The 144,179-nt window shown below is 40.3% G+C and overlaps 1 protein-coding gene, 2 non-coding genes and 2 pseudogenes across 4 annotated transcripts; 2 read left to right on the top strand and 3 right to left on the bottom strand.

The window, feature by feature from the left end:
- Nucleotides 1-2,086: 2,086 nt before the first annotated feature.
- LOC134484211 (presenilin-associated rhomboid-like protein, mitochondrial) lies at nt 2,087-102,090 on the bottom strand (annotated as a pseudogene).
- Nucleotides 22,876-29,286, top strand: Parl-ps5 (presenilin associated, rhomboid-like, pseudogene 5; annotated as a pseudogene).
- Trnaa-ugc9 (transfer RNA alanine (anticodon UGC) 9) lies at nt 23,033-23,101 on the bottom strand. The gene has a single exon. It is a non-coding gene; the product is annotated as a tRNA-Ala (tRNA).
- On the bottom strand, nt 56,804-56,875 carry Trnaa-ugc9 (transfer RNA alanine (anticodon UGC) 9). Its single transcript has one exon. It is a non-coding gene; the product is annotated as a tRNA-Ala (tRNA).
- Nucleotides 102,091-129,707: 27,617 nt separating the features above from the next.
- Tceal3 (transcription elongation factor A like 3) lies at nt 129,708-131,668 on the top strand. Of its 2 annotated transcripts, none has more exons than NM_001401190.1 (3): nt 129,708-129,867; nt 130,425-130,491; nt 130,803-131,668. In NM_001401190.1, exon 3 carries the CDS (start codon nt 130,829-130,831, stop codon nt 131,426-131,428), a length of 600 nt encoding a protein of 199 aa, NP_001388119.1. In that variant the 5' UTR covers nt 129,708-129,867; nt 130,425-130,491; nt 130,803-130,828; the 3' UTR covers nt 131,429-131,668. The 2 variants fall into 2 exon arrangements, with proteins under 2 accessions (NP_001388119.1, XP_063136324.1); XM_063280254.1 differs by lacking the exon at nt 129,708-129,867 and adding an exon at nt 130,002-130,198.
- The last annotated feature ends 12,511 nt before the right edge of the window (nt 131,669-144,179 follow it).

A 144,179-nucleotide genomic window follows, 5' to 3' on the forward strand; every position in this document is an offset into this window, starting at 1 on the left:
AACAGACACAGAAGGAACACCTATTCAGAGCCTGCTCCACATGTGGCCTACACATATACAGCCATCCAATAAGACAAGATAGATGAAGCAAAGAAGTGCAGGCCGACAGAAGCTGGATGTAGATCGCTCCTGAGAGACACAACCAGAATACAGCAAATACAGAGGCGAATGCCAGCAGCAAACCACTGAACTGAGAATAGGACCCCCAATGAAGGAGTCAGGGGGGGGACTGGAAGAGCTTGAAGGGGCTCGTGACCCCATATGTACAACAATTCCAAGCAACCAGAGCTTCCAGGGACTAAGCCACTACCTAAAGACTATACATGGACTGACCCTGGACTCTGACCCCATAGGTAGCAATGAATATCCTAGTAAGAGCACCAGTGGAAGGGGAAGCCCTGGGTCCTGCTAAGACTGAACCCCCAGTGAACTAGACTGTTGGGGTGAGGGTGGCAGTGGGGGGAGGATGGGGAGGGGAACACCCATAAGGAAGGGGGGAGGGATTAGGGGGATGTTTGCCCGGAAACCGGGAAAGGGAATAACACTCGAAATGTGTATAAGAAATACTCAAGTTGGGGTTGGGATTTTGCTCAGTGGTAGAGCGCTTGCCTAGCAAGCGCAAGACCCTGGGTTGGGTCCCCAGCTCCGAAAAAAAGAAAAAAGAAGAAGAAGAAAAAAGAAATACTCAAGTTAATAAAAAATATATATAGCAGACAAAAAATAAAGAAATAATTTTCATGTTAAAAAAGTGGGGTAGAGAGCTAAACAAAGAATTCTCAGTTTACGAATATCAAATGGCTGAGAAGCACCTAAAGAAATGTTTAAAATCCTTAGTCATCAGGGAATTGCAAATCAAAATAACCCTGAGATCCACCTCACATCAGTCAGAATAGCTAAGATCAAAAACTCAGGTAACAGCAGATGCTGGCAAGAATGTAGAGAAAAAAGAACACTCCTCCATTGTTGGTGGGATTGCAAACTGGTACAACCACTCTGGAAATCAGTCTGGAGGTTCCTCAGAAAATTGGACATTAAAGTACCTGAGGACCCAGCTATAAATCTCCGGGGCATATACCCAAAAGATGCTCCAACATACAACAAAGACACATGCTCCACTATGTTCATAGCAGACGTATTTATAAAAGCCAGGAGCTGGAAAGAACCCAGATGCCCTTCAACAGAGGAATGGATACAGAAAATGTGTTACATCTACACAATGGAGTACTACTCAGCTATCAAAAACAATGACTTCATGAAATGCATAGGCAAATGATGGAACTAGACAGTATCATCCTGAGTGAGGTAATCCAATCACAGAAAAACACACATGTTATGAAGTCACTGATAAGTGGATTTTAGCCCAAAACTCAAATTACCCAAAATACAATCCACAGACCACATGAAGCTCAAGAAGAAATATGACCAAAGTGCAGATGATTCACTCCTTCTTAAAGGGGGAACAAAAATATTCATAGGAGGGAAGGTGGAGGCAAAGTTTAAAGCAGAGATCGAAGGAATGGCCATTCACACCCTGCCCCACATGTGGCCCATATATATACAGTCACCAAAACTGGTTAAGATGGATGAACCAAAGAAGTGCAGGCCGACAGGAACCGGAGAGGGATGTCTCTTGAGAGACACAACCAGAACATGTCAAATACAGAGGTGAATGCTAGCAGCAAACCATTGAACTGAGAAGAGAGATACCCGTGGGAGGAAGTAGAGAAAGGATTGAAAGCGCTAAAGGGGCTTGCAACCCCAAAAGAACAACAATGCCAACCAACCAGAGCTACCAGGGACTAAACCACTACCCAAAGACTATACACAGACTGACCCAAGGCTCCAAATGCATATGTAGCAGAGAACAGACTTGTTGGGTCACCAGTGGAAGGGGAAGCACTTGGTCCTGCGAAGGTTGGACCCCCAGTGCAGGGGAACATCGGAGGAGTGGTAAGCTGGCTGGAAGGGAGGGAAACACCCTTATGGGGAAGAGGAAGGGAAGGGGGACAAGGGAGGGCAGAGGGTGTTTAAGGACAGAACACCGGGCAAGGGGATAATTTGAAATGTAAATAAAGAAATATATCGTTTAAAAAATTATCCAGCTCAGGAACATCACTGCTGGTTCCAAAGTAATGATTACTTTTAAGGCATTGCCTGCCATGAAGGCAAAAACGCGGAGGAAGATGATAAGGAGCCTCCGGTCTGGAATCGTGGTGCAGATTGCAGCAAGAATTGCCATGACTGCTCCCAAGCACCAAGGAAAGGTTCTGATTTTAATGTAGCAATTTTACACACATAACTGACAAAATTGAAAATAACAACGGAAGACATGAACATGGGTACAACTTGTTCTTGACCCAGAATGTTCTCGATGCTGGATGAGAAGCTGCACAAAACAGACATATTTGTGCCGTGAGGAATAAGGAGAAATTGTGGACAGAAACTTGGAGACCAAAGGACTTCTGAGGCTGGGTTGTGTGTACAGAATATGTGCATGGTCAGATGCAGGGAATGCAGGGTGTCCATAAGCAGAATGAGAGAGATGTGGTGATTAGGATGCCTGTCACCCTCTTCTGACCACCACCTAGGCTATTACACCACTTGTGGATCTCCTTTCTGATGTCTACTTTGTTTTGTGGGCGTATGCTGTCCACCCATTAACTTTTATGTCATCAACATTACTCTGTACCCTGGATTTCGGTGATTCAAATAGCTAAATATAGCTGATTCAAATGCACAGCCTGTGACCTCTATAGTGGAATTAAAGCCTTCTGTTGAGTTGATATAAGCTAGACCTAATGATAAAAAAAAAAAACAAAAAAAAATGTTTCCTTCAGAGGCTGGATCAAGGTACTTCTCTTGTAGGCTTCTTCACTTGACCCTGCGTTTGATCTTCAAGGTTCTTCCTTCCTCAGAACATTTGTAAATGTACAATGTTGCCTAAGATAAAATTTATACCCGGATTTGGGTAGGCGCAGAGCCTGGGTCTGAGAGAGTTCCTGGTAGGCTCCATAGAAGGGAGGCCCAGAAGACTAAAGGCAACCGTAGACTCGCTGTACCCAACCTCAGAATGCCATCTACCCAATCCCTGCTTCAATATTGCCTGATGTTCCTAATCCTTCAGAAGCACATTCTAATGAATTTAGCACAATAGTCTCAAGTGATGTAGGTCTGCCATGTTTTGCAGAGCACAAAATTTGTTGTGGTTCTTGATCATGTTTTGTTTGCATTGGAAATCGATTCTTTTCCCATAGAAGTGATGACATAAAAATTGTCGATAATGATATACAAATATGTGATATAAATATCTTCAGGCACTATAAAAAGTAGCTTGAGTCTCTGTCAGTTCATATAGGCTGGAAAGAGGTCTGGAGTGAGGCTTTGAGTTGTAGCTCAGTGGTAGAGCGCATACCTTGCACGTATGTTGTCTCGGGTTCGATTCCCGGCCTCTCCAAGCTTTTTGTTTTTTTTCTCTTCACGATCAGTTTCTAGACAGGATCTAGAAGACGTGTCGGTAAAGACCTCCGTAGTCTGGGCCGTATGGTCAAAGTGCTCATCTATAACCGTGACAACAATATTCCACTCTAACCTTGAAGACGTTCCCATGGAGACCTCTTAGTCTGGGGAGTACAGCGTGGTCATCGCTCTGGGATTATGTTTCCTCACAGCTTCTGCCTTCATGCTGCTGGCAGTTTCCTAGTGGGTATGCTTTCTCGGGTGAAGGACGTCAAGGAAGAATGACTTCTGCTTTGAGAGAAATAAGGGAGGATACTGTGTAGGAGAAAAGTCTGTTTCAGGGACAGGATCAAGACACTTTCTTCTATGTTTCCCCCCTTGACAGTTTTTTTTTGTTTTGTTTTGTTTTGTTTTGTTTTGTTTTGTTTTATCATTAGGTCTACCTTATATCAACTAGACAGAAGGCTTTAATTCCACTATAGAGGTCACAGGCTGTGTATTTGAATTAGCTATATTTAGCAATTCGAATCACCGAAATCCAGGGTACAGAGTAATGTTGATGACATAAAAGTTAATGGGTGGACAGCATACACCCACAAAAGAAAGTAGACATCAGAAAGGAGATCCACAAGTGGTGTAATAGCCTAGGTGGTGGCCAGAAGCGGGTGACAGGCATCCTAATCACCACATCTCTCTCATTCTGCTTATGGACACCCTGCATTCCCTGTATCTGACCATGCACATATTCTGTACACACAACCCAACCTCAGAAGTCCTTTGGTCTCCAAGTTTCTGTCCACAATTTCTCCTTATTCCTCACGGCACAAATATGTCTGTTTTGTGCAGCTTCTCATCCAGCATCGAGAACATTCTGGGTCAAGAACAAGTTGTACCCATGTTCATGTGTTCAGTTTTTATTTTCAATTCTGTCAGTTATGTGTGTAAAGTTGCCACATTAAAATCAGGACCTTCCCTTGGTGCTTGGGATTAATCATGGCAATTCTTGCTGCAATCTGCACCATGATCCCAGTCTGGAGGCTCCTTATCATCTTCCTCCATGTTTTTGCCTTCATGGTAGGCAATGCCTTAAAAGAAATCATTGTCTTGGATACAGCAGAGAGCATTCAGGGATTTGATAAGTTTTTATTTTGGAGAAACATCCTTGTGGAGTTCTCTTTGGAATAAGGTATATCATATATTTTCATGACCTCATTTGAAAGAACTAGACAGCCGCTAGTGAAAATCTGGCATAAAATAAGGACTAACGACCCCAAGAAGGGTCTAAGTGAAACAAAAGCCTTGCGACAGCTCTGAGTGAAACAAAGGAGACCACTATGATCTGACCCTTGCTGCCTGACAGAGTCTCAGCATTGCCTGTCGCAGTGTTTTTAATGTCCTCAGTGTATGTCTAATTAGCACACTATGACAAAATTGTGACACAGATGAATAAAAGTCTACAAAATAATGTGCTAATGTATTAGCAATATTCTATCAATCTCAGAGCACCAAACTTTCCAGCCAATTTTCTGAACACACATCGATTCTCTTTAAATTATGCCTTAACTTTCAGGACGGAAATATTGATTTCAAATTTTTGGCAGGGCAGTCATTTTCTTTCACAACTTTTCTGTACTGTATTTATCACTTCGTATATTCTGGGGGTTCCCTTAAATTTACACTTTATTCAATAGAACTTTACTTTTCTCAGGGAAATATCCTAATTCCATTTTTTATCTTTATTAACATGAATATTTCTTATTTACATTTCGATTGTTATTCCCTTTCTTGGATTCCGGGCCAACATCCCCATAACCCCTCCCCATCCCCTTCTATATTGGTGCTCCCCTCCCCATCCTTCCCCATTACCACCCTCCCCCCAACAATCACCAAGGGCTTCCCCTTCCACTGGTGCTCTTACTAGGTTATTCATTGCTACCTATGAGGTTGGAGCCCAGGGTCAGTCCATGTATAGTCTTTGGGTAGTGGCTTAGTCCCCGGAAGCTCTGGTTGGTTGGCATTGTTGTTCATATGGGGTCTGGAGCACCTTCAAGCTCTTCCGGTCCTTTCTCTGATCCTTCAACAGGGGTCCCATTCACAGTTCAGTGGTTTGCTGCTGGCATTCACCTATGTATTTTCTGTATTCTGTCTGTGTCTCTGGGGAGAGATCTACATCCGGCTCCTGTCGGCCTGCACTTCTTTGCTTCATCCATCTTGTCTAATTGGGTGGCTGTATATGTATGGGCCACATGTGGGGCAGGCTCTGAATGGGTGTTCCTTCTGCCTCTGTTTTAATCTTTCCCTCCCTATTCCCTGCCAAGGGTATTCTTGTTCCCCCTTTTAAAGAAGGAGTGAAGCATTCGCATTTTGATCATCTGCCTTGAGTTTCATGTGTTCTGTGCATCTAGGGTAATTCAAGCATTTGGGCTAATAGCCACTTATCAATGAGTGCATACCATGTGTGTTTTTCTGTGATTGGGTTACCTCACTCAGGATGATATTTTCCAGTTCCATCCATTTGCCTATGAATTTCATAAAGTCATTGCTTTTGATAGCTGAGTATTATTCCATTGTGTAGATGTACCACATTTTCTGTATCCATTCCTCTGTTGAAGGGCATCTGGGTTCTTTCCAGCTTCTGGCTATTATAAATAAGGCTGCGATGAACATAGTGGAGCACGTGTCTTTTTTGTATGTTGGGGCATCTTTTGGGTATATGCCCAAGAGAGGTATAGCTGGGTCCTCAGGTAGTTCAATGTCCAATTTTCTGAGGATCCTCCAGACTGATTTCTAGAATGGTTGTACCAGTCTGCAATCCCACCAACAATGGAGGAGTGTTCCTCTTTCTCCACATCCTCGCCAGCATCTGCTGTCACCTGAGTTTTTGATCTTAGCCATTCTCACTGTTGTGAGGTGAAATCTCAGGGTTGTTTTGAGTTGCATTTCCCTTATGACTAAAGATTTTGAACATTTCTTTAGGTGTTTCTTAGCCATTCGACATTCCTCAGCTGTGAAATCTTTGTTTAGCTCTGAACCCCATTTTTTAATAGGGTTATTTGATTCCCTTCGGTCTAACTTCTTGAGTTCTTTGTATATTTTGGACATAAGCCCTCTATCTGTTGTAGCATTGGTAAAGATCTTTTCCCAATCTGTTGGTTGCCGTTTTGTCCTAACTACGCTGTCCTTTGCCTTACAGAAGCTTTGCAGTTTTATGAGATCCCATTTGTCGATTCTTGATCTTAGAGCATAAGCCATTGGTGTTTTGTTCAGGAAATTTTTTCCAGTAAACATGTGGTCGAGTTGCTTCCCCAATTTTTCTTCTATTACTTTGAGTATATTTGGTTTGATGTGGAGGTCCTTGATCCACCTGGACTTAAGCTTTGTACAGGGTGATAAGCATGGATCGATCTGCATTTTTCTACATGTTGACCTCCAGTTGAACCAGCACCATTTGCTGAAAATGCTATCTTTTTTCCATTGAATGGTTTTGGCTCCTTTGTGAAAAATCAAGTGACCATAGGTGTGTGGGTTCATTTCTGGGTCTTCAATTCTATTCCATTGGTCTATCTGTCTGTCTCTGTACCAATACCATCCAGTTTTTATAACTATTGCTCTGTAATACTGCTTGAGTTCAGGGATAGTGATTCCGCCTGAAGTCCTTTTATTGTTGAGGATAGTTTTAGCTATCCTGGGTTTTTTGTTATTCCAGATGAATTTGCAAATTGTTCTGTCTAACTCTTTGAAGAACTGGATTGGTATTTTGATGGGGATTGCATTGAATGTGTAGATCGCTTTTGGTAAAATGGCCATTTTTACTATATTAATCCTGCCAATCCATGAGCATGGGAGATCTTTCCATTTTCTGAGGTCTTCTTCAATTTCTTTCTTCAGAGGCTTGAAGTTCTTATTGTACAGATCTTTTACTTGCTTGGTTAAAGTCACACCAAGGTACTTTACATTATTTGGGTCTGTTATGAAGGGTGTTGTTTCCCTAATTTCTTTCTCGGCTTGTTTCTCTTTTGTGTAGAGGAAGGCTACTGATTTATTTGAGTTAATTTTATACCCATCCACTTTGCTGAAGTTGTTTATCAGCTTTAGTAGTTCTCTGGTGGAACTTTTGGGATCACTTAAATATACTATCATATCATCTGCAAAAAGTGATATTTTGACTTCTTCTTTTCTGATCTGTATTCCCATGACCTCCTTTTGTTGTCTGATTGCTCTGGCTAGAACTTCAAGAACTATATTGAAGAAGTAGGGCGAGAGTGGGTAGCCTTGTGTAGTCCCTGATTTTAGTGGGATTGCTTCAAGTTTCTCTCCATTTAGTTTAATGTTAGCAACTGGTTTGCTGTATATGGCTTTTACTATGTTTAGGTATGGGCCTTGAATTCCTATTCTTTCCAGGACTTTTATCATGAAGGGGTGTTGAATTTTGTCAAATGCTTTCTCAGCATCTAATGAAATGATTATGTGGTTTTGTTCTTTCAGTTTGTTTATATAATGGATCACGTTGATGGTTTTCTGTATATTAAACCATCCCTTCATGCCTGGGATGAAGCCTACTTGATCATGGTGGATGATTGTTTTGATGTGCTCTTGGATTCGGTTTGCCAGAATTTTATTGAGTATTTTTGCGTCGATATTCATAAGGGAAATTGGTGTGAAGTTCTCTTTCTTTGTTGGGTCTTTGTGTGGTTTAGGTATAAGAGTAATTGTGGCTTCATAGAAGGAATTCGGTAGTGATCCATCTGTTTCAATTTTGTGGAATAGTTTGGATAATATTGGTATGAGGTCTTCTATGAAGGTTTGATAGAATTCTGCACTAAAACCGTCTGGACCCGGGCTCTTTTTGGTTGGGAGACCTTTAATGACTGCTTCTATTTCCTTAGGAGTTATGGGGTTGTTTAACTGGTTCATCTGTTCCTGATTTAACTTCAGTACCTGGTATCTGTCTAGGAAATTGTCCATTTCCTGTAGATTTTCAAGTTTTGTTGAATATAGGCTTTTATAGTAAGATCTGATGATTTTTTGAATTTCCTCTGAATCTGTAGTTATGTCTCCCTTTTCATTTCTGATTTTGTTAATTTGGACACACTCTCTGTGTCCTCTCGTTAGTCTGGCTAAGGGTTTATCTATCTTGTTGATTTTCTCAAAGAACCAACTTTTGGTTCTGTTGATTCTTTCTATGGTCCTTTTTGTTTCTACTTGGTTGATTTCAGCTCTGAGTTTGATTATTTCCTGCCTTCTACTCCTCCTGGGTGTATTTGCTTCTTTTTGTTCTAGAGCTTTTAGGTGTGCTGTCAAGCTGCTGACATATGCTCTTTCCTGTTTCTTTCTGCAGGCACTCAACGCTGTGAGTTTTCCTATTAGCACAGCTTTCATTGTGTCCCATAAGTTTGGGTATGTTGTACCTTCATTTTCATTAAATTCTAAGAAGTCTTTAATTTCTTTCTTTATTTCTTCCTTGACCTGGTTATCGCTGAGTAGAGCATTGTTCAACTTCCACGTATATGTCGGCGTTTTTCCCTTATTGTTATTGAAGACCAGCTTTAGGCCGTGGTGGTCTGATAGCAGGCATGGGATTATTCCTATCTTTCTGTACCTGTTGAGGCCTGTTTTTTGACCAATTATATGGTCAATTTTGGAGAAATTACCATGAGGAGCTGAGAAGAATGTATATCCTTTTGCTTTAGGATAGAATGTTCTATAAATATCTGTTAAGTCCATTTGGCTCATGACTTCTCTTAGTCTGTCTATGTCTCTGTTTAATTTCTGTTTCCATGATCTGTCCATTGATGAGAGTGGGGTGTTGAAATCTCCTACTATTATTGTGTGAGGTGCAGTGTGTGTTTTGAGCTTTAGTAACGTTTCTTTTACGTATGTAGTTGCCCTTGTATTTGGGGCATAGATATTTAGGATTGAGAGTTCATCTTGATGGATTTTTCCTTTGATGAATATGAAATGTCCTTCCTTATCTTTTTTGATGACTTTTAGTTGAAAATTGATTTTATTTGATATTAGAATGGCTACTCCAGCTTGCTTCTTCCGACCATTTATTTGGAAAGTTGTTTTCCAGCCTTTCACTCTGAGGTAGTGTCTGTCTTTGTCTCTGAGGTGTGTTTCCTGTAGGCAGCAGAATGCAGGGTCCTCATTGCGTGTCCAGTTTGTTAATTTATGTCCTTTTTTTGGGGAGTTGAGGCCATTGATGTTGAGAGATATTAAGGAATAATGATCATTGCTTCCTGTTATATTCATATTTGGATATGAGGTTATGTTTGTGTGCTTTTCTTCTCTTTGTTTTGTTGCCAAGACGATTAGTTTCTTGCTTCTTCTAGGGTATAGCTTGCCTCCTTATGTTGGGCTTTACCCTTTATTATCCTTTGTAGTGCTGGATTTGTAGAAAGATATTGTGTAAATTTGGTTTTGTCATGGAATATCTTGGTTTCTCCATCTATGTTAATTCAGAGTTTTGCAGGATACAGTAACCTGAGCTGGCAGTTGTGTTCTCTTAGGGTCTGTGTGACATCTGTCCAGGATCTTTTGACTTTCATAGTTTCTGGCAAAAAGTCTGGTGTGATTCTGATAGGTCTGCCTTTATATGTTACTTGACCTTTTTCCCTTACTGCTTTTAATATTCTTTCTTTATTTTGTGCATTTGATGTTTTGATTGTTATGTGATGGGAGGAGTTTCTTTTCTGGTCCAATCCATTTGGAGTTCTGTAGACTTCTTGTAGGCTTATGGGTATCTCTTTCTTTAGGTTAGGGAAGTTTTCTTCTATGATTTTGTTGAAGATATTTACTGGTCCTTTGAGCTGGGAGTCTTCACTCTCTTCTATACCTATTATCCTTAGGTTTGATCTCCTCATTGAGTCCTGGATATCCTGTATGTTTTGGACCAGTAGCTTTTTCTGCTTTACATTATCTTTGACAGTTGAGTCGATGATTTCTATGGAATCTTCTGCTCCAGAGATTCTCTCTTCCATCTCTTGTATTCTGTTGGTGAAGCTTGTATGTACGGCTCCTTGTATTTTCTTTTGGTTTTCTATATCCAGGGTTGTTTCCATGTGTTCTTTCTTGATTGCTTCTGTTTCCATTTTCAATTCCTTCAACTGTTTGATTGTGTTTTCCTGGAATTCTTTCAGGGATTTTTGTGATTCCTCTCTGTAGTCTTCTACTTGTTTATTAATGTTTTCCTGTGTTTCTCTAAGTTCTTCACGTCTTTCTTGAAGTCCTCCAGCATCATGATCAAATATGATTTTGAAACTAGATCTTGCTTTTCTGGTGTGTTTGGATATTCAGTGTTTGCTTTGGTGGGAGAATTGGGCTCTGATGATGCCATGTAGTCTTGGTTTCTGTTGCTTGGGTTCCTGTGCTTGACTCTCGCCATCAGATTATCTCTAGTGTTATTTGTTCTTCTATTTCTGACAGTGGCTAGACTGTCCTATAAGCCTGTGTGTCAGGGCTGCTGTAGACCTGTTTTCCTGTTTTCTTTCAGCCAGTTATGGGAACAGAGTGTTCTGCTTTCGGGTGGGTAGTTTTTTCTATCTACAGGTCTTCAGCTGTTCCTGTGGGCCTGTGTCCTGAGCTCAATAGGCAGGTTGCTTGCAGTAGGAACGTTTGTCTTACCTGATGTCCTGAGGCTCAAGTTTGCTCGTGGGGTGTTTCTTATGAGCTCTCCTTGGGGGCAGCAACCAGGAAGATCTTCACTGCCCTTTCCAGGAGCTTTCGTGCACCAAGGTTCAAGATGGTGTTTGGTGTCTTCCTCTGGATTCAGAGATGTGGGCAGAGTGCAGTCTTTTCTGGTTTCCCAGGTGTGTCTGCCTCTCTGAAGGTTTAGCTCTCCCTCCCACGGGATTTGGGTGCAGAGAACTCTTTATCTGGTCGTTCCCTTCAGGTTCAGGCGGTGTCTCAGATGCAGCGGACCTGCTGCTCCTGGGCCGTCCTCTATGGGAACCCAGAAGCCGTATACAGTTTCCTCTTGGGCCAGGGATGTGGGCAGGGGTGGGCAGTGTTGGTGGTCTCTTCCGCTCTGCAGTCTCAGGAGTGCCCACCTTTCCAGGCGGTGAGGTCTCTCTCCCACGGGGTTTGGGAGCAGAGAGCTGCTGCGGGCGGGGATCCACGGGTTTGTGATTCCCGCTAAATACCGGAAGTGTCGGTCCTAGCGGAATTTTGCCTCTGTGTGTCCTGAGTTCACCAGGCAGGTCTCTTGGAGCAGGAAGGTTTGTCTTACCTGTGGTCCCGAGGCTCAAGTTTGCTCGGGGGTTTTGATTACGAGCTCTCCATGGCACCCGCAACCAGGAAGATCATTGAAAACTTTTGACATTTAGTTCCCACATGCATGATCTCTACTAAAAGCTTATTCCCCAGATATATTAAATGTGTGTGTGTGTGTGTGTGTGTGTGTGTGTGTGTGTGTGTGTGATTCCTTACACTAAATATATCTGCAAGAACAATAAAAAGGGACAAAGGCATGGAATTACACATTTTAAAAAAATGGCTGACTGATGCATTAAAAATTAATTTTGAATTTCCTTGTCCTTCACAAGGTCTAAATTAATGCAGCTCATTCAAACATCAGAATTAAATCACATATAAAATGTTCATCGTTAGCTATTAGAAGCATAAAATTAGAACAGAGTAAACATGTATATTGATGTTTATGTATAAAATGGTGCATACGCCATTGAAGGCCCCTTAGGGTTTGCTGTTGTGGTAAGTAATTTTTTAAAGAAAGAGAGTTCATAAACCCACACTATGGTCTGCAGGGGTGGGTCACATGGCATCTGCAAGGTATTTTCATCTTAATCAGCAGAACACCTCAATCAGACTAGCTGAGTTTGCAATATCAGCAGAAGCCGCCCTCTTGTGACTGTCTGCTGTGAACTCTGTTCACAGTCCCAGCATCTGCCCCCTGTGGTTATAGTGACAATTCCCAGTATCCCAGTAAAATCAAAACTCGATAAGCTTGTAATTTGTCAATCAGATTCACATGAGTAAATTCTCACCCCGCAAATCCTCCACACAAGAAATAGTTAACCAATTAACATCGATATACACTGTCCACCTATAGGACAAATGTCCTATAAAAGCCCATCATAACTACCTGTGGCCCTTTAAGGTCACACAGATCTAGGTTGTCCTTCTCTGCATCCATCTTGGTTCATCTTCTCCACTCTCCTCTCTGTCGCTCCTCTCTCCAAAACTCTGTGCCCGCCTTACTTTGTCACTGCCCAATCACAGGCCTTGCCTTATCTTGTGCCTTCCTTCACCTGCATGTAGACAACAATCCACATCTCACCCTTTCTGTCTAATTAAAAAGAGAAATTCCTCTCAAATATAAATTGAACACAGCTATCGCCATTCTGTAATTAAAAGTATAAGATACACTGAACACCCAGTCCATCATCCTTGTCAATTAAATAATGCATTCCCTTATCAATCTTAGCTTAAGAAAGCCTCTTCATGTCCCATATTCTTTCTTCCATCTCTTCCATAAGACTCTTTGAGCTTCTCTTGTATTTATTAAAAGGGGTTATTTATGTCCCTCTTAAAGTCCTTTATCATCATGAGATATGATTTTAAATCAGACTCTTGCTTTTCTGGTGTGTTAGGTTATCCAGGGCTTGCTGTGGTGGGAGAACTGGGTTCTAACGATGCCATGTAGGCTTGATTTCTGTTACTTATGATCTTGTGCTCACCGCTCGCCATCTGGCTATCTCTGGTGTTATTCGGACTTGCTGTTTCTGACTGGAGCTTGTCTCTGATGTGAGCCTGTGAGCCTGTGATCTTAGATGTGTCAGCACTTGTGAGACACCAGCTCTCTCCGGGTGGGATTGAGTTGTGCATAGTTGTGACATAGGGTCAGCTCCTGGACACAGATGGAAACCAGAAAGATCCTGTCCCTGGCTGCCCTGTGGTTCCTGTGTCCCAGTCCTAAAAGAACATACATGGTATGTACTCACTGATAAGTGTACATTAGGAAAAAAGCTCAGAATACCTACGATATAACTTGCAGACCACATGAAGCTCAAGAAGACAGAAGACCAAAGTGTGGATGCTTCAGTCGTACGTAGAAAGGGGAACAAAATATTGATGGGAGGGACACTGTGGGAGGGACTTGGGAAGAAAGCAGGAGGGGCGAGGAAAAAAGGGGAGGGATCAGGTTAGAAAGGAGACTGGATAGATATATAGAGGGTTAGGAAATTGAACAGAAGTGTGGAGAAATGGAGGACAGGGGATCTGGGGACAGCCACCATAAAGTCTCACATGGCAGGAGAGCAAGAGACTCCCAGGACCCAAAGGGGATGAAATTAGCTGAAATACTAAACAAAGGGGAGAGAGAACCTGTAGAGACCATTTCCATAGGTTAGGCAAGGTTCCTGGTTGAGGGATGGGACCACACACCCTTCTCAAAAATTTTAACCCAGAATTGCTCCTGTCTAAAGGAAATACAGGTACAAAGAGTGGAGCAGAGACTGAAGGAAAGGCCATTCTAGAGACTGCTCCACCTAAGAATCCATTCCCTATGCAGACAGCAAATCCAGACGCTATTGCTAATGCCAAAAAATGCTTTCTGACAAGATCCTGATATAGCTCTTTCTAAGAAGATCTGTCAGAGCCTTACTGATACAGATGAGGATGCTTGCAGCCAGCCATCAGACTGAGCGCAGGGTCTCCAATGGAGGAGTTAGAGAAAGGACTGAAGGAGATGAAGGGGTTTTCAATGGCCCAAGAAGAACAAAAATGTCCACCACCCAGAACCCCAAAGCTCCAGGGACTAATCTGCCAAACAGAGCACACATGGAATGACCCATGGCTCCAGCCACATATGTAACAGAGCATGGCCTTATCTGGCATCAGTGAGAGGAGAGACTGTTGGCCCTGAGGAGGCTTGATGCCCCAGCATAGTGGAATTCCAGGACAGTAAGAGGGAGTGGTTGGAGAGCACCCTCATAGAAGGAAGAATGAGGTCATAAGATAGGGGGTTTCCAGAGGTGAAACCTGTAAGGGAAATAATATTTGAAATGTAAACAAATAAAGTAACCAATAAAAATTTAAAAAGTATTGGGTAAAATCTGTATTCCAGTTAGCCTGGAATACACGTTATATACAGTATACTACAGCAGCAGAAAGAAGAGATACCCTGCCTCTAAAGAACGTTGGAGGAGAGAACGTAATATCATCCTCTGACCTACACACTTGTACTAGAGCACTTGCATGCATGTACTCATGCTAGCACACACTCACACAAGCACACACTCACTCAGGCACACACGCCCATGTGTGCACAAAAAATCAGTACAGCTATTACTGCACATCTGTACATTTAAATAAGTGTCTGTATGTTGGGGCGTGTGTGCTTGCACGTGTGTGGGAAGAGTCTGTGAGATGAAGAGAGATGAGGCAAGGGCACAGCCTCCATTTGACTGAATGTAGACAGGCTTCGCCATCCCTGTACCTCGTGTGCTTCCACTGTCTCTTCCTTGTGCACGCCTTCTTATTACTCTGTCTCCTACGGTAACATGAGAGAAATCTGTGGACTCGCCATCCACACCAGCTCCAGACCATAACAAGAGTCACGTGGAATCAGTCCTGACAGCATGTTACCAGAGCAATTGGGACATGATAGGTAAGTCAGTTCCTTCTCTCTTCCCTTCCTTCTGTGGAGCTGTGGTGCCATGGGATGAAGCATCTTGGGATATCAGACACATTACTGTTCCGTATTTCCTATGTGAGACAGTGACTTTATCACACAGATAAAGGATGGATGTGCTGTAAAGGATCAATGTGAATCAACTTATATAGGGATGTGTGGCAGGATGTGTGGCACACACAAACACACACACACACACACACACACACTTGATAGAGGATGTTTGTGTATATATCTTCTATACACACTGACTGTGTAGATTGTGGTCACTTCCATGGAGCAAATTAATTACATGGAAATGTGGGCTTACCCCTAGGAGCTCTGTGTGTGCATGCATGTGTGCGTTCATATTTAGACTCATACAAGCTTCTGTCGCTCCCTCGTGTCTATTCTTTATATTCAGCTCAGACCAGGATTGGGTTCCAATCTCAGATTCCCAGCCTGTGTTCTCCCCCTCCATCTGGCCAGACTCGCACAGATGCAGTTCCCATTACAGCCACGGGGTGGAAGCAAATCTATATTCTTAAATATTCATGACAAGTCTGATGTTTTACAGAGTAGCAAATATCCCCCAGTGAATGGACTTCTCCTGCCTTTGTGAGTTTCACAGGTGTCCTAGTAAAGTTCCCTTTATGAATGACCGCAAAGCTAGTGCTCAACAACTCATTTCACCTCTGCTTAGTGTAAATGTGCAGGTCAAAATGTATATATACAGGGGTGATTTGTATAGAATATAGTATTCATGCTTGGATTTTGTTCTGTCGCTTTTAGTTGCTTTTTGAAACATTCCAACCCCTCTCCAGAAGGCTATGGTAGGGCTACCCTTATCCCTCCCTGTCAGACAACATCATTCTCTGTCCATCATTTGCATTGTGCTGTATTATGCTCCCCTGTGGCTCTGCAGAGCAACCGTGTGTGTGTGTGTGTGTGTGTGTGTGTGTGTGTGTGTGTGTGTGTGTGTGAACTGTTTTACAATTATTCTTTCACGGCAAAACTAGAATCATTCTGTTCAGGACAGTTTATACTTTGTTTTTATGTGTGTTCACCTGTGTGTGCATGTGCACATAGCCTTCTGAGTGTGTGTGTGTCTGCTTGTGATTGTGTGTGAGTGTGTGTGTGTGAGTACGTGTGTTTGTGTGTGTAATGCACCTGCATATTAATGGGGGGGAGAGAGAAAATGTGTGGGCACACATGTGCCAAACTGCACAAATGAATTTTTGTAAATGTTTATTTGCACTGCGTGAGCCTGTGCATGTTTTCATGTGTGTGTGCGTGAGTGTGTGTGTGTGTGTGTGTGTGTTTGTGTGTGTTCATTGCATGTAGATGTTGACATTCAGGTTAAGGCCACAAGTATTCATTAGGAGACTTAATCTATTACTTTCTGATTTACTCATTTGAGCAAACATCTCTCACAAACCTGAAAAATGACTGGAAGACAAATGGTCCCACCCAGTCACCATCTCCAAGACATGTGCCTATAATTTCATGTGTCTCTATAGCCAGCATTTTGATTTGAAATACATTGTGGAACGGATAGTCCTAGAGTACAGGAACTGTTTAGAAAACTAGTTAGGTGCAGGCTTTCATGATCGTGAGCAAAGTGATGCTCATGTCAGGAACGTATATTTGGTATAGTATATGCCTCAGACACTGTCAATAGGGCAACACAATGGCCATTTGCTAAAGACCATCCAGGTGTTATCACGGTGCCCATTTAAACAATGGATTCATTTAGTTATCAAGTATTTATATGATAAAAGGGAGTTCCATATATCTCAGTAGAGGCAGAAGCCAGGATCTACATGTGTGCATCTATGTGATACCTATATTTATATATGTTTTTATAGGTGATATATATATGTATATATATATATATATATATGAAATGTGTTCATCATATGCATTGCATTGAAAGCTGAAATCACACTTCTATATATTATTTTGAGATAGGGTCTTACTCTGTAGCCCTAAGTGCTCTAGAACTCATTATGCAGACTGACCTCAAACTTGCAACAGTTCAGTCTCTCTCTCCCAAGTCCTGGGATTGTGAGTTTCCTCAATCACACTTATCTTGAAATCACACTTGTAGGCAATGCCCTACTTCACTATTGTACCAAGTATGTGATTCTCAATTTCACGATTATTATTTAACACGATTTCGGAACTTTAGTATGTGTGCATTTGTATGCATTATTTTATGTGCACCCCGCATTTCTACCACCTCATATCTCAGTATTAGGAAATAAGACTGTTCCTAGTCAAGACACTACGTTTACTAAGAAGGTAATACTGGAGACAGCAACACGGCCCAGGCAGCAGTCAAACTTATGTCAAAGGCCTGGGTGTAATAACTAAAACCACAAGAGGGAAGTAGAGCTCTGACTCCCTCAAGTTGTCGCCTTTTCTCTGACCTCTAGCCATGTGCTCTGGCATATGTACACACTGTCCACACTAAAATAAATAAATAGATAGATAGATAAATATATAGATAGATAACAAAATGAATAAATAAATGAATAGATGGATCAATCAATCAATCAGTAAATGCAGTAACTACTCTAAGAGTTAATATTTGGATGGGAATGAAAGTTGGCGGTAGAGACACCACTTGGCAGACATTTGGAAGGTCTGGGGTCTGATATCCCCCACACAAAAAGAAGTCAATTAAAAAGCAACTGCAAATGATGAGTGTTGCACTATATACTACTTCAAAACAAATGGCCAACAAAGTAGATTTCCTGTGTCTGGGGGAAATTTCTCAGTGTCAGAGCGTAGGTTTTGCATGGGTTAGACCCTAGTTCATTCTCAAGACCCAAAAATTAGTACAGTGATATTCACAGCCCAGTAGAAGATTTTCTGTAACTATGGGTATGAATTATGAATTTACAAACACAGGGAGAGATCTGAACCCAAATGCCAATATATATGGATCATATTATAATGTATGTGGGGTACCTGGTACGATGGTGCCTGGCACTGCATCTGATGGCCTAAAATGTATCCCCAGGACCCACATGACCTAAGCAGAGGAACACTCCTGAAAGTTGCCCTCTGGCATTGACATGTTAAGCAAACATATACATATATGTAAAGAATATAAATAGATATAACTTATTAGAAACAAGACAATCTTATTACCTATTGAAATAGAATATAAAACTAATCCTTTACAAGACATATACCTTATTTAAAGGCATACAAATAATATCTTGAACACTTAAATACAAGCACGTGTACCTAAGTATAAGTAGAAATCAGGGGGGAGTTATGTTAATGTTATAGGGAAAACTAAAATCAAAGTGCAATAAAAGTGTTTTAGCAAACAGTAATGCAGGTCTAAATTCACTAGGAAAATGTTAGCCATTCATGCCTACGTTCGAGTCATGCAACAGAGCATCAAATACAAGAAAGATAAGAAAAAGATATGAGAAGTGATTAAAGATGGTGGATGCAATTAACATGCTTCTCTGAATGCAAAATCAAGTATGGGGAAATAATTCAACAATGAAAAGACCTGCATAAGGTAACCTCAAGGGCAATCCCATAGGAAGACATAGAGAACTCCATTGTGATACAAGGTAACAATTTCAATATGGACATGGAACTTGTGTGATGACTGACTCCATGTGAGGCTAGTAGATCTTGGACACCAATGAGAATACAAATTAAGATTGTGGAGAATGTGAACATTGACGAAAACAGGCAGTTTATAGTCTGAGGCTAGAGTATTCCTACTATTGTTTTGAGACAAAGTCTCCTGTGCGGTCCTGACAGGCCTGGTTGAAGTCCTAGAGATGCAAGTGTTTCTGCCTCCCATCCGCTGAGGTCTTAATGGCCTGTGCCGCCATGCCTGGCATAATTGAGCTATTTGTGCTCACATGCACTGTATTAATACTTCTTCTGTTGCAGTGATAAAATGGTGCAGTGGACACAAACTAACAGGGAAGCAATTGTCTTGCACTCTGTTTGGGAGGAAATAGACATTTTAAAGTAGGGAGGACAAGGAAGGAGGCCGGTGTGTGAGCAAGAGCAGGAACACGACTGAGCACATTTGCATCCACACTCAAGAAGCACAGAGAACACCAGTGCATTGAGGCTATAAATGCCAACGCTCACCCAAGTGATGTACTTGCTCCAGCTAGGTACTCCCTGCTAAAAGTTCCTCCCCTCCAACAGAGCACCACCAAGCCACTATGGTTATGATTTCCATGACTTCAGCATTAAGATATAGATGCACTCTGTTTTCCCATGCAAATCCTACAACTTCTTAGAAGAAATTGGAAAGCAAATTAGCACGCTGATTAACCATTTTTATAGAAATAAAAAGGGCCCAAATTATATCATGAAGGAAATGTAGAAACAATGCTACTTGATGTGAAAACACATTATGTACCTACAGTAGTGAGAGAGTGTGCTACATTGTCAAGAGAAACAAGTACCTAGGCATGCTGGGATAAGCCCCAAATCCCAGCATTGGGAATCAGATGGAGGAGAGTCAGGACTTCAATGTCTTCGTTGGTTATATAGTGAGGTCCTGCAAGTGTGGAGTGCACGACACCAACCATCTCAAAGAAGCAAAAGACACAAATATCAAAGGAACACACAGAGTCCAGACACATTCTCACAAATACATGGGCGGCTGATTTCTTTAATGGTAGCCCCTAGCCTTGAGCCTCAAGTGCACCTCCCCTTATCTTTCCATGTCTCAGCAGTCCAGGAGACCCTGACGTGCCTTTTCTCTGCCTGCCAGGCAGACTTTATCCCTCTTTTGTTCCCTCTGCTTCAGAGAGGTGGCAAATGGCTCCAGACACTGTATAGACCAGACTGCTACACATGTACGCTCGTCTCGTCGCAGTGTCCTAGGTTTGGGGGTTAAGACCTCTGCCGTGGTGCCTGGTTCCTCGGACAGCAGATGCTCAGGAAACATAATGGAAAGTACAATCAGCACATCTGAGAGTAGGACTTACTGGGGTGTCATCGTGATTTGGCTGGTAAATCATTTGTTGCTCTGGAGAAAGGAGAGAATCATCTCCCAAGGATTGTTCTCTGACATCCACACATGGCTGGTTCGCTAATGTCCTTAGTGTCTTATGTTACTGTAACTGATAACTCTAGCTCTTTCTGTAAGACTTAAATTACACTTATTGATGAATGTATGTGGCCAGTAAAGAACAAAGTTTCCCATTATGTTTCCCCGGAACTTTCTCAAACAAAGCCCCTTGAAATGGCAGAAGGAATCGCGGCTCACCTTCTGAGAATTGGTTTTGAAAATGAAGTGTTCCTGACGTGCTCTAGTTTTAAATGTTTGTTTCCTGCCTAATGGCTCCATTAGGAAAGTTGTAGAAGCTTAAACAGAACTGTAGGAGAAAGTATTTCCCTTCAGATTCTTCTGAGGGACTATATTATCCTACAGGGCTCTGAGATTCCTGTAGGCATGTGAGAACGCCTTTCCTCTGACAGACGTTCCCGCTCATATATTATACTGTAGTTGTGTGTGTGTGTGTGTGTGTGTGTGTGTGTGTGTGTGTGTGTGTGTGTGTACATACATATATACATACATAGATACTCGGGTCAAGGATAGTTGCATCTGTCTTCCCTCCCTCAGAGAAATTCAAGTGCTCACCTCTGGGAACACATAAGCTTGGCTACAGAGAATGCTCCCATCACTACATCACCTAAGTAGACATTTTAACGGAGTCCACAGGGACGTTGGTTTCCATGGCAACCACAAACGCTCCAGTTCTCTGTTCAGTAACTAGGAACGTTCCGCCCAATCCTCCCTTCTTTTGTCTCCAAGCAGAACTCATTGACCCTTGCTATCTGTCACCTGAGAAAGCCACCCACTAGGGAAACTGCCACCTGCTTGAAAGCAGAGCTTCACTCAAGCTCAGAACAAAACAATCCTGGAGGCACATCCACGCTGTACTCACCAGACTATTAAAACCTCAGGGAAATAACTGGATTATTGATGACCATTGTCCTTATGGTCCTAGATGAACGCATTAACCAGTAATTACCTATGCATATATGCTCTCCCAGCAAAAAATTAAAGCCTGGATATCTTGTGAAGAAACAAAACCAGAACACAAAAAGGACCCCCGAGATGCTGGGAGTCGAACCCAGGTCCACTAGAACGCAAGGCAGTCGCTCTACCACTGAGCTACATCATCAAGGGTAACAGACCTTCCATCACAGTCCATATAAACCTAGGGAGACTGAAGCAACATGGCTACAGCTACAGGGAGCTGCAACACTTTCACAACATGCCGGCATCTGCATCTCTTCACTGCCTGCAATTAATAATTTCAAATCAAGAGCTGCTATGGGATGTCTTTTATGAAAAAAGAAAATATACTCAACAAAAACAAAGTAATAGTATTAAGAACAAGAATCTTTTTTTAAAACAAATTAGAAAAACGTTTATTGAAAAATGACAACAGGTACAAAAAGGTTAGGCCAATGCAAGGAACGCTCTCCGGCTTCAGACCTGCTCACTTAAAACTTACCAATTACCTTAAAAATCCACCCCCTCACTCTATCCCCCACTGACACGAAGAAATGAGTTTTGGGCCTTTCCCTGTTTCTGGTTACTCCCCATAGTTATATAATGGCTTAGTCATGGTTTTGTGAAGTCTTTATTTTTCTGGACTCAGGGTATACTGGCTCGCTTAAGGATCTCTTGCCTTCTTTCCTCTGACTGCCTCCCTCTGTGTGATCCTTTGTAGTCCATACTGGGTGTCAGTCACAGGACCTTGTATGTTCTACAGAAATGTTCTAAAACTGAACTACATTTCCAGCCTCCCTGTGTAACTTTAACACCAGAGAGAACAGGATTCCCCCTCCCGGTCACCGACATACTTTATGACTCTTTTATGTACCTTATCTATGTCTCATTTTATACATAAAAAGGTAATGTTCATTCCCTCGAGTGTGAAATGGTTCCTCAGTGAGAATGTATGTGTTCTACACACAGCCCTTATCGGTGTATAAACTTGTATGCAAGCATTTTATTTGACCTAACATTAGGTGTTAGAGTTCGTAATTTTTAACATCTACACCTGATCGGATAAGTAGAGATATTAATATGAGTATAACTATCAACACAAATATTTAAGTAATGTTTTGATATCTAGGCTTGCCTCAAATTTAACTCAGATTTACAGTACAGCTGAACAGTACCTGTGTTTTATTTTCTGTATAAAATAAAACTCAAAATTTTAAAAATAAAAGAAATCATAATTCTTCAAAACATGGCAGACCCACAATGAATTGTCAGTATCATGTCAAATTAATAATAATGAGTGACTGCAGGGTATGTCCGGTCTGGCATAGGTTGGGAAGATGGCATTCAGAGTTTGCGTAGAGTGAGGCTGCAGCTGTGGTCATGAATGGGTGCCTCCAGTGGGCTTCGGTTACTGACATGTCTGAGACTCAGTCTCTTGGGCTCCCTGACACGGGTTGAAGTTATTTCTTCAACAAGCAAATTTGAGTTTGGAAAAGCACCGAGGAAGGGCGAACCTTGAAGATCAAACACAGGGTCAAGGGGGGAAACATAGAAGAAAGTGTCTTGATCCTGTCCCTGAAACAGACTTTTCTCTTACACAGTATCCTCCCTTATTTCTCTCAAAGCAGAAGTCATTCTTCCTTGACGTCGTTCACCCGAGAAAGCATACCCACTAGGAAACTGCCAGCAGCATGAAGGCAGAAGCTGTGAGGAAACATAATCCCAGAGCGATGACCACGCTGTACTCCCCAGACTAAGAGCCTCCATGGGAACGTCTTCAAGGTTAGAGTGGAATATTGTTGTCACGGTTATAGATGAGCACTTTGACCATACGCCCCAGACTACGGAGGTCTTTACCGACACGTCTTCTAGATCCTGTCTAGAAACTGATCCTGAAGAGAAAAAAAAAAAAACAAAAGGCTTGGAGAGGCCGGGAATCGAACCCGGGACAACATACGTGCAAGGTATGCGCTCTACCACTGAGCTACAACTCAAAGCCTCACTCCAGACCTCTTTCCAGCCTATATGAACTGACAGAGACTCAAGCTACTTTTTATAGTGCGTGAAGATATTTATATCACATATTTGCATATCATTATCGACAATTTTTATGTCATCACTTCTATGGGAAAAGAATCGATTTCCAATGCAAGCAAAACAAGAACAAGAACCACAACAAATTTTGTGCTCTGCAAAACATGGCAGACCTACATCACTTGAGACTATTGTGCTAAATTCATTAGAATGTGTTTCTGAAGGATTAGGAACATCAGGCAATATTGAAGCAGGGATTGGGTAGATGGCATTCTGAGGTTGGGTACAGCGAGTCTACGGTTGCCTTTAGTCTTCTGGGCCTCCCTTCTATGGAGCCTACCAGTAACGCTCTCAGACCCAGGCTCTGCGCCTGCCCAAATCCGGGTATAAATTTTATCTTAGGCAACATTGTACATTTACAAATGTTCTGAGGAAGGAAGAACCTTGAAGATCAAACACAGGGTCAAGTGAAGAAGCATACAAGAGAAGTACCTTGATCCAGCCTCTGAAGGAAACAGGAAACAGTATTTTTTTTTTTTATCATTAGGTCTAGCTTATACCAACTCGAGAGAAGGCTTTAATTCCACTATAGAGGTCACAGGCTGTGCATTTGAATCAGCTATATTTAGCTATTTGAATCACCGAAATCCAGGGTACAGAGTAATGTTGATGACATAAAAGTTAATGGGTGGACAGCATACGCCCACAAAAGAAAGTAGACATCAGAAAGGAGATCCACAAGTGGTGTAATAGCCTAGGTGGTGGCCAGAAGCGGGTGACAGGCATCCTAATCACCACATCTCTCTCATTCTGCTTATGGACACCCTGCATTCCCTGCATCTGACCATGCACATATTCTGTACACACAACCCAGCCTCAGAAGTCCTTTGGTCTCCAAGTTTCTGTCCACAATTTCTCCTTATTCCTCACGGCACAAATATGTCTGTTTTGTGCAGCTTCTCATCCAGCATCGAGAACATTCTGGGTCAAGAACAAGTTGTACCCATGTTCATGTCTTCCGTTGTTATTTTCAATTTTGTCAGTTATGTGTGTAAAGTTGCCACATTAAAATCAGGACCTTTCCTTGGTGCTTGGGAGCAGTCATGGCAATTCTTGCTACAATCTGCACCACGATTCCAGACCGGAGGCTCCTTATCATCTTCCCTTCGATTTTGCCTTCATGGCAGGCAATGCCTTAAAAGTAATCATTGTCTTGGAACCAGCAGTGATGTTCCTGAGCTGGATAATTTTTTATACGATATATTTCTTTATTTACATTTCAAATTATCCCCTTGCCCGGTGTTCTGTCCTTAAACACCCTCTGCCCTCCCTTGTCACCCTTCCCCTTCCTCTTCCCCATAAGGGTGTTTCCCTCCCTTCCAGCCAGCTTACCACTCCTGCGATGTTCCCCTGCACTGGGGGTCCAACCTTCGCAGGACCAAGGGCTTCCCCTTCCACTGGTGACCCAACAAGTCTATTCTGTGCTACATATGCATTTGGAGCCTTGGGTCAGTCTGTGTATAGTCTTTGGGTAGTGGTTTAGTCCCTGGTAGCTCTGGTTTGTTGGCATTGTTGTTCTTATGGGGTTGCAAGCCCCTTTAGCGCTTTCAATCCTTTCTCTACTTCCTCCCACGGGTATCTCTCTTCTCAGTTCAATGGTTTGCTGCTAGCATTCACCTCTGTATTTGACATGTTCTGTTTGTGTCTCTCAAGAGACATCTCTCTCCGGTTCCTGTCGGCCTGCACTTCTTTGGTTCATCCATCTTAACTAGTTTTGGTGACTGTATATATATGGGCCATATGTGGGGCAGGGTGTGAATGGCCATTTCTTCGATCTCTGCTATAAACTTTATCTCCACCTCCCCTCCTATGAATATTTTTGTTCCCCCATTTAAGAAGAAGTGAATCATCTGCACTTTGGTCATATTTCTTCTTGAGCTTCATGTGGTGTGTGGATTGTATTTTGGGTAATTTGAGTTTTGGGCTAAAATCCACTTATCAGTGACTTCATAACATGTGTGCTTTTCTGTGATTGGATTACCTCACTCAGGATGATACTGTCTAGTTCCATCATTTTCCTATGCATTTCATGAAGTCATTGTTTTTGATAGCTGAGTAGTACTCCATTGTGTAGATGTAACACATTTTCTGTATCCATTCCTCTGTTGAAGGGCATCTGGGTTCTTTCCAGCTCCTGGCTTTTATAAATACGTCTGCTATGAACATAGTGGAGCATGTGTCTTTGTTGTATGTTGGAGCATCTTTTGGGTATATGCCCCGGAGATTTATAGCTGGGCCCTCCAGTACTTTAATGTCCAATTTTCTGAGGAACCTCCAGACTGATTTCCAGAGTGGTTGTACCAGTTTGCAATCCCACCAACAATGGAGGAGTGTACCTTTTTCTCCACATTCTTGCCAGCATTTGCTGTTACCTGAGTTTTTGATCTTGGCGATTCTAATTGGAGTGAGGTGGATCTCAGGGTTATTTTGATTTGCATTTCCCTGATGACTAAGGATTTTAAACATTTCTTTAGGTGCTTCTCAGCCATTTGATATTTGTAAACTGAGAATTCTTTGTTTAGCTCTGTACCCCATTTTTATTATGGTTATTTGGCTCTTTGGAGTGTAACTTCTTCAATTCTTTATATGTTATGCATATTAACCCTCTACCGGATGTAGGATTGGTAAAGATCTTTTCCCAATCTGTTGGTTGCCATTTTGTCCTAACCACAGTGTCCTTTGCCTTACAGAAGCTTTGCAGTTTTATGAGATCCCATTTGTCGATTCTTGATCTTAGAGCATAAGCCATTGGTGTTTTGTTCAGGAAATTTGCTTCTATGAAGTTATGATAGAATTCTGCACTAAACCCATCTAGTCCTGGGGTCTCTTTGGTTGGGAGACTTTTAGTAACTTCTTCTATTTCTTGAGGTGTTATGGAAATGGTTATGTGGTTTGTCTAATCTGGATTTAACTTTGGAACCTGGTATCTGTCTACAGAATTGTCCATTTCCTCCAGATTTTCTAGTTTTGTTGAGTATAAGCTTTTGCAGTAGGATCTGATGATTTTTTAAAAATTTTTCTCAGATTTAGTTGTTACGTCTTTCTTTTCATTTCTTATTTTGGTAATTTGGATACTCTCTCTGTTCCCTCTGGTTAGTTTGGCTAACGATTGTTCTATCTTGTTCTTTTTGTTTCTACATGGTTGATTTCAGCCCTGGGTTTGATTATTTCTTGCCCTCTACTACTCTTGGGTGTATTTGCTTTTTTTGTTCTAGAGATTTTGGGTGTGCTGTCAAACCACTATTGTATACTCTCCCGTTTCTTTCTGGAGGCACTCAGAGCCATGAATTTTCCTCTTTCCACTACTTTCCTTGTGTCCCATATATTTTGGCATGTTGTACCTTCATTTTAATTAAAGTTTAAATCTTGAGTTTCTTTGTTTCTTTCTTGATCAAGTTATCATTGAGTAGACATGAGAGAAATCTGTGGACTCGCCATCCACACCAGCTCCAGACCATAACAAGAGTCACGTGGAATCAGTCCTGACAGCATGTTACCAGAGCGATTGGGACATGATAGGTAAGTCAGTTCCTTCTCACTTCCCTTCCTACTGTGGAGCTGTGGTGCCATGGGATGAAGCATCTTGGGATATCAGACACATTACTGTTCGGTATTTCCTATGTGAGACAGTGACTTTATCACACAGATAAAGGATGGATGTGCTGTAAAGGATCAATGTGAATCAACTTATATAGGGATGTGTGGCAGGATGTGTGGCACACACACACACACACACACACACTTGATAGAGGATGTTCGTGTATTTATCTTCTATACACACTGACTGTGTAGATTGTGGTCACTTCCATGGAGCAAATTAATTACATGGAAACGTGGGCTTACCCCTAGGAGCTCTGTGTGTGCATGCATGTGTGCGTTCATATTTAGACTCATACAAGCTTCTGTCGTTCCCTCATGTCTATTCTTTATATTCAGCTCAGACCAGGATTGGGTTCCAATCTCAGATTCCCAGCCTGTGTTCTCCCCCTCCATCTGGCCAGACTCGCACAGATGCAGTTCCCATTACAGCCACGGGGTGGAAGCAAATCTATATTCTTAAATATTCATGACAAGTCTGATGTTTTACAGAGTAGCAAATATCCCCCAGTGAATGGACTTCTCCTGCCTTTGTGAGTTTCACAGGTGTCCTAGTAAAGTTCCCTTTATGAATGACCGCAAAGCTAGTGCTCAACAACTCATTTCACCTCTGCTTAGTGTAAATGTGCAGGTCAAAATGTATATATACAGGGGTGATTTGTATAGAATATAGTATTCATGCTTGGATTTTGTTCTGTCGCTTTTAGTTGCTTTTTGAAACATTCCAACCCCTCTCCAGAAGGCTATGGTAGGGCTACCCTTATCCCTCCCTGTCAGACAACATCATTCTCTGTCCATCATTTGCATTGTGCTGCATTATGCTCCCCTGTGGCTCTGCAGAGCAACCGTGTGTGTGTGTGTGTGTGTGTGTGTGTGTGTGTGTGTGTGTGTGTGTGTGAACTGTTTTACAATTATTCTTTCACGGCAAAACTAGAATCATTCTGTTCAGGACAGTTTATACTTTGTTTTTATGTGTGTTCACCTGTGTGTGCATGTGCACATAGCCTTCTGAGTGTGTGTGTGTCTGCTTGTGATTGTGTGTGAGTGTGTGTGTGTGAGTACGTGTGTTTGTGTGTGTAATGCACCTGCATATTAATGGGGGGAGAGAGAAAATGTGTGGGCACACATGTGCCAAAGTGCACAAATGAATTTTTGTAAATGTTTATTTGCACTGTGTGAGCCTGTGCATGTTTTCATGTGTGTGTGCGTGAGTGTGTGTGTGTGTGTGTATGTGTGTGTATTTGTGTGTGTTCATTGCATGTTGATGTTGACATTCAGGTGAAGGCCACAAGTATTCATTAGGAGACTTAATCTATTACTTTCTGATTTACTCATTTGAGGAAACATCTCTCACAAACCTGAAAAATGACTGGAAGACAAATGGTCCCACCCAGTCACCATCTCCAAGACATGTGCCTATAATTTCATGTGTCTCTATAGCCAGCATTTTGATTTGAAATACGTTGTGGAACGGATAGTCCTAGAGTACAGGAACTGTTTAGGAAACTAGTTAGGTGCAGGCTTTCATGATCGTGAGCAAAGTGATGCTCATGTCAGGAACGTATATTTGGTATAGTATATGCCTCACACACTGTCAATAGGGCCACACAATGGCCATTTTCTAAAGACCGTCCAGGTGTTATCAGGGTGCCCATTTAAACAATGGATTCATTTAGTTATCAAGTATTTATATGATAAAAGGGAGTTCCATATATCTCAGTAGAGGTAGAAGCCAGGATCTACATGTGTGCATCTATGTGATACCTATATTTATATATGTTTTTATAGGTGATATATATATGTATATATATATATATATGAAATGTGTTCATCATATGCATTGCATTGAAAGCTGAAATCACACTTCTATATATTATTTTGAGATAGGGTCTTACTCTGTAGCCCTAAGTGCTCTAGAACTCATTATGCAGACTGACCTCAAACTTGCAACAGTTCAGTCTCTCTCTCCCAAGTCCTGGGATTGTGAGTTTCCTCAATCACACTTATCTTGAAATCACACTTGTAGACAATGCCCTACTTCACTATTGTACCAAGTATGTGATTCTCAATTTCACGATTATTATTTAACACGATTTCGGAACTTTAGTATGTGTGCATTTGTATGCATTATTTTATGTGCACTCCGCATTTCTACCACCTCATATCTCAGTATGAGGAAATAAGACTGTTCCTAGTCAAGACACTACGTTTACTAAGAAGGTAGTACTGGAGACAGCAACACGGCCCAGGCAGCAGTCAAACTTATGTCAAAGGCCTGGGTATAATAACTAAAACCACAAGAGGGAAGTAGAGCTCTGACTCCCTCAAGTTGTCGCCTTTTCTCTGAAGATAGATGCAAGGATCCGAGACCCATGTTGGCTAACTTCCACTTTGTCATTTGTGGCCAATGTGTCCCTTTCAGAAAGAGAGATACTTGGAATATTCCGTCTCCTTAGAGGGTGCTGTTCTGTGCCATACTGGATAGGTGACATTGCCACAAGGAGAGAGAGAAGAGGGATATAAGAGAAAACATAGCGTGCACTCTCTGATCTCAGCTTTCTCCTCTGTGATTCGTGTATGAGAAGACGTGGAAAATTTTAAACATTAGTCAATAATTGTCCTGTATAGATGTCTAAGATGATTATTTAAATATGCAGCCCCCATTAGTCTCTCCGTCGGTCTCTCTGTTTTTGTCTTTGTCCTTCCTTCCTTCCTCCTCCTCCTTCCTAATTCTCCTTGTTGACCTCCTCCTCCTTCTATTTCTTAAACTCCTTTTGTATGTTGAGGTTCTGATTTCTTTTGAGACAATGCTTCCCTGTGCCCTGGATGCCTTAGAACTAATAGTTTTATGATGGTGAGATTACAATTGTGAGACACCTGTTTGCTTTCAATTAATTTGAATTTTGAAGTTTCGATCTACTGTGGTACCTGCACTGCCTCCTGACCCTGTTTCTCCTCAGAAGGCCCCGCCATGCTGCTGTCTGCACACCTACTGTCTTAATGTCGCTAGTGAATCTCTTATAAAAGAACAATCTTACTCAACTTGGTCTTAGTGAGAAAATGGCACACCAGAACAGTTTCAGTTTGTATTTTTTGCTGGACTTTTACAAGCTTTTCTGCCATCTTCACAGAAATTCTCTATTGGATATGAACTTTTCAAACTTTGCTCCTAGCCATGGACTTAGTATTTTATTTTTTACCCATGCATTTAGCACAGTGGGCATTTTCTGATTTTAAGTATTTCACATTCTCCAGTTCTCCAGTTATGGCATTTATTTAGTGTCTTGTCTGTGAAATGTTCACCTTATACCCCCTGACTCCGCTCCCCACAGTGACAGAGATTTTGTTCTGTGCATTCTGTTAGATAGTGTTTAGTCTTATTTTATATCTTTGCACATGATACAACATAGGACCTAAATCTTATTTGTGTTTAAAGATATTTATTTATTTTACGTGTCTATCTTCATTTGTAGCACCATTTCACATGAAGGCATCAGATCCCCATATGGTGGTTGTGAGCCGTCATGTTGTTGCAGAGAATTGAACTCAGGACCTGTTGAAGAGCAGTTGGGACTCATAAACATTGAACCATCCACTCCTGGGCCTTTGGAATTGAACTCAGTCTTCAGCCTGGTTACATGTTTGTCTACCCACTGATGATCTCGCCAGCCCGGTTTTCCCGCTTGGACAGGAGTTGCGTTGAATACTTAGTTCATTTCATTTTTTTTATTAACTTGAGTATTTCTTATTTACATTTCGAATGTTATTCCCTTTCCCGGTGTCCGGGAAAACATCTCCCTAATCCCTCCTCCCTCCCCTTCTTTATGGGTGTTCCCCTCCCCATCCTCCCCCCATTGCCGCCCTCCCCCCAACAATCACGTTCACTGGGGGTTCAGTCTTAGCAGGACCAAGGGCTTCCCCTTCCACTGGTTCTCTTACGAGGCTATTCATTGCTACCTATGAGGTCAGAGTCCAGGGTCAGTCCATGTATAGTCTTTAGGTAGTGGCTTAGTCCCTGGAAGCTCTGGTTGGTTGGCACTGTTTTTCATATGGGGTCTCGATCCCCTTCAAGCTCTTCCAGTCCTTTCTCTGATTCCTTCAACGGGGGTCCCGTTCTCAGTTCAGTGGTTTGCTGCTGGCATTCACCTATGTATTTGCTGTATTCTGGCTCTGTCTCTCGGGAGAGATCTACATCCGGTTTCTGTCGGCCTGCACTTCTTTGCTTCATCCATCTTATCTAGTTTGGTGGCTTTATATCTGTGGGCCACATGTGGGCCAGGCACTGAATGGATGTTCCTTCTGCCTCTCTTTTAATCTTTGCCTCCCTATTCCCTGCCAAGGGTATTCTTGTTCCCCTTTTAAAGAAGGATTCCCCAGTGAAGCATTCACATTTTGATCATCTGCCTTGAGTTTCATGTGTTCTGTGCATCTAGGGTAATTCAAGCATTTGGGCTCATAGCCACTTATCAATTAGTGCATACCATGTGTGCTTTTCTGTGACTGGGTTACCTCACTCAGGATGATATTTTCCAGTTCCAACCATTTGCCTACGAATTTCATAAACTCGTTGTTTTTGACAGCTGAGTAATATTCCATTGTGTCGATGTACCACATTTTCTGTATCCATTCATCCATTGAAGGGCATCTGGGTTCTTTCCAGCTTCTGGCTATTATAAATAAGGCTGCTATGAACATAGTGGAGCACATGTCTTTTTTTTTATATGTTGGGGCATCTTTTGGGTATGTGCCCAAGAGTAGTATAGCTGGGTCCTCAGGTAGTTCAATGTCCAGTTTTCTGAGGAACGTCCAGACTGATTTCCAGAATGGTTGTACCAGTCTGCAATCCCACCAACAATCGAGGAGTGTTCCTCTTTCTCCACATCCTCGCCAGCATTTGCTGTCACCTGAGTTTTTGATCTTAGCCATTCTCACTGGTGTGAGGTGAAATCTCAGGGTTGTTTTGAGTTGCATTTCCCTTATGACTAAAGATGTTGAACATTTCTTTAGGTGTTTCTCAGCCATTCGGCATTCCTCACCTGTGAAAACTTTGTTTAGCTCTGAACCCCATTTTTTAATAGGGTTATTTGTCTCCCTGTGGTCTAACGTCTTGAGTTCTTTGTATATTTTGGATATAAGGCCTCTATCTGTTGTAGGATTGGTAAAGATCTTTTCCCAATCTGTTGGTTGCCGTTTTGTCCTAACCACAGTGTCCTTTGCCTTACAGAAGCTTTGCAGTTATATGAGATCCCGTTTGTCGATTCTTGATCTTAGAGCATAAGCCATTGGTGTTTTGTTCAGGGAAATTTCTCCAGTGCCCATGTGTTCGAGTTGCTTCCCCACTTTTTCTTCTATTAGTTTGAGTGTATCTGGTTAGATGTGGAGGTTTTGATCCTCCTGGACTTAAACTTTGTACAGGGTGATAAACATGGATCGATCTGCATTCTTCTACATGTTGACCTCCAGTTGAACCAGCACCATTTGCTGAAAATGCTATCTTTTTTCATTGAATGGTTTTAGCTCCTTTGTGAAAAATCAAGTGCCCATAGGTGTGTGGGTTCATTTCTGGGTCTTCAATTCTATTCCACTGGTCTATCTGTCTGTCTCTGTACCAATACCATGCAGTTTTTATCACTATTGCTCTGTAATACTGCTTGAGTTCAGGGATAGTGATTCCCCCTGAAGTCCTTTTATTGTTGAGGATAGTTTTAGCTATCCTGTGTTTTTTTTCTTATTCCAGATGAATTTGCAAATTGTTCTGTCTAACTCTTTGAAGAATTGCATTGGTATTTTGATGGGGATTGCATTGAATCTGTAGATCGCTTTTGGTAAAATGGCCATTTTTACTATACTAATCCAGCCAATCCATGAGCATGGGAAATCGTTCTATCTTCTGAGGTCTCCTTCAATTTCTTTCTCCCAAGGCTTGAAGTTCTTATTGTATAGATCTTTTACTTGCTTGGTTAAAGTCACACAGAGGTATTTTATATTATTTGGGAATGTTATGAAGGGTGTCGTTTCCCTAATTTCTTTCTCGGCTTCTTTCTCTTTTGTGTAGAGGAAGGCTATGGATTTATTTGAGTTAATTTTATACACAGCCACTTTGCTGAAGTTGTTTATCAGCTTTAGTAGTTCTCTGGTGGAACTTTTGGGATCACTTAAATATACTATCATATCATCTGCAAATAGTGATATTTTGACTTCTTTTTTTCCAATCTGTATCCCCTTGATCTCCTTTTGTTGTCTGATTGCTCTGGCTAGAACTTCAAGAACTATATTGAATCAGTAGGGAGAGAGTGGGCAGCCTTGTCTAGTCCCTGACTTTAGTGGGATTGCTTCAAGTTTCTCTCCATTTAGTTTAATGTTAGCGACTGGTTTGCTGTATATGGCTTTTACTATGTTTAGGTATGGGCCTTGAATTCCTATTCTTAACAGGACTTTTATCATGAAGGGGTGTTGAATTTTGTCAAATGATTTCTCAGCATCTAATGAAATGATCATGTGGTTTTGTTCTTTCATTTTGTTTCTATAATGGATCACGTTGACGGTTTTCCGTATATTAAACCATCCCTGCATGCCTGGGATGAAGCCTACTTGATCATGGTGGGTGATTGTTTTGATGTGCTCTTGGATTCGGTTTGCCAGAATTTTATTGAGTATTTTTGCATCGATATTCATAAGGGAAATTGGTCTGAAGTTCTCTTTCTTTGTTGGGTCTTTGTGTGGTTTAGGTATAAGAGTAATTGTGGATTCATAGAAGGAATTCGGTAGTGCTCCATCTGTTTCAATTTTGTGGAATAGTTTGGATAATATTGGTATGAGGTCTTCTATGAAGGTCTGATAGAATTCTGCACTAAACCCGTCTGGACCTGGGCTCTTTTTGGTTGGGAGACCTTTAATGACTGTTTCTATTTCCTTAGGAGTTATGGGGTTGTTTAACTGGTTTATCTGTTCCTGATTTAACTTCGGTACCTGGTATCTGTCCAGGATATTGTCCATTTCCTGCAGATTTTCAAGTTTTGTTGAATATAGGGTTTTGTAGTAGGATGTGATGATTTTTTGAATTTCCTCTGATTCTGTAGTTATGTCTTCCTTTTCATTTCTGATTTTGTTAATTTGGACACCCTTTCTGTGTCCTCTCCTTAGTCTGGCTAAGGGTTTGTTTATCTTCTTGATTTTCTCAAAGAACCAGCTTTTGGTTCTGTTGATTTTTTCTATGGTCCTTTTTTTTCTACTTGGTTGATTTCAGCTCTGAGTTTGATCATTTCCTGCCTTCTACTCCTCCTTGGGTGTATTTGCTTCTTTTTGTTCTACAGCTTTTAGGTGTGCTGTCATGCTGGTAACATATACTCTCTCCTGTTTCTTTCTGCAGGCACTTAGAGCTATGAGTTTTCCTCTTAGCACAGCTTTCATTCTGTCCCATAAGTTTGGGTATGTTGTACCTTCATTGTCATTAAATTGTAAGAAGTCTTTAATTTCTTTATTTCTTCTTTGACCAGGTTATCATTGAGTTGAGCATTGTTCAATTTCCACGTATATGTGGGCATTCTTCCTTTATTATTATCGAAGACCAGTTTTAGGCTGTGGTGGTCTGGTAGGACGCATGGGATTATTTCTATCTTTCTGTATTTGTTGAGGCCTGTTTTTTAACCAATGATATGGTCAATTTTGGCGAAAGTACCATGAGGTTCTGAGAAGAAGGTATATCCTTTTGCTTTAGGATAGAATGTTCTATAAATATCTGTTAAGTCCATTTGGTTCATGACTTCTCTTAGTTTGTCTACATCCTCTGTTTAATTTCTGTTTCCATTGATGAGAGTGGGTTGTTGAAATCTCCTACTATTATTCTGTGAGGAGCAATGTGTGTTTTGAGCTTTAGTAAGGTTTTTAGTAGGTGCCCTTGTATTTGGAGCGTAGATATTTAGGATTGAGAGTTCATCTTGGTGGATTTTTCCTTTGATGAGTATGAAGTGTCCTTCCTTATCTTTTTTGATGAATTTTAGTTGAAAATTGATTTTATTTGATATTAGAATGACTACTCCAGCTTGCTTCTTCTGACCATTTGCTTGGAAAATTGTTTTCCAGCCTTTCACTCTGAGGTAGTGTCTGTCTTTGTCTCTGAGGTGTGTTTCCTGTAGGCAGCAGAATGCAGGGTCCTCATTGCGTATCCAGTTTGTTAATCTATGTCTTTTTATTGGGGAGTTGAGACCATTGATGTTGAGAGATATTAAGGAATAGTGATTAGTGCTTCCTGTTATATTCATATTTGGATGTGAGGTTATGTTTGTGTGCTTTTCTTCTCTTTGTTTTGTTGCCAAGACGATTAGTTTCTTGCTTCTTCTAGGGTATAGCTTGCCTCCTTATGTTGGGCTTTACCATTTATTATCCTTTGTAGTGCTGGATTTGTAGAAAGATATTGTGTAAATGTGGTTTTGTCATGGAATATCTTGGTTTCTCCATCTACGTTAATTGAGAGTTTTGTAGGATACAGAAACCTGGGCTGGCATTTGTGTTCTCTTAGGGTCTGTATGACATCTGTCCAGGATCTTCTGGTTTTCATAGTTTCTGGCGAAAAGTGTGGTGTGATTCTGATAGGTCTGCCTTTATATGTTACTTGACCTTTTCCCTTACTGCTAATAATATTAATATTCTTTCTTTATTTTGTGCATTTGGTGTTTTGACTATTATGTGATGGGAGGAGTTTCTTTTCTGGTCCAATCTATTTGGAGTTCTGTAGGCTTCTTGTATGCTTATGGGTATCTCTTTCTTTAGGTTAGGGAAGTTTTTTTCTATAATTTTGTTTAATATATTTACTGAGCCTTTGAGTTGGGAGTATTCACTTTCTTCGATACCTGTTATCCTTATATTTGATTCCTTTCCCTGTGTTGGTATCATCATTTGCCGAGGCAAGACTGTTACATTTCAATAGTTAGGGGTCTGGGATTTAGAGTCACGTGAAGTGCATTGAAAACTTTAGACATTTAGTTCCCACATGCATGATCTCTACTAAAAGCTTATTCCCCACATATATTAAATGTGTGTGTGTGTGTGTGTGTGTGTGTGTGTGTGTGTGTGTGTGTCATTCCTTACACTAAATATATCTGCAAGTGTGGAGAGCTGCAATAACATTCGCCACCACAAGATGGCGATGGCTTCCACTGCACCCCACATGGAAAGCCGGGATAGCTTTTGCCATAAATAAATAGATAGATAGATTGATAGATAGATAGATAGATAGATAGATAGATAGATAGATAGATAGATAGATAGATGGATGGATGGATGGATGGATGGATGGATGGATGGATGGATGGATGGATAGATAGATAGATAGATAGATGACTAAGTGAATAAATAAATGAATAGATGTATCAATCAATCAATCAGTAAATGCAATAACTACTCTAAGAGTTCATATTTGGATGGGAATGAAATTTGGCGGTAGGGACACCACTTGGCAGACATTTGGAAGGTCTGGGGTCTGATATCCCCCACACAAACAGAAGTCAATTAAAAAACCAACTGCAAACGATGAGTATTGCACTATATACTACTTCAAAACAAATGGCCAATAAAGTAGATTTCCTGTGTCTGGTGGAAATTTCTCAGCGTCAGAGCGAAGGTTTTGCATGGGTTAGACCCTAGTTCATTCTCACGACCCAAAAATTAGTACAGTGATATTCACAGCCCAGTAGAAGATTTTCTGTAACTATGGGTATGAATTATGAACTTACAAACACAGGGACAGAACTGAACCCAAATGACCATATATATGGATCATATTAAAATGTATGTGGAGTACCTGGTACGATGGTGCCTGGCACTGCATCTGATGGCCTACAATGTAACCCCAGGACCCACATGACCTAAGCAGAGGAACACTCCTGAAAGTTGTCCTCTGGCATTGACATGTTAAGCAAACATGTACATATATGGAAAGAATATATAGATATAACTTATGAGAAACAAGACAATCTTATGACCTATTGAAATAGAATATAAAACTAATCCTTTACAAGACATATACCTTATTTAAGGCATGCAAATAATATCTTGAACACTTAAATACAAGCACGTGTACCTAAGTATAAGTAGAAATCAGGGAGGAGTTATGACGTTAATGTTACAGGGAAAACTAAAATCAAAGTGCAATAAAAGTGTTTGAGCAAACAGTAATGCAGGTCTAAATTCGCTAGGAAAATGTTAGCCATTCATGCGTACGTTCGAGTCATGCAACAGAGCATCGACTGAAGCTAAAATACAAGAAAGATAAGAAAAAGATATGAGAAGTGATTAAAGATGGTGGATGAAATTAACATGCTTTTCTGAATGCAAAACCAAGTGTGGGGAAATAATTAATTCATCAATGAAAAGACCTGCATAATGTAACCTCAAGGGCAATCCCATAGGAACTCATAGAGAACTCCATTGTGATACAAGGTAACAATTTCAATATGGACATGGAACTTGTGTGATGACTGACTCCATGTGAGGCTAGTAGATCTTGGACACCAATGAGAATACAAATTAAGATTGTGGAGAATGTGAACATTGACGAAAACAGGCAGTTTATAGTCTGAGGCTAGAGTATTCCTACTATTGTTTTGAGACAAAGTCTCCTGTGCGGTCCTGACAGGCCTGGTTGAAGTCCTAGAGATGCAAGTGTTTCTGCCTCCCATCCGCTGAGGTCTTAATGGCCTGTGCCGCCATGCCTGGCATAATTGAGCTATTTGTGCTCACATGCACTGTATTAATACTTCTTCTGTTGCAGTGATAAAATGGTGCAGTGGACACAAACTAACAGGGAAGCAATTGTCTTACACTCTGTTTGGGAGGAATAGACATTTTAAAGTAGGGAGGACAAGGAAGGAGGCCGGTGTGTGAGCAAGAGCAGGAACACGACTGAGCACATTTGCATCCACACTCAAGAAGCACAGAGAACACCAGTGCATTGAGGCTATAAATGCCAACGCTCACCCAAGTGATGTACTTGCTCCAGCTAGGTACTCCCTGCTAAAAGTTCCTCCCCTCCAACAGAGCACCACCAAGCCACTATGGTTATGATTTCCATGACTTCAGCATTAAGATATAGATGCACTCTCTTTTCCCATGCAAATCCTACAACTTCTTAGAAGAAATTGGAAAGCAAATTAGCACGCTAATTAACCATTTCTATAGAAATAAAAAGGGCCCAAATTATATCATGAAGGAAATGTAGAAACAATGGTACTTGATGTGAAAACACATTATGAACCTACAGTAGTGAGAGAGTGTGCTACATTGTCAAGATAAACAAGTACCTAGGCATGCTGGGATAAGCCCCAAATCCCAGCATTGGGAATCAGATGGAGGAGAGTCAGGACTTCAATGTCTTCGTTGGTTATATAGTGAGGTCCTGCAAGTGTGGAGTACACGACACCCACCATCTCAAAGAAGCAAAAGACACAAATGCCAAAGAACACACAGAGTCCAGACACATTCTCACAAATACATGGGCGGCTGATTTCTTTAATGGTAGCCCCTAGCCTTGAGCCTCAAGTGCACCTCCCCTTATCTTTCCATGTCTCAGCAGTCCAGGAGACCCTGACATGCCTTGTCTCTGCCTGCCAGGCAGACTTTATCCCTCTTTTGTTCCTCTGCTTCAGAGAGGTGGCAAATGGCTCCAGACACTGTATAGACCAGACTGCTACACATGTAGGCTCGTCTCGTCACAGTGTCCGAAGTTTGGGGGTTAAGCCCTCTGCTGTGGTGCCTGTTTCCTCGGACAGCAGATGCTCAGGAAACATAATGGAAAGTACAATCAGCACATCTGAGAGTAGGACTTACTGGAGTGTCATCGTGGTTTGGCTGGTAAAGGATTTGTTTCACTGGAGAAAGGAGAGAATCATCTCCCAAGGATTGTTCTCTGATATCCACACATGGCTGGTTTGCTAATGTCCTTAGTGTCCTATGTTACTGTAACTGATAACTCTAGCTCTTTCTCTAAGACTTAAATTACACTTATTGATGAATGTATGTGGCCAGTAAAGAACAAAGTTTCCCATTATGTTTCCCCGGAACTTTCTCAAACAAAGCCCCTTGAAATGGCAGAAGGAATCGCTGCTCACCTCCTGAGTATTGGTTTTGAAAATGAAGTGTTCCTGACGTGCTCTACTTTTAAATGTTTGTTTCCTGCCTAATGGCTCCATTAGGAAAGTTGTGGAAACTTAAACAGAACTGTAGGAGAAAGTAGTTCCCTTCAGATTCTTCTGAGGGAATATATTATCCTACAGGGCTCTGAGCTTCCTGTAGGCATATGAGAACGCCTCTCCTCTGACAGGCGTTTCTGCTCATATGTTATACTGTAGTTGTGTGTGTGTGTGTGTGTGTGTGTGTGTGTGTGTGTGTGTACATACATATATATATACATATATATACATATATATATACATATATATACATATATATACATATATATATATACATACATCCATAGATACTCGGGTCAGGAATAATTGCATCTGTCTTCCCTCCCTCAAAGAAATTCAAGTGCTCACCTCTGGGAACACATAAGCTCGGCTACAGAGAATGCTCCTATCACTACATCACCTAAGTAGACATTTTAACGGAGTCCACAAAGTCGTTGGTTTCCATGGCAACCACAAACGCTCCAGTTCTCTGTTTAGTAACTAGGAACGTTCCGCCCAATCCTCCCTTCTTTTCTCTCAAAGCAGAACTCATTGACCCTTGCTATCTGTCATCTGAGAAAGCCACCCACTAGGGAAACTGCCACCAGCTTGAAAGCAGAGCTTCACTCAAGCTCAGAACAAAACAATCCTGGAGTCCACACTGTACTCACTAGATTATTAAAACCTCAGGGAAATAACTGGATTATTGATGACCATTGTCCTTATGGTCCTAGATGAATGCTTTAACCAGTAATTACCTATGCATACATGCTCTCCTAGCATAAAATTAAAGCCTGGATATCTTGTGAAGAAACAAAACCAGAACACAAAAAGGACCCCGAGATGCTGGGAGTCGAACCCAGATCCACTTACACGCAAGGCAGTTGCTCTACCGCTGAGCTACATCATCAAGGGCACAAGATATCCCATCACAGTCCATATAAACCTAGGGAAACTGAAGCAACATGGCTACAGCTACAGGAAGCTGCAACACTCTTACAACATGCCGGGATCTGCATCTCTTCACTGCCTGCAATTAATAATTTCAAATCAAGTGCTGCTATGGGATTTCTTTTATGAAAAAAGAAAATATACTCAACATAAACAAAGTAATAGTATTAAGAACAAGAAATCTTTTTTTAAAACAAATTAGAAAAACGTTTATACAAAAATGACAACAGGTACAAAGAGGTTAGGCCAATTCAAGGAACGCTCTCCGGCTTCAGACCTGCTCACTTCAAACTTACCAATTACCTTAAAAATCCACCCCCTCATTCTATCCCCCACTGACACGAAGAAATGAGTTTTGGGCCTCTGCCTATTTCTGGTTACTCCCCATAGTTATATAATGGCTTAGTAATTGTTTTGTGAAATCTTTATTTTTCTGGACTCAGGGTATACTGGCTCGCTTAAGGATCTCTTGCCTTCTTTTGCTCTGACTGCCTCCCTCTGTGTGATCCTCTGTGGGCCATACTGGGTGTAAGTCACAGGACCTTGTATGTTCTACACAAATGTTCTAAAATGGAGCGACATTTCCAGCCTCCCTGTGTAACTTAAACACCGGAGAGAACAGGATTCCCCCTCCCGGTCACCGACATACTTTATGACTCTTTTATGTACCTTATCTATGTCTCATTTTATACATAAAAAGCCAGTGTTCATACCCTTGGGTGTGAAACGTTTCCTCTTTGAGAGTGTATGTGTTTTACATACAGCATAAATTTGTAAACAAGCACTTTATCTGACTAACACTAGGTGTTATAGTTGGTAACTTAAAATCTATATACTTCAACGGATAAGTAGAGATATTAATATAACTATTCCTATCATCACAAATATTTTACCTAATATTTTGATATCTATGCTTGCTTAAAATTTAACTCAGATTTACAGTACAGCTGAATAGTACCTGTGTTTTATTTTCTTTGTAAAATATACTTTTGAAAAATGAAATAAATATTAAACTCTTCAAAACATGGCAGACCTACAATGAATTGTCAGTATCATGTCAAATTAATAATAATGAGTGACTGCAGGGTATGTCAATCGGGCATAGGTTGCGAAGATGGCATTGAGAGTTTGCATAGAGTGAGGCTGGGGCTGTGGTTATGAATGTTTGCCTCCTGTGGGCCTCGGTTACTGACATGTCTGAGACTCAGACTCTGGGGCTCCGTGGACAAAGTTTTAATTAATTTCTTTAGCAAAAAACAATGTGAATTTGGAAAAACACCGAGGAAGGATGAACCTTGAAGTTCAAGCACAGGGTCAAGTGGAGAGGCAAACAAGAGATGTATCTCGATCCCACTGCTAAAGGAAACAGACTTTTATCCTTCCCCCTACCTTATAAGTACTCTAGTGAAGGCTAGAGTCAGCTGTCCATGTAGATCTTTCATGAGTACCATTGATATTAGGTTTCTGACAATTCACAGAAAACTAAATAATCAGTTCGCTGAAAGGCAATAATTAGTACCATGAACACCTGAGACAAAAAGTGTCGAATATTTGTGAGTAATCTTGGTACATAGACCTATCCTGCTTGTACCTGAGAACTGCTAAAAACATTCGTGAATTACAATCTATGTAAACACATGATATATTATGTTCATGAGTTTGACAATTCATTATTGGTAAGGTGTCTATGGTTTCAAAAATTATTCTACATATTCAATGCAATAACAATAAGAATTATATTATTTATTTTAATCAGGTGTCTAATTCTAAACTTCACAGATAAGTGTATTCAAAAAAGAAACTAAGAAACAGAATAAAGTCAGAGAAGAACATGCCTGAAGAGAGACCTAAATGGAAAAATAAAAGTTCAGGTCTGTTCAAAACACTAAGCCATTTTCCTCATACACTATTCAAACATTCTTAAGCGAATACAAATAAAACTCTGTAGGATTTGTGAAAAGTACCGAATATTTGACAAATGAATACATGATTGTTTAGCATGGAAGTAACTCATTAATAGCTACATTTAGTATAGAATAATTATAATTGCAAGAAATCATATATGCTATGTAAATTGCAGTGAATATATACTAACATTACACATAAAAATATTTATGAGATTCTAAGGACATGTTCTAGAAGATTGGTTGACAGTGCCCTAACACAAACTTAACACAAGCACTAAGTTTTAAGTACCTAACACAAGTACTGGGACATGTAAAAAGATGACATCATAGGAACAGGGTGTGGAAAATGCTGATGCTGAGTAGCCACAGGAAGCAACTTCATTCCGGAGGGAGAGGAGTCATTCTATATACTACAGATGGGACCCAGATGGGACTCAACTGTTTTCACCTGAAGACTTTTAATTTCAATGATGCATTTTATAATTTTAATAAATATACAAACAGTGATGATTTAGAGGACACATTTTTCCTTTTTCTTCATTCTTTATGAATTTCACTTCATGCATCCAAATCTCAGTCATCTTCCTATCCCTCCATTTCCACCCTCTATCCTTGCAATTTCCCTGCCAAAACTAAACAAAAATAAAAACAAAAATGAAAAAAACATTAAAAACAAAAAGAGTTCAAAAACAAGAACAGCAAAGCAACATCTCACCGTGTCATGATATGTCATACAGTGTACACTTTTGTCCACATATCCCTTTTTTTGAATGAAGAACTAGAGTTTAGTATCAGGCAATATAGAAGCCAAGCCTATCTTTTACCCATTCCTTGACCCACCATTTTCTAAAAAAGGTCCTTCAATAGCTAAGGTATTTTCACAAGACATCTGCTTATTGGAAAGAAAATATAGTTGTATATATTGTAATCGGCTGCATTTGTGATAACAAATGTCATACACTCTCCTAGTTCAGTGTCAGAAAATATATTTTCTTACAATTTTAATGTCTAAAATTAGACAGAGCTACTTTCAGAGAGAGAGAGAGAGAGAGAGAGAGAGAGAGAGAGAGAGAAGGAGGAGGAGGAGAAAAGAAATGAGGAGAGAAGTGGCTAGTGAAGAGAGAAGGGTTGGGGAGGAGAGAAGAAGGGAGGAGAGGAGAGGTAAGGAAGAGAGAAAAGGTACCTTTAGACATTGATTCCCCAGAGCTGAAGTTAGAGTTGTTGTAAACTGCCTGACACAGATACTACCAGGAACTAAACTTGGTCCTCTGCTAGAGCAGTCTGTGTCCTTAACCCCAGTACCATCTCTGCAACCCCAAATGGATTATTCTAGTTGAAAGTATTTCTTTGCACATGTAATTGCATTTCAATTATACATTAGCCTTTGCTTTCCTCCTAGTTTCCTTTTTTTAATTATTATTTTCTTTACACTCCTGATTTTATTCCCCTCCTAATCCACCCTCATATCTTTCCTTGCAAATGTTCATTGTAATGAGTCACTCACTGGTCTGGTATGAGGCTTCTGGCTTCTGCTACTCTATCAATACGGGATCCTCACTGGGACTCCTCTCAGATATCCTGATGTTGCCCTGTGGTATGGAGATCCTACAGCTTTGGTTCTGCATTGGCAGCCAAGAACGGGTACCTTTTAAACAGTAGTAGTTAGGCTGTTCATTGTTTGAAAAATTAATTTATTTAAGAACATAGTAATTGTCTCATTATAAATGAATTTTCATCATCCGAACACAAAGTCAATACATTGTAGATATTCAAACAGTTCTTTGTGAATGACCTAGGCACTAACTCAACATCAAGCACTAAGCAATTAATCTAAGTATTTTCCTTTTATTTTCTTGTTAACAATTCTATGAAATACTTTGCATCATTGTCCACATTCTTCAGATTGAGAAAATGATACCTAATTAAAGAGGTATTTAACCAACACTACAAAATGTGTATTCAAAGTCAGGGACGTAACATCTTGCCATCTCCAGTTCAAGGTCAACATTTAATGTTCTGTACTTCATCCCTTTTCTCATTTAGAAATATAGACACCTTTTGCTTCTATAAACTATAAGCATTTCTGATATCTCATACCAGAGACCTCTAAATAAACAGCTTCTGCCTCTGAGCATTTTGAATCCCACACACATGATTTTTTGTAATAATTATAAAACTATGTCTTTAAAGCTTGATGTATTTTGTTCTATTAGCATTAGTAATTTACTATGAGCCTATCAGGTGCTGGACTAAGTAAGATTTCTGTTATTTTAGCTTATTTTCACAGCACTGTGAAAATGAGGTAGGTGTTACTATGATTCTTATTTTGCAGATGAGAAAATTAAAGTTTCGGAAAGTGAAGTAATTTAGCTTAGCAAATATTCAGCAGGTGGCAAAAACAAAATGTGTCCTATCCTGGGCCCATAGCATTATTCATTCAACAATTTACTTTGGTGATTAACAAACCAGCCAAACTGACCTAAGAGACTTTAGTCCTGCCTTAGCAAGCACAGTCAGGGGCTGCAGGAATGTAACTCCTTCAGGCCTCAGTAGTTCTAACTTTGCTTCTATATTTAATTAAATCCGTACTTCTCTAGGAACTTTTTCCTAACTTTTATATGCATACATACACATATATGTACATACACACACACACACACACACACACACGCGCGCGCGCGCAAGAAATGTATTCTCACACCGCTGGAACCTGAAGGAAACAGACCGGATAAACAGTTCTCTGCACCCAAATCCCCTGGGAGGGAGAGCTAAACCTTCAGAGAGGCAGACAAGCCTGGGAAACCAGAAGAGACTGCTCTCTGCACACACATCTCGGACGCCAGAGGAAAAAGCCAAAGACCATCTGGAACCCTGGTGCACTGAAGCTCCCAGAAGGGGCGGCACAGGTCTTCCTGGTTGCTGCCGCTGCAGAGAGCCCGTGGGCAGCACCCCACGAGTGAACTTGAGCCTCGGGACCACAAGTAAGACCAACTTTTCTGCTGCAAGAAAGCTGCCTGGTGAACTCAAGACACAGGCCCACAGGAACAGCTGAAGACCTGTAGAGAGGAAAAACTACACGCCCGAAAGCAGAACACTCTGTCCCCATAACTGACTGAAAGAGAGGAAAACAGGTCTACAGCACTCCTGACACACAGGCTTATAGGACAGTCTAGCCACTGTCAGAAATAGCAGAACAAAGTAACACTAGAGATAATCTGATGGCGAGAGGCAAGTGCAGGAACCCAAGCAACAGAAACCAAGACTACATGGCATCATCGGAGCCCAATTCTCCCACCAAAACAAACATGGAATGTCCAAACACACCAGAAAAGCAAGATCTAGTTTCAAAATCATATTTGATCATGATGCTGGAGGACTTCAAGAAAGATGTGAAGAACTCCCTTAGGGAAACACAGGAAAACATTAATAAACAAGTAGAAGCCTACAGAGAGGAATCGCAAAAATCCCTGAAAGAATCTCAAAAATCCCTGAAAGAATTCCAGGAAAACACAATCAAACAGTTGAAGGAATTAAAAATGGAAATAGAAGCAATCAAGAAAGAACACATGGAAACAACCCTGGATATAGAAAACCAAAAGAAGAGACAAGAAGCTGTAGATACAAGCTTCACCAACAGAATACAAGAGATGGAAGAGAGAATCTCAGGAGCAGAAGATTCCATAGAAATCATTGACTCAACTGTCAAAGATAATGTAAAGCAGAAAAAGCTACTGGTACAAAACATACAGGAAATCCAGGAATCAATGAGAAGATCAAACCTAAGGATAATAGGTATAGAAGAGAGTAAAGACTCCCAGCTCAAAGGACCAGTAAATATTTTCAACAAAATCATAGAAGAAAACTTCCCTAACCTAAAAAAAGCGATACCCATAGGCATACAAGAAGCCTACAGAACTCCAAATAGATTGGACCAGAAAAGAAACACCTCCTGTCACATAATTGTCAAAACACCAAACGCACAAAATAAAGAAAGAATATTAAAAGCAGTAAGGGAAAAAGGTCAAGTAACAAATAAAGGCAGACCTATCAGAATCACACCAGACTTCTCGCCAGAAACTATGAAGGCCAGAAGATCCTGGACTGATGTCATACAGACCCTAAGAGAACACAAATGCCAGCCCAGGTTACTGTATCCTGCAAAACTCTCAATTAACATAGATGGAGAAACCAAGATATTCCATGACAAAACCAAATTTGCACAATAACTTTCTACAAATCCAGCACTACAAAGGATAATAAATGGTAAAGCCCAACATAAGGAGGTAAGCTATACCCTAGAAGAAGCAAGAAACTAATCGTCTTGGCAACAAAACAAACAGAATGAAAGCACACAAACATAACCTCACATCCAAATATGAATATAACGGGAAGCAATAATCACTATTCCTTAACATCTCTCAACATCAATGGCCTCAACTCCCCAATGAAAAGACATAGATTAACAAACTGGATACGCAACGAGGACCCTGCATTCTGCTGCCTACAGGAAACACACCTCAGAGACAAAGACAGACATTACCTCAGAGTGAAAGGCTGGAAAACAATTTTCCAAGCAAATGGTCAGAAGAAGCAAGCTGGAGTAGCCATTCTAATATCAAATAAAATCAATTTTCAACTAAAATTCATCAAAAAAGATAAGGAAGGACACTTCATATTCATCAAAGGAAAAATCCACCAAGATGAACTCTCAATCCTAAATATCTACGCTCCAAATACAAGGGCACCTACATATGTAAAAGAAACCTTACTAAAGCTCAAAACACACATTGCTCCTCACACAATAATAGTGGGAGATTTCAACACCCCACTCTCATCAATGGACAGATCATGGAAACAGAAATTAAACAGAGATGTAGACAGACTAAGAGAAGTCATGAGCCAAATGGACTTAACGGATATTTATAGAACATGCTATCCTAAAGCAAAAGGATATACTTTCTTCTCAGCTCCTCATGGTACTTTCTCCAAAATTGACCATATAATTGGTCAAAAAATGGGCCTCAACAGGTACAGAAAGATAGAAATAATCCCATGCGTGCTATCGGACCACCACGACCTAAAACTGGTCTTCAATAACAATCAAGGAAGAATGCCCACATATACTTGGAAATTGAACAATGCTCTACTCAATGATAACCTGGTCAAGGAAGAAATAAAGAAAGAAATTAAAAACTTTATAGAATTTAATGAAAATGAAGGTACAACATACCCAAACTTATGGGACACAATGAAAGCTGTGCTAAGAGGAAAACTCATAGCGCTGAGTGCCTGCAGAAAGAAACAGGAAAGAGCATATGTCAGCAGCTTGACAGCACACCTAAAAGCTCTAGAACAAAAAGAAGCAAATACACCCAGGAGGAGGAGAAGGCAGGAAATAATCAAACTCAGAGCTGAAATCAACAAAGTAGAAACAAAAAGGACCATAGAAAGAATCAACAGAACCAAAAGCTGGTTCTTTGAGAAAATCAACAAGATAGATAAACCCTTAGCCAGACTAACGAGAGGACACAGAGAGTGTGTCCAAATTAACAAAATCAGAAAAGAAAAGGGAGACATAACTAGTGATTCAGAGGAAATTCAAAAAAAATCATCAGATCTTAGTATAGAAGCCTATATTCAACAAAACTTGAAAATCTGCAGGAAATGGACAATTTCCTAGACAGATACCAGGTACCGAAGTTAAATCAGGAACAGATAAACCATTTAAACAACCCCATAACTCCTAAGGAAATGGAAGCAGTCATTAAAGGTCTCCCAACCAAAAAGAGCCCAGGTCCAGACGGGTTTAGTGCAGAATTCTATCAGACCTTCATAGAAGACCTCATACCAATACTATCCAAACTATTCCACAAAATTGAAACCGATGGAGCACTACCGAAATCCTTCTATGAAGCCACAATTACTCTTATACCTAAACCACACAAAGACCCAACAAAGAAAGAGAACTTCAGACCAATTTCCCTTATGAATATCGACGCAAAAATACTCAATAAAATTCTGGTAAACGGAATCGAAGAGCGCATCAAAACAATCATCCACCATGATCAAGTAGGCTTCATCCCAGGCATGCAGGGATGGTTTAATATACGGAAATCCATCAACGTGATCCATTATATAAACAAACTGAAAGAACAAAACAACATGATCATTTCATTAGACGCTGAGAAAGCATTTGACAAAATTCAACACCCCTTCATGATAAAAGTCCTGGAAAGAGTAGGAATTCAAGGCCCATACCTGAACATGGTAAAAGCCATATACAGCAAGCCAGTTGCTAACATTAAACTAAATGGAGAGAAACTTGAAGCAATCCCACTAAAATCAGGAACTAGACAAGGCTGCCCACTCTCTCCCTACTTATTCAATATAGTTATTGAAGTTCTAGCCAGAGCAATCAGACAACAAAAGGAGGTCAAGGGGATACAGATCGGAAAAGAAGAAGTCAAAATATCACTATTTGCAGATGATATGATAGTATATTTAAGTGATCCCAAAAGTTCCACCAGAGAACTACTAAAGCTGATAAACAACTTCAGCAAAGTGGCTGGGTATAAAATTAACTCAAATAAATCAGTTGCCTTCCTCTATACAAAAGAGAAACAAGCCAAGAAAGAAATTAGGGAAACGACACCCTTCATAATAGACCCAAATAATATAAAGTACCTCGGTGTGACTTTAACAAAGCAAGTAAAAGATCTGTACAATAAGAACTTCAAGACAATGAAGAAGGAAATTGAAGAAGACCTCAGAAGATGGAAAGATCTCCCATGCTCATGGATTGGCAGGATTAATATAGTAAAAATGGCCATTTTACCAAAAGCAATCTACAGATTCAATGCAATCCCCATCAAAATACCAATCCAATTCTTCAAAGAGTTAGACAGAACAATTTGCAAATTCATCTGGAATAACAAAAAACCCAGGATAGCTAAAGCTATCCTCAACAATAAAAGGACTTCAGGGGGAATCACTATCCCTGAACTCAAGCAGTATTACAGAGCAATAGTGATAAAAACTGCATGGTATTGGTACAGAGACAGACAGATAGACCAATGGAATAGAATTGAAGACCCAGAAATGAACCCACACACCTATGGTCACTTGATTTTTGACAAAGGAGCCAAAACCATCAAATGGAAAAAAAATAGCATTTTCAGCAAATGGTGCTGGTTCAACTGGAGGGCAACATGTAGAAGAATGCAGATCGATCCATGCTTATCACCCTGTACAAAGCTTAAGTCCAAGTGGATCAAGGACCTCCACATCAAACCAGACACACTCAAACTAATAGAAGAAAAACTAGGGAAGCATCTGGAACACATGGGCACTGGAAAATATTTCCTAAACAAAACACCAATGGCTTACGCTCTAAGATCAAGAATCGACAAATGGGATCTCATAAAACTGCAAAGCTTCTGTAAGGCAAAGGACACTGTGTTTAGGACAAAACGGCAACCAACAGATTGGGAAAAGATATTTACCAATCCTACAACAGATAGAGGCCTTATATCCAAAATATACAAAGAACTCAAGAAGTTAGACCGCAGGGAAACAAATAACCCTATTAAAAATGGGGTTCAGAGCTAAACAAAGAATTCACAGCTGAGGAATGCCGAATGGCTGAGAAACACCTAAAGAAATGTTCAACATCTTTAGTCATAAGGGAAATGCAAATCAAAACAACCCTGAGATTTCACCTCACACCAGTGAGAATGGCTAAGATCAAAAACTCAGGTGACAGCAGATGCTGGCGAGGATGCGGAGAAAGAGGAACACTCCTCGATTGTTGGTGGGATTGCAGACTGGTACAACCATTCTGGAAATCAGTCTGGAGGATCCTCAGAAAATTGGACATTGAACTGCCTGAGGATCCAGCTATACCTCTCTTGGGCATATACCCAAAAGATGCCCCAACATATAAAAAAGACATGTGCTCCACTATGTTCATTGCAGCCTTATTTATAATAGCCAGAAGCTGGAAAGAACCCAGATGCCCTTCAACAGAGGAATGGATACAGAAAATGTGGTACATCTACACAATGGAATATTACTCAGCTATCAAAAACAACGACTTTATGAAATTCGTAGGCAAATGGTTGGAACTGGAAAACATCATCCTGAGTGAGCTAACCCAATCACAGAAAGACATACATGGTATGCACTCATTGATAAGTGGCTATTAGCCCAAATGCTTGAATTACCCTAGATGCCTAGAACAAATTAAACTCAAGACGGATGATCAAAATGTGAATGCTTCACTCCTTCTTTAAAAGGGGAACAAGAATACCCTTGGCAGGGAAGAGAGAGGCAAAGATTAAAACAAAGACTGAAGGAACACCCATTCAGAGCCTGCCCCACATGTGGCCCATACATATACAGCCACCCAATTAGACAAGATGGATGAAGCAAAGAAGTGTAGACCGACAGGAGCCGGATGTAGATCGCTCCTGAGAGACACAGCCAGAATACAGCAAAGACAGAGGCGAATGCCAGCAGCAAACCACTGAACTGAGAATAGGACCCCCGTTGAAGGAATCAGAGAAAGAACTGGAAGAGCTTGAAGGGGCTCGAGACCTCATATGTACAACAATGCCAAGCAACCAGAGCTTCCAGGGACTAAGCCACTACCTAAAGACTATACATGGACTGACCCTGGACTCTCACCTCATAGGTAGCAATGAATATCCTAGTAAGAGCACCAGTGGAAGGGGAAGCCCTGGGTCCTGCTAAGATGAACCCCCAGTGAACTAGACTGGTGGGGGGAGGGCGGCAATGGGGGGAGGGTTGGGAGGGGAACACCCATAAGGAAGGGGATGGGGGAGGGGGATTTTTGCCCGGATACCCGGAAAGGGAATAACACTCGAAATGTATATAAGAAATACTCAAGTTAATAAAAAAAAGAAAGAAAGAAATGTATTCTCAGCATCATGTGTGAAAGCTGCAAGGGGTTGTTAGTACAAAACCCCACACTAGTCTCTGGTCTCTCTGATACCACTGTTCCCCACTCTGTCTGACCAGACTGAAGCCTCACATAGTGAGGCTTTGGTGCACTGGCCTTGGCTGCCTAATTCGCTACCAGCTGTCATAGTAGCATCAGAACAGCTGCAACTGCAGTGTGGCGACAGTGACACAGGAAAGGCACTGATTTAAAACCTTTAAACTTTATTTTGCTGCTTCCCTAGACACAGCACACATTTAGTGCTGAGAGGATAGAAAATGCACATAAGAAAATGAGCACAAAGTAAAATTTCATCATGCAACTACCCACAGAGACCCTTCTATGACAGTTTGACAGCTCAGTGCAGATCCTTTCACACATGTCCTAAGTATAGAGACATTTATTTCCTACCCATTAAGGCTGAAACTGTTCAAAATAATTTGTAAACTGTCTTTTGTATGAAAATGCAGAGCAAACGATTTACAACTGCATCGAATATGTTCTCATATCACAGGACATCATAAAATCCAGTTGACTGGTAATTGAACATTTAAATAGTTTCAATGCTTTGTCCCATCAAGCTTGTGTGTAGGCTGGGCTGAGAAATGAACATACTCTTGCTACAATACCCACTCACCAGGCACTGATATTATTGCCATATGGTCCATGCCTATCTTCTTGTACAACTGATATTTGATGCATATGCAAAGGTAATTTGGTTCAGAAAGGATGATCTTTCTGAGAACAGTGTTGACATAAGTGCATAACCGTATCAACGAATATAAATTCCGAGCATTGAGAGTTGGCTCAGTAGGTAAGAGCACTTCCTTCTCTTCCTAGAGGTCCTGAGTTCAATTCCCAGCAACCACGTGGTGGCTCACAACCAACTATATGGGGATCTGGTGCCCTTTTCTGGAAGTATGGTATACACGAAGGTAGAGCGCTAACATAAAATGTATTTTAAAAGCAAATATAAACTAGGATCTACACATGTATCATATGCAAAGACATTTTTTATAAAATTAATAAGCCTATACAATGTCTAACAGAATGCACAGAACAAAATTCCTGTCACTAGGTTCTAGGTGAAGATTTCACAGAGAAGACACCAAATAAAAACCAAAATTGGAGAACTGGAGAAGGTGAAATCCTTAAAAATCTAAAAACTTCCATAGGTTAAAAAAATTAGACGATTTAAGTCCATGGCTAGGAGAAAAGTTTGAAAAGTTCATATCCAATAACGAAGTCTCTGAAACTTATAGAAAAGCTTTCAAAAGTCAAAACAGAAATTGAAAAATGTGAAAGGTTTCAGGTGTGCCATTGCTCTCTGGGACATTAAAGAGATTGTTCATTTTATAAGAGATGTATTAGCGACATTAAGACAATAGGTGTGTGGGGCCTTCTGAGGAGAATCAGGGTCAGGTGGCAGCGTGGGTACCACAGTAGATTTCAACTTAAAAATTCAAATTAATCCAAAGAACACAGGTGTCCCACAATTGTAATTTCATCATCAGGAACCTGAGGTAGAAGGATCAGGAAATTCAGTCTCAAGACAATAGAAAACTGAAAATTTTTAAAAAAGGAAAGGAAAGAAAGAAAAAGGAAGTACTCTAACCAAATATGCATATTTAAATAATCATCTTAGACATCTATAAAGACAATTGTTGACTACTGTTTAGAATTTTCCACTTAATATTCTACATTTTACCCCCGATTCACAGAGAGGAAAGCTGATATCAGAGAGTGCAAACTTATTTTCTGTCCTATCTCCCTCTCCTCCTTCTGCTCCCAAGAACACCTCAGCAATCGCTCCACTGTACCCCAGTGCAGAGCATTACTCTCTGAGAAGCAGGATGGTCACAAATCCCTCTCTTTCTGGCAGGGACACATTGGCCACACATCCTGAAGTTGGAGCGAGCCTACTCTGGTCTGGAATACTTGCATCTGTCTTCTCACCCTCAAGGAAATTCAAGTGCTCACCTCTGGGAACCCATAAACTTGGCTACAGAGAATGCTCCTATCACTACGTCGCTTAGGTTGCCATTGAAAACCGAGTCCATAAAGACGTTGGTTTCCATGACAACCACAAGGCTCCTGAACTGTTCAGTAACTAGGAACGTTCCGCCCAATCCTCCCTTCTTTTCTCTCAAAGCAGAACTCATTGACCCTTGCTATCTGTCACCTGAGAAAGCCACCCACTAGGGAAACTGCCACCAGCTTGAAAGCAGAGCTTCACTCAAGCTCAGAACAAAACAATCCTGGAGTCCACGCTGTACTCACTAGATTATTAAAACCTCAGGGAAATAACTGGATTATTGATGACCATTGTCCTTATGGTCCTAGATGAACGCTTTAACCAGTAATTACATATGCATATGTGCTCTCCCAGCATAAAATTAAAGCCTGAATATCTTGTGAAGAAACAAAACCAGAACACAAAAAGGACCCTGAGATGCTGGGAATCGAACCCAGGACCGCTTACACGCAAGGCAGTTGCTCTACCGCTGAGCTACATCGTCAAGGGTACCAGTCCTTCCATCACAGTCCATATAAACCTAGGGAGACTCAAGCAACATGGCTACAGCTACAGGAAGCTGCAACACTCTTACAACATGCCGGGATCTGCATCTCTTCACTGCCTGCAATTAATAATTTCAAATCAAGTGCTGCTATGGGATTTCTTTTATGAAAAAAGAAAATATACTCAACAAAAACAAAGTAATAGTATTAAGAACAAGAAATCTTTTTTAAAACAAATTAGAAAAACGTTTATACAAAAATGACAACAGGTACAAAAAGGTTAGGCCAATGCACGGAACGCTCTCCAGCTTCAGACCTGCTCACTTCAAACTTACCAATTACCTTAAAAATCCACCCCCTCACTCTATCCCCCACTGACACGAAGAACCGAGTTTTGGGCCTTTCCCTGTTTCTGGTTACTCCCCATAGTTACATAATGGCTTAGTACTGGTTTTGTAAAGTCTTTATTTTTCTGTACTCAGGGTATACTGGCTCGCTTAAGGATCTCTTGCCTTCTTTTGCTCTGACTGCCTCCCTCTGTGTGATCCTCTGTGGGCTATACTGGGTGTCAGTCACAAGGCATTGTATTTTCTACACAAATGTTCTAAAACGGAGCTACATTTCCAGCCTCCGTGTGTAACATTAACACCAGAGAGAACAGGATTCCCCCTCACGGTCACCGACATACTTTATGACTCTTTTATGTACCTTATCTATGTCTCATTTTACACATAAAAAGGCAATGTTCATTCCCTCGGGTGTGAAATGGTTCCTCAGTGAGAATGTATGTGTTCTACACACAGCCCTTTATCGGTGTATAAACTTGTATGCAAGCACTTTATTTGACCTAACACTAGGTGTTAGAGTTCGTAACTTAAAATCTACACTCCATAGGGTAAGTAGAGATATTAATACAACTATTCCTATCAACACAAATATTTATGTAATGTTTTAATATCTAGGCTTGCTTCAAATTTAACTCAGATTTACAGTACAGCTGAAACAGTACCTGTGTTTTATTTTCTGTATAAAATAAAACTCAAACTTTTAAAAATAAAAGAAATCATAAGTTCTTCAAAACATGGCAGACCCACAATGAATTGTCAGTATCATGTCAAATTAATAATAATGAGTGACTGCAGGGTATGTCAGTCGGGCATAGGTTGGGAAGATGGCATTGAGAGTTTGCGTAGAGTGAGGCTGGGGCTGTGGTCATGAATGGGTGCCTCCAGTGGGCTTCGGTTACTGACATGTCTGAGACTCAGACTCTGGGGCTCCCTAACACGGGTTGAAGTTATTTCTTCAGCAAGCAAATGTGAGTTTGGAAAAGCACCGAGGAAGGATGAACCTTGAAGATCAAACACAGGGTCAAGGGGGGAAACATAGAAGAGAGTGTCTTGATCCTGTCCCTGAAGGAAACAGAATTTTACCCTTCCCCCCTACCTATTAACAACTCTACTGAAAGCATTTTTTTTTCACTAACGAGTTCACAGGCTGTGTATTTGTATCAGCTGCTATTTGGCAGTTTGAATCACTGTAGTCCAGGATGCAGAGTTATGTTGATGACATAAAATCTATCTGTTTGGAGAAATTCTGGCCACAAAAGGGAAGTACTCATCAGAAAGGAGACTAATAAAGAGGTGCAAAGAGGACCCATGGCTCCAGTCTGATGTGGAGCAGAGGATTGCATTCTCTGGCATCAATGGGAGGAGAGGCCCTTAGTCCTGTGTGTACTCATGCCATTACATCCATGCCACAGACATCACTGAACCTAATGTGTTCCATCATATGCACTTATCTGACTGTGAGTGATACCTGGTCATGGTCTAACCTTTAATGTCCCCCACAAAAAAAATCCTGGAGACTTCAGAGAGGGACACCGCCCCCGTAGTATGTATATAATGACACAACAACAAATGCCTATATAAATCACAGTTGTCATTTCAAAAGGAGTAAATTTATACTGGAGTCAAATATCAGTGAGAAAATATGGGTCAGACAGATGTAGACTACTACAAATCATACTGTACAGTGTGTAAGAAGTTTCATCAAGTGTTTATGGTAGCAGAACAAATAACACAGTAAATCAAACACTTTTTAAATTCATTGATGAATTATTAAGAAGACCAACATTCAGCTGTTGGTATTAATTGCTATCAGATGTCACTTTTACTTTTTTTCTTTGTAGAAAACTATGGTTTTCTTAAGGTAATATAATGTGAAATTTAGTAAAAAATGTGTGTCAGCATGCCAGGAAAAACATTGTCAGTGATAAGATGTTAGGTCATTCCAACCCAGGGGGCCCAAGTTGGACTAAAGAGAGTACAAATAAAATTTAATTAGGCTCTGGGTCTGTAATTCATTTTATCTGAGATTTATTATCGAAATTAACAAGGTAGGTGTGCAGACAGAACCATGGTAGGGTGTTCTGCGGTGACAAACAGGTCATGTTGTTTTGTGGATACCACAAACGAATGCAACTTAACATTTCCAATTAATACAAAGCACATAGGTATCCCACAATTGTAATCCCATCACTAGGAAGCTGAGGTAGGAGGATCATTTAGAGTTCTAAGACAGGCTAGACACAGTGAAATGCTGTCTCAAAGCCGCAAATTAAAAGAAAAAGGACAAAAGAAAGTCCTCTTGTCAACTGCATATTTAAATAATCATCTTAGACATCAATAAAGGACAATTATTGACTACTGTTTAGAATTTTCCACTTAATATTCTACATTTCACCCCCGATTCACAGAGGGGAAAGCTGATATCAGAGAGTGCAAACTTATTTTCTGTCCTATCTCCCTCTCCTCCTTCTGCTCCCAAGAACACCTCAGCAATGGCCCCACTGTACCCCAGTGCAGAGCATTACTCTCTGAGAGGCAGGATGGTCACAAATCCCTCTCTTTCTTGCAGGGACACACTGGCCACAAATCCCTGAAGTGGGAGCGAGCCTACTCAGGTCTGGGATTCTGCATCTGTCTTCCCACCCTTAGGGAGATTCAAGCGCTCACTTCTGGAAACCCATAAGCTTGGCTACAGAGAATGCTCCTTTCACTGCATCGCCTGCCGTTGAAAAGGGTGTCCACAAAGAACCTAGGTTTCCATGGCAACCACAATGCTCCTGCTCTCTGTTCAGTAACTAGGAATGGCTCCGCCCCGCCCTCCCTTTCTTTCAAAGCAGAACTCTTTCACCCTTGTTTATCTATCACCCGACAAAGCACACCCTCTTAGGGAAACTGCCACCAGCACAAAAGCAGAGCTTTGCTGCAGCTGTGAACAAAACATATTCCTGGAGACATGACCACGCTGTACTCACCGGACCCTGGAGGTCTCCATGGAAATGTCACGGTTATAGATGACCATTGTCCGCATGGCGATAGACGAGCGGTTTCATGCAATAAATACCTTTGCATTTATGCCCTCATAAGAGAAAGTTAAGATCTAGGATACTGTGTGGAAAAAGAACCTGAGAAGGAAAACTTTAAAAAAGGGAACACCTGGAGATGCCGGGAATCGAACCCGGTGCCTCATACATGCAAAGCATGTGCTCTACCATTGAGCTACATCCCCAAGCTGGCAGTGTACCTGATTATAGAATATATGAAGTTACACAGACTGAGTCAGCATTCATAGATCTTGCAAGGATTTGGATCAGGATTTTGTCTGTAATCTATAGATTCCACTTTAGTGTTTCAGGACATTTTTATGTTATTTCTTATATGAAAAAAAGAATCTATTTTCAATGAAAAGAAAATAATATTAATAGCAATAATTCTTATGTTCTTCAAAACACGACAGACATTAATAATAAATAATACTTTGAATTATTTGAGCTCATCAACTTTAACTCAATTTTATGTTGGATTATTAGTTCAATTAAGAGCATAATGTCAAATTAATAATGTTACTGAATTAGCAATATGCTGTTATATCTCAGAGCATCAAAGTTTCCTGCAACTTCCTGAACACACCTCTATTAACTTTTAAATCATGCCTTAGCTTTCAGTGCTTCTAAAACTGATTTCAAATTTTTGGGAGGTGGTCATCTTCTTTTACAACTTTCCAACACACTATGTATCATTTTTATATATTCCAGTGAGTTACTGTAAAGTAACCATTTGTCCTTAAAACCCTAATGGGCTGTCAGTTTCTGGATGTTTACGTGTCTCACCAGCTGGGTCCTAAGCCTGTGGAAATGAGAACTTTATTACAATTGTGTCCCCCTTTTTTAATGCTATCTAATATGAATGTCAGCACACAAAATCATTAAATGAGTATTTTGTACGTGTTCAAATGAGTGAAAGATTATATATATATATATATATATGTATATATATATATATATATATATATAACCAGGGAAGTGGGCAGAGTATAGAAGTCTGAGTCTACGATTAAGAACATTGCTCAACTTCACCCATTATAGGAATGCTATAAAGAATGCAACCAAAATAAGATTTTATGACTTGGAATAAAGACAGGAAGTAGTGTTTGAGAGGTAGCGGTAGCACGGGAGAGTGAAAGCAAAAAAAAAAAAAAAAAAGGTGAAGACAGAAGTAAAAGGAGAGGGAAGAAGAGAAGGCACAAAAAGTCAAATGAGGGGATCGGATTATCAGTAGCTGTCCCTAACCAATGGGGACTGAGTGCTTAGGTGGTGGTGGGCAGTTATAGATACTCAAATGAAAATACGTGTCAGGATATCTCTGTGAGTCATGATCCTTTTGTATATATATTTCACTCTGGGGGTTTTCCCACTTTTATTAAAATGCCCACTTTTATTCAAAATAACTTCACTTTTTCTCTCCTCCAATCCCCTAATTGCAGCTTGTGCTCCGTATACTCCTCCCGGATCCACGCCACGTTCCGTTCCATGTGGAACCGCTGCCTTCCTGTTTCTCATTACAAAAGAGCAGGCTTCTAAGAGATCACATCAAAACATAATAAAATAACTTAGAATAAGAAAAAGCACAGCAACCACATAGAAGAGTAGGCACAAAAATCAGAGACCCACCTATTCACACATTCAGGAATCCCATAACAATGCAAACCTGAAAGCCATGACATATGGAGACAGCCTGGTGCAGGCCCTGTGCTTGCTGCTTCAGTCTCTGTGAGTTCAGATAGGTTGATTTCGAGTGACTTGTATGTGAGATGGAAATTGATCTACCTCTGGTTCCATGTCTACCACTCTTGGACATATGTACCAAACTATTCATTTTAGCACCATGACACCTGCCATGATCACTGTCCCTCTATTTGTTAATAGCCAGAAGTTTAAACAAGTTAGATGTTCTTAAATAGAAGAATGGGTAAAGTAAATGTGGTTCATTTATATGATAGTGTATTTCTCAGATGTTAAAAAAAAATAAATTCATCCTGAATTCTGCATGGCACTGGATGGAATAAAAAACTTCCTGAGTGAGGTAACCCAGATGCAGAAACATAAATATGGGATGCATTTGGTTATATGTGTATAATAGTAGTTAAATAAATAATAATAACCGAGTTGCAATTCATAGACCAAGAGAGATTTGGTATAGAAGTGACTAGGGGGACACAAGAATCTCTCTGGGAGGGGAGCATAGAGTAGATTATGTGGGTGAAATGGGAGGGTGCAAGAATAGGAGGATAAGGTGCACTGGGAGAGGGGTGATGGCGTTGAGAAAGAGAATGCAGGAGAGGCAAAATTGAGAGGCAGTTGGGGGTGTGCTACAGTAGAAATATTCTAAAATATATGAAGTCAATGCAAGTATAGTCTCCAAATAATGAGAAGGCTGGAGTCTCAATTGGCCCTTTCATGTCACCATACAGGGATGGTAAAATCCAGTTGAGATGGTGACCAAAGGGATTACATAGCAACCCAGGGTCACACACACACACACACACACACACACACACACACACACAGAGAGAGAGAGAGAGAGAGAGAGAGAGAGAGAGAGAGAGAGAGCAAGCTCATTGAACATGCTGGTGTCTACCTACATAGAACCTTCAGCACTACATTCTAGTGTCTTTGGTACAGGAAAGTACTCTGCAAGCCAACAAAATAGAAATGCAAACATCAATCTAGCCATAAGCCCTTGGATCTACAATTGGTCCTGCCTGCAAAATATGCTAGGGCATCTGTGGCATAAATTAGAATAAACTACCAACATCTGAATTGACCAAAGCTCCACTCCACTAGATGGGACCTACACCTGACAATACTTTGGTAACCAAGACCGTATACTCGATAGCCCAGAGACCCAGGGTAAAACCAAATACTATTGGTCTTAAGAAAGAAGGACGGAGGATAAAATGACGACTAATGATGTTCTGCTAAGTACATAAGTAAGCACTTTATTCAAAGAACAATGGTCAGAGAAGATTCTTCCTGCAGCTGATAGGAGTAAATACAGAGCTCAACAGCCAAACCTTTGTTTTGAGCAAAAGCAGTGTAGGTCAATCTCTAGGCAGACTACTCCTCACCGCTGTCTTGAACTCTCCACAGTCCTTAAGAAAAACTATACTAAGAACATGACTGATTGCTGCTAGTCAGAGGAATATGGCCCTAACCTGGACGGTTTGTAACTACACTAGATTTACAGTTATCCAAGACTTAGTGAAACATAGAAGACTCTGGACTAATCTTAAACAAAGAAGAGGCAACCCCTTTTCTTGATGGCCTAGGAGAGGGATTGTAGTGACTGCTGCTAAGAGGCAAGACTGATTTGTTTACAGATAAAGCCTCAGTGGCTGTGATTGGTGGTAAAAGACAGGGCAGCAATTGTTTCTAACAGATGTTGTAATTCTCTATTCACTAGAAAGAGGGGGATGTGGATCCCCCTCCCCCTTTTCTATAGGATAAGGTTGCTCATGCTTGGCAGGAAGATGTTCTCCTATGCTATGTGACCTGGTATTGCAGCATTAGACACAAGAAGGGGCTTCTCTGGTTTGGTCTTTCCTCACCTATTTTCAATAGCATAGTCAATGGTATGGAGGATGCACAGGCTGAGACTAGTCTGGTGGTTCACACTTGTCATCATACTGTCATGGTTGGCAGCTGTCAAGTACAGTGGGAAAGAAAATCTGACAAACACCAGCACTTGACAATCTACCTAACTGTACATATTGATTTCTTTCCTGGAAGAACAGCAAGACATCCAGCCAACTGAGTGGTAGCTCACCACTGTTTGAAAAATACCTCCACGGATCAGATGATGAAACATGGCAAAAGCAGTCTGTTAACTCTGGATACACACACACAGGCAGTGTGTTCACTGAAATGTGAAATAGCCTTAAATATTAAACAGGTAAACAGTAATTCCCATCACCTGTCCTTGGGGAAATGATGGAGCATAAAACAAGGAGATGTTCTTCTAAACAAAGCCAGCATGTATATCAGCCACATGGTTTGAAAGATCCCACGCAGAGAGACCCTTACTCAAGTCTTGCGAAATCGTGGACCCCAGACACAGAGAGACCATTTTGGATGTAATAAGCAAAGGCGAGGTTTATTACGGAGACCTATTACAGAGATCTCCCGGCCGACGCAGGAGGCCACGCAGGAGACAGAGGTGTCGACCCCGAGAGGCTGGGAGAAAGAGTATTTAAAGGCAGAGGCTGAGCACCAGGGGATGGGGGGGATGTCAAAGGGGAATGCACCACAAGTTACAGGATTGTTTTATGGCTCTAGGAGATAAGGGAACGCCAAAAGGTTTTTGGCCCCCTGGTTCCTGGAACAGAGCTACTAAATCAGGAGAACGATTGGGTCTTTAGGTCCTCATCATTTTTAAAAGTTTGTCAAAATTGATGAAGCATTTGTATTTGAAACACCTCTGGTTAGGCTTGGGCTGCCCGGTTTCTTGGAGTGCTCTCTGCAGGACACAATGGCTGAAAAGCACAAGTAGGGGCTTATCAGGGTCTGGAGGACATCTGGTTAAAGTATGACTCTGAGTAAGCTGGGGGGACGTCTTTGGATGGTTTATGGCTCAGTCCTCGATAGCCTGAGCTGGTTTTTGCATTCCTTTTCTTTATCTTTATGGCCTGCTATTCCTGGCGGCAGGGCTTAGCCCTGAGTCTGTGGCTTTTGCGGCTTACTCTTTTAATTTTATATTTTTAAACCTTAAATTCGTATAATTTTCCTTTCAGGTTCACAGGCAGACACAGGGTAGGGAGGTGAGCTTTAGAGAGAGATTGTTCTGCACGGTGTTATGGAAGCAAAAAGAGCTAGTGTAAGCACACCTAGAGAAGAGATCGAAGAAAAGGAAAAGTTAAGAGTTTGGAGGATGATTCAGAAAAGTGGGCTGACTTAAGAGCAAGATTGCAGCTCTGGGAGAGACTGCTAGAAGAACAGGGATGTTATGGGAAAGAAAATCACATGATCTCATCAAAAGATAATTGTTCCCCAGTTGCTGTAGTATGCCTTATGGTGAATCTGCTTCTCAGGCCAGGTGTTTGGCTGACACAACTGGATTAACTGCTAAGTGGTGGCTTGTCTTATCCCAGAGGGAGATTTCATTCTTTTAGCAAGGAGGCAGCAGCCTTACATTAAGGAAGCTTTAAGGCTACTATGAATAGTACCACACCAAAGCTTTAGATGTAGACAGTCACTATCCACCCAAACACAAATACCAGTTTCTTATTTACAGCTTGTTAAGCAAAGGAGCCTGGCATCCTTTGTAATTGCCCGGGTTACACATGAGAAAGCCCGAATTTACTTATTTATTCAGAGTCCTACTTGTGTTTATTTACTTTGCATAGTGATCACAATCCCTGTTTGACTTTCTGCTCAGGTGGGAAGGTGTCCTGGGATTCCGAAGGCCAGGTATCACACAGCTCGGATGGGAGAAATTATTCCAAAGGAAGTGCATCCTGAGAGCCCAGGAACCACACAGGTCTGAGGTGGAACAGTGCCCCAATGGAAGTGCATTCCTTAGCAAGGGGAGCCCAGGAACTCAGCTCTGAGCTGAAGCCTCCTCAGCAGAGGCTTTGCAGCTCCCAGGAGAGATGATCCCCGGCTGGAATAAACAGCCTCTTCCAGCTTCCAAAACTTTCAAAGTCTATCTCCGGTCCCTCAATAGGACCAACCCCAGATTATGCTAATTTTAGGTGAAAAGTCTGAACGAAAGCCACCAATCCCTGAGCATTCCAAACTTTCTTCAGGGAAGATGAGCTCAGGAGCCTCTCTTTCCTTCCTCCCTTCTGGGCTTCTTAGGAGAGAGATTCTTACAAGAGAGCAAATAGGACTATCTGTTGGGAGGGTCCTGGATGCTGAACAGCCAATCCAGGAGTGACTGCCTCTACTCCCAGGAGGAAGCTGACAACCAGGAACCAAGCAGACACAGTCTTTAGATAGTTTCTTAGTGGGGTGGTAGAGGTTCCTAGGGGGAGGAGATTTCCAGAGTGCAGATTGGTGGAATTTCAAGTCCTGAGCTTGGGGTGCTAGGTTTTCTTGTTCATGGATTGGGCGGTTCTTTTGCTCAGGAACTGGTGGCTTTTTTTCAGACTTTTCACCTAAAATTAAAATAACCTGGGGATGGTCCTGTTTAGGGTCCGTAGATAAACTTTGTGAACTTTTCGCAGGCTGCAATTGGCTGCTTATGATGGGGAGTGAGGCAGTGGATGGGGCATAGGGGAGGGGCCTGGCTGCCGGAGCTCCCCCGGGGTGTACCAGCCAACTTTCCTGCCTCTGACTGCTCTCATGCTGTGAGAGTTTACAACATATACCAAGTATAGGAAGCTTAGAAAGGCAAGCCACCTCAGGAGGAGTGGTGTGAATTGCAGACAGCCCCGCATCCATCCACTCCTCCCAGTCCCACCCTTACATCTCTCTGCCCCCAGAATCCACTCCTTTTCTACTCAGAGAAAGAGAGCGCCCCAACACAAACTATGTATATCAACCTTCCCTGGCAGTAGATCTAAGTGCGTCTTCGTCTCCCACTGTGGCCAGACAAGGCATCCCAGCTTGGGAAAGGGATCCAAAGGCCCATAACAGAGTCAGAAACAAATTCCTGATCCAATTGTTAGGGGATCCCCCACTAAAATCAAGCTGCAAATCTGCTACAAATTCGTAGGGGGCCTCCGTCTAGTCCAAGCATGTTCTTTGGTTGGTGGTTCAGACTCCGTGGGCCACCATCAGTCCAGATTTATTGACTCTGTAGGTTTTCAAGTGATGATTTTCCCCTCAGCCCTTCCCCTGACTTTTATCAAGAAGCCCTGAGCTCCACTAACCTTTGGCTGTGGAACATTACAGGGACATCCTAATTTTAGGTAAAAAATATGGATAAAAGCCACCAATCCATAAACACTCCAAATCTTTCACAAAGTTTATCTACAACTCCAAAACACAACAATTTCCTGGTTATGCAAATTTTAGTTGAAAAATCGGACCCAGACCAACCAATCCCTAAGCACTTTGAATCTTTCAAAAAATGTTATTCACTACCCCACACCAGTACATTCCCCAGGTTACCCTAATTGTAGGTGAAAATTCGAACATTAGCCTGCAATCCCTGAGCATTCATAGACTTTCACGAAATTTATCTATAGTCTGTGAACAGGAAGGACCAATACCAGTTATGCTAATTTTAGGTGAAAAATCAGAAACAAAACAACCAACCCGTGAGCACCATGAATATTTCACAAATATCTACAGCATATCAACAAGAAAATCTCTAGGATATCCCAATTTTAGGTGAAAAGTGTGAGTAAAACCCACCTGTCCATGAACACTCTCAATCTTTCCTGGAGTTTACCTACAGTCCATTTCCAGGTTATGCTTTTACTTAAAAAATCTGAACAAAATCAAATAATCACTTATTACTTTGAAATTTTAAAAAGTTTTATTCACTACCGCACACCAGGACAATCCCCAGGTTACCCTAATTTTAGGGGAAATTTCTGACCAGATGCCTGCAATCCCTGAGCATTCAGAAACTATCACAAAGTTTATCTACAATCCCTGAACAGGACCACCCCCAGTTATGCTAATTTTAGGTGAAAAATCTGAACAAAACCAACCAGTCCGTGAGCACTCTGAAACTTTCATGTCATCTGCAGCCCCTCAACAGGAACATCACAGGGGTATCCTAATTTTAGGGGGAAACTGTGAATAAAAGTCACCAGTCCATGAACACTGTCAATCTTTCCCAAAGTTTTCCACAGCCCGTACACAGGACCATTTCCTGGTTATGCTAATTTTAGGTGAAAATTCAGAACAAAACCAACTAAACCCTGAGCACTCTGAATCTTTCAAAAAATTTTATCCACTACCACACACCAGGAAAATGCCAAGGTTACTCTAATTTTAGGTGAAAATTCTGAGCAGAAACTTGCAATCCCTGAGCATTCAGAAAGTTTATCTACAGTCCTGTGAACAGGACCAACCCCAGTCATGATAATTTTAGGTGAAAAATCTGAACGAATTTCAGGAATCCCTGAGCACTCTGAAACTTTCACAAACACTATCTACAGCCCCCCCCCCCCAACAGGGACATCACAGGGACATTATAGTTTTAGGTGAAAATTGTGAAAATAAGCCACCAGTCCATGAACACTCTCAATATTTGAAAAAGATTCTATCTATCCCCAAAACATGACAATTTTTTGGTTATGCTAATTTTAGGTGAAAACTTGGAACAAAACCAACCAATCCCAGATCCCTATGAATCTTTCAAAAAATTTTATTTTCTACCCCACACCAGGACAATCCCCAGGTTACCCTACCTTTAGGGGGAAATTCTGAGCAGAAGCCTCCAATCCCTGAGCATTCAGGAACTTTACAAAGTTTATCTGCAGTCCCTGAACAGGACCAACCCCAGTTATGCTAATTTTAGGTGAAAAATCTGAACAAAACAACCAATCCGTGAGCACTCTGAATATTTCACAAATGTTATCTACAGCATGTCAACAGGAAAATCTCTGGGATATCCTAATTTTAGGTGAAAAGTGTGAGTAAAAGCCACCAGTTCATGAACACTATCAATCTTTGCTAAATGTTATCTACAGTACCCTAATAGGAATATATCCTGGTTATGCTAATTTTAGGTGAAAAAATCTGAACAGGAACAACCAATCAATGATCAGTCTAAAGCTTTAAAAAATTTATCCACTACCACACACCAGGACAACACCCAGTTTACCCTATTTTATGTAAAATTTCTGAGGAGAAGCCTGTAATCCCTGAGCTTTCAGGAAGTTGACAAATTTTATCTACAGTCCTTAAACAGGACCAACACAGTTATGCTAATTTTAGATGAAAAATCTGAACAAAAAACCCAATCTGTGAGCACTGTGACACTTTCACAAATGTCATCTGCAGCCCTTTAACAGGGTCGTTGCAGGGATATTCTAGTGTTAGGTGGAAAGTGTGAATAAAAGCCACCAGTTCATGAATACTCTCAATCTTTCAAAGTTTTCTACAGCACCCAAATTGGACCATTTCCTGGTTATGCTAATTTTAGGTAAAAAGAAAAAATCGAACCTAAAACAACCAAACCCTGAGCACTCTGAATCTTTCAGAAAATTTTATCCACTACTCCACACCAGGACAATCCCCAGTTATGCTAATTTTATCTGAATTAGCTGAACAAAATTCAGGAATCCCTGAGCAATCTTAAACTTTCACAACTGTCATCTGCAGCCCCTCAACAGGAACATTGCAGGGGTATCCTAATTTTAGGGGGATAGTGTGAAAAAAAAAAGCCACCAATCCATGAACATTCTCAATTTTTCCCAAAGTTTATCTAAAGAAGGCGAACAGGACCATTTCCTGGTTATGTTAATTTAGGTGAAAATGTGGAACAAAACCAACCAATCCCTGATAACTTTGATTCTTTCAAAACAATTTTTATCTATTACTTCACACCAGGACAATCCCCAGGTTTCCCTAATTTTAGGTGAAAATTCTGAACGAATTTCACGAATCTCTGAGCACTCTGAAACTTGTTATCTGCAGCCCCTCTACAGGAACAGTGCAGTGATGTCCTAATTTTAGGGGAAAAGTGTGAATAAAAGCCACCAATCCATGAACATTCTCAATTTTTCCCAAAGTTTATCTAAAGAAGGGAAACAGGACCATTTCCTGGTTATGTTAATTTAGGTGAAAGTATGGAACAAAACCAACCAATCCCTGTGCAGTGTGAATCTTTCAAAAAATTTTATCCACTACCGCACACCAGGATCCCTAATTTCCCTAAAATTAACCTAAAATCCCTAGGTTTCCCTAATTTTAGGTGAAAATTCTGAGCAGAAACTTGCAATCCCTGAGCATTCAGAAACAGTCACGAAGTTTATCTATAGTCCATGAACAGGACCAACCCCAGTCATGCTAATTTTAGGTGAAAAATCTAAACAAATTTCACGAATCCCTGAGCACTCTGAAACTTATTTGCAGCCCCTCAACAGGAACGTCTCCGGTATATCCTAATTTTTGAAAGAAACTGTGAATAAAAGCCACCAATCCATGAACACTCTCAGTCTTTCCCAAAGTTTTTCTACAGAGCCCAAACAGGACCATTTCCTGGTTATGCTAATTTTAGGTGAAAAAATTGGACAACACCAACCAATCCCTGTGCAGTGTGAATCTTTCAAAAAAAAAAATGCTATCCTTTACCCCTGAACAGGACCATCCCCAGGTTATGCATATTTGTGTTAAAAGCAAGAGATCCCTGAGGACTCTGAAATTGTAACAAAGTTTATGTACAGCCACTCAACGGGATCATTCACATGTTATGCTCATTTTCAGTGATCCGTCTGAAAAAGCTGCCAATGTCTTAGCACTCTCAAACTTTCACAAAGTTTTTCTATAGCCCCTAAACAGGACAATCCCCAAGCTATGCTAATTTTTAGTGCAAAGTCTCAACAAAACCCACCAATCACTGAGTAATCTGAAACTTTCAGAAAGTTAATCTAGAGCCCCTCCCTAAAACTATAAAACAGTTATGCTAATTTTGGGTGAGAAGTCTCAACAAATCCAAGTAGCCTCTCAATAGCTCCTGCCCAGATTATGCTAATTTTATGTGAAAAGTCTGAACAAATGCCACCAATCCCTAAACCCGAAAACCCAGCAATCAGTGTACAGGAAATCCTACCAACTGCGAGTTCTTCCTAACTCAGGGCTTGAAATCCCACCAATCCTCAGTACCAAAATCTTCTCTGTATAAAGCCCTGCCCCCTATGAAACCACTTACAATTTGCTCTTTCTGTTCATTCTGTGTCTGTCCGCTCAATTCCAGTCTGTCAGCTCCCTCCTGGGAGCAGGCATAGCCTTGCCTGTATTGGTCCTTCCATACGTTGGACCCTCCCAGTACATCTCCGTTATTTGTGCTCTTTTATGTGACTCTCTCTCTCTCTCTCATAAGAAACCAAGAAGTACTGAAGACAAGAGAGAAAAGAATGAGAGGAGCTGAGCTAAGGCTCCTGAACTCGCGCTCAGCTGAGGTACCCTCCCTTGGGATCTGCAAGCCTCTACTGAGGAGGTTTCAGCTCAGAGCTGTACAGTTCCTGGCCTTCTGGGTCCCAGAACACCTTCCCTTTTAAGTAGAAAGCCCATCAGGGTCTTAATTTTCTTTCTGAGGTGTCGCTCCTTTTGTGGATGTATGCTATCCAACCAGTTAGCTTTTATGTCTTCAAAAGATTTCTGTACCCTGGACTTTAGTGGTTTATACTGCCAAATAGCAGCTGATCCAAATACACAGACTGTGAACCCAAGTGTGAAGGAAAAAGAGATCCTTTAAAGTGTTTCCTCTAGGAACGAGATCAAGGCAATTGTCGTGTATGCTTCTCCGCTTGACACTCTCTAATCTTCAAGGTTCATTCTTCCTCGGTACTTTTCTAAATCCACACTTTTTGCTGAAGAGATAAGTTAAAACTATGTCTGAGCAGTCATGGGGCCTGGGTCTCAGCTCCAGGTTGCCACCGCCAAAGGGAGGCACAAGATTGAATGCAACCCCATCTTCCCAACCCCTGCCTCACCATAGCCTGATCCTAACTAACCCTGCAGAAAAACATAATTAATTTGACATGATACTGAGTATTTTATTGTAGGTCTGCTATGTTTAGCAGAGCACAAAATTATTATTAATATTAATATTCTTCATTGAAAATAGATTATTATATCATAAAGGAGTAACATAAAAATCCCATAAAATCTTAAACTGGAAGTCATAAATCATACACAAAAATATTGTGCACATCACTTTCAGGCTGTGTGAATGCAGATTCTGACATTGTGGATTTATATAGGCTAAAATCACCCCTTTACCAAGCTCGGTGATGTGGCTTAGTGGTAGAGTATTCGCTTTGTATGCGTGGGGTCCTGGGCTCGATTCCCGGTATCTCCAGGCTGCTGTTTTTATCTGCTGGTTTTGTTTCTTCACAAGATGTCCCAGGCTTTAATTTTCTTTTTGAGGGCATATATGCATAGGTAAATATTGTTTAAAGTGCTTATCTATGACCATCATGACAATGCTCATCTATATTCAAGATGACATTTCCATGGAGACTTCTATAGTCTGGGGGAGTACAGGGTGGTCCTGCCTCCTTGAATATATTTTGTTTACAGCTTGAGCGAGGTTCTGCTTTCATGCTGGTGGCAGTTTCCCTGGTGGGTGTGCTTTCTCGGGTGATGGATAACATGGGTGAATGGGTTCTGCTTTGAGAGAAAGGAAGGGAGGATTGGGTGGATCATTCCTAGTTACTGTGCAGAGAGCAGGAGCATTGTGGTTGTCATGGAAACCTTAGGGTCTTTGTGAACTCCCTGTTCAATGGCGACCTAGGTGATGTAGTGATAGGAGCATTATCTGTAGCCACGTTTATGGGTTCCCAAAGGTGAGCACTTGAATTTCCCTGAGGATGGGAAGACAGATGCAAGGATCCCAGACATGAGTAGGCTCACTCCCACTTCGGGGCGTGTGACCAGTGAGTCCCCTCCAGAGAGAGAGAGATTTGTGACCATTCTGCCTCTCAGAGAGTAATGTTCTGTACCATGTTGCACAGGTGACATTGCTGGCAGGGGAGTGGGAGGATGGGGGATATAGATCAGAATATATTCCACATGCTCTGATCCCATTTTCACCACTGTGAAACAGGTATAAGAGGTGGGCTGTTAAGCGAAAAATTCTAAACCGTAGTATATGAATGTCCTCTCTAGATATCTAGGATCATTATTTACAAATGCAGTTGACAAGAGGACTTTCCTTTTCCTGTTCTTTCTTTGCTATTTTGCTTTTGTCATTTGTTTTATTATTCTGTTTTGCTTTGTTGATTTTTGTTCCTTTTTAAAAAAATTTGTGGGTTTGTATTGCTTTGAGATACCATTTCACTGTGTTCTGACTTGGTTTAGAACTCTAAATGATCCTCCTACCTCAGCTTCCTAGTGATGGGATTACAACTTTTGGATACTTCTATGCTTCGGATTAATTTGAAATTTTAAGTTGCATTCGTTTGTGGTATCCACAAAACAACATGACCTGTTTGTCACCGCAGAACACCCTACCATGGTTCTGTCTGCACACCTACCTTGTTAATTTCGATAATAAATCTCAGATAAAATGAATTACAGACCCAGAGCCTAATTAAATTTTATTTGTACTCTCTTTAGTCCAACTTGGGCCCCCTGGGTTGGAATGACCTAACATCTTATCACTGACAATGTTTTTCCTGGCATGCTGACACACATTTTTTACTAAATTTCACATTATATTACCTTAAGAAAACCATAGTTTTCTACAAAGAAAAAAAGTAAAAGTGACATCTGATAGCAATTAATACCAACAGCTGAATGTTGGTCTTCTTAATAATTCATCAATGAATTTAAAAAGTGTTTGATTTACTGTGTTATTTGTTCTGCTACCATAAACACTTGATGAAACTTCTTACACACTGTACAGTATGATTTGTAGTAGTCTACATCTGTCTGACCCATATTTTCTCACTGATATTTGACTCCAGTATAAACTTACTCCTTTTGAAATGACAACTGTGATTTATATAGGCATTTGTTGTTGTGTCATTATATACATACTACGGGGGCGGTGTCCCTCTCTGAAGTCTCCAGGATTTTTTTTGTGGGGGACATTAAAGGTTAGACCATGACCAGGTATCACTCACAGTCAGATAAGTGCATATGATGGAACACATTAGGTTCAGTGATGTCTGTGGCATGGATGTAATGGCATGAGTACACACAGGACTAAGGGCCTCTCCTCCCATTGATGCCAGAGAATGCAATCCTCTGCTCCACATCAGACTGGAGCCATGGGTCCTCTTTGCACCTCTTTATTAGTCTCCTTTCTGATGAGTACTTCCCTTTTGTGGCCAGAATTTCTCCAAACAGATAGATTTTATGTCATCAACATAACTCTGCATCCTGGACTACAGTGATTCAAACTGCCAAATAGCAGCTGATACAAATACACAGCCTGTGAACTCGTTAGTGAAAAAAAATGCTTTCAGTAGAGTTGTTAATAGGTAGGGGGGAAGGGTAAAATTCTGTTTCCTTCAGGGACAGGATCAAGACACTTCTCTTCTATGTTTCTCCCTTTGACCCTGTGTTTGATCTTCAAGGTTCATCCTTCCTCGGTGCTTTTCCAAACCCACATTTACTTGCTGAAGAAATAACTTCAACCCGTGTTAGGGAGCCCCAGAGTCTGAGTCTCAGACATGTCAGTAACCGAAGCCCACACATTTGGTACAGTGATTTCTTCCCCCTTCTTACTCAGAGTCATTATCTTGATGCCTAAGTGACTCCTGTTGGATTTGGATGAGACTGAAAATATAGTAATGAAAGTTAGTTAAATCACTTATTGCTATGATAGCTTTTTAGTACTATAATTCTACTGCTGCTTCTTCAATGATGATCTGGTGTTTGGTACATTGCTTATTTATTCTCCATACTGATTTATATCAGTACGGCTCAGAATACCCATTTTTCCCCACACGGTTCTCCTCTCATATTACCATTCTATAGTTTGATGCTTTGTTTGTCCCAGTATTGGCCAGTCCTCATCTGATTCCTCTGGAGAATTGAATGAGTCTTAACAATGCATTCTGAATCTGTGTAGAGAAAGCAACCGATGTCGCCCACCTGAAAGAACCACATTGAGGGCTTGAAGAGACAGAATCCAAAAGACTGTACTGTGTGTGACTAGAATGGCAAGCTCCCCTTACTCATCTCATGTTGTCATTGTGATGTCTCTGGCATGGATGTAGTGGCATGAGTACACACAGAGAAGCAGTGTTCCTGGAAAGGTAGTAGTAAATGGACAAGCTCACATTTCCTCTGTGTGTATGCATTCCCTGCAATAGCTGGGTGTGGTCATGGTTATGTGATAAGGTAGGAAGAGGAAAGGCAAGGTTGTACTGAAGTAGTCTGCTCAGACAAGCCACCAGCAGTCTTTCCTCTAGGTTTTATGTGCTTTCTCAACCAGTGTGACAGAGAAGGGTTTGATCTCTGCATCCCGGAAGCAGGAGCTCATTGAGGAGAATGCAGTGTGCTGTGGAGTCTCCCAGCCAGAAAGGTGAAAAGAATGTGAGGACAGTCTAGGTAGGTTAGTCCCCTTCCACCATTCTCATCTACTCCATAGGTCAGCCATATTACATCTATATACACCAGCTGTCTTTTGAGGTTAAATGTGATTCTGTGTGCAAAAGCACCCTGCCATCTCAAATAGATGGAGGGAACAATGCACTTTGGAATAATTCTTTTACATCAGGTGTTCCAGAACTCCAGGTTAGGTGTTAGATTAGTGGTCCTCAGATGTGGTGAGTGTTGCATGTCCAGCTCTTTCTGGTGTCATTTTTGACACCATTTCCTCCCAATCCCCCTTTGTAATAACAGTCTCCAATACATTTCCTCTCTATATATAGAGGACCATATCACACTATCACACAGAATTGAGAGATATTAAGAGGAAAAGAAAAATTGTACTTTAAGCGTACTTTCCTATCATTGCTGCTGCTGCTCACTGACCTGCAGGAATACAGAGCTGGTTGCCCCCCTCGCCTGTTTAAGTGTCCTAGGGAGCAAGGAACAACAGGCTCAGATGTGCTGATGAGGCATGGGCAGGGTCTGTGTGCGCAGTGTAAAGCTGTGACTGGGAACCTGCCCTGAATCCTGGACTTGTCCTCCTCCACCCCTCCCTTCTTCCCTAGCCACCATTTATTTTCAAGCCTCCACCTCCAAACCATGATGCTGTTTTGGGATCTGTGAGTTTTCCAGTTCTGGCCACAATTCTGGACCACCTAGCAAGTAACATCTTTCTAGGGCAAGAATACCCCAGAGTTAGTTTTCCATGCCCTATCTTCCAGAGTCCTGAACTAGGACTCTAAAGCGTGCAGAGAAGACTACCAGGATGCTGCCATGAGCTACAGTAGGCAGGCAGGGGTACTTGGTGGGGATGACCCTACTTTCTCTTAATGAAATTGGCTTTAAATAAAGGTAAATAAACCCCCCAATTCTATGACATACTATGCCCTGTCTGTAGCTCCATCATCTCAAGAAATTCCCATTATGCCATCTCTGACATCTTGGGTGCTTAAAAAACAAACAAACAAACAAACTCCATCAGAAACCTCTCTCACTTGAATCACTGGCAAACACAGATGATACTGTCTAACTCTCTCGCTTTAACAAGCTGTAAACAAGGAACTTCTATTTGTGCTTGAGTGGGTATCTACACTGCCTGCACTTAACTAAGCCTTTGCTGTGGTTCTGTCCCAGTAGCCTTGAAGCCTCATTAATGGAAAGCTGTTCCCTCCTTGACAAAAGATGAAATCTGCCTCTGGGTGTTGACAACCCATCTTCTTGCTCTACTTTGGAGACAATCCAGTTGGGTCAGCCAAGAGGCCAAAGGACCCCTTCTTAGAAAGGAGGAGCCTTCTCCATTAAGCCATACTGAAAAAGCAAAGGGGGCAATAATTTTCTTTTTGATGAGTTCATTTGTTTTCCTTTCCCGTAATCCCTGCTCCTTGATCAGTCTTTCACAAAACTGCACCCTCTGAAATCTGCCCACTTTTCATCTATCTCTTTTCTGATTGTGGTTTCACTAACTGTTTTTGCTTCCGTAACACTGTGAGCTTCACTCTTTGTCTAGAGCTCTCCTTTCTACCATGTGGCTGCCTGTAAACCATGTGGCCGACATCCATGTTGGCTTAATTCAAATTCAGGCTTTTCCTCTATTTCTACTCTATCATTTTTCCTCTGGGAAGCTGCAAAGATTTACAGTCCTAGGGCTTTTCTTTCTCGTTTTCCTTTTTTTCCCTTCTTAAATTTATTTTATTTTATATATGTACATGTTTTGTCTGCACATGTGTCTGTGCACATGGATGACGAGGACCCATCGAGGTCAGAAATGACCTCAGGTCCTCTGGAACTGGAGTTATACATAGTTGTAAGCCTCCTGGTAGATGCTGGGAACCACAACCAGATCTGCCTTCTGCAAGAACATGTGGTTTAAAGCCATTGGAGTTTTTCTTTTAAACTCTAATAAAATTATCATTTATAAATATGGATACTAGACTTTCTTCCCTATCTGTATTCCTTTTCTTACCTTCTCTGATCTTAGTGCTTTATGTATAGCTTCAAGTAGTATATTAAATAACAGTACTAAAAGTGGACAGCCCTGTCTCATATCTGATGTCAGTGGGAATGCTTTGAGGTTTTTCTCTACTGAACATGATTATGGAAGTCTTAAGAGTTCTATTACTGTGATAAAACACCATGATCAAAACAAGTTGGGGTGGAAAGGGTTTATTTTAGCTTAAAGTTCCACACCACAGTTTGTCACTGAGGGAAGTCAGTGTAGAAGCTCAAACAGGGCAGGAACCTGGAGGGAGGGACTGCTGCAGAGTCCTGGAGGGGTGCTGAATACTGGCTTGATTCCCCAAGGTTTTCTCATAGACTGTCAGACCACCAGCCCAGGGTGGCACCACCCACAGTAGGCTGAGCCCTCCCCCATTAGTCATAAATTAAGAAAATGCCCTAAAAGCTTAGCTACAGGAGAATCCGGTGACGGCATTTTCTCATTTGATGTTCTCTCTTTCCAAATCACTTTAGCTCATTTCAAACTGACAGAAATGTAGCTGGCACAGCAGTTATTATTGGTTTGTCACACACAACCCTTACTGTGCTGAGATATGCTGCGTCCATCCCTGCTTTCTCCAGACCTTCATCATTAAAGGATGCTGGATTTTTGTCAAAGACCTTTTCTGCATCAAAATGATGGTGTGATTCTGGTTCTTGAGCCCTTTTCTGCTGAATCACCTTGATTTACATGTATTGTATCATCTCCGCACCACTCGGACAAAACCAACTTGCTATGGGAAATGATCGATTCGATGTGGGTTTTTACTTTATTTTTTTCTGCTGAGAAAGGGAAAATGCATTTTTTTATTAAATTGGGTATTTCTTATTTACATTTCGATTGCTATTCCCTTTCCCGGTTTCTGGGCCAACATCCCCCAACCCCTCCCCCTCCCCTTCTATATGGGTGTTCCCCTCCCCATCCTCCCCCCATTACCGCCCTCCCCCCAATAATCAGGTTCACTGGGGGTTCAGTCTTGGCAGGACCAAGGGCTTCCCCTTCCACTGGTGCTCTTACTAGGCTATTCATTGCTACCTATGAGGTCGGAGCCCAACCTCAGTCCATGTATAGTCTTTGGGTAGTGGCTTAGTCCCTGGAAGCTCTGGTTGGTTGGCATTGTTGTTCATATGGGGTCTCGAGCCCCTTCAAGCTCTTTCAATCCTTTCTCTGATTCCTTCAACGGGGGTCCTGTTCCCAGTTCAGTGGTTTGCTGCTGGCATTCGCCTCTGTATTTGCTGTATTCTGGCTGTGTCTCTCAGGAGAGATCTACATCCGGTTCCTGTCGGCCTCCACTTCTTTGCTTCATCCATTTGTCTAATTGGGTGGCTGTATATGTATGGGCCACATGTGGGCCAGGCTCTGAATGGGTGTTCCTTCTGTCTCTGTTTTAATCTTTCCCTCCCTATTCCCTGCCAAGGGTATTCTTGTTCCCCTTTTAAAGAAGGAGTGAAGCATTCACATTTTGATCATCCGTCTTGAGTTTCATGTGTTCTGTGCATCTAGGGCAATTCAAGCATTTGAGCTTAACAGCCTCGATGTGTGTTTTTAAAACGTGCTTTACAAATCTCTTATTAGGAATTTGTATGTGTGAATGTAGGGAAGCCTGGCTTAATGATCCTGGGCTGTAGCTAATAATGCTACTGTGAACATTGGTCTATAACTATTCAAGTTCTCGATTTCACCTAGAGTTTTTGCCTAGAAATTGAGTGCGTGGATCACACACTACTCACATGCGAGTTGTGTGTGTGTGTGTGTGTGTGTGTTTGTATGTGTGTGTGTGTGTGTGTGTGTGAGAGAGAGAGAGAGAGAGAGAGAGAGAGAGAGAGAGAGAACATCTTCATGAGTTTATTTTGCTGTGTGCATGTACCTGCCACAAAGGTCAGAGGGTACAAAATTTCTAGAAACTGGAGTTATAGATGATTGTGAACTATAATGTGAGTGCTGGGAACTGAACCCAGGTCCTCTGTAAGAGCAGGAAGTGCTGTTAATCTCTGAGCCACTTCTCCAGCCCCTGCATGTTAAATGTTTAAGAGAAGAATTGCTCTGTTGTTGTGCATAATGGTAATACCATCTTATATCCTTACTATCAATGAACAAAAATCCCACTTTCTCCATATCATTGCCAAAGCTTGGAATTAGATGTTCACATTCTATTCATGATTGTCATTCTAATGAGTGGGAAATCTTGTATCACTGTAATTTTGATTGACATTACCACAAGATTAGTGATGTTGTGCATCTTATATGTGCGTTGGAATGAGTCCAGGAGTTTCCATATGCTAAGCACATGCCCTAGCATGGAGTAACAATCACAGCCAACATTGTTTGAATCTCCAGGGTTTCTTTTTCAAAGTCTACCTAAGGTCATGTCACATGTCTGTGGAAAGTTGTATTTCATTTCCAATTCAAATGCTTTTAATTTTGCTTACCCAAATGAAGCTCCTGTAACTGCCAGTGCAATCCTGAATGCAAATATCTTCTTTCTAATCTCAAAGAAAAAACTTTTAGGCCTTCCCCACCGCTGTGCATATTAGCTGTAGATGTTTCACACTGGATTCAGGAAAGGTTGTTTGTTTATCCTAATACTATGAAATAAAGCCCCAAACAACCTCTTCCACCAGATTTCTGTAATTGATGTCAGTCCTCAATTCCTAAGGCTTATTAACAATTTCATGGTTACCAGCCTATCAACAATGAGCTTCTATTATATTTGCCCGAGTCCCATAAGCTACCAAGTCAGTTATCCACATCAGGTTCCTCTTTGTTCACCTTCACTTGCTAACTGGAGCTCATACTTCACCAACTAACCAATATTCTGCAATGGGCAAACACAGCTTGCCAATCACATACTAATAAAAATAAGGACAAGCTCTTAACAGAACATTTATAAGTTATCATGTAGGCATGAAAAATGAAAACGCTCAGTTCAAACTCTCATTTTCCAGGGATTAGGGAGATGGCTCAGTGAGTGACGGTGCTTGCTCTACAAGCCTGAGAACTTGACTATGAGTTCTTAGCAACTACGAAAAGAAGTCAGGCATGGCCACACATTCCTATCATCCCAGCAGAGATGTGTAAACCCCTGGAGCTCACTAACTAGCCAGATTGGCTGAAGAGACAAGCTTCTGAGTCAGAGATGGGACCTTACCTTAAAGGCACAATGCAGAGAGCAATAGAAGGTAACAACCAATGGCCTTCATTGGTATCCACACATAGGTGGCATGTGTTACCTCCAAACTCTTAGGTTATACATGTACAACACACTTCCATCCCCGATTTTCCTAAATTGTTATGAGCTTGAGATGGTATAACTCAGACATGACTGCAATACACAGATAGTGTGGCTACCTTGGTTAAGAAAGCCTGGAGTGGGGGCTGGAGGCTGGCATTGGGCAGGATTTGAGAAAACCCAGTCATTTGGTTTCAACGTGTCCTCACAACAAATAAAAATAAGATCTGGAAAAAATCCACATAAGTGATTTAGAGTCAATTGAACACACACACACACACACACACACACACACACACACACACACAGAGAGAGAGAGAGAGACAGAGAGACAGAGAGACAGAGAGAGACAGAGAGACAGAGACAGAGACAGAGACAGACAAAGGAGGGGGAGAGAGAAGATAGAGGTACACCCAGTAAAATCCTGCTGGCTACTTTTGTGTCAACTTGACACAAAGTAATTGTTTTGGAAGAGGAAATATCAATTGAGAAAATGTTCCCACCTGATTGGCCTTACATAGTGACTGATGTGGGAGGGCACTGATCACTGCGAGCAGTGCTGCCTCTAGGTTGGTGGTCCTGAGTGCTATAAGAAAGCAAGCCCAGCAAGCCACAAGGAGCAAGCCAGTAAGCAGCATCCTCCATTGATTCTACTTTAGCTCCAACCTCCAGGATCCTAGCCTGCTTGAGTTATTGCCCTGTCTTTACTCAGTGGTGGACTGCTGCCTGGATATTTAAAATGAAATAACTTATTTCCTCTTTAACCTGTCATTAGTTATGTATGGTATTCTATTACAGTAATAAAACATTAGGCCAAACATTTTTAAAATGACTGCCATTCTTTTTTAGAATTACACACAGTCGATATTTCTATAAAACAAAGACTGATGATGTAAAATTAGCAGACCACGTTGAACTGTTTTAAATGATGAAAACTATAGCATTATACACTTTAAACTTGCTTATAGGTTAAAAACTAATATAAGACACTTGATTCCAACACACAAACAACTTTATACACATCTAGACAGGCCCTACAGGCATGAACCACTGCTCATCTACGTGTTGGAAGAAGGCCACTTGGCTCTCCCAGACTATGAGGCCATGGGGCTATTCTGTGCAGCTGTTAACAGACCACACTCACTTCCTGCTCCTAAGACTTTATCTCTGCCTCCTGGGTCCTGATGACGTCTGTGCTTTTGCCTCACTCCTTTGGGGCACAGCTGTGGGCTAGAAACCTGTTTTCCTGCATGACAGCCTTGACCCATATGGAACCAACCAACTGACCTCTTGTTTTTCCCATGTAGAAGAGCAGAGGGGGCCCTTGCATTGACTTACTCACCCTTTAATGCCTTTGCCTATCTTAAAACATCTGCATGCCAGACTCTGCTTCTTTCTTGACATAGTCTACCTCCCCACCATTCTGCTGCCACCATTTCCACAGGACTCCTTCCTTTTCTGCTGCCGTCCGTTTCCACGGCACTCTCAGTCTTCCTTCCTTGTAGACACGGTCTGGCCTTTGGACAATCGTGCAAACATCAGCCACGGATGAGAGCAAAGCAAGAACAGCTTGTGGAGGAGAGGGGCTTAAGATGGCTGTGGTTGATTTAGCAATGGTAATTTTCTAATGCAAATTAGAGGGAGGCATCTGTAATCAAGAGTGCAGCTGATGAGATTTTCCTTGTTTTCATGGCAATGAGGGTAACAAAGTCAGTCCCTAGATTTTTGAATAAACAAGCATGTTGCTAATTTTCATGTCTTCATTTATAACAGTAAATGTTACATCTGGTTCACAGACACTGATGAATCTAATACTTGTTCAGAAAACATCTTGAGATATAACACGTAGTTTCTCCCCAGGACATGATGTATCATCATTGCATAAAGCTTTCATAAGATAGACTGCAAGATGGAGACATTCGCTGTGTCTGGGGTCGGCTCCAACGCCTACATGTTAACAGACCTGTGCAGGAGACTTGTTCACCATGGAGGGTCACAGGAAACCTGCCACTGAGCTGGTGATCAGGGCCTGCCTGCCACAGGACTTCCGGGTGGCCAGGGCCGAGAGGGCTCGCATGACCCTTCCACCAAGTGAGTGTGTAGCCAGAGGTGAGAAAGGCAAAACGGCAGTGTCCACCTGGAATTCAGGCCACACTGTCAAGATATACAAGACAGGACAGAGGCCACAGAGACACATGGCCTCACTTCCCTTGGATGGAGCCGAAAGAGACTGAAATGGTTAGATATTCTTTTTCTGTTGCTGGCAAAAACTCCATATTCCCATCATGGCCTTGCCTGCACAGGTCAGAAGAGGGCATCAGATTCCCTTAAGCTGGACTTACCCGTGGTTATCTGCTATGGGTACTGGGAACTGAACCCTGGTCCTCTGCCATAGCAGCCAGGGCTCTTAGTGGCTGAGCCATCTCTCCAGACCCAGACATACGATTCTTTATGAGAACTCCAGACGTTCACTTGGTGAGTTTTAATTTGATATTATATCTACCTAAAGTTTCAACTACCTGTTGGGTATAATTTTATTTTCTGCAATTCACATCAGAGACCATGTGTAGCCAACCACTTTTCCAAAATCATTTTTGATAGGACAAAAAAAATGTTTTGTGAGTGTACACTGAAGAACATTTATATTTTCCTCAGTATCCTGCTGCTGGCCATCAGGATACAAATCCATGCTGCATTCTAATGGATTGTGTAGTCCATTTCATATGCAGTTTAAAAATGCCCTATAGCATGGTTCCATCATTGGGAGGTGGCAAACAGAGCCCTCACTGTTAATGTGAAAAATTTTTTGACTGATCTTCCTGTCTTGCCCCCTAAAAATTAAGTTCGGCTTTCTTTCGTATAGACTGTCACATACACATAAGGGCACATGTCTATTTAAATATGCATCAGACGATTTTAAAGTTTAGTTTTATGTTACCAAATTGTAATCACAAACTAAAACGGATCTTCTAGTTAATTCTCTTCAGGCAGAGGTACTTTTCCAGTAAGGCATTCCTTAAAGCAAAGTTCATTCTTTTGGGACACAGTTCCGCAGGTCTTGACAATGACACGCGGTTCTATTTGCACCACCACAAACAGTGAAGATATCCCACAGCCTTTTCATGATAGGTCTTCTCCTCTGTCTCTATTTTTGTTCAGTTATAGATTTGTTTTGTTTTGTTTTGTTTTGTTTTGTTTTGTTTTGTTTTGAGACAGGGTTTTTAAAATAGCCATGGCTGTTCCAGAACATACTACGTAGACCAGGCTGGCTTAGCACTCTCAGACATCTGCATGCCCCTGCCTCTGCCCTCTGCCTCCAGAGTGCTGGGATCAAAGGCATGTGCTGTCATTCCTGGCTTATCTTCTTTTGTCTTCTAAAGTCTCTCTCTCTCTCTCTCTCTCTCTCTCTCTCTCTCTCTCTCTCTCTCTCTCTCTCTCTCTCTCTCTCACCACAACCATGGTTATAACCTAAATTCTGGATCCTCCCAAATATGCTGCTTTCCTTTTCATGTCACTGCATATATTTTGCATTTCTCTTGGCACATTTCCTTTAATGTGTGAGTCTGTTAGACCATGTTTAATTTCTATGTTCTTGAATGCTTTTATTTATACTTATAGTCATTATTATCAAGTAACCCCTTTGCTTTGACTTTAGCCTCTTCATCTTCTTGATCGTGTGTGAGTGAGTGTGTATGCGTGTGTTTATGAGAGAGAGAGGTCCAGTTCATATTTTTAAAATGAATGATCTACACTCCTTTGAAGAGTGTGTGCATCCTGCTGTTTTACACTGGAATGTACTGTACACACCCAATAGATGCACTTTGTCAATGGCAATCAGCTCCTATGGAGCCCTGTTGCTCTAAGGTCTTTCAATCCTTTAAATCACATAACAATGATGAAGACTCCACTGATGACTATAGTGTAGTCTGTTCCCCTGTCATTCGTCAAAGCTTTTGCTCCATAGCTTTTGATGCTCAGCTTCTTTACATGAATCTGTATTTTAGAAGTTCTATTTCTTCTCATTTAAGGAATTCAAATTTCCTTCTCCTGGGTGTCAGATTTAACTTGCATTTCAGAGAAAGAAAATTATATTTCACAGTCTTTAGCTGCTGTGACCTGAAATTCAAATTTAATTGGACGAAATGTAATCTGACAACTTTGTACCTGGAATAATCTATGGACTAGAACGGAAGTGCTTGAGCAGTAGTACCGGGTTAGCTTCAGTAGCTGCCAGCCCCAGTGGCTCACCCATGTGAGGGAGTTTTCCTCATATCCCAGGTGACTGGAACCTCCAGGTGACTACAACCATTGATGACACAGAATGTTGGGGACGAAAAACACCCTGGTGAGGTTTTGGTCACACAATGGCATCTTAGAATTCTTTTCAACATATGTATTTTATGGTAGATTCAAAAAACATCAGCAAATTACTGTTAGACAAGAGTGTCGCTGAGTGCCTGCTTTGGGTCTGGCATCTATCCATGGAGATCTATTGGTCCAGTAGAAGGTGCATAAGGATCCCATCTCACTGTTCGCCAGTGCCCAGGAAGCATGTTTCTCTGGGTTAAATGGGTAAAGGGGGATGTAAAATAAGGGAACAAGAAAACTTAACAACCATAAACAAGTGGAGTCAGTGGTAACTTCAGCTGAATGGAAAAACAATTCCCATTTTTCCCTTCCCCTGGACAAATGACAACACTCAAGCTACCACATGGACTTATAGGAAAAAAAGAAAAACATGCCAACTTTTTCTCCTTATCTTTTCTCATCCACCCTCAGATAACATCAGTAACAGTACACTGGAGATGAGCATGGCATTAATCAAGTGAAAATTAACAGGATCACCCATGATGTCACATGGTCATCACATACTCCCAGAAGTGATGTAATGAGAAAGGTCCTTCAACTCTGTGGTACTCTTCCAATATACCCTGAAGAACAGTCTGATTTCATGAAAGATAACTGATGAAATCTGTGCTCCTCATGGGTATCAAGGCCAGTAAAGCCTTGTAGTAATTCTTTAAATGGAAAACACAGAGTTATCACATGCCCAACGATTCTACTTCTAAATCCATACCCACAAAAAAGCAAGGCCTATGTCAACATAAACATTTGTACACAAAAGTGTACAGCAACGTTACTCATAACATCTCCAAGTTTGAAATCACCTAAAAATCACCAAGAGATTAATAGGCAAATAAAATGTAAAATTTCCAAGCAGGAGAATATTATTCAGCTTTTAAAAAAAAGAAAGAAGTCCTCCTATATTCTAGAAAATGAATGAACCTTGAAAACATCACAAAATGGAAGGAAGCCTGACAACAAAAGAAATCTAGTGAGTCCATTTATATCAAATGTCCCAGAAGAGAAAAGGAGAATCCAGAGAGAGCTCATCTGTGGCTGAACAGAATACAGCCAGAATACAGCAAATACAGAGGCGAATGCCAGCAGCAAACCACTGAACTGAGAACAGGACCCCCGTTGAAGGAATCAGAGAAAGAACTGGAAGAGCTTGAAGGGGGCTCGAGACCCCAAAAGTACAACAATGTCAAGCAACCAGAGCTTCCAGGGACTAAGCCACTACCTAAGGACTATACATGGACTGACCCTGGACTCTGAGCTCATAGGTAGCAATGAATATCCTAGTAAGAGCACCAGTGGAAGGGGAAGCCCTGGGTCCTGCTAAGACTGAACCCCCAGTGAACTAGACTGGTGGGGGGAGGGCGGCAATGGGGGGAGGATGGGGAGGGGAACACCCATAAAGGAGGGGAGGGGGAGGGATTAGGGGGATGTTTGCCCAGAAACCGGGAAAGGGAATAACACTCGAAATGTAAATAAGAAATACTCAAGTTAATAAAAAAAAAAGATGGCCCGATACACATGTGTTATTTAAACTATATATATATATATATATATATATATATATATATATATATATATATATATATTGGCTATATCCTGGTCCATCTGATTCTGTCCTGTGTTTTTCCAACCATTGACCTTCTCTTCTTCCCTAGGTTACTTCCCTAGGTTACTGAACGTATTTTGTCATTGTATACATAAGACACATATCATAGGTTTTAGAGGACATTTTGAAAACCTTAATGTAGAAAAGTGATTTAGAAATGTATTTGTGGGGCTGGGGATTTAGCTCAGTGGTAGAGCGCTTACCTAGGAAGCGCAAGGCCCTGGGTTCGATCCCCAGCTCCGAAAAAAAGAACCAAAAAAAAAAAAAAAAAAAAAAGAAATGTATTTGTTTATGTTATGTATGTGTGCACGGGTACTGAAACTGCAGTTTAATTTTTTAAAAAAAAGTAACAAAATTAAATTTTATAAAACTAAATGTAAAATAACATTTGTTCTAAAGAAATAAAAAATTTACATAAAAATTTAAACAACAGCTTCATTGTAGAGGTACTTAAAGTGTATTTATATGCAAGCAGGGTCAAAATAAAAGCAAAAGGTGGTTACAGAAAACGCAATTGGCCTAGGTTCACTGATGCTTTCAGCTCTACCCTGCAGACCCCTACACGAAAATGAAAATCAATCATTTTGTTCCTCTGGCATGGTTTTCAATTTAGCACGGTGTTAGGCAATACTCTCTGTCTGGTGGTCTTAGTAATCTTATGCAGGGGGGAAGCATCCCCCTTTATCTATTCAGACTTCCAGAAAGCTCTGAAATCAGAATTCTCCTCAGCCCCTCCCTCTCTTCCTTCCTCCCTCCGTCCCTCCCTCCCTCCCTCCCTCCCTCCCTCCCACCTAGCTCAGCAAGCTTCCCGCTGCAGTCTAAGTTTCCATCACCAGGTGGCAAAAGTGCGCCACCCATACATAGCAAATAGGTACAAAGAAGGTTCCATAGTAAGAAAAAAATACCTTTTAAAATAAGCTTACAAACACGGTTCTAATTATTTTGAGGGTAGAAACTGTACATGTAAAAGCATATCATAAAATTACACACATGAAAATCAGGAGATAATTCTAGCATTCTTATCACAGCAATAGAACAGGACTATAGCGAGGTATTTATTAGGGGAAGAGGATGCTGGCTATGGCTGTGTCTGTAGTGTCCTAGAGAAATGGTGGCAGACAGGGATTGGACAAAGGCCTAGGAAGAATGTCTAACGGTGGGACAATGGAAGATAGACACTGGAGACACCAGGAAAGAGAAAATGGTGCCGGGTACTTTAATATGCATACGAAGTTGCCAAAGACCTGCAATTATGGGAAATGGTTCATTTCAGAACACTTGTTAATTTTCCTTTGCATTGAAATGAGAAAACGAAGTTATAAATGGTGGCACATGGCTGTAAGGCCCGCACGTAGGAGACTGAGACAGAAAGATTGACTATTAGAGATCGGCCTGGGAAAGCACTGTAAATTACAGACAAGCCTGGGTTGGACTCTCAAATCAAAATAAAAAATAAAAATAAAATAAAACTAGATATGGATATCAGGTGGCAAGCAGAAGAAAGTTTGCAAGTTTGTCAGACCGGGAAGCTGAGTAAAAAGACATAGGCTTAGAGCTTGCCTCCAAATTCTAGAGTTTTCTGGAACTGCTGCACTAATGAAAGGAATCCTTTGCAACCATTGCAGAAACATGTGAAATGGAGGCTTTTCTCCCTCCCTCCCACACGTTCTGAGATAAAAGTGCACCTGAGAATGCTGAGGGTCCCCTTCAGGGGTAAAGAGACCGATTCCAACCCTGGTGGGCGTCTGGAGATGAGCCTGAGTTTGCTCATCTGTGTGAAAAGGACAGGACAGGCTTTTCTTACCAAGATGTCCCGGGAGCAATGGAGGAAACATGTCCAGGGTGCAGGTCACAGAGAGGGACATTAGGACATTAATTAATAACTTTTAAATGTTGGAACACAGCAACAAGGAAGGTCTGGCTGAGTTTTAGATCTAAGGTGGAAAGTGTGAAAACCATTCCTCTGTCCCTTGCCTAAGGAGAACACAGACATCCACAGTAATGAAGCAATGTCTCTCTGGCACAGTTTGTGTTCACGACCTTAGAGTCAGGAAGCGCTTTCTGTTCTTGGGTCTTTCATAGTGTGTTAAGACATGTTTCAGGTCATGCCTCCACGCAAACCCAAATCAGGTCCCCACTTGAGAAGGAAGACCCATCTATGCCTTGACGTGGGGAGCTCACCGATGCTGGGTGTGCTTAGTGGCTGCCCTCAACAGTTCGGTTCGGCCTGTCAGTTAGTGTCTGCGTAGGAAAACGCTAGGCCTGTGCTACATCAACAGTCCTTGGATCTATCCAGAGACGTGACACCACAGGAGAATTTCACCTTTGTCCTGCCTGCACGGGGACAAAAATCCACACAATAATCTGCTGGGATTTTTCTAATTTGTCAGCAATCCAATATTAATTGAACACAAGACCTACGCTGTTCTATTAGAGGTGACCTGTTATTGCCCTAGCAAACCCAGAGGAAGAGGGATAAGTATGTGGCCTTTCAGTCTGAGCCCCCCCACCCGACCCTTTAAAACTTCAGAAGTGTCCCGTATTCCTGTCCCATTCTTCTCACGCACTCCCTATCCCAAGCCTTTGGCTCGGACCTCTTGGCCGCAGCAGACACTCTCTCTCCAAGGTCATGGATTTTCTTTTTATCACAAAGCACAGTTAGTTGTTTATATAAATGTTAGCATTCTGAATATTACTTTAATGCTATCCTATCATATGCTCAATTGTACAGGTTGTTTCTCTCCCTCAACAATAAGCCTTTGACATTTCCTCAGGGGCTGGAGCACAATGTCCTGGGTGTAAACACAAGCTGTCCTCCTCCCTAACTCTTCAGCCTTGAGCATGCCTTATCCTCACTGCCCTCAGTGTTTCATCTATGGTGCACATTGAGGGTTGGCAACACTGTCCATCTTCAAAGTCATTCTGAGCACCAAATGACTCCACACTTTAAAAGGGTATGATGCATAAGACATTTTTTGTCAATTTTTAAATTTGGCTTTATGTTCCATTGTTGTTTATATTATTTTTTTACAACCACACTAAAGCACAGCATAGGCTAACATTGGCTGACACTCAGTTACACTTGAGATATGTTGGTACCAAAGAGCATAGATACCTAGGATAGCCCCATTAAATCACCACACTCTTCAGAGCATAAGTCAACTGGGATTTCTTTTCTTGCTAAGCTTCCAAAGGAGATTCTGTCTTTGCCTCTCTCCCAGCTTTTCTGGCAGATACTGCTTTCCTGGATTTCGTGGCAGTATCACTGCAAGTTCGGTCTTCTGTGATCCCCCCTTTGTATGTCTAAGTTCCCTGTTTGGGGTATGAAAACTATAGTTGTTCGATTGTAAATCCAAGATAAGATTTTCTCAAGATGCTAACTTGCATAGTCATGGATTCATTTTCCCGAAAAGCTGCACTCATTAGGTGCTAGGGACTAAGGCTTGGTCATATCTCTTTGGGTGATGCAATTCAGACCACTCTGGTTACAAACAAGAGTGTTGTTAAAACTACAATGAGATCATCCATTTTGTGCCTAAATGGGGAAAAGAAAGCCAAACCGATTCATCCAAAGGATACTTATGGAGTATATGAAAAGATGACGACATTAGCAGGGCTTACTTTGTATGTTATTTGGGGGAGATGTTGTTTTATATGACCTCACAGATCTTCTAATAACACATATCACTCATGTAAATAAATTAGTAAAGTTGTTGAGCACAAATGTTTGTTGTACTACAGAAGAGCCACTTACTTCAAAATGATAACATGAGAAAGGAGAAAAGATTCAAAGTGGTACTGTATAAAATACTGCAGACCTATGTCTCAACATTCTAAACTGTGACTGTTTTCTTTTTCAGTATTTTACCCCAGCACCCAGTTGACTGAGAAAACCAGCTACACTTACTTTACTGTACCTTGATTAAGAAAAACACTGGTCTTGTCACCAAGAAACAGTTAAGTAGCACATACTGGTTAGAGGTATTTACCTGTGACCCACATGACCCTAGTTCATTTCTGACCCTCATCACTTCCTGGCTGTGCCCTTTTCATTTACTTTTCATATGTTTTTAAAGATATATTTCTGTTTTCAATGTATTCTTTTCCTTTTGAAAGTATATTTGTTGGGTTGGGGATTTAGCTCAGCAGTAGAGCGCTTACCTAGCAGGCGCAAGGCCCTGGGTTCAATCCCCAGCTCTGAAAAAAAAAAAAAGAAAGTATGTTTGTTTTACATATTTTATGTATAGAAGACCTTTGTCTTCATATATGCCTGCACACCAGAAGAAGGCTTCAGATCACATTATAGATGGTGGTAAGCTACCATGTGGGTACTAATAATTGCACTCAGGACCTCTGGAGGAGCAGCCAGTGCTTTTAGGCACTGAATCACCTCTCTAGTTGCTGGTTCTGATATTTTTAAAGTCACTAAAATATTAACCTCTCAATTACCAGCTCTAGGAAGTCTTAAATTAGTAAGTATAGTCTTGGCATTGACAGTAGTATAGGAACACGGAGGAAGTCAGGAATAAATAATAACCATATTAGTTACTCTTTTTTATACTGTCTTATCACTGTTCCATTGCTCTAGAGACACCATAACCAAAGCAGTTCTTATGAAAGGAAGCATGTAATTGGGGGCTAACTTGCAGATTAGAATTAAATTTAGGCTATTAGTATCATAGTGGGAACTGTGGCAGCATGTATTCAGGCACTGGAGCAGGAGCTCAGAGCTACATCTGGATCCCTATGCAGCAGGAAGAATGAAAGCCTAGGCCTGGCAAGGACATCTGAAACTTCAAAGCCCACACTCAGTGACACATTCTTCCAAGACCACACCTCCTAATCCTAATCCTTCCAAATAGTTCCACTCCCTGGTAAGTATTCAAATATATTTTACCCTATAGGGGACATTGTTTTTCAAAGTACCACACATACCTAGTATGATTGTTATGTGTATTTAAAATGATGAGCATGGAGTGACCTTCATAATTTGGAAATTAGAAAAAAGTAACATGGGGGACTGGAAAGATGGCTCAGCAGGTAAGAGAACTTGTTGTTCTTGTAAAGGACACAAGTCCAGAGTCTGGCACCCTCTGCTGAGCTCCACAGTCACCATGAATACATATTCATGTATACTTGTAATATAATACATATATACTTACAGACAAAACATTCATACATATAGAATAAATACTTTTTTAAAACCAAGATAAAAATGAATGTGAGTAGTTTTACCTGATCTATGTTCTTTTTTTTTTCTTTTTTTTTTTTCCCGGGGCTGGGGACCGAACACCAGGACCTTGCGCTTCCTAGGTAAGCGCTCTACCACTGAGCCAAATCCCCAACCCCCTGATCTATGTTCTTAAATATTGATATTTGCGTATGCAACAGTCATAATGTTTGAATATATATTCCAAAAAATTCATTTAAGAGAGAATTTTCTTTGAAAAGGAAAGTGTTAACATTTTATTCTATCAATAATCTCCCTGCAGAACGAATTCTTATTTTTAAATTTAATTTTAGTTTTATACTTGTTCACTTTACATCCCACTCACTGCCCCCTCTTGTTCACCCCCTCCCACAATCCTTCCCCCATGCTCCCCTCCCCTTCTCTGAGTGGTTGGGGGCCCCTGGGTATTCCCCTCCATCCTGGCACTTCAAGTATCTATGGAGCTAGGCCCTTCCTTTCTCACTGAGGCCAGACAAGGCAGCCCAACTAAAAGACCATACATATCCCACAGACAGGCAACAGTTTTGAGGACAGCCTCCTTTCCAGTTGTTTAGGACCCACATGAAGACCAAGCTGCACATCTGCTACATTTGGTAAGGCCTAGGTCCAGCACACGTGTGATCTTTGGTTGGAGGTTCAGACTCTGAAAGCCCCAAAGGCCCAGGTTAGTTGACTCTGTTGTTCTTCCTGTGGAGTTCCTATCTCCTCTGGGACCCGCAATCCTTCCTCCTATTCTTCCATAAGAGTCCTCAAGCTCCAGTGTTTGGCTGTTGTTGTCTGCATTTATCTGTCAGATGCTGGGTGGAACCGGCCATGGTAGACTCCTGTCTACAAATAAAACAGAGTTGCATTAATAGTGTCAGGGATTGTTGCTTGCCCATGGGATGGGTCTCTATTTGGGCCAGTTATTGGTTGGCTATTCTCTCAGTCTCTGTTCCATCCCCTGTGCCTTCCTTTCGTGTAGACAGGATAAATTTTTGGGTTGAAAGTTTTGTGGGTGGGTTGTTGGAAAGAGAAAAATTTAATGATCATTCATAAATAATAGAACCTTAAAGGTGTTTAAAGAACTGAGGATATGGCTCAGAATTATAGTCCTTGTCTAGCAAGCATGTAGCACTAGGTTCAATTCCTACTTTAAAAAAAGTGGGAGTACCGTTGAAGGAATCAGAGAAAGAACTGGAAGAGCTTGAAGGGGCTCGAGACCCCATATGTACAACAATGCCAAGCAACCAGAGCTTGCAGGGACTAAGCCCCTACCTAAAGACTATACATGGACTGACCCTGGACTCTGACCTCATAGGTAGCAATGAATATCCTAATAAGATCACCAGTGGAAGGGGAAGCCCTGGGTCCTGCTAAGACTGAACCCCCAGTGAACTAGATTGTTGGGGGGAGGGCGGCAATGGGGGGAGGATGGGGAGAGGAAGGGGTTAAGGAGATGTTGGCCCAGAAACCGGGAAAGGGAATAACACTCGGAATGTAAATAAGAAATACTTAAGTTAATAAAAAAAGTAATAAAAAAATTAGGAAGAAGGAACAACTCAGGATATATATAGGATTCAGAATGTATACTCAATTCCCCAGCAGATTGTGGCTGAGATCATGGAGGAATATTCTTTTTTTTTTTTTCAAGTTGGTGGTGTGCATTTATTGGAAATTGATTTATAATAGCTTTCATTGAAAAAAGTTTACAAAACAAAATGTACTAGATTCCATACTTTGCCCTGGAGAGATTGGGGTCTATGGAAGATATATATATATATGTGTGTGTGTGTGTATATATATATATATATATATATATATATATATATATGTATATGTATGTATGTATATATATGTATGTATATATATACATATATATATATCCACTAATCTGCCAATTCCTGATAGTATCTGTTTTCTGTATATAATTTTTATATAATATATCTCAATCATATTTCCCCTCCCCTAACTTCTGTCAGATCTTTCCCACATCCCTAACCGCACAAATTCATGTTCTTTCTGTCATCTATCTATCTATACAGCTATCTATCAATCCTTTTAAACAAAATACACAAAAATAAATTCAAAATAATAAAATAAAGCAAAAAATCCGTAGAAACATGTTTGTTTGTCTTTCTCTTGGCCAAATGATCCTAAGCAATTGTGGTTAATAAGGCCAGTGATATTCCATTGTAGCAAACCAATTTTCCATTTGCAAGGGAATTACTTTTTTTATTTTTTTTATTGGAGTATGTAGCAGAGTGGGTCATCTGTACGTCTTCTCTCTACTAGACCTGGAATCTCTCTCTTTTTTTTTTTTCTGAAATGGTTTTTACATATATATATATATATATATATATATATATATATTTCTTTTTTTTATTTTATTTTTATTTTATTTTATTTTTTTTACTATCTTGAGTATTTCTTATATACATTTCAAGTGTTATTCCCTTTCCCGGTTTCCGGACAGACATCACCCTCCCCCCTCCCCTTCCTTGTGGGTGTTCCCCTCCCAAACCTCCCCCCATTGCCACCCTCCCCGCATAGTCTAGTTCACTGGGGGTTCAGTCTTAGCAGGACCCAGGGCTTCCCCTTCCACTGGTGCTCTTACTAGGATATTCATTGCTACCTATGGGGACAGAGTCCAGGGTCAGTCCATGTATAGTCTTTAGGTAGTGGCTTAGTCCCTGGAAGCTCTGGTTGCTTGACATTGTTGTACTTTTGGGGTCTCGAGCACCTTCAAGCTCTTCCAGTTCTTTCTCTGATTCCTTCAACGGGGGACCTATTCTCAGTTCAGTGGTTTGCTGCTGGCATTCGCCTCTGTATTTGCTGTATTCTGGCTGTGTCTCTCAGGAGCGATCTACATCCGGCTCCTGTCGGTCTGCACTTCTTTGCTTCATCCATCTTGTCTAATTGGGTGGCTGTATATGTATGGGCCACCTGTGGGGCAGGCTCTGAATGGGTGTTCCTTCCGTCTCTGTTTTAATCTTTGCCTCTCCCTTCCCTGCCAAGGGTATTCTTTTTCCTCATTTAAAGAAGGAGTGAAGCATTCACATTTTGATCATCCGTCTTGAGTTTCCTTTGTTCTAGGGATCTAGGGTAATTCAAGCATTTGGGCTAATAGCCACTTCTCAATGAGTGCATACCATGTGTATTTTTCTGTGATTGGGTTACCTCACTCAGGATGATATTTTCCAGTTCCATCCATTTGCCTATGAATTTCATAAACTCGTTGTTTTTGATAGCTGAGTAATATTCCATTGTGTAGATGTACCACATTTTCTGTATCCATTCCTCTGTTGAAGGGCATCTGGGTTCTTTCCAGCTTCTGGCTACTATAAATAAGGCTGCGATGAACATAGTGGAACACGTGTCTCTTTTATATGTTGAGGCATCTTTTGGGTATATGCCCAAGAGAGGTATGGCTGGATCCTCAGGCAGTTCAATGTCCAATTTTCTGAGGAACCTCCAGACTGATTTCCAGAATGGTTTTACCAGTCTGCAATCCCACCAACAATGGAGGAGTGTTCCTCTTTCTCCACATCCTCGCCAGCATCTGCTGTCACCTGAGTTTTTGATCTTAGCCATTCTCACTGGTGTGAGGTGAAATCTCAGGGTTGTTTTGATTTGCATTTCCCTTATGACTAAAGATGTTGAACATTTTTTTTGGTTCTTTTTTTCGGAGCTGGGGACCGAACCCAGGGCCTTGTGCTTCCTAGGTAAGCGCTCTACCACTGAGCTAAATCCTCAGCCCCGGAGGAATATTCTTAAGCTGTCCTCAATACATGTTCTGTATTAGGGTAATCCACAGCCTTTTGGGACTGGTGGATTCATAGTCATTTGACAAACTGAAGGATGCACTCACATGGAAATCCTAAAGAGTCCCATTGGAACCCACCATTAGAGGGCCAGCATTATAACATCTAGGGTTACATCTATGATTCTAAACCATCCATGTGCTGTTTGGCCATCTCCATCTTAGCTTTTATGACATTTAATTCTAAAAGAGGTAGATTCCGGAAACCTTCTTTGTATAGACCCAACAACCTAGTTATGCATCAACCAGGAAGGAGCAGGTGTTTTATTATTATTTATTTGTTTGTTAGTTATTTTTACTATATATCTTAATTTTTTAATTATGGGTTTAGAAATAAGGAGTTATGTGCTCATGTGAATGGAGATGACCTCGGATTTCAGAAGAGAACATTCATGTCCTTAAATCTGAAGCCACAGGTAGTTATCATGACTTATAAGAACCAAACTGAGGTCTTTTGGAAAAGCAGGGAGTGATATTAACTACCAACCTCTCCCTTGCTGTTCTCATTGTTACTATAGAAATTTGAATGGAACTATTGTATGAAATTACCATATGAGACAGCTATACCACTCCTGTGTATATACCACAGGTTTCTCAATCTTACTATAGAAGAAAGTTGAATCTGTATTTTTGCTGACAATAGGTAAGTTATGGGATAAGATTAAATGTCCACCACCAGGAAAATAAATGAAGAAAATATGATACATATGAACTCATGCACAAACATACACATGGAGTTTTCAGTCACAGGAAGAACAAAATTATGTCACTGAAAATGAAGACAACTGGGGATCATCATATTAAAGTTAAATATTCCAAGAAAGACACACATTACATGCTTTTCCTATTTTATGATCCTAGGTATATGTGTTGTGTGTGTGTGTGTGTGTGTGTGTGTGTGTGTGTGTGTGTGTGTGTGTGTCTTGAATTACAAGTGTTGAAAGTAAAAAACAGAGTCAGAGATGGATGTGGCCAAAATATGTGGGATACTTGTACAAACAGTCTTTGTGAAACCATCCTTCCATACGATGAATATGTGTCAATAAAAAGTTTATATTAAAAAAAAAGAATGTTCTGCCCTTCATCTAGGAATCTGGAATGTTCCTGAAGATGTTGACATGGGGATGTCATGTGAGTAGAATCATACATAATTCTAAACCATTCTTACCAAATTTCCTTGGCTTATGGATTTTTCTTTTAGACAATGCATTACTATTTTGTAAAGGAAGGGCTGAAAATATTTATCCATTTTTATACCTACAACAATTTTATAGTTCTCAATACAATGAAGAATACACAAAAGGAAAACATCATTAAAAATACTTAAAAATTTTTTGAGACAAAAAATCTTACCATATATCCCTGGCTGGCTTTAAACTTGTGGTAATCCATCTGCCTGTGCCCCTAAGTGCCAGGATTTTAAGCATACACCTTAGTTACTCCCACTTTTTTTTGTTAACTTGAGTGTTTCTTATTTACATTTCGAGTGTTATTCCCTTTCCCGGTTTCTGGGCAAACATTCCCCTCCCCCTCCCCTTCTTTATGGGTGTTCCCCTCCCCATCCTCACCCCATTACCGCCCTCCCCCCAACAATCTAGTTCACTGGGGGTTCAGTCTTGGCAGGACCAAGGGCTTCCCCTTCCACTGGTGCTCTTCCTAGGATATTCATTGCTACCTATGAGGTCAGAGTCCAGGGTGAGTCCATGTATAGTCTTTAGGTAGTGGCTTAGTCCCTGGAAGCTCTGGTTGGTTGGCATTGTTGTTCATATGGGGTCTCGAGCCCCTTCAAGCTCTTCCAGTTCTTTCTCTGATTCCTTCAACGGGTTCCTATTCTCAGTTCAGTGGTTTGCTGCTGGCATTCGCCTCTGTATTTGCTGTATTCTGGCTGTGTCTCTCAGGAGAGATCTACATCAGGTTCCTGTCAGCCTGCATTTCTTTGCTTCATCCATCTTGTCTAATTGGGTGGCTGTATATGTATGGGCCACATGTGGGGCAGGCTCTGAATGGGTGTTCCTTCAGTCTCTGTTTTAATCTTTGCCTCTCTATTCCCAGGCAGAACATTCTTAAGATGAATTTTACATTCAGCAGTCTCCACTAAAGAAACTCAATACTTCTCCACCTAAAAGTGAAGTCTATGAAATGAAAAATTCCCCCAGCATTCTTCTTGGCCTATCTCAGATGAAGACCCTTGGATTTCTATCCCATTCCCATTTACCCATCTAGTTGGTCGACCCCTGAAATCTTCTCACATCAAGTTAGTCTCCAGGCAACTCCATAGGCGAGGACAGGGTGAGGAATTACACTAAATTCCTCCATGTTCAACCCTACAGATCCCTCAGAGGGATCACAGTTGAGTCACAGACTCATTCAGCTCCGGGTCTCAGAAGTAAGCTCACAGCAATGAGAAAACCTTCCCATTAGACTACAGGCCTTCTAACTGTCCTCCTCTGTGTCCCTCCCAGAACTCGCCATAGTCTGTTCCTAGAAAGAACCCCTGAACACTGATGTCTTTTATCAGGATGCTCTAGCTAATAGGAGCATACTAATATAATAATGTAAAGAGTAAAGTGTTTGTCAAAGATGGAGAATTAGGCCTGGGGCAATGGGAAGACAGATAGCTCATGAACTTCCTAATACTCAAAATATTAGCTTCTGACTCCATTACTATTACACAGATCACAAGTGGAGAAAATGGATGTCTGCTTTTGTAAGTCAGGAAGAAGATACATTGGAGCATACATGACAAAGTGCCCTGTTTGGATGCACATGTGTATCTGTTCTCCTTTTATTTTTTCCTCTTTTCAATGAAGTAGTCAGGGATCTACAGACAAAACCATGTACCTGGACAATACAATATTTCATTTAAAGAGGAACTATTTAAGAGGTCTTATGAATAGTCTATCAAGATTGCAGAGTGAGAGATACCAACCTTCATTATCAAACAACTAGAACAAAAATACACAAGCAGCCATTCATAAACCAAGCAACCCAGAGAGTTATCAAAGGAACACACACACACACACACACACACACACACACACACACACACAATCTCCTGCTACATAATGAAGCAAATTCCAGAGAATCCTCTGGTGAGATTAGCAAATCTGATGTTCCTAGACGTAGCTAGGAATAAAAAAAACCGTGAGTCATCGTCATCAGTCACATGATAGAACCACCATGATACCCAGAGGCAAGCCTCACAGAGGAATTTAATGTCCTTTGCTTTTAGCCAACAACCATTCTTGAATTGGAAATTCAGTAAGGATTAAGCTGCAATGGAGAGGGAGCTGGCAGATTCCCAGGGCCTAACATTGCCAGGCCTGGAGTTACAACACTTCCATGAATGTTTACACTCTGAACTCAGGGTCTAACCCAGCACTGGGGCCATCCACGCCTCTGACACAAGGATCATTTGAAAACTGATGTATTCCATTCTCTGAGCCTCATCCCTGAGCCCTCATCACACGTGGCAATCCTTAGACAGTAGCTCAGTCACAACCACCACCCTGATGTCAGAACCACTCACTGCTCACATCCAGGCTCCTACTCTATGATGCCTGCATTCTTCACCAGTACCTGTGCCCTCTGTACTACCACCCATATATCAGTTAACCCTAGATATCATTCCCTATGTGACTTTGGATCCCAGAGATGAAAGCCCTTTCATGAGTGCTGTACTTCGAGTGTGTTTCATGGAAGTTCTGTGGACAACCTTCATCAGATACCAGTGCCACTGACACTACAAACGACTGCAAGAAGAATGCATCCATTAGCAACAAAACACACAGTCTTCCCCACTATGCACACAACATTTTCCATGGCAAATTGTATCTTAGGCCATAAGAAAAGTCCTAAAAAATACAGGAAGACAGAGATCATACCAGATTTCTCTCTTTCCTCCTCCTTTGTCCCCTGTGTTTCATTTTTGAAATAGTATTTCTCTTCGTAGTTAGGAATATTTTATTTTTTAAACAAACAATGGTATAAAACTAAAAAACAGTAACATGGTCAATTTTAGAAAATTCACCTATATATGGAATTTAACCATGTTTGTAAACAACCAAAGAGACAAAACAAAAATGCCAAATAAATATGAAGATGCAAAAATGGGAAGATAAATTTATCCAATGTAGAGGAAGTTATTCAATAAGTGGAAATCATAACAATTGACGCTGCTATCAAAAGAGAAGAAATATCTCAAACATTAATAAAAAAGTAACACTATATATCAAGGAACTGGGATAAAAGGAATGCTTATAACGTCATCAGAGGCAGGACTTTCACATCAAGCTGGGCTACACAGTTTAAGCCATTCTGTACAGAAATGATGTTGTCCCTCCAAGAAAATAAAAACAAATTTAGGGAGCTTTTTGATGTATAGTGCTCATAAAAATAAAACAAGAATACATCATAACTAAAGCAAAATAACTTAGGAGTCAAATTATCATAAATATAGCTCTAGTCAGCAATCAAATGTCAATAAATATATGCAGAAGGAATGATGGAATTATAAAAATAGTGTTTGACAACTAGCATCATAAGAACTGATTCGAAGAAGCCTCATAAATGGATGCTCAGTCTTCACCAAATCTCACAGCACTCACTGAGTCACCATGGTAACCATGATGGCCAAGGAAAGCTGAGAAAAATCAAACATCACAGCCCTCCATTTGCTTCCTAATATGTACTAGGAACTGAACATAACTGACATAATACACAGTAATTAACCTCAAATATTTATCACGACAAAATAAATTCATGGATTAATCAATATACACAAACATATACATATACACACATTCTTTTTCTCAAAACCCAAGAACCCAGGAATTCATCAAGATGGATTTGTTTGGGGATAAAAGATAAAAATTCCACACCACAAATATAAAAATCAAGAGCTATTAAACTATTTTATTTTTCTGACTTATTTTTTTAAAAATTACCTAAAAACTGTCTCAGAAATTTTCTCCCTCATTTGAATATATTGTCTATTGCTTCTAAAATATAATCATAGAAATGAGCAAATAGATGATGTAATGATTGATTATATGTGTTAACTCTGCTACAGCGCCGAGATTCTTGGGCAGACATTATGTTGGATGTTTCTATGAGGGTGCTTTGGGTGAGTTCTACATTTGAATCAGTAAACTAAGTAAAGCAGATTGCCCCCCAGAGTGTGAGAAGGTCATATCCGTTATTCAGAGCCCTAGATAAAGCTGAAAGATGATACCCTGTAGTAAAGAGCTTATTCTGTAACTCACTTTGGATTTCATTGATGATATTGACTTTAGTGAGTCACCAATAGACTGGCAATTTATTCAAATTTCAACTGTTCAGTATGAGAATTGCTGGCCTTTACCATCAAATTTTAATTCACCAAACATCCAAAATCATATGAGCCAAGTTTTTGTATCTCTAGATAAGTATAAGTAGATAGAAGGTAGGTAGGTGAATAGATAGAGCAATCGATCAATCGATAGACAGAACAACCTGCCATTGGTTCTATTTCTCTAGAGAACCTTGATTGCTTGATTGGTATAAATATTAAAATGTACTTTAAGAATAATTTCCTTCTTTAATTGAACTATCCATTGCTTTGTGATAAAGAAGTCCATTTAAGATGGGCTTCAAGACTGATGAGGAAGGAAAATTTCACCTGCTGCACCTTTTCAATAGCGACATTTCTACTTTCACATTATTTTCTGAATCCCATGCAAGCCATTCTACCACTTTTTCAGCTCTGTGATGTCACTGGAAATAAGTATCCATCAAAGATAGTAGGGACAGGGTATAATTGGCCACTGCTGCCCTTCCGATCTAGAGTAGATACTTTAGAAGGCATCCTTAAGCTGCCTCTTTAAGCCAGCTTGTATGAAGTTCAGTCACTGGAAGAACAGCTGTCCAGAAAGAAACTGAATCCAGCAGTCACTGTGCTTTAAGGAATAAGTCTGTGCCCAGAACCATGTTAAGTACGAGTGAGCAACCAGAGGCACTGAAACAATGGGATAGTGATGATAACAATGGGCTGCTCGCCAAAGTCTTTTTCTTCTCGTGCTTTCATCTATCCCATAGCAGCAAATCTGAAAAGAATTAGGAAGCAAACAATATAGTGATAAACAGGGATATGCAAATATCTCTGCAGTGAGATTTAAGAGTCCTAAATGTTCATCAATAGAAAAATAGATAAAATAGTGTAGGACATATACACAATAAAGGAAGATGAGATTAATATTTGTAAGAAAAATCAAATTGAAGATCATTGAGTTAAGTAAAATAAATCAGGCTAATAAAGACGAATGCCACCACTGGGAGTTAATTATAAATAATAATAATAATAATTTAAAATGAGTTTTTCTCTCATCCAGATTCCAGATTTTGTGTATGTGAGGGGAGGACAGAGGAACAGAGAATTTGTTTGATAGAGAGAGATGAAAATAGAAAAAGAAACCATGAGGGGGAAAAGGAGAAATTAAGGTGGGAGATGGCAATAAAAAATTATAAAAATTCATGAGACATGAAATCAGCAAAGGTAGGTGATTAGAGAGAGGAAGAGGACCGGTAGGACAGAGGAAAGAGAGCCAGGAGGGAAGTTGAGGAGAAGCACATCAAAAATAACGCATGAAAACGCAAAAATGAAACTCATTACTTTGTACACTTATTTATAGAACTATTAAAATAAAGTAGCCTAAAAAATCATACGTGCATTTGTGATCACACAGGAACCACAAGTGAGTCCTTTGGCTTGTACATGTGTTATTATTCAAGGTGGCGTACATCCTATAGCTGAACATCACAACCCTCATTTCACACATGGGGAAGCTGGACTCAGAGGGAGCCACATAAAAAGCAGACCCAGGATAACACAATCTCCCGGGCTAAGATGGTCTCACTCTTCTCTTTCAGAGAACTAAACCCACCACCAAAACCAGAAAGAGGAACAAACCAACTTGGATTTGGGATTTTGAAGGCTGTGTCCTCCACAAGTGGACAGTCATGCTTGTATCTTTGTATAGGCATATGGAGGAAGGATGCTGTCCTTCTCACCAGATAATCCTGGTTTCCTTTTTTTTTTTTTTTTTAAAAAAAACCACTTCAATTACTTTGGTCGGCTCATTGACGTCAAGTTACCATGGCAACTCTGATAAGCAGGCTCTTCATTTGTACTGAAAGTACATCTGAGGCACTCTTTCCTTCTTCACTTACCTTTCTCTTCAAACAGAAAGCCTTCAAGGCTACTGCCTTAAAAGCCTAATTCAAAGATCTAGGAAGGGATGCAGACGATTCGCTTAATGCTTCTCAGCTTGTAGGAAAAAATTATATTTCTAGCGTCAGAATTTTTCCATAAAACTGACCTTTCTATAAAACCAACATAGTATTATCAGTATGCACAGACTTAAATCTGTCTCCTGGAAGGCTTGGAGAGAAGACAGGCCTCTGATGGGAGCACACACTCCATCTGTGGGAAAACCAGAATTTCTCTCTACTACCGTGACAAAATATCCAAGAAACATTTAAAATATTGTCATTTAAGGAATCTCAAAATTATTTCAAAGATCCAGGGTTATACTTACTTATTTAATAACCTTAACAATTTAATTGAGCCATATGGGGATTATGCTAGGGAATTCTTCCACTATAGATATTTTTCTATAGAACTTCTCTTTTCCCCAGCATCCTCTGTGAGTAAAGAATTTGCAAGCTCTCTGAAGATTCCATCCTCTGTCATAGGAATCCCATGTCTAAGGGAATTTTGGACATGGAAACATGAGTAGTACAGTTCAGACCCTCTCCCTTCAAAATCCTTGGTTCTGTTCTTTACTTAGCAAACATACATTTTTCTGTGCCATCAAGTTTCATGTGTTCTAAAAGACCCAGAGCTCATTTTCCCTGTCAGTGTCTCTCAGAACAAAGGAGTATATTATGGACTTCCTCTAAAACTCTATACTCTTCTTTCTCCAAACATGAACAATAAACTAACTAAAAATGGCAACAAAATTCAAGGATAGTATATTAACTTTATCTTTTATGTATGAAAATAAAGGGGCTGACAAGACAGCTCAGTCAGTAGTGACACATGTCACCAAGACTGAAGACCTGAGGTCAAGCCCCAAAACCCATAAGGTAGTAGAAAACTATCTTCTGAAAACTTGTTCTTTGACTTCCATACAAGCATTGTAACAGGCATTCACCTATTCTCACACACACACACACACACACACACACACACACACACACACACACACACACAAACACACACACACTAAATAAATAAACAAAAAACTAAGAAATAAATGAAGGCTTTGGAACTTAGAAACAAAAATATATGAGAACATTTCATCATAACTTAAGAAAATATCACAGTCAAGAAACGTAAACAGAGCTGGTAGAGGGACAGAAGAATCACCCACCAATACTGCAGAGGAACTGGGCAAAGCTGTACCATGAGGAATGCATTGTTTGAACATTTGCTCAGAGAAAGAGCTTCCTGTACCAAGTCTATCACTGTGATAGAAGAAAGTGATTCTGAACATCTTAGAGGAATTCTTCTTCTCAATGGAAAAAAAATCCCTCACTCAGACTGGGTATTCAGCAGTCAAATATCCAAGCATGTCCCTAGAGCTGAACAAACCACTTGCTACAGCACTGTGTACTGCTTTAACAAACACTAGTACAGTGCATACTCCCTTTATGGGGGGAAGGGGATTTGAGTTAATCTTCAAATTCTAAGAGCATACTGACAAATTATATGTAACAGAGGATTATATTGGATGCTCTTATATACTCACAGAAACTATAGTCAAACTTTCAAGAAAGCCACTTCTTTAGTCTTTGAAGGATAAAATTGTCCTATTCACTTCAAGTGATTATAGCCTACAATAAAGAGGGAAGGCAAATAGAACCGCATGTCATTGTCAAGACCTGTGGAACTGTGTTCCAAAAGAATGAACTTTGCTTTAAGGAATGCCTTACTGGAAAAGTACCTCTGCCTGAAGAGAATTAACTAGAAGATCCATTTTAGTTTGTGATTACAATTTGGTAACATAAAACTAAACTTTAAAATCGTCTGATGCATATTCAAATAGACATGTGCCCTTATGTGTATGTGACAGTCTAAACGAAAGAAAGCCGAACTTAATTTTTAGGGGGCAAGACAGGAAGATCAGTCAAAAAATTTTTCACATTAACAGTGAGGGCTCTGTTTGCCACCTCCCAATGATGGAGCCATGCTATAGGGCATTTTTAAACTGCATATGAAATGGACTACACAATCCATTAGAATGCAGCATGGATTTGTATCCTGATGGCCAGCAGCAGGATACTGAGGAAAATATAAATGTTCTTCAGTGTACACTCACAAAACATTTTTTTTGTCCTATCAAAAATGATTTTGGAAATGTGGTTGGCTACACATGGTCTCTGATGTGAATTGCAGAAAATAAAATTATACCCAACAGGTAGTTGAAACTTTAGGTAGATATAATATCAAATTAAAACTCACCAAGTGAACGTCTGGAGTTCTCATAAAGAATCGTATGTCTGGGTCTGGAGAGATGGCTCAGCCACTAAGAGCCCTGGCTGCTATGGCAGAGGACCAGGGTTCAGTTCCCAGTACCCATAGCAGATAACCACGGGTAAGTCCAGCTTAAGGGAATCTGATGCCCTCTTCTGACCTGTGCAGGCAAGGCCATGATGGGAATATGGAGTTTTTGCCAGCAACAGAAAAAGAATGTCTAACCATTTCAGTCTCTTTCGGCTCCATCCAAGGGAAGTGAGGCCATGTGTCTCTGTGGCCTCTGTCCTGTCTTGTATATCTTGACAGTGTGGCCTGAATTCCAGGTGGACACTGCCGTTTTGCCTTTCTCACCTCTGGCTACACACTCACTTGGTGGAAGGGTCATGCGAGCCCTCTCGGCCCTGGCCACCCGGAAGTCCTGTGGCAGGCAGGCCCTGATCACCAGCTCAGTGGCAGGTTTCCTGTGACCCTCCATGGTGAACAAGTCTCCTGCACAGGTCTGTTAACATGTAGGCGTTGGAGCCGACCCCAGACACAGCGAATGTCTCCATCTTGCAGTCTATCTTATGAAAGCTTTATGCAATGATGATACATCATGTCCTGGGGAGAAACTACGTGTTATATCTCAAGATGTTTTCTGAACAAGTATTAGATTCATCAGTGTCTGTGAACCAGATGTAACATTTACTGTTATAAATGAAGACATGAAAATTAGCAACATGCTTGTTTATTCAAAAATCTAGGGACTGACTTTGTTACCCTCATTGCCATGAAAACAAGGAAAATCTCATCAGCTGCACTCTTGATTACAGATGCCTCCCTCTAATTTGCATTAGAAAATTACCATTGCTAAATCAACCACAGCCATCTTAAGCCCCTCCCCTCCACAAGCTGTTCTTGCTTTGCTCTCATCCGTGGCTGATGTTTGCACGATTGTCCAAAGGCCAGACCGTGTCTACAAGGAAGGAAGACTGAGAGTGCCGTGGAAACGGACGGCAGCAGAAAAGGAAGGAGTCCTGTGGAAATGGTGGCAGCAGAATGGTGGGGAGGTAGACTATGTCAAGAAAGAAGCAGAGTCTGGCATGCAGATGTTTTATGATAGGCAAAGGCATTAAAGGGTGAGTAAGTCAATGCAAGGGCCCCCTCTGCTCTTCTACATGGGAAAAACAAGAGGTCAGTTGGTTGGTTCCACATGGGTCAAGGCTGTCATGCAGGAAAACAGGTTTCTAGCCCACAGCTGTGCCCCAAAGGAGTGAGGCAAAAGCACAGACGTCATCAGGACCCAGGAGGCAGAGATAAAGTCTTAGGAGCAGGAAGTGGGTGTGGTCTGCTAACAGCTGCACAGAATAGCCCCATAGGCTCATAGTCTGGGAGAACCAAGCGGCCTTCTCCCAACACGTAGATGAGCAGTGGTTCATGCCTGTAGGGCCTGTCTCGATGTGTATAAAGTTGTTTGTGTGTTGGAACACAGCTGTTACCCAAATGACTTCGTGTGTCTTATATTAGTTTTTAAAATGTTAATTTTTTTAAAAAAATCAAAGCATGTATTGTTGTATATCATTATAATGGCATAACAGATAAAATGATAGAAAGTATTTTACTATGTCCCTCTAATTTAGCATTCTGCCTTTGGCATAAATGGCAATATGTAGTTGAAATATTGAGTATGCATAATGCCAAGATCATGTATGATTACAAATCTCCCTCAAGCCTCACTGTTTACTTTTGTGTCTTCAGTTGACTCTAGATCAAGAACTTCTCCAGTTCTTGTTTACATTTGTTGTGAGGGCATGTTGAAATCGGTGTTCTAGTTGTCCTTTCAAAGCTATGTTAGGCACCAGCGAGCATGGTGACAAATTCCTGCTTTGCCACTGCAGGGAAGACCAATCTAACTTCCAGATCCATATTTCTTAGAATATCTAAAACCATAAACATTTTTGGAGATGTGTGGTTGTAAAATAAAGTTTGGCAAATGATATTTTCCATCCCTCTCTAAAATTTAAACATTTGCAGAGTATTTTTATATGTGTTTGATCACCTATACAATTGATCTTAAGAAGTCGGCTTCCTTTTTCCTAGTATGTCATTAGGAAATTGCGTTTCTCCAAAATGCCATATTTGAGAATGGTGCTTACTAATCAATTACAAGCAGCTTTAGTTAGCAAACTAAGTTGGACATTTGGGAACCTAGCATGGGAAATTGCTTATAGTACTCAAGTCTGTAGATAATAAAGGAAGATCATTGGTGATAATTCAAAAACTATGAGGTAGTTTGTAGTCCCTTAGCACAGTAGACTGGTCAACATTTTACCATCCCCAGTCTAATTCTTGTGGAAGAGCTGCTTGGCTTTATTTCCTGGTATTAGGATAAACAAATAGAAAGAACCTTTCCAAAACTTCGTGTGAAACATTCCTAGCTACTGGGGAAAGCCTGAAAAGTTTTCCTCTAAGATCGGAAATAAGAGCTGGAGAGATGTTTCCGCCTTTAAAGGCCAGGCTCACAACCAAAACAGCAAAATCAGAAATAAGATATTTGCATTCAAAGTTGTATTGGCAAGGATAAAAAGTAAAAACATCCACAGTGTAGAGGAATTAAAGCTATTATTTTCAGTATCAGGTGACATGGTCTAATCTAATCTTTAGAAAAGTCACAGATCCCTCAATTGGTTAAAACAGGTACTTAGCCAAAGAAGGCTTTGAGTTCAATTCCAAGCAACCACACTGTGGCTCACAATCACCTGTATGGATTCTGATTTCCTCTTTGGTGTGCAGAAAGACAGAGCACATATAATATAATGTATGTATGTATGTATGTATGTATGTATGTATGTATATTAAATCTTTTTTAAAAATCCAAGCAAGAGAGATGGTTCAGTAGTTAAGAGAGAATCTTGCTTTTGCAGAGGACAAGAGGGCCTCCAACCATCATATTAGGAGTTTCACAACCACCTATGGCTCCAACTCCAGGTAAATCTGAAAACTCTGGCTGCCTTGGCAACCGTATTCATGCACAGAAACTCACTATTGTGTGCCATTATTTCTAGAGGGAAAATGAACAAATACCTACTTACCCAAGATGGGGGACCAATTGCAAGCAAAAGTATAAATACCACCGAAGTCCGCCTTGGTAAACCAGGGAGTTTTATTGGGATTACATTACATACATAGTTGAGAGGTTTCTTGCAGGAACAGAAATGACTCAAAGACACCTGCATCACTAAATGTCCACCTCAGCATGTGTGACAGCTCACATGTGAATGTAGAAACCTTCAAATACCTCAAGAGGTTGGAGGTTGTTCTTTCCAAGTAACTCGGCTGGTATAAGCTTTTTCCCCAGCAGTTGCCCTGGTCTCTTCTAGCAAGGGTCGGGAGGGTGCTGGGCACTATGCCAGTTTGAGCCCCTTCTAAGCAGCTCCGCTTATCTGAGCATGTCTCTAAGCAGTTCTTGTTGCCTACATATGTTTGGGAAGGGAGTGTAGCTGTTTAGTTTCAGGGACTTTCTGATGCCTTTCAGTTGTTTACTCATGGAGCTAGCTAAAGGTTCTTCCCTGCAAGATGGAAGGTTTCACCTCAGAAAAAAAGTGCTTTACTATGCACACAAAAACACTTAATTTTTAAAATAATAAAAGTATATCTTAAAGAAACAATTTCCATTGTTTCACAAAGAAAATATAAATAAACTCGACCTAGGAGGCAAAAGACTTGTTTACCAAAAACAAACAAATTTTAAAAAAGCCAAGCATCCCATGCTTGTGGATTATAAGTCTTCATGCTGTAAAGATATCACTACTCACCAAAGTGTTTGACAGACTCAGTGCAATCTCTAGCAATACCATGCACCCCACCAAAAGAAAAAACCTAATGACGTAGGCCAACAAGATGACTCAGAGAGTATGGATGCCTGACAGCAAGCCAGATGACCTGAGTTCTAAGTCTGAAAGCTACATTGTAGAAGTATAGGACTGACATGCCTCATGAGAGCTTTCCTCTGACTTCCAGACATGGGTCATGGCATGCTTGTGAATCCACACATACACATGCATGTGTGCACATGCACATACATACATACATACATACATACATACATACATACATGAGGAAACTGTTTATAAAATAAATAAACGTAAAAGAAAACCTTAAAAAACTATCTAAAAGTTTATGTCTGGTTACAATGGACCCTGAAAACCCAAAATAATCTTGAAAATGAAGAAGACAAGGAGGCTGGAAAGATGGCTCAGCAGAGGACCCAGATTTGATTTGATTTGATTTGATTTCCAGCACCTACATGATAGCTCATCACCCTCTGTATCTTCAGTTCTAGAGTATCCAATGCCCTTTCCAGCTTCTGTGGGAAGCAGGAACACATGTAATGTACATACATACAGGCAAAACATCCACATATAAAAAATAATTTTTAAAAATTATTTCTCATTTTCTGAGACTATAATTATATCATTTCCCATTCCTTTTTCCCCATCCAAATCCTTCCAGTTCATGGCCCCTTTTTTCATTAATTTTTGTCACATATATATTATGTGTATATGCACATATATGTTATATACATACATATATATTCCTAAATATGTAAATACAACCTGCTCAGTCTGTGTGATGCTACTTGTATTTATACATTTTCAGCACTGACCATATGGTTTTGGATAGCTGATGCGTGTGCTTTCCCTAGAGAAGATTGTGTCTCCAAGTCTCAGCATTCCTTAGTGTCTGTAGCTCTTTGTGTACTGTTGAGATGTCTTGGGTTTCACCTCAACTACTATAGCACATCTCTTGGAATCATCCTTGTGGGGCTCACATTTTGGTAGTCATGTTGGTGAGACTTTGCGTCTGCAGCTTCCTCCATTACTAGGAGACACACTCTTACAGCAAAATCCCTGGTCTTCTGGCTCTTAGAATCATTCACCGTCCTCTTTTGCAATGTCCCCAGGGCCTTGGGTACAGGAACGTTTTGTAGATGTATCAATTGAGACGGAGCTCTACAATTTTGAATTTTGATTAATTGTGGTTTTTCTGTAATGATCTCCATTGGTCAACAAGAGGGAAAGCGTGACTGGTACTGGAAACCTTTCAAACTACTCAGGCTAATGAAGTCATGGATCGTAGAGCAGCCACATCTGTCACTTTGCTAAACCAGTATCGTCACTAACTACATTCTAAATATTTGTCCTTATTCCCACAGAGAAGTAGAATTCTCATCTCTCATTAAGGAAACTTGTCTTTGCAACAGAGACCATTACAGAAAAACACAACTAATTAAAATAATTTTAGAAAAGAAAAACATTTCTGAAGTTTCTCCCTGCTTTATGTTAAAACTTACTATAACTCTGTACCGGCAGTAAAGAGACATATACATCAATGGAATAGTATTAGCTAGTTCAGAAATAAAGTTTCACATGTATGGCCAACCAATTTTACTTTTTCTCGTCTACTTTTTCTTCATTAATTAATTTTTTATTAGTATCTATTACTTTTTTTGCAGGTGGAGTAATGGATCAGTGGTTAGTAATTTTCACTGATTTTACAGACAACCTGAATTCAGTTCCCAAGTACCCATGTCAGATAGTTCACAACCAACTGTCACTTCAGCTCCAGGGGATTCAGTGCCCTCTTCTGACCTCTGCAGTCACCCACAGTCACGTGCACAAACACATACATCACACACATATACACATAAATAAATATAAAATATTTAAAAATCTCTTCAATATCTATTCTAATAGACATACAATGGATTGCTACATCTGTTTCTGTACTTAATCTGTTATTATACCATACAGAAAGTACTCTTGAATATTATACCTCACATATATGAGAATGAGCAGAAAAGGTAAAAAGCATTACCTTATAGATCCCATGAAAGTCTGACGTAGAAAAATAATTAAAAGGATTGATTCATAATAATGTGGTATAATACATCATTGTTGAGAAAAGTATACCATAATATATTTTTAGCTGGAACATAGATAAACTAAAACTGATAATATTTAATAATAAACATATTGATACTTCATAATAAAGAAAAGATATTTTTAAATTAACAGGACACCATACAGTGACAGTTCTAAATAGCTCTAAATTATACTGGGAAATTATTTGCCCCACCATCCTCTATGTCTCTGAAAAGAGATTTCCGTGTCATCCCAGGTTGCATTTAGATCTCACTTGGCAGCAGGAAGCATATGGACTTCTTGGTCTCTCTGGAAATAATGGGTAAGTTCTTTGTTTGCTAGGTCAGACCACTAACCTCAATGGAAATGAAATCAAAGATGTCAATAGGAAAATAATTCACCACTTATATGGCATTGAATGATATGACAATGGATTTTAGAAGGGAGATGAGGCAGAGCCTTTCTGTGTTGCCCTGACTGGTCTGGAATGCTCTGTGTGGACCAGGCTGGCCTTGAGCTTATAGCAATCTTTTTGCCTTTGCCTTAAGTAGTGGGATTACAGGTGCACCTCACCACAAAAAAACCTGAAAATAGTAATCTGAATAAAGTAATCTGAAAAAATAGTAATTTGATAAAGACAAATTTAGAAGGATTCTTAGCCCTGGTATTCATAGCTATTCCATACCTTAAAATGAAAGACAATTTTGGTTAGTGACAATGTGGTTCCTCTTTATTGGCTATGTATCCAAATGAAGTCTCGAATCCACTTAGTAGGTGTATGATATTCCAGATAACTGAAAACTTTCTGTAGTTGAGAACAGTTTGTCAGCACCATCCATAGTACCTAATTTGGAGACACTTTGTTGTCATCTCCTTGGTAGACTGGACCTCCCTAATCCAGATCCATAATGCCAGATGAATGCTGCTGGCTATATTTTTGACCCGACAACCCAGTCGGTCTTAAGCAGGAACTCTTTAACCTGGAGCTCCCAGAAAACAAGACAGTTGGCTGGTAAGCTTCTGTTTAAGTCTAATACAAAGAAACGAGCACACAAACAAGCAAAATTCCTCTGTGAATCAAAGAAGGAAACATGGTACAATCACAGTTTCCAAATGCAGAACACACACCAACACAACCTTTAATTAAAATGTAAACATTGAACAAATTGTTTTCTTGACATTGCTCTCAAGTCCTACAAAAATGCTCTAGACGTAGGACAGCAAGATGACTCAGCAGGTAGTCTCTTGTCACTTAGCCCATTGATTCCTAGGACACCGAAGGGAAAGAACTGACTCCTCCCACAAGTTATCCTCTGACTCCTGCTCACACAGCAGAGCACACGCTAATGAAAATGTAATAAAAATATTTTTAAATCCTATATACTTTTAACTTTATGAATAAATATGTGACCACACCAGTTCCTGGCTTCAAAAGATACTAAACTTCACATATAAATAGCTTCCTTAGAAAGATAAAGGAAAAAATCTCAAGAATATTCATTGTTTGTAAAGAATATCTCCTCCAAATATTTGTAGCATGAGTGAGATGTTGATAGAGTATTTGTGGAAAATATCAACTAGACTAATGAAGCGTTCCTGTATCTAAAATGGGAGTTAGGGACCAAAAAAATAAAATGGTACAATTGAGGTGCTCATTGAGTTACTTACTATCCTGAATGGCCAGACTTCCAAAAGTATTTCATGCTAAACCATTAAGGAAAATATACTTTGTTTTTATTAAAGGAATGTTTTCAGTTGTGAAGAGAAAAATATCTCATTTTTATTTAAGAAACTAAGGTGAAGAAATTGTGCCAAAAAGAAATCTTAGCAGTCACAATTATGAGGGCAGATATTAAAATTGCACGTCCCATTTCCACCACGTTGTCTGATATTGCAGGGGGTGGCTTCTGCCCTTCCTTTTACCTGAATTCTTTTTTGTCGCCTGACCCCTTAGCATGTTTTAAGTCCAACAGTGTGGGGTTTTGTAAGCAGCAGAGTAGGGAGATCCTAATGTTTGTGACACTCATCTCATATGTTGTTCATAGTGATAAGTTAGTCATTTTTACTTTTCTGTGTTGTGATGCTTTCTAGAACTGTAAGAGGAGTTTTCTATTGCTGAAAATGTGTATGGCATTAATGGTTTTCCTTGTCCATGTCTATTGGTGGGTATAAGGACACTTCTCTGTTGGTTGTATACCAAGAGTATAACCTCTGAGTGAAGACATACATTACTCTTAGCTGTAGAAGATGTTGACAAATTTCCAAAGTGATCATATACATTCAGACCTCCACTCTGTGTGTGTGTGTGTGTGTGTGTGTGTGTGTGTGTGTGTGTTCCTATATCTATCCTTAAAAATCTTGCTGTTTTCAGCTTTCTTACTGCTTGCTCTCTATTCTCACATAGTCACAGATGTACTAACTAATTGGGCCAAAGAAAGGTTACATGTTTTAAAATAAGTACAAAGTCTGATTTCTAGACTCCTTTGCTACATTGAAGCCGTGAAATTTTACATTTTTAATTTCTAGCACTCAGGAATTGATTGTTTTAAAAACACACAGAATGTTTTTTCCGTAATTTTAAAATTGAATTGAAACAAAAGTTCACATCCCATAATAACTAGAATGAAGCCTGCACCCTAAAATAGGCATCTATAGTAGAAGTCCCTTAACACCACATCCCAGTGAGGACAATAGTGTTAGCAAACTTTTTCACTAAAGGGCCAGATGATAAATATTTTAGGTTTCGTGAAATATCTATAATTTCCTTTACTCCTGAATGTTATTATTTTATAGCAGTGAAAGGACTTGGAGTCTTAATAACACGAAGGAAGTATTACACCATCAAGTTACACCCCAGTTCAATTGTTTTATCAATACTATATCTTTTATACACATCATTCTACTTAGTATTGGTATATTAAAAATCGATCTAAAACATAGCAACTTAAAACAAGTATTAACTTTCAGGAATTGTTCAACTGCTAGCTTGTTACTTGGGGTAGACATTAAGTAGGACATTTATGTGAAAGCTGGCCTGGAATAGGAAGCCAAAAAGGCTCATTCACTCAGGGCAGTTACTCCTGTCTAGTAGAGTAGAAATAGTCTGGAGCTGTCCAGCTGAGGGCATATGCACAGCTTGTGGTGATTTGAATGAGAATGCCTCCCGCCCCTTGGCTCTGGCATCTGAATACTTGCTTTCCAGTTGGTGGTGCTATTTGGGTAGGTTAAGCCGGGATGGCCTTTATCAGCCTTTACCAAAGAAGCTTCTTTTTGCAACAAATAAAGAACATCACACGTACACAAAAAACCCACAACTGGACAGAATGCCACGATCAACAGATTGTGGGGAGCCTAGACCTAATGGATACATCTATGTTACAACTCCTGCATCCATGGTTCAGGAAACATTTCAGAAAAGAGAGTAGAAAGACTCAAAATACCAGCAAGTCCGCTGTGAAATGGTGTCTCATAGAAATGGCGGCATAAGCATTACCTCAATAATGTAATATCAATAGACACGCAGGAGGAGGAAATCCCATGAGGTCACAGTCCTGGACAAGAAATTACAGGCAACTGATGAGTGTGGAGAAGAAGAGAGTTAGCATTTCCCAAGACTAGGACCTCTAATTGGTTGTCCAATACATAGTGGTCAATCCTGAAACCACATACACACAAACAACAAGACAACAACAAAATTAATTCAGCAGGTTGTATTTATGTATTTGTACATATACACATGTGTCTGACCATAAAAAATGGGGAGAAGCAGTTATCAGTGTGGGAGGAGGCCATGTAAGGAACTAAGTGGGAGGGCAGACTTGGAAGGGGCTGGAGAGGGTAAAGTGATGGAATTATTTTTAATTTAAAAGGTATAAAAAATAAAATATATTTTAAAAAGAAAACAGGAAAGCTACGTGCCATTCCCACTTCTTTCTGTTTTGTGCTTACAGTTCGAGATGCGAGCATTCAGCTTCTGCCCTCCACCTTCTAACTCCACTCCTCCAACGTGAACACTAACCAAAATAAACTCTTTTTCTGTAAGAGGCCTTGGTCCTGGTGTTTTGTCACAGCAACAGAGAAGTAACTAAGACATGAGCTCTCTGGGGCAGTTGTCTCAGAGAAAGCAGAAAGTTACATGGTAGCTGTTTTCCCCAGTGTGAGTATTCTAAGACTATCAAGCAGACACTTTATGATGTGTTCTGACTAAGTCTGAGAAGTTACATAATATGCTTTCCAACATACAATTTAGATCAAAGCAGTCACAAAAAGCTGACTAGTGGCTCACACCTGTGATTCCAGCAGGCATAAAAGGCAGAAAGAGTGCCACAAGTTCACGGTAAACTACATAGTGGGTTCCATGCCATTTGTGGGCATACAGTGAAACTGTCTCCAAAAAAAGCAAACCAAACCCAATCATGGCATTATATGTAATATAATTAATTACTCAGAAGGCAGAATCAGGAGACTCACACCTATCTGGTCTACGTAGCCAGTTCTCTGCCAGTCAAGGATAAACATCAACATCCTGTCTCAATCAATCACTCAATCAATCAATAGACAGGGATGGGGAATAGCTCAGTCATTAAAGTGTTTGTCTTTCAAGCACAGAGCTCTGAGTTTGATCCTGGTGATTCATTTGTGATCCCAGGGCTGGGAGGGCACTAGGGCTCACTTGGTCAGCTAGTCTACCCACTTCCCCCTTAGCAAATCCCAAGCTAGTGAGAGAACTTTCTCCCACCCTCCAAAAAAGTCTTAAAAACAATAAGAAGTTAGAAGGGGCTCAAGATAATAGTTTGATAATCCTGCCTCAAACTAAAGATTCAATTCTTTCTCTTTTTTTTCCTCTTTCTTGTTAAAATTGTTTTTATTTCTGTTTGGTTGGTTGGTGGTTTAGTTGTTTGTTTGTTAGTTGTTTGGTTGGTTTTCTGTGTACCCCTGGTTGTCCTGGAAATTATTCTACAAACCATGCTGGCCTAGAACTCACAGAGATGCACCTGCCTCTGCCTTCCAAATGCTGGGATTAAAGGTGGGCAACAGCAATTCAATTCTTTTTACCATGAAAAAAAGAATTAGTCACAGTCCACATTTGTCTAGAAGAAAAGTGGCAAAGTCACATGTGGAATGAGCTGTGTCATCTTTCATCTTTATCATGCTCTCCCCTGGGTGAAGAAATGAGTGTGATCTCTGTATAGATTTTACTGAAATAATGTCTTTAATAGTAAATATATGAAACATTTCTCACATCATGAATGAGAAAGGATGGAATACATTTTGATAAATCAGAAGAATTGGAAAATAGCATAAAATGCATGAAGAACTGTTGTGTGTAGTAAGAAGAAAATATGGGGAGGAATTAAATACCAGAGTTTTATACATGGTATAATTTTATCGATAGATTATATACAAATTAAGTATCAAATTTAATATACATCATTCATATCCACTTTTTTATACTATACAGCTGTGATTTTAGAAGCAAGGGCTCTTTTAAGACTCATTTTTAGTATTTTTAATTATCTGTAGGTGTACATATCTGCAAGTTTGTATATGTATATGAGTACAGATGCTGGCAGAGCCAAAAGCTTCATTTCCCCTGGAATTGGAGCTACAAAGGGTTGTGAGACATCTGATGTGGGTGCTGGGAACCAAACTTGGGACCTCTAAAAGAATAGATTATTTTTCTCTAAATTTTTATTATATTTTTCTAATTACCTTACCTTACTCTTCTCTTTTCCTAAATTAAAATGTTATATTATTGATTTTAGGTCTTCTTTTTTCATAAATGTATTTAAGCTAGAAATTATCCTATACTGCAACAGTGTATTATATTGTTATGCTCTCTTTTCATTCAGTTCAAAATATTTTTAAACCTTTCATGAGCCTTCTGATATGACTCATGTGCTATTTAAAAGTATGCTTGATTTCCAGATATTTGAGTTTTCCACCTATCTTTCCCATTATTCTATTTAGTTTAATTCTATAGAAAGCACGCTTTTGTGATTCCTATTCTTTTAAGATAACCAAGGCATGTTATGGCCTCACATGGTCTGTTGGTTAAAAATTGTTTGTGAGATTGGAAATAGCAGTATTCTTCTGCTGGATGGAGTGAGATATAAATTAAGTTAAAGGTCAATTAGAGGAAGTTGGTTGATTGATAGAACTATTCAGATTAACTATATCCTAATTGATTTTCTTCCTACTTTATTAACTACCAATTGGATGAGGTATGCTGAAACTAGATGTATTCGTCTCTTTCCCTTCCAAATCTGCTACATTTTGCTGAACATATTTTAACAATATTAGGTGCGTGCATGTTCATATTAAAAATTGTTGAACAATAATTCACTTTACTATGTAGTGCCATCTTTCTAAATGTGATTCTTGTTCTGGAGTCTTTTTAAAAATTGTGTAGCTACTCCAGCTTTCTTTTGATTATTGTAGTGTATATATCTTTTTTTATTTAATGTGATTCATTCTAATCCACCCCATGTGTGTGTACATTTTTGTGGGGGTGTGGTTCTTGGGTTTTTTTGTCATCTTGACACATTCTGGACTCACCTGGGAAGGGCAACTAAATGAATGTCTAGATTAGGTTGACATGTGCAAAAGACAATTGGGGTTATCATGATTATCTTCATAAAAGTGGGAAGAAACACTCTCTGTGGGACTAGTCCCTAGGAAAGGGCTTCTAAGCTATGGCAGTAGAAAGAGCAGAGCAATAGCAATACGTTACTTCATTGTACTTTGCTCCTGACTGTAGGCATGATGTGACCACTTGCTTCAAATTCCTGAAGCCTTGACTTGATGGACTATAATAACCTGGAATTGTGAGCCAAATAAACCCTTTCTCACATAAATTCCTTTTGTTGGGGTATTTTATTACAGCAAAAGGAACGGAACTGGATTGTAGGTAGGTGTGTGCACGTGTGTGTGTGTGTGTGTGTGTGTGTGTGTGTGTGTGTGCGTGCGTGTGTGTGCGTGTGCGCGCACGGGCACCAGAAGTCATCCTTATATGTCATTCTACAAAAGGCACCTAGCTTTTAAATGTTTATTATTGCTTTTGTGTTTATGTGTATGCATGTGCATATGTGACACAGCATGTGTGTGAAGATCAGGTGACACTCTGTGGAATCAGTTCTTGCCTTCACCTAACACAGCTTCCAAGGATGGAGCACAGTCAGCAGGCTTAGGTAGCAAGCACCTTTACCTGCTAAACCATCTTACCAACCCTACCTTGTTTTTAGAGACAGGATCTATTACTATCCTGGAGCTGAACAAGTAGGCTAACCTAGCTGGCCATCCAGTCCCAGGAATCTTCTTGTCCCTGCAATCCTAGCACTGGGATTAGAAGTGTGTGTCACTGTAGCAAAATTTTAAATGGGTTTTAGGGATTACACTGGGGTCCTAATTCTTAACCAGCAAGCAAGCACCTCACTGATTAAGTTACCTCTCAGCCTGTTTGATTCTTAATATATTAGGATCACGTTAACTTATATCAGTTTTCTCTTTATTGCCACGAATTTCTTTGCCATCTTTGGTGGTAAGGTTTTTCATTTGCTTATTTTTTTTTAAATTTTTGTGTTTCTATTGGCATGTATAGTATATGTTTGTTTTGAAAAATGAAAAAATTGAAACTTTTCAGTATGGTAGATTGAACTCATGCTAGGCTAGTGAACTACCACTGAACTATATTCTTGATCCTTATACATTTTGACAAATATAAATGTATATCGGATCATATTTCTGCTTAAACTATGAATTTATTTGCTTTAACAGAGCATTTATTACCCATTTCAATTATCTAAGTTCCACTTTGTCATTTAATACGTTTGTAACACTATTGCTTTGGATGGTTGCATTTTAGATCAGGTAAGAAGAAAAACATTTGATCTACTCTACTTCTAATAGCTGTCCATCTTTGTGTAGATTTTATTGTTGAATCGTGTTATTTTACTTTTTAAATTACTTAATTCTATTTTCACTGTGTGTGCATGCATGCGCATGTCTGAGTGCACGTACCCCATGATGTAAGTGTGGTGGCCAGAGGGCAGCTTTGTGAAATCATTTCTCTGCTTCCACCTGTATGTGGGTCCCACAGATTAAACTCAAGATTCCAGGTCATGTGGCAGTGTCTTTATTTGCTGAGCCATGTCACAGACCCTTATTTTCTTTTTGCCTGAAGAAATCCTTTAATATTTCGTGAAGGACAGGTTATTGCTACTGAATTCCTCTATTTTTGTTTTTCTGAGAAAGCTTTTATTTTTTTCACTGATGAAGAGAGGTTTTTTTATAAGATATATCATTTTACACTGACAGTTATTTTCCTTTGTTTTAAATATTTTACTCTGTGTCTTGCCTTACATGCTCATATGGAGAATACTCTGTTTCAGTTCTTCAACAGGTCAGCGCCTCTCCCGCATTCGCTCTCTTTCCTGATGTTTCTTTGTCTTTTGTTTCATGCAACTTGAATGCTCATTGCCTAAGGATAGCTTTGAGGTATTTTGCTTTTCTCATCTTCTTCGATAAGTGGCCTGGTATCTTAGTTCAGAAAAATTTCAGCATTATCACTTCAAATACTTCTGTTCTGTACTCTCTTCCTTCTTGGAATGTGCTTGTTGTAAGTGTTCCAAAGATCCTGGATGTTCTATTCTGGGGTCTTGTTTTACTTTTTGTTTTATTTTTCTCATTTTTTTTCTATTTGCATTTTCATTTGAGCAATTTCTATTGACATAGTCTAAGTTTGTGATTTTTTTCATCGCATGTTTTCATTAAGGATATCCTCATGCAACTGTATATCTTTTAGTAAGCATATTACTATGTGCCCTCCAACCTTTCCTTCCTCAACCTATTCAGTCTATTGAGTTCTCTTTATTCTCTTAGGGAAGCAGTTTTACTTTTACTTTCATCAAGCAACACTATAAATATAAATTCAAGCAACTCTAAATAATAGAAAACATACGTAATTTTTCATTCTGAGACTACTTTGATTCACTTAATAATATCATCCCCTAGGAATGACGTAAGTGTTGTTCTTTAAAGCTAGACTAAAGTCTATCATATATATTCACCACATATTCTCTATCAAGTCCTCTGTTTTAGACACTCAGGTTCATTCCATAACTTAACTACTGTGAACTATTAAACACACTGACTTTTGTTTTAGCTATGTCCATTTTGTCAGACTATCAATGATAGTGTTTTTGTTTCATATGTGAAATTTTTTGTTTACTTTCTCTGTCTCTTTGTCTCTCTGTCTGTCTGTCTCTATCTCTGTGCGTGCGTGTGTGTGTGTGTGTGCGCGCGTGCGTGCGTGCACGTGCAGACTCATGCACTAGCTCGTGTGCATGCGTGACATGTTTGCAGATGCCTGTGGAAGAAGGTGTTGTGTCCTTTGGAGATGGAGTAGCAGGCAGTTGTGAGGCCTGAATATGAATGCTGGTAACCAAACTCAAGTCTTTTAGGAGAGTGTCAAGTGTTCCTAATTGGTAAGTCATCCCTAGCCCCCTTGCCTTTTTTTTTTTTTTCATTTCTAGCATCTCCCTTTCAAACTTCAATGGGGTTTCCATCCCTGTGGAGTTATTATATATTCATTTATGCTATGTCCTTTTCCCACCAGTACCCTTAAAAAATGATCAGTTGTTATTCATTGTTTGAAATGTTCAAGAGCTTTGTCATAATCGAGGATGGTGCTGATGGATGTTTTGTCTCTTCAAACATGTTTCCCATACCTTTTGATGTGCCCTGTAAGTTTCTTTTGTTAAAAAGCTGTGCTGTAACAAATAGAAGTGAATGGGGGTAAAAATGATCCTCAACTGTAAGAGTTTATATTGATTAGGAGTTGACCAATGTTTACTGTTGTTACCAATGCTCAGGTTTTCAGTAGTCTCGCTTCCTTTCCTGACGATACGCTTTCCTAAGTACTCAGCACAGAGACTCCAGACATTCGGCAGTGGTTGCAGTGCCAATTTACTGCTATTAAGGTAGTAAGATGTGAGAGAAGGGAAGGGACTTCAGTAACTGACAGATCTCTATCTTTTAGTGGACCTACATCTTTGATCTGTGAACTTCAAAAGCATTTCTTTTTATATATGTTCTCTCCTTCTGTTTATATAGCACAGGAAGTTTTGACGACAGTGGGGATGAGTAGTTGCTATTCCAGCACAATTGTTGTACAAGTTTCTGATGAAAATTATTCCCCTAGAAAGTACATCTTTTTTTTTTTTATAAAGAAAAGGATACAGGGAACAAATTCTTCTTGAATTGTATAGTCAAGTTTATCAGAAAATAGCTTGGAGGGCACAGAAATGAATTTCATAACCAACATTTTCCTTTTGTCTTCAAAGCAAAGCTGAAACTAGTTGCCCTCATCCCTGCCTGCCACTGCCCATACACTTCTCAGGATAGAGATTCAGATATGAGGAAGGGGTAGCAACACACTGACGGCCATGAACTATTGAGTCAAGCTGAGTTCTGATACCAAACCCACCATTTACCATCAGAATTTTAAAAAATATTTGAACCATTTTTACTCTTCAAATGCACTTACTCATTGTTACAGTGGTGAGGTCTCCTCCTCCTCCTCCTCCTCCTCCTCTTCCTCCTCCTCCCCCCCTCCTCCTCCTCTTCCTCCTCCTCCTCCCCTTCTTCTTCTTCGTTTTACATTTCAAATGTTATTCCCTTTCCTGGTTTCCCGGCCATAAGCCCCCTATCCCATCACCCCTCTTCCTTCTTCTATGGGTGTTCCTCCTCCCCAACCAACCCCCATTCCTGCCTCCCCACCCTGACATTTCCTTACACTGGGGGATCCAACCTTGGCAGGACCAAGGGCTTCTCCTCCCATTGGTGCCCAACAAGTCCATCCTCTGCCACATATGCAGCTGGAGCCATGGGTCTGTCCAGGTGTACTCTTTGGATGATGGTTTAGTCCCTGGGAGCTCTGCTTTGTTGGTATTGTTGTTCTTATGTGTTTTCAAGCCCCTTCAGCTCTTTCAATCTTTTCTCTAATTCCTCCAATGAGGATGCCTCTTTTTCAGTTCAATGGTTTGCTGCTAGCATTCGCCTGTGTATTTGTCATGCTCTGGCTGAGCCTCTCAGGAGAGATCTATATCAGGTTCCTGTCAGCATGCACTTCTTGACTTCATCAATATTGTCTAGTTTTGGTGGCTGTATGTATATATGGGCTGGATCACTAGGTGGGGCAGGCTCTGAATGTCCTATCCTTCAGTCTCTGCTCCATTTCTTTTTTTTTTTAATGTTCTATCATAGTAGCCTCTATTAGTTACATTGGAACTAGAAGCATCCTCTCCGTAGAGCCTGAATCCTCTCAAATGAAGTTAAATTGTATCAGAAAACAGCTAAAGGAATGACTCAAGTAAAGGGAAAAATACTTCCCAAACAAATAAATTAAATAAACATATTAATTTATATTTATTGAGGCATCTTCATGGCCTAAATTCAGTGTTTGCTACTCTTATTGTTTTAAGACTAGGCTTTGAAATGTAGCAGAAGCTGGCCTTGGATTTGTAATCTGTCCTGCTTTATAAAATACGACATAAGTAGTTTCTAAGGTCCTAAAGAGGGACCTTAAAGAGGAATTAGGTTTTCATTACTAAGGTTGTGGGAGGGGTAGCATTTACTTTTTCAGGAAAGAAAAGTATTTTCTAAAATAAAATTGTGGGGATGGGTGTACAATTTTGTGGATACACTAAACACTACTGAGTTGCATATTCTAAAAGGAATTCAAACCAGGCACCATATCTCTCTCATACCTATTATCTTCACATTTCTGAGGAGGTGGGAAGGTCACGAAATTGAAGCCAGCCTTGGCTGCATAGCAAAACCTTACTTCCAAAATAAGAAGAATAAATTTGTGAATTTTATATCAATAAAGCTGCTTATTTAAAAAAGAAATGAAATATAATTTTGTATATTGTGATGTCCAGATCAGTTAAAATCACTATTGATTACAAAATTTATACATAAACGTTTAGAATTCCTAAATTGCATAATAGTATTCTCCTATATGACAGTTGGGTTTCTCCCTTCCTGAATCTTCCCTCCATCCTTTGTTTCTTCACCTACCACTTCCCTGTTGTTATTGTCTAAGATCTCTGGCAAAATTTTGGAATGATCTCAGTATTCCTAGTTGTGATGGACACAATCAAAATAATCCTCTGAGAAAAGGCTCGATGAGAAATTGTCTAGATCAGGTTGTCTATGCGCATGTCTATGGAGGACTGGCTTGATTATATTTATGGGTGTGGGAAGCCTAGTCTAAAAGTAGGCAGCTCCATTCCCTGGGTTTGCATCCTGTATTGTACAAGAGTAGAAAAACCTAAGCTGAGTAGTAAGCATGTATGCATTCATTCTGTCTCTGCTCATGACTGGATGGGACTGATGGCTTCCAGTTCCAGTTACCTTCCCTGCAATAATGGAGTATCCTAGGATTGTAAACCAAGAAATTCTTTCTGCTCCAGATTGCTTCTTGTCAGCATGTTTTTTATCATTGCAACAGAAATGAAACTATGACTCTTATCTTACTCCCAATTTCAAAAGCAAAGCTTTTGGTCCTGGGCATTTTATTCAAGGTTTGCGATACATGTTTTGTAAATATATTTTGATAAATCAAAGAAGACCTTTCTATAAGGGTTTGTGTTATGCTTCATATTAACATCAAGAATTCTATGCACTTTGGTTTACAATTCATAATGGTTAAGCATTATATTTTATTATCTTAACATGAATTCTATTAATTGGTTTTGAGATGCTATGTTACTCTTTCAACAGGAGTATGTTGTTGATGACACAGTATTCTCATATTTGGTCAGGTGGTTTTTCATTCAGGATTATTTTTTCACATATGTTGATTGGTCTGTATTTTCCCTTTCTTTGATAATCTTGTCAAGTTTTAATATTAAGATTATGGGACTGTAAATACGGTTCCTGACTTAAAAGCACTGGTTACACTTCTAGAAGACATGGGCTCAATTCTTAGCACCAAACTGACAGCTCACAACCATCTGTAACTCCAGTCCCTGGGGATCCTGTGCCCTCTTCTTGCATCCTTGGGTCATACATATGTGCAAACAAAACACTCAAACAACATTAAAATTTTAAAATGAAAAACAGAAACCCCCAAAGCTTATAATGTATAAGGACTTTATAATTACTTGTCTTTCAATTATTATAAGATCTGTTTTAGTAAGACCTTAGTCATCATTATTTTGAAATTACTGACCAGTTGGTCCTAATAGATTTTGTTCATCTGTAGGAATTAAAGCAGTCCTCTCACTTTTTGTCCCTCACATTATTTGTGTATTCTCATTATTTCACATGCCAGTATGTGCGTTGATTTATATGCCAGGATGTATATTGATTGATCTCATTACTATTTCCTATGTAAACAAATTGTAGTTTTGTTGATGTATTTTTTAAAGATTTATTCATTTATTATATATAAGTCCACTGTAACTGTCTTCAGATACACCAGACGAGGGTATCAGATCTCTTTACAGATGGTTGTGAGCCACCATGTGGTTGCTGGGAATTGAACTCAGGACCTCTGGAAGAGCAGACGGTGCTCTTAACCACTGAGCCATCTCTCCAGCCCTGTTGATGTATTTTTTATTCTGCCTTTTCTGTTTAACTAATCTCTGCTATTAGATTTATGTCTCTTATAATTTTAATTGATTTATGTTCTATCTCCATGTTCTGAATTTTTCTGCCTGAGTCATTCATTGATTTGGAATATTTTATCTCTTCTAATATATACATTTCATATTGTAAATATAAGTGTAGCTCAGCTATGGCTCTCAAGTTCTTTTACCCCCCAAATAGTTGACACATTAATATTTTAATTATCCTTTAGTTCAAAGACTTTCTAATTTAAATGAGGTTTTGATGAAAACAGTCCCCAGAGACTCACGTTTCAATTTTTGGCCCCCAGTTAGTGGAATTTAGGGGACAGATTAGGAGGTATAGCCTTGTTGGGGGATGTATGTCACTGGGACATGCTTTGAGGTTTCAAATGATTCAGGCAGGCCATTCCAAGTGTGTTCTCTGTCTCCTGCTTATGGATCAAGATATGAACTCTCAGCTGGCCCTGTTGCCTTGCCTTTGTCCTGCCTATGGACTCTAACTCTCTGAAACTGTAAGCACAAAGAAAGGCTTTCTTATAAGTTGCTTTGGCCATGGATTTTAATCGCAGCAATAGAAAGGCAATAGAAACTAATTTTTATTAGATTACAAGTTTATTACTTAAATTTGAAATGCTTCTATAGGTATTTTACTATTGAATTTTTGTATGCTTGCACAATGGCAAACGTGATACATTATAGTAAAATTGAAACCTCAAATTGTACTTTATGATTAAGAATTTAGTCAATCTTCAAAATTGGTCAGCATTCATTTGTACAGTGCTTATAGTGTTTTGTACAGCTCCCTAAGCCAAATTTACAGATTGTTTTCTTTATTCTACTTTTTTCTATTCTTTTTACCTTCTTTTCAGTTAACACTGAAAGTAAAAATGCATATATCCTTGTAGGACCTGCAATTTTTTAAAGTTTGAGATAGTATTAATAAATGCATAAAATTAAAATATTATATTATAATACCTCTTATCTCTGTCTTAAAGTATGTCTTTGATTATATGAGTATACAAGCTTTTTTTGGTCAGTATTTGGTTTTTTTTTTTTTTGCACATGTACTTTCAATATTCCTTTTTTGGAGACACGGTCTCTCTCTATAGCCCTGACTGTCCTGGAACTCACTAAGTAGATCAGAATGCCCTCCAACTCACAGAGATCTATCTGCTTCTGCCTCCAGAATGCTGCTGTTAAAGATGTGCACAATCATACCTGGATTTTTGCTTATTTTTAATTTAAATTTTATTTTATGCGTATGGTGTTTTGCCTTCATGTATGTCTGGCATCACATGTGTTCATTGCCAATGGAAGCCAGAGAGTTGGATGTCCTGGGACTGGAGTTACAGATGGTTGGAAGCTACCATGAGGGTGCTGGAAATTCTAGAACAGCAATTGCTCTGACCTGCTGAGCCACCTCTCTAGCCCCTGATCTTGACTTATCTTTATATTTCCATTTTGTCTTCATAAGAGAGTAAGTATTCATGCTGTAGGCCTCATCTAGTTAAGCACACAGTCTATCACTCAACACCTAAAGTTTGTATTTTATAAGCTGTAAATAGGTGGACAGTTTTCACTCTAAAACCATTGTCTCCAAATGGTTTCATATAGATACTTTGCTATAATGTGATCACTAATCTTAATAGGATTAAATTAACCATTGTATCAAGTTCCTTTCTGGGTTATATGAACTCTGCTAGTCTTCTCATCATTAGTATGTTTGTTTTCACTGTCTACTAACATGAAATCTTCATCCAGCGATTATCCTATATAATCTTAACCTACTGAAATCTGGTATCAATTTATATTTTTACATACTCCCAAGATATTGCAAGTGTTTTCTATGCCTTTACTAGCCCTCTCAATTGGTATATGTGTCAGTATATGCTTTTTTTTTTATTAACTTGAGTATTTCCTATATACATTTCGAGTGTTATTCCCTTTCCTGGTTTCCGGGCAAACATCCCCCTCCCCCTCCCCCCATTGCCGGCCTCCCACCAACAATCTAGTACACTGGGGGTTCAGTCTTAGCAGGACCCAGGGCTTCCCCTTCCACTGGTGCTCTTACTAGGATATTCATTGCTACCTATGAGGTAAGAGTCCAGGGTCAGTCCATGTATAGTCTTTAGGTAGTGGCTTAGTCCCTGGAAGCTCTGGTTGCTTGGCATTGTTGTACTTTTGGGGTCTCGAGCCCCTTCAAGCTCTTCCAGTTCTTTCTCTGATTCCTTCAACGGGTTCCTATTCTCAGTTCAGTGGATTGCTGCTGGCATTCGCCTCTGTGTTTGCTCTATTCTGGCTGTGTCTCTCAGGAGAGAACTACATGCCGCTCCTGTCGGCCTGCACTTCTTTGCTTCATCCATCTTGTCGAATTGGGTGGCTGTATATGTTTGGGCCACATGTGGGGCAGGCTCTGAATGGGTGTTCCTTCAGTCTCTGTTTTAATCTTTGCCTCTCTATTCCCTGCCAAGGGTATTCTTGTTCCCCTTTTAAAGAAGGAGTGAAGCATTAACATTTTGATCATCCGTCTTGAGTTTCATTTGATGTAGGCATCTAGGGTAATTCAAGCATTTGGGCTAATAGCCACTTATCAATGAGTGCATACCATGTGTGTTTTTCTGTGATTGGGTTACCTCACTCAGGATGATATTTTCCAGTTCCAACCATTTGCCTACGAATTTCATAAAGTCATTGTTTTTGACAGCTGAGTAATACTCCATTGTGTAGATGTACCACATTTTCTGTATCCATTCCTCTGCTGAAGGGCATCTGGGTTCTTTCCAGCTTCTGGCTATTATAAATAAGGCTGCGATGAACATAGTGGAGCACGTGTCTTTTTTATATGTTGGGGCATCTTTTGGGTATATACCCAAGACAGGTATAGCTGGATCCTCAGGCAGTTCAATGTCCAATTTTCTGAGGAACCTCCAGACTGATTTCCAGAATGGTTGTACCAGTCTGCAATCCCACCAACAATGGAGGAGTGTTCCTCTTTCTCCACATCCTCGCCAGCATCTGCTGTTGTAGGAGTCTTTGACCTTAGCCATTCTCACTGGTGTGAGGTGAAATCTCAGGGTTGTTTTGATTTGCATTTCCCTTATGACTAAAGATGTTGAACATTTCTTTAGGTGTTTCTCAGCCATTCGGCATTCCTCAGCTGTGAATTCTTTGTTTAGCACTGAACCCCATTTTTAATAGGGTTATTTGTCTCCCTGCGGTCTAACTTCTTGAGTTCTTTGTATAATTTGGATATAAGGCCTCTATCTGTTGTAGGATTGGTAAAGATCTTTTCTTAATCTGTTGGTTGCCGTTTTGTCCTAACCACAGTGTCCTTTGCCTTACAGAAGCTTTGCAGTTTTATGAGATCCCATTTGTCGATTCTTGATCTTCGAGCATAAGCCATTGGAGTTTTGTTCAGGAAATTTTTTCCAGTGCCCATGTGTTCGAGATGCTGCCCTAGTTTTTCTTCTATTAGTTTGAGCATATCTGGTTTGATGTGGAGGTCCTTGATCCACTTGGACTTAAGCTTTGTACAGGGTGATAAGCATGGATCGAACTGCATTCTTCTACATGTTGCCCTCCAGTTGAACCAGCACCATTTGCTGAAAATGCTATCTTTTTTCCATTGGATGGTTTTGGCTCCTTTGTCAAAAATCAAGTGACCATAGGTGTGTGGGTTCATTTCTGGGTCTTCAATTCTATTCCATTGGTCTATCTGTCTGTCTCTGTACCAATACCATGCAGTTTTTATCACTATTGCTCTGTAATACTGCTTGAGTTCAGGGATAGTGATTCCCCCTGAAGTCCTTTTATTGTTGAGGATAGCTTTAGCTATCCTGGGTTTTTTGTTATTCCAGATGAATTTGCAAATTGTTCTGTCTAACTCTTTGAAGAATTGGATTGGTATTTTGATGGGGATTGCATTGAATCTGTAGATTGCTTTTGGTAAAATGGCCATTTTTACTATATTAATCCTGCCAATCCATGAGCATGGGAGATCTTTCCATCTTCTGAGGTCTTCTTCAATTTCTTTCCTCAGTGTCTTGAAGTTCTTATTGTACAGATCTTTTACTTGCTTGGTTAAAGTCACACCGAGGTACTTTATATTATTTGGGTCTATTATGAAGGGTGTCGTTTCCCTAATTTCTTTCTCGGCTTGTTTCTCTTTTGTATAGAGGAAGGCAACTGATTTATTTGAGTTAATTTTATACCCAGCCACTTTGCTGAAGTTGTTTATCAGCTTTAGTAGTTCTCTGGTGGAACTTTTGGGATCACTTAAATATCCTATCATATCATCTGCAAATAGTGATATTTTGACTTCTTCTTTTCCGGTCTGTATCCCCTTGACCTCCTTTTGTTGTCTGATTGCTCTGGCTAGAACTTCAAGAACTATATTGAATAAGTAGGGAGAGAGTGGGCAGCCTTGTCTAGTCCCTGATTTTAGTGGGATTGCTTCAAGTTTCTCTCCATTTAGTTTAATGTTAGCAACTGGTTTGCTGTATATGGCTTTTACTATGTTTAGGTATGGGCCTTGAATTCCTATTCTTTCCAGGACTTTTATCATGAAGGGGTGTTGAATTTTGTCAAATGCTTTCTCAGCATCTAATGAAATGATCATGTGGTTCTGTTCTTTCAGTTTGTTTATATAATGGATCACGTTGATGGTTTTCCGTATATTAAACCATCCCTGCATGCCTGGGATGAAGCCTACTTGATCATGGTGGATGATTGTTTTGATGTGCTCTTGGATTCGGTGTGCCAGAATTTTATTGAGTATTTTTGCGTCGATATTCATAAGGAAAATTGGTCTGAAGTTCTCCTTCTTTGTTGTGTCTTTGTGTGGTTTAAGTATAAGAGTAATTGTGGCTTCGTAGAAGGAATTCGGTAGGGCTCCATCTGTTTCAATTTTGTGGAATAGTTTGGATAATATTGGTATGAGGTCTTCTATGAAGGTTTGATAGAATTCTGCACTAAACCCGTCTGGACCTGGGCTCTTTTTGGTTGGGAGACCTTTAATGACTGCTTCTATTTCCTTAGGAGTTATGGGGTTGTTTAACTGGTTTATCTGTTCCTGATTTAACTTCGATACCTGGTATCTGTCTAGGAAATTGTCCATTTCCTGAAGATTTTCAAATTTTGTTGAATATAGGTTTTTATAGTAAGATCTGATGATTTTTTGAATTTCCTCTGAATCTGTAGTTATGTCTCCCTTTTCATTTCTGATTTTGTTAATTTGGACGCACTCTCTGTGTCCTCGGGTTAGTCTGGCTAAGGGTTTATCTATCTTGTTGATTTTCTCAAAGAACCAACTTTTGGTTCTGTTGATTCTTTCTATGGTCCTTTTTGTTTCTACTTGGTTGATTTCAGCTCTGAGTTTGATTATTTCCTGCCTTCTGCTCCTCCTGGGTGTATTTGCTTCTTTTTGTTCTAGAGCTTTTAGGTGTGCTGTCAAGCTGCTGACATATGCTCTTTCCTGTTTCTTTCTGCTGGCACTCAGCGCTATGAGTTTTCCTCTTAGCACAGCTTTCATTGTGTCCCATAAGTTTGAGTATGTTGTATCTTCATTTTCATTAAATTCTAAAAAGTTTTTAATTTCTTTCTTTATTTCTTCCTTGACCAGGTTATCATTGAGTAGAGCATTGTTCAATTTCCACGTATATGTGGGCATTCTTCCCTTATTGTTATTGAAGACCAGTTTTAGGCCGTGGTGGTCCGATAGCACGCATGGGATTATTTCTATCTTTCTGTACCTGTTGAGGCCCGTTTTTTGACCAATTATATGGTCAATTTTGGAGAAAGTACCATGAGGAGCTGAGAAGAAGGTATATCCTTTTGCTTTAGGATAGAATGTTCTATAAATATCCGTTAAGTCCATTTGGCTCATGACTTCTCTTAGTCTGTCTACGTCTCTGTTTCATTTCTGTTTCCATGATCTGTCCATTGATGAGAGTGGTGTGTTGAAATCTCCCACTATTATTGTGTGAGGTGCAATGTGTGTTTTGAGCTTTAGCAAGGTTTCTTTTACATATGTAGGTGCCCTTGTATTTGGGGCATAGATATTTAGGATTGAGAGTTCATCTTGGTGGATTTTTCCTTTGATGAATATGAAGTGTCCTTCCTTATCTTTTTTGATGACTTTTAGTTGGAAATTGATTTTATTTGATATTAGAATGGCTACTCCAGCTTGCTTCTTCTGACCATTTGCTTGGAAAGTTGTTTTCCAGCCTTTCACTCTGAGGTAGTGTCTGTCTTTGTCTCTGAGGTGTGTTTCCTGTAGGCAGCAGAATGCAGGGTCCTCGTTGCGTATCCAGTTTGTTAATCTATGTCTTTTTATTGGGGAGTTGAGGCCATTGATATTGAGAGATATTAAGGAATAGTGATTATTGTTTCCCTTTATATTCATATTTGGATGTGAGGTTATGTTTGTGTGCTTTCATTCTCTTTGTTTTGTTGCCAAGACGATTAGTTTCTTGCTTCTTCTAGGGTATAGCTTGCCTCCTTATGTTGGGCTTTACCATTTATTATCCTTTGTAGTGCTGGATTTGTAGAAAGATATTGTGTAAATTTGGTTTTGTCATGGAATATCTTGGTTTCTCCATCAATGTTAATTGAGAGTTTTGCTGGATACAGTAACCTGGGCTGGCATTTGTGTTCTCTTAGGGTCTGTATGACATCAGTCCAGGATCTTCTGGCCTTCATAGTTTCTGGCGAGAAGTCTGGTGTGATTCTGATAGGTCTGCCTTTATATGTTACTTGACCTTTTTCCCTTACTGCTTTTAATATTCTTTCTTTATTTTGTGCATTTGGTGTTTTGACAATTATGTGACGGGAGGTGTTTCTTTTCTGGTCCAATCTATTTGGAGTTCTGTAGGCTTCTTGTATGTCTATGGGTATCTCTTTTTTTAGGTTAGGGAAGTTTTCTTCTATGATTTTGTTGAAGATATTTACTGGTCCTTTGAGCTGGGAGTCTTCACTCTCTTCTATACCTATTATCCTTAGGTTTGATCTTCTCATTGAGTCCTGGATTTCCTGTATGTTTTGTACCAGTAGCTTTTTCTGCTTTACATTATCCTTGACAGTTGAGTCAATGATTTCTATGGAATCTTCTGCTCCTGAGATTCTCTCTTCCATCTCTTGTATTCTGTTGGTGAAGCTTGTATCTACAGCTCCTTGTCTCTTCTTTTGGTTTTCTATATCCAGGGTTGTTTCCATGTGTTCTTTCTTGATTGCTTCTATTTCCATTTTTAATTCCTTCAACTGTTTGATTGTGTTTTCCTGGATCAGATTCAAGATCTACAACAGGTGTCTGAAACTGGGTAGTCTCAAGCACTATAACACAAGGCTTTTTTTCCTGTATTTTACTAAGCTTTTATATTTTACTAAGCACCTTGCCAGGGTCTATGGTCATTGGGTTTGTTAGATGCAGTGCTAAAACTATCATGAATTTTACTTAATTTCCTCACAATTTCATGAATAAAAGATGAATTCTTTTTTAAAAGAATGGTGTTAAAGATGGAAGTCAAAATCTGTGCATACTAGGCACATCCCCCATCCCCAAACGATCTTAGATTTTTTTCCCTTTACTTAATAAGTTATGAACTCTCTGCTTTCCTTTCAAATGAGCACTTTATGACTTTTATTTAATGTAAGAGGGGTGCATGCATTACAGACTTTATACTTTGGGACCACGGTTAAATAAGTCAATGATTGTTTGAAAACTAGCACTATGGGTATGATAACTGAGTTGGCAAATGACTGACTAATATGTAGAAAATTTATACTGTAAGAATATGCTGGAAATAGATGGAATAGAACAATGTAAATGTTCATCATGCAACTATCATGTCACTGAAATTTAAAAAAAAATCTTAGAATATATTTCAAGAGGTATGGGAGAACACTCTCCTATTATGACTGAAAAAAAAGCAAAACAGGGTCTGGTGTTTATTAAAAAATAGTCTGGAAATGCGTATTTGGGAACCATTAGTATTTTGAGGCAAATGAATGAGATCACACAAAAATTGAGAGCCTGAAAACCAAAAGAAGCCTAGAACAGAACCCAAGGGAACATTCAGTAGCAGCTCAGCTTCCCAACAGGCACTTATATTCAGACAAGGCTGGGTAGATGTGTTGTTTTAGAGCCTTGACAGTAGCTGTACTGTCCTTGAACTGACTGTAGTCAAAGCTTGCCTTGGACTCCTGTTTCAACTTTCTGAGGGCTGTGATTACAGGTGTGTGCTACTGTGCCCAGATTGGTTTGAAAGCAGGTTATTTTGGCTCAAGAGCTGAACACTATCGACAAAGCCAAATACCATTTTGATCATCTGTCCCACCTGTAACTTGCATATATGAGAGAGATGTATGGGTATCAAAGATGCACCAGGTAAAACATCCTGTGGCCTTCCACTCTTCTTCTTAGGCACCTCATGACTTTGTGACATATACCTTCTTACAGTGTTCATCTCAGTCCCCTAGGGAGGTGGAGAGTGAGATGGGTCAGGCATGTGGGGGGGCGAGCTCGGGTGACGCGGTGTTCACGTGACCGGCCAGGCGCAGACGTGGGCACCAGCCCCCACGTCCGCTTGCCCGCCCTGCGGTCTGGTCTTGGCACCCAAGCAGAACCAGCTCCCTGAACTGCTCTAAGCAGCAGACCAGCTGCGAGTGGGCTTCTACAAGCCGGAGAAGGCAAAGGCCTGTCCTGGGTATCCTTAGGTTAGTACTGAAATGCTGGCTCTGCCAGCAGAGCAGAGCAGGGGTGGCGGGGGAGGGGGGCGGGGGGTGGCAGCTGGAACCAGCAGCAGCGGGAGGGGAGGGGGAAGAGATCCGGGAGATTGGTAAGGATGGGGCATAGCGGACCGGGCAAGAAGAGGGGGAAGGAGGACCCCCGCAGGCGGCTCCCTTCCCTCATCCCACTCCTAATCCGTTTTAGAGCAGGCGGGGGTGAGGGGGCCCGCAGTGCGACGGTGAGACGTAGACAGATGCGTTCTGAAGTGATCCACTCACACTCCAGGCTCTGAAGACAAACTGACCCGGACCAAAAGAGGTGGGGGTGGGGCAGGCTGCCTCCGGAGTCCGAGTGGGGAGCGCAGAGTAAAACGGAGTTTGGAGAGCATCCTCATTTGGTGCCCAAGGCCTGAAAAGAAATGGCGGCTTGAGTATGCGGGGGTGGTGGGGTAAGGGAGGACAAGATTGAGTGATGAATATGGGCTGTCAGACAGGTACACAGTCTCTGTGACCACACAACCACTGCTCCTCTGTCCTGTCTGTAGGTCCCTGTTGTTCCCAGCGCACCTTGACACCTGAAAAGGAGGGTCGACCAGCTCAGGATCCCTGCGGGTCAGTGAATAGTAACAAAATGGGGCAGGATTTGGGACCCCACTGCCTGCCCCCTCCCAAGCTATCTCATATAACACACGCGCAGAGCTTGCCACAGTGAGCACCAAGAAGGTGGCAGGACCTGGCATGGCATTGCTGTCTCGGGTGGAGGAGGGGTGCAAGCCTGTGACATACTTGATGGGTTGGGACAGCCACCTGGACCCCTCAAAGGGCCAAATGCAAAAACAGATGCTAATGAGCCTGTATTGTGTCAGGTGTCTCCGTCTCTCACATCTCTTCTCTGTCTCCTGTTTCCCCACTTTTACCCTCAGGACAGGAAAAGGAGGGAAACCTTGACATGGAAGAACTCCACGGTGAAAACGAAGGCAAGCTGGAAAAGGAGGGAAAGCCAGAAGATGAAGTAGAGCCTGAAGATGAAGAAAAGTCAGATGAGGAAGAGAAGCCGGACAAGAAAGCAAAGCCAGCGCGCCAGGGCAAGCTAGAGGAGGCGGCAAAGCCAGATGAGCAGGGGCAAGATGAGGGGAAGCCTGAGAAGCAGGGAAAGTCTGACGGGGAGGGCAAGCACCAAGGGGAGAGCAAGCCCGATTCCCAGGCAAAGTCAGCCAGCGAGGCGCGAGCTGCAGAAAAGCGCCCCGCTGAAGATTATGTGCCCCGGAAAGCAAAGCGAAAAACAGATAGGGGGACAGATGATTCTCCCAAGAACTCCCAGGAGGACTTACAGGACAGGCATGTGAGCAGTGAGGAGGCGATGAGAGAGTGTGCAGATATGACAAGGGCTCAGGAAGAGCTGAGGAAGAGGCAGAAAATGGGTGGTTTTCACTGGGTACCAAGAGATGCACAGGAGGCTTTAGTCCCCAGGGGCCAACGGGGAGTCAGGGGGATGAGGGGCGGCGGAGGCAGGAGCCAGAGGGGCCTCCATGACATCCCATACCTTTAATGCCTTTGGCCTTCAATTCTGACCTCTCTGAGGAGAAAGAACACTGCTGGCCCTGCTTTCCCTGGTAACTACTTGCCGGGCCTGTGCTTTATTTAACCTTCAGCCGAAACTCTGCTTTAGGTATCACTGTCCTTACCAGCAGCCTTCTGACCCAACTACAGTGCTCTCTCTTTTAGTACAGGATTTTCACCCATGTGCATGTACATTGTAAAATAACAATAAAAAGTTTGCAGAACTACATATACGCTATCAGCCTGTTTATATAAAATGTGTGTTTGCAGAATGCATCTTAGCACAAAGAAAACTGTGAAAGTGTACATCGAAACTCTACCAGTGCTTATAGCACTAAAGAAAAACGTACAGACGCAATCATCAGGTGGTTGGAGACTTCCTGCCGTTCCCCTGCTTGTTGTAACCAGATCAGTTCAAACTGTGGCCTCTTCTCCTGAGTCCTCTAATACCCTAGTGCTCCTTTCTATTAACGGATATAGATTATGATTGTCATAATAACAACTTCAGAAACAGAAAATTATATGACAATCTGGTGAACTATTAAAGAGGTTTAGAATGACAATGAAGACATTTAAAACTCCTTTCTGTTTGAATGTAAAAATCAGCCAAATTCACATTACTTCTGGAACTCGGTGCTAAAGGTATAAACTTGGCATTATAATGCATCTTTTGCTTTAAAGGTCAATGTCATCATCTATAAAATGGGGATAATATTTGTCTCCCAGGGTTGCACAATAGGTTACATGTCATGGGCGTGTGGAGGGGCTGGACCCTGAACCTTGTCAACTGAGGAGGGCTGAGAAGCGTTGCCACCTGTTTCCCAGGAGCAACTGCAGGCATCTGAGATGAAGGCTCTGTCTGGCTCCTGTTTAGCCTCTAGAGGATTATGCATAAAATCTCCCACTGTATGCTTTTCGGTATCCTGGATTTCAGATTAAGATGTCCGAGAGATAAAGCGTAGGCAAGTATTCCAAACACAAGGCAAACAAACAAAACCCTCTGTAGCCAGAAGCCTTTCTGAGTCCAAGCGTTTCTGACAAAGGAGACTAAACCTTTAGTAACAACTTTTCCTTCACAGAATATCATATAATGCCTTGTAGCTTTTTGGTTAAATGTTATTAAAAAATTATGATAAATTTTAAAGGTTTTTTTTGTGCTCAGCTCACAAAGTAGCTGAGCCAGGCTTGTGCTATACTTTTTAAAAAGGTTATCTTTATTAATTTTTCAAGTAAGGACTTGTGTCTCCAAGCTTAGAAAAGTTTTAGACTTTGCTTTTCAGGAGAGAGAGCCCTCTGCTAAGCAACTTAAGGAGACTTAAGGAGAAAGCATTATTTGTCTGTAAAAGCTACTCTGGAGACGCAGTGTGAGACAGATCAGGCTCATCCCCTCTGTACTAAAGCAACAGCTCAGAGAAGGTGTACCACCAGTGCAGAGACAGGCATAGGGCTCTCTCATTAACAATATTGATTTCCTTTGCTAACCTGACCAAAAGACTATTGTCATACCTGAATTTAATTATGCCAAACACAGATTACACCCTGACCCAGGTTCTGTCAGTTTTTACCCATTTGAAATGTACATATGAGGTAGAATCCCATGTCTGTTTATTAATGACTAAGGACATCCACACTAGAAGAAACTCAAGAGTTGGCAGGAAGAAATTATTTTTTCATAGATACCATATAGCCCTGCTCCCTCTCCTTCAGTGTGAGCCTTTGTCCAATAGAACCAAGCATAAGGTGGCCACAGAAACAGGACTAGTGCTATAAAGAAGATCAACAATATTGATTTACTTTTCAAACACGATCAGAAGACTATTGTCATAGCTGAGTTTAGATTATGCCAGATACTGAGCGTAATCATGACCTCTTAATATAGTACCATTTCCAAAGGTAAGACTGGTTCCAGTTATGAATGAGACCTCCTTAAAGAAGCTGTGTCTGCAGGCTAACTACATCTGCAGTAGTGTAGAGAAGTTGGAACATTGCAGGTCCAGAGCCTAATTACCTTATCTTGAGGTATCTTTAGCCACCACCAGGCCTCAGCAGCCATTCTTTGTCAGAAATAACATCCTGTAACTGATAAATAAAAAAGTATTTTGAAATATAGTAACTTACCGACTACTAATTTCCAACAACCCAGAAACTAAGACTGTCATCAGACAGCATCTTGGGCAGGTAGAAATGCCCCCCAATCAAGCTGGAACCATTTCCCTGATGCACCCATCAGTGTATTTTAAATGTGCCTTGATTTGTGACTTTCTTTGTCCTGATAGTCTACAAAACTTCAAGATACTGCTTCCACACTGGAACGTGGAATTTCTGCTAACTGAAATCATATTCCCAGGCCAAGATCCCTCATAATGGCTCCAAAATTAACTATATCTTATTCCCTTTAAGATGAGAGTTGTGATTCTGCATTGGTACAGTGCAAATTTCCCACCATGGAGAGGCAATATTTTATACTTAAGTGGAAATAATTAATTATACATTAAAAAAACAAGTATTATCCATATTCCTTAAAACATACCTACTAAAAGTGTGCAGGTAAGGGTGAAGATGCAGTTCTACAGTGCCTTAGCACTATAAAAAGAAGAATATAAGTCACTGGCATGGAGCACATTCACCAAGTTTTCCCCCAATGTCTTACTTTAGAACATCATCAACACTCCCCCAAAAGCAACTATACCTTCACACTCACTTTGCTTTCATTCCTATTCTCCGCAGCTGACAGCCCTCACCTCCATTTAATGGCAGCCACTAATCTACCTCTTTCTCTATGGACTTGAATAGTATCAGTGGAATCCTAAAGCATGTGGAGTTTTTGTAACTACCTTCTTTTACTCAAAATATTTTAAAGGTTTGTCTACTAGCATGCATTGTCTTTCTACATCTAATAATATTAAACTAGTGTATACGTTAGAGTGCTATACATTTGATAAATCCATTCATAATTTGGAATGGAGCTATTCTGAATGTTCTTGAGAAAGATAGCATGGAGGCGGGGACTCCAAGGACACTCTGAGCTCACCTGGCAGACATAGAAGTCTGTTCCTAACTCTGGAAGTGGGGAGATTTACAGCAAAGTCCTGCAGGCTAGCTCCCTGGTCCCTAGGCTGGAGAGAGAAAAGAGGGGACTGAAAGTGGAAAGCTTTTGGTATAACCTCACTTTCCAGAATGGTGTTGTGGCCCGTAGGACTCAGACAATGTCTGCGTAGGGTGCTTGTCAGCTTCTGTGGGGGGACAGCCAGCAGCTGCACCGCAGCCAGCTCCTTCTTTCACTGCATCGTCTGTTCTGTCTCGACATTCTTACACTCCTGGATTCTTTTCCATTTTAGCACAAAATCTTATTTTACTATGTGAAACCCTTTCTCATCTAACAGCATCTCCTTTTTAACTTTAACAGTCTTTACCCAAAAAAGTGATTAATCTCTATAATTTTGTGCATTTATTCAGCATACTTGATGGTTTGTTTCTGTCTTCTTTTTGTAAAGTTTAGAAAATTTTTTATTAACTAACTATATATTAATGTAGTAACTATAAACATTAACTAACTATATATTAATATAGTAATTAACTATGTTTTAGTAAAAAAAAAACTATACCTGAAGCAGACAAAATATGTTTAACAGTCCTAGAGACATGTCTATTTTCTCTCACCAATTAATTTAAATTAACCTTTTGTTTAACATCTAATTGTTTTATAACAGGAACATAGAGATCAACCTTGCTACAGAACAAAACAAAACATCGACTTCTCATTCCAGCCTGAAAGACAAACAAAGGTGGATAAAAGTCTGGCACCTCTGCCTTCATCTTGTGCTTATTTCCTGTCTTTGGTGTTACCTGCTTACTCCTCTTGCTTAGGCAGGTTGATCATTTGGGAAGTGTCTGTCTAACTTCTTCACTCTTCAAAGCTGAAAACAGACCCCTTCAAGAAGAAGGAAGACCAAAGTGTGGATGCTTCAGTCCTTCTTAGAAGGGGGAACAAAATACAGGTACAAAGAGTAGAGCAGGGACTGAAGGAAAGGCCATCCAGAGACTGCCCTACCTGGGCATCCATCCCATATACAGCCACCAAACCCAGTCACTCTTGTGGATGTCAAGAAGTGCTTATTGACAGGAACCTGATATGGGTGTCTCCTGAAAGGCTCTGCCAGAGCCTTACTGATACAGATGAGGATGCTTGCAGCTAACCATTGGATTGAGAATGGAGACCCCATTTGGAGGAGTTAAAGAAAGGACTGAAGTAGCTGAAGGGGTTTGCAACCCCATAGGAAGAACTTCAATATCAACCAACCAGACCCAACCAGAGCTCCCAGGGATGAAACCACCAACCAAAGAGTACACATGGAGGGACCCATGGCTCCAGCCATTTATGTAGCAGAGGATGGCATTGCCGGGCATCAATAGAAGGAGAAGCCCTTGGTCCTGTCAAGGCTGGATGCCCCAGTGTAGAGGAATGCTAAGGCAGGGAGACAGGAGGGAGTGGGTGGTTTGGTGGGGAAGCACCCTCATAGAAGCAGGGGTGGGGGATGGGATAGGGGATTTCCAGAGGGTAAAGGGGGGGAATAACATTTGAAATGTAAATAAAGAAAATATCCAATAAAAGAAAAGGGAAAAAAAGCTGAAAACAGTGAGTTAAATTGTACTCAACCTGTAGTCACTGTGTTTTGAGAACAACAAAGTAACCTGCAAAAACCAGAAACTTGGACAATCATGGACTAAGATTACTTAATCATAGAAATCTTTTGTGTCTCGAATCACTTCTTTTTTTCTAATTTCACAGCTTCTGTTAGTACCCTGAAGACACACTTGGGGTCACAATGGTCACATTTCTCCTCTCACTATTATTCATCTCTTTAGTTAGAGTTTTGGATCTGGTGGCCAAGCCTCTTACATTATGAACTAAAGGAAAGTGACGGATTTAGTGATTTCAATTGTGTAAGCACTCAGGTATAAGCAGTTTTCTATCACATAAACAATTTACATATATAGGCATATATGTGGACAATATGTATAGATAGCCATATATAAAATAAATGTAAAACAACAAAGATTTTTGTACCTTTTATGTACATTTAACATCTTACAGTTTTTAAAGTCAGGTTATTGATCCTCTTTTTCCCTCCATAGTACTAAGTAATCTGCACTATATTAACAGAAATAAGGTAGAAAACCTACACCTTTTACATGTAAATAAAGACAAAATGTCAGAAAACAAATCCCTTCCTTATTTTTAATAAGACAAGTTACAGGGAGTGAGACACTGTTACAGATGAAAATTCCAAATTAATAAAAGTTCAGAGACTCCGGCTTGTAAGACATTACAGTCATCTGTATTCGTTAGCAAATTCTTGTGTGTCCTGATAACAACCCCAAACCCCACAATCATAGTTTTTTGTCCAGTCCAAGGAGTACAAATAGTGTAAGGATCTCTCCTCCCCATAGGCTCTTTTTCATTAAACAACAACAACAACAACAACAACAGCAGCAACAACAACATAGCATTATGTCTACCTTTGATACAGCTTTTCGCTTGGGAATAAACAGAGAAGAGACTAGAACGGAAGTTGATAAAGTATGATGCTTAGTGTGGACAATGAATATCAGGGCAGGTGAAAAGACAATGGTGGGTTGGAAAATTCAACTCTTCAGAATTCATCTTGAATTATGCAGGATACAGCTTCTAAGAGTTTATTAAGTTCCCATTCTTTAACTCTTTTTAATAGTTTCAAATATTATTAGTTTCATATAAATTAGCAATTTCATCATTTGTTTCCTAGATGCTTTTAAATTCTACTTAAAATAAGTTTTTCCTATTCTCTAGGACTTTTAGTATATCATAAAGAAAAATGAGTACATTCAATGTCCCCCATTTTGGGTAACCCAAGGCCATATTATCTTTAGTTACAGCTCCTCACTTTTTTTTTCCAAAGACTTGAGAATTGAACTACTGTAATTATCATTCTTCACTGAGAACAAGTACTTCTTCAATGCCTTTATTATCATGTGCTTATAGAGTTTCTACACTGAATACCCAAGGTTATAATATACAGACAGGGCCCAAGAAAAACACAATCTTAGATATTTAAAAAGAATGACAAGAGGAAAATTGCCTGAATTTTAGCATACAAATGTTATGGAAACAAAAATAAACAAATGTCTCAACTGAATGCTCTGACAAAAGTAAAAGGAATAAATTGTTAAACTATCAACCAAATTGAATGTACTCTCAGGACCAGAAGAGAACTCGTATCTACCCAAGCAATGTAGATAGTTAGGCCAAAATGGTCCATGCTGGTAAAATTCAGGTGACTTCTACCGTGCAAGTAGATTATCCCTGCAGTCACATATTCATGTTCCAAAGCTGTTTATTAAAAAAGCAAAGCAACAACAAAACAAATCAAAACAAAACAGCCCTCACCTCAAAAGGAACGAGGAAATTTATTCTGAGCTAAACATGAATGACCATATCCTCAGAACTCAGATTCAGTTTGCCCTAACATGTTCCAATGTGGACATGGTTACATGAAATTTTATAGTTAGAAAACAAAAGATAGTCATTAATTAAGGTAGCTTTCAAATACAGGGTTTGAGAACACGAGGCAGGCAGGTTTTATCAAAACAGGGACATCTCTCCTGTAGGTTTCAGAAAGCCAAAGAAAGGCTTCAGCCATTAAGTTACACCACCTACCAAAGAGAACTCTACATGGATGATAAATAGAAATGCAACAGCTAAAACTTGACATAGGTATAAATATTCATGATCTTAATTCAGACAAGTTTTCTTTGCCATGACAAACAATACATTATATAACAAAAACAAGATAAATTCTGTCTCATGAAAATGAAACAGCAGGATGAAAAAAATCTGAGTGTGGTTACACATGCTTGTAATATCAGCATTTAGAAATTGGGGCAGGAAAATAGCAGATTTGAGGCTGTGCTGGGCTTCGTAGAAAAACTCTGTTTCAAAAAGGAAACAGAAATAAGTGAAAAGAGAAGGTACAGTATGGAATAGAATATTTCCAAATTTAAAGCCAATTTCCAGAACACATAAGGGACTCTGAGTATTAATTATAAAACATGAGTAACTCAACATTAAAAATGCACAGGGACTTTATGTGTAACTCAGTCATAGAGTACATGTTTAATATATGTAAAGGCCTGAGTTCAGTCCAAGCATCACCAACTTTTTTCAAAAGCATGTATGTTGGGAACTGTGATGATTTGAATGAGAATGGCGCCGTTAGGCTCATATATTTGAATGCCTTGTCCCCAGTTGATGGAACTTTTTGGAAAGAATTAAGATGTGTGTCCTTGTTGGGGTGGTTGTACCACTGAGGATGGGCTCTCTCTCTCTCTCTCTCTCTCTCTCTCTCTCTCTCTCTCTCTCTCTCTCTCTCTTTCTTCTTCTTCTTCTTTCCCCTCCTCCCTCCTTCCTTTCCTCCCTCTAGTCTTCTTCCTCTCTCCCTTCCCTCACCCTCCCTCTCCGCCTGCCTCCTTTCCTCTCTGCCTGATCAGATGTAAGCGCTAAGCTACTTCTCCAGCACCATGACTTCCTGCACATTGCCATATTCCCTGACATGATGATATTGAACTAGCCCTCTTAAACTGTAAGGAGAGCTCCAATTAAATGATTTCTTTTATAAAGACTGCCTTGGTCATGGTGTCTGTTCACAGCAATAGAACAGTAACTAAAACAAGCAGAAAATGCGCAAATGTATAAATAGCTGTTTGATTCCTAAAAGATACACAAATGGCCAATAGATATCATAGGTACTTCATGGACTTTTGCTAAAACAACAACAATAAAGCATTGATTTATTTACTCGGGCTCACAAACTGACTAAAAGTAGAATGTCTGACATCTCTGCCTTCACTCTGGGACTGCTTTGCTTTGTTTCAGATGCCTGCTTTACTCTGCATAAACAGAATATTCAAGAATGTCTTTCTAGAGAATTCTGTGTTACTACCATTCAAGGCTGAAGGGACAATGATGCGGTTGCTTTAACACTGCAATCACTTTAGATTCCAGTATGAGCAGACACTGTAGGACAGACCAGCCACATATGAAGGCATTCACACATGTTGGGGAGGCTATAGCCCCAAATAATCTTTATGTATGTGATGACTGATTCCCTCAACAATTCCAGGATTAATAACAGTGTCTTGCATTGCAGAATCAGAATGGGGACAATGATCAATTAGACCACACCTTGACTAAGATTATTGAAGTATACATATCTCTTTTTCCAGCTCCTTCTCTATTTAAATGGAAATCTTGTGCCAGTACCTTGAAACTGAACTTGGAATTACTGGATGCTTTTTATTGATTGTAAATCTACTTTCTGATTTTCACTACTTGTCTGTTTAATCATGAGAACAGCATAATACAAGTCTAGGCTGTTGGGATTACAGGGTTTGCTCCCTAAAATTCCAGTTACATCGTGTTTTAGTTGTTTTTCCTGTTGCAGTGATTAATTTCCCTGAAAAAAGTAACTTAAGAAGAAAGGTACTTTTGAGGCTCATACTTTGAGGATGCGCTCTTTATGACAGGTAAGTCTTTTTTTTTTTTTTGCAATATTTTTTTTTATTAACTTGAGTATTTCTTATATACATTTCGAGTGTTATTCCCTTTCCCGGTTTCCGGGCAAACATCCCCCTCCCCCCTCCCCTTCCTTATGGGTGTTCCCCTCCCAACCCTCCCCCCATTGCCGCCCTCCCCCCATAGACTAGTTCACTGGGGGTTCAGTCTTAGCAGGACCCAGGAGACCCCAAAAGTACAACAATGCCAAGCAACCAGAGCTTCCAGGGACTAAGCAACTACCTAATGACAGGTAAGTCTTATGGTCAGGAGGTTGAAGAAGTTGTCACGTTTTATCTTTAATCAGGAAGCAGAGAACAGTGTGTGCCTGTTCTTAGCTCATATCTATCTTTTTATACAGTCCAGGGTCCTCACCCAGAAATAATATCACCCTCTGTGGACAGGTCTTCCACCTCATTAATCTAATCTAGGTAATCCCTCCTAGGTAAATCCAAAGACTTATGATAATTCTAATGCTAATTCTAAATCTTATAAAGTTGGACATTTCATTATTAACAATTAAGCCAACCCCTTGTCAACTTGACACCCAAACACTTCACTTTAAATCATAAAATTACACTTCTTCTGCTCATGTTACAATGCAAAATAAGTTCAACTTCAAAGCATAGTCTTTTACAACAGTTGTAAAGTCCAAAATTCACATTTTAGACTCAGGACAATCTCTTAACTGTGAGCTCCTGTGAAATAAAAAATTTTAAAAGTACCCATTTACATAACATACAATGATGCAGAATAAATCATTTCCTTTCCAAAATAGATGATTGGAGCATAACAAGGAATGATCAAAGCAATCAAGTCCAAAATCCATTGGGGAAAATAACAAATCCTAGTCTACCATTTCAAGATGAAATTGGCTGGGCTCCAAAGGGTTTAATTAGCCTTACCCATCCAGCGTAGCCTCTCTCTTGAACCTGTTCCTCTCCACACCTGCAGCTTTACTTAATGGCTAGCCCATGGTTATGGTATCACCAATGTCCTGGATTTTTTTCATTCCAACTTCAGTTTCACCTTCAGAGTGTCACACAATGATTTCTCGAAGGCCCTCATTTTAGAGACTTAGACTCTGCCATCCATTGTCTGGTCTCATTTGTTCTCTGAAATAGTGGAACAGGATCTCATGACTCTCTCTCTCTCTCTCTCTCTCTCTCTCTCTCTCTCTCTCTCTCTCTCCCTCTCTCTCTCATCTTTCTTTCATGTCTTCTAAATCAGTACCATACAGATGATGCTACCAAGTTCTGCTGCCAGCATCAGGTGTATCCTGTCTGCCTGACCACAACTTTATTATAATCTGTGTGCTGACCCTAGGGAAACACTTCACTAGACAGTCGCCTCTGAAGACCAGGAAACGCCTTCAGTTTAGGCTTTCCTCCTTCAAATGAACTTAGATCTTCATAAGATGTAGTTTTTGCCCTTAGGATACCTTTTATGAGCTTTTACATAGAACACAAGTTTCAATACCTCCTTTGCCCATTTGGAGAGATCTACCCAGATCCTTCTTGCCCAAACATCATTCTCAGCAATTGTACAACCATACTCCACTTTCATCTGCCCAAGCCATTGGCTATAGCCAATGAATCAGTATTTAATCACACCTTTGGCCATTTCTCTTTCCAAGAAAAATGTATGGCCATGTTTATTATCTGAAATTCTGCCCATTCTGAAGATTTTTCTTGACCAGTATCTTTCAGGGGTTTCCAAGAAAGGGGTGATAATGTCTTACCTGCTCAATTCTGGGTGGTATTCTTGCATACTATGCAGACACATCTATAAACCAGTCCTAAGTTTTCTCTAGCTCAATAACTGATCATAAAACACCCCCCATATGAAGCCATGAGTGCATGCTTAGGGATGGAAGGCATTACTGAAGGAGTAAGAATCCTAAGCCTCCCCAAAAGCACTTGGACAGCATCATTATGCAATTTGTTCATGCCTTCGGTATGTACTTGGGCCTGTTCACATACATACCACTTCCACTTAATGTTAGATTACTACTGTACATGTCCAACTTTGTGGTTTGGTGGGTGAGATAATAACCAGCACATTGTGGCCCTCTCAGGTCACATGGTAAGTTGGTTACTCATACCAGGACAAGAGCTGCTTCTCAAAGGGAGAATAGTTGTCTGCAGATAGTATCAGGGCCCTGCTTCAAAATCACAAACGTCCCCTCTCCCTGTTATTCAGCTATGGGACCTACAAAGGCTACAAATAACCCCCATATCTACCAATGACACCTCAAATAACAGTAGGTTTACTGATCATATGGTACAAATAGGCCCATGTGTTGGGTACTATCAATTGTTAGCTAACCAGAATCTAGAATAATTTAGTACATAAGCCACTAAGCATGCCTGCGAGGGATTATTTAGATTAGATACACTCTAGGTGTCTCTAATAATGATTGCCTTGAGTAGGGCAATTGAGGGTAGAGGAAATACCCTGAATATGAGTAGCATCATCTCATAGACCAGGATCATACACTATATAAAATGGAGACAGTGACCTGAGCACGAGGCTTTGTCACTCCCTGCATCCTGACTATGAACATTGTGTGACAGGCCACCTCAAGCTCCTGCTTCTATGATTTCTTCATCATGAGGAATTGGACCCTCAAACTGTGAACCAAAATAATTTCTCATTTAAATTGCTTTTCTTGGGGTGTTTTATCACAGCAACAGGAAAAGTAACTAAGACTTGTTCTCTTTTGGTGGTGAAAGATACCAGGTATAGCGTATCTTTCAAATTAGAAATGATATCTCTGCATGTCCCATACATATGGATATGTGACTAGATCTCTCCCCATTGACATGCGATGTGAAGATACTTGTGTTCTAAGTAAATGTTCAAAAGGTGTACTGAGAGCCAAGTTCCTTCTTTCAGAAGCTACATCTTGTGAAGATCCAAATTTATTTAAAGGGAAAAATAGTCTTTCCGGACTCATAGAAATTTTGTTGAGGTAGAACATTCCTTGAACTGTGGGTGGATTTATGTCCTGTTCTCTGATATGTATATGCTTGACATCAAGTCCAGAATTGTTATTAACTCCTGCTTACTCAATCCAGTCATCATTAATTCCATCATCATAATGGACTCCTTCATTTTCCACCATAAAAATGTCAGCACTTTGTCCTTACTAGCATAGATAATTATTCTGGGTATGGATTTGCCTGTTTTGCATATAATGATTTCACCCAAACTATGGTAACAAATAGGCACATGAAAAGAAGTTCAAAACTATTAGCAATTAGCAAATTTAAATCAGAAACACAAACATCACAATATAGAGATAGAAAATAAACAAAATATTGACAAAATAAACTTTGACAAGGAAGGAGAGAAACTGCATCTCTCACATCTTACTGGTAACAATGTAAAATGCTGTACTCACCTGGGAAATGTATTGACAGTTTGTCATAATGTTAAGCATAGAGTTATCATTTGGCCAAACACTTCTGCTCCTATGTATGTGCACAAAAGAATTGAAAATATACAAGCATATAGAAGTAAAGAAAAATGTTCATAGCAACATCATTCCTAACAGCTAAAAAAATCGATGCCCATCAACTTGTAAATAGAGAAACTATATATTTATTTGACAAAAAAGGAAGAAGTGCTGAGCCATACTCCTGTATAGTAAATTTTAAAAACATCATATGTAGTGAAAGATAACCACAAAATATTAGATATTGTTCAATTCATAATAAATAGTGATAACACCAAATCTATAGAGGCAGAAAATGTTAGTGGTTGCATGGAGCTAGGAAAAGAGTAGAAAGGGAAGATGATTGGTAATGGAGATGGGTTTCCTTTAGGGATGATGAGAATGCCGTAAAATTGGATAATATTTGCCCATCCGTATTATAGGGATGAAGGACAATTCCTCTCTATTCCTTTCAAGTTTTTTAAGTAAACTGACAAAGGGATTTTAAGTAGGAGAAGAGGCAAACAAAGTTACAAATGTACAAAATGATTTTTAAAAACACATAGCATAAGAGGAAATGGTAACAATGTGCCAATTGCACACTAGGTCAAAATTACTGAGAAATGTGTATGCTATTTTCAAAAACTTATTTAGAAATGTCTGTGTATGAGGAGAGAAATAGGGACTATCAGGTGATCAGTAAATGATTCT

The sequence above is a fragment of the Rattus norvegicus genome, chromosome X (assembly GCF_036323735.1).
Source record: "Rattus norvegicus strain BN/NHsdMcwi chromosome X, GRCr8, whole genome shotgun sequence".
NCBI lineage: Eukaryota > Metazoa > Chordata > Mammalia > Rodentia > Muridae > Rattus > Rattus norvegicus.

What these genes read in the sequence shown, in the direction of transcription:
- Tceal3 (NM_001401190.1), top strand. Translation starts at nt 130,829, where the DNA reads ATGGAAGAACTCCACGGTGAAAACGAAGGCAAGCTGGAAAAGGAGGGA.